The 144,179-nt window shown below is 36.4% G+C and overlaps 1 protein-coding gene and 1 long non-coding RNA gene across 2 annotated transcripts; both read left to right on the forward strand.

Moving 5' to 3' along the window:
* The first annotated feature begins 22,053 nt into the window (after positions 1–22,053).
* On the forward strand, positions 22,054–99,570 carry LOC123594131. The gene is made up of 4 exons (XR_006710675.1): positions 22,054–22,201; positions 27,418–27,493; positions 30,872–30,940; positions 99,467–99,570. It is a non-coding gene; the product is annotated as an uncharacterized LOC123594131 (long non-coding RNA).
* An 11,283-nt stretch (positions 99,571–110,853) lies between these two features.
* Positions 110,854–113,654, forward strand: LOC123594934 (terminal nucleotidyltransferase 5D-like). The gene has a single exon (XM_045471968.1). It carries the CDS (start codon positions 110,856–110,858, stop codon positions 112,026–112,028), a length of 1,173 nt encoding a protein of 390 aa, XP_045327924.1. The 5' UTR covers positions 110,854–110,855; the 3' UTR covers positions 112,029–113,654.
* The last annotated feature ends 30,525 nt before the right edge of the window (positions 113,655–144,179 follow it).

Consider the following 144,179-nt stretch of genomic DNA (forward strand, 5'->3'; position numbering starts at 1 on the left):
TATTTTGTCATTTCTCAAGATTACATCATGGATTTGGCCAAATAATTTGAGACTGGCGTTTGGCAGATGCTGACACATATTTTACAGATGAAAATGGTCATAGTAAAGCTTCTATACATGGTACTATTTCTAAGGCCTGGCAGACACCCTATACATCTACTCAAAAAGCTGAATTAGCAGCCATTATAAAATTATAATGTTGCATTATAAAATTGTTGAATATTGTACCTGCCTCCCTCAATATTGTGACAGATTCACAATATGTATGGTTGGTTCACAGTCCTAAATATTGAAACTGCACATATTGTTCCACAAAATGAATTACATCATGTTTTTGGATTTACAAAAATTAATATGGCATAGGCAACACCCTTTATATATCACTCATATTCACAGTCATTCTAACCTTTCTGGCCCATTAGCCTTAGGAAATTCCATTGCTGATGATTTATTACAAGGTACCTTACAAATGGCACAACAGGAACATATGCTTCACCATACTAATGCTTGAGGACTTGCCCATAAGCACACTATATAATACATACTCAGTCAGAAGACATTGTTAGTGCCTGTCCTTGCGAGCCCCTCACTGTGGCTCCATACACCTCCGGAGTGAATCCTCGTGGACTACAGGCAAATGAACTTTGGCAATATGATGTTACCCATATCCCTGCTTTTGGTAAGCTCTCTTATGTGCATGTTACTGTGGATACCTTCTCTAGATATATCTGGGCCACAACATGTACTGGAGAAAAGGCTATGCACGTTATTGCTCATTTTCTTTAAACCTTTGCAACTCTAGGTATCCCACAACACATTAAAACTGATAATGGCCCTGCATATGTATCTCATAAGGTAGCCCGCTTCTTTGCAACCCAAAAAATTACTTATCTTACTGGCATTCCCTGTAACCATCAAGGTCAAGGGATCGTAGAACACACTCATCAGGTACTTAAAAACATGTTAATTAAACAAAAAGGGGGGAAATAAGGACTTAGACCTACACCATGAGAACAATTACATCATGCTTTATATACTTTAAACTTCTTAGACATATGAGGTCCCCATACATGTTCTTCTGCTGAGGTACACTGGCACAAGCAAAAGGTCACCCCTGTTCATCAGCTGGTATATTGGAAAGATGAGAAGGGACACTGGGAAAAGGGAGAGGTTGTTGTGTGAGGCAAAGGGTATAAGCAAAGGGTATGCTTATGTCTCTACAGATCAAGGCTACCAGTTGTTACCCAGTCGCTGGTCAAAACCCAGGCTTGAGCCGATCCAAGCAACCTCAGTTCAACATGACCCCACCAATCAAAGAGTTTCACAGAATGTCCATCCAGAAACAGATAATTGTGCCCAATGTGCCACGCCCTATTCCGAGGCACACTAGGACCACTTAACCTCCTACCTGGGGACAAGTTAAGAGGCTGACGTGTGATGCTGAAAAAATATTGATGCGAACTTGCAGCCCACAAACTCCTGCTCACCTTTCCCTTGCAATGCTCGTGGTTATCACTATTATGGTAAGTGCCAATAACTATACTTATTAGGCTTATATCCCTCATCCACCTCTCAATCAGGGCATAAACTGGTATAACTCCCCCGTGCCCGTATATACAAATGACACTGAATAGACACCTGGGCCATGACAGCAGAGGACCACACAGACCAAATGAAGAAGGTACTGTTATGGATAATTATACTATAGGGATTGAAGGTCCTCTTATATGTTTTGGTTATGGGAAACATTGCCTCAAAAGTAAGCCTCAAGCATGGCTATCTATTATTAAAAATGGGACCCAGCACAAACATATTTTCTTACTATCAGTCCATTCTCTGATTGGCTCCAATATTACAATTAATGACACTCCTCCAATGCTTCTGTCTTGTGCTACTCGCATATTGTCAGAATGGGATGGATGGGTGACTTGGGAAGCATGTAGAGGGGAGATAGGGTGAGTTCTTTTAAATACTTCCTATGGAAGCATCATTTATTGGAGCTCTATGGTCTCAGCTTGCCTTAAACATTTGTTACAAAATCTACGATGGTGTGTTCATAATCATACTATCAAGCACCACTGCTAATGGCTCAATTGTTTGGCACAGTGGGGGATTTTCTGTGCCTAGTCCTCATTTACAACAAGGACCATTACAAAAGCACTTATGAAAATTAACTGCTGCCCTCCACCCTTTATGTACCCGGAAGGGCACATATTATAAAAACAGCTCCAGCAATATTTCTACTTTATCCTTCACGGTCAATAGTACCTGGTACATACGGGCTTGTGTCCCTTTCCCATATGTACTATTAAAAGGACTATTAAAAGGACAGATAGTTTGGAATGATTCTGAGGCCCTAATAACTTGTATTAACTGCTCATTATACACTTGTCTTAACAATTCTATGCCCTTTAATATGTCATCCGAAAGTTTATATTTATTTAGAGCATGCACTGGCCTATGGCTGCCTCTTGGCATGTCTCAACCATGGCAACATTGTTCAGAAATGTATCTGATGGAATACTCTGTAAAGCATGATAAAGAAAAAAAATTTTTAAGCAGCAAGAGCAAAGAAGCCAGTTACATAACGGGAAAACCCTTAATATTACCAGGGGATTTTTCAGCAGAAACTTTGAAGACAAGAAAGGAAGTGGCATGATATAGTCAAAGAACTGAATGGGAAAAATCTGCAGCCAAAAATACTCTGTCCAGGAAGGCTACTATTCAGAATACAAGGAAAGAAAAAGAGTTTCTCAGACAAATATAAACTGAAAGAATTAATGTCCACTAAACTAGCCCAAAGAGAAATATTTAAGGGGACATTTGGAGTGGAAAGGAAAGAACATGAGTTAAGAGTGTGAAAAGTAGGAATCATGAAAGCAGTAAAAATATGCATACATCTGTAAAAATCAGCCAAGGGATTCACAAACTAAAAGGATGTAAAATTTGACACCATACACCTAAAATATAGGGAAGAGAGGAGTAAAGAATGAATTCCAACTTAAGTGACAATCAACATAGACTGTTATATGCAGAAGGTGTTATACACAAACCAAATGTTAACCACAAATAAAAAACCAATGATATGCAAAGAATAAAGAAAAAAGAATCCAAGTGTAGTGTATCAGTAAAGAAAATAAATTAAAAAAAAACATGAATGAGAGCAATAGAATGATCAGAGAAAACTTTAAAACAACCATAAAATAAGAAAGAAAATTGCAATGAATATATATCTATTGATAACTAATTTGACCGTAATGGAGTAAATGCTCCAATCAAAAGACATATGGTGACAGAGAAGTTAAAAACGAAGCTCGATCTACATGCTGCTTAATAAAGGTGATTTTAGATGTAAAGACACCTGCAGGTCGAAAGTGAGGAGATGGAGAAACATTTATCAGGCAAATGGAGGTCAAAAGAAACTCAGGATAGCAAAACTTATTGCAGACAAAATACACTTTAAAATAAAGACTGTAACAAGAGACAAAGAAGTACACTATATAATAACAAAAGAGACATTCCAACAAGAAGATATAACACTTGTATATTTATGCACCCAACATGGGAGGACCCAAATACACAAGGCAGTTAATAACAAACATGAAGAAAATAATCAATAGTAACATAATAATAGTAGGGAACATTACTACTCCATTTACATCAATGGAGAGATAATTCAAACAGAAAATCAACAAGGAAATGGTGGCTTTGAATGACACATAGGAACAGATGGATTTAACAGATAAACCCACAACGTATCTTCCTAATACAGAAAAATAAAGATTCTTGTCAAATGCACATGGAATATTCTCCAGAGCAGATCACCCATAGGCCAGGAAACAAGTCTCAACAAATTCAAAAACACTGAAGTCATACCATGCATCATTTCTAAACATAACATGAAAACTAGAAATAAACCACAAAAAGATCTGGAAAGAACACATATACATGGAGGCTAAATAACATGATCCTAAACAATGAATGGGTCAACCAAGAAATCAAACAGGAAATCAAAAATAACATGAAACAAATGAAAACATAATGTTTCAAAATTTTGGAGATGTAGCAAAAGTGGTTCTAAAAGGGAAGATCATAGCAATATAACCTACTATGAGAAGCAAGAAAAAATTCAAATAAACAACCTACCCTTATACCTAAGAGAGGTAGAAAGAGAACAAACAAAACCTAAAACCAGAAGAAGGGAGGAAATAACAAAGATTATACTATAAACAAATGATATAGAAACTAAATAAACAGAACAGATAAATGAAAACAGGAGCCTATTGTTTGAAAAAACAAAATTAATAAACCTCTAGCCAGACTCAATAAAAAAAAAAAAAAAAACAAAGAGAAAGGACTAAAATAAATGAAATTACAAATGAAAAAGGAAAAATAACAACAAACTCCCCAGAAATACAATTGTAAGACAATATGAAAATCTATACAACAAAAATTGCATGACCTAGATGAAAAGGATAAATTCCTAAAACATAAAATTTACCAAAATCTGAAGCAGCAAGAGGTAGAAAATTTAAATAGACTGATAATAAGCAAGGAGATTGAATCACTAATCAAAAACCTCCCAAAGAACAAAAGTCCAGGATATGATACTACATTTAGAAAACCCTAAAGACTCCACCAAAAAACTACTAGTACCAATAAATGAATTCACTAAAGTTGCAGGATACAAAAATCAATGAAGATAAATCTGTTGCATTTCTATACACTAATAATGAAGCAGCAGAAAGGGAAATTAAGAAAAAAAAATCTTGTTTAAAATTGCACAATGAGGGGTGCCTCGGTGACTCAACTGGTTGAGCATCCAACTCTTGATTTTGGCTCAGGTCATGATCCCAGGATTGTGGGATTGAGCCCAGTGCTGGGCTCCACACTGAGCGTGGAGCTTGCTTAAGATTCTCTCTCTCTCTCTCTCTCTGTCTCTGTCTCTGTCTGTCTCTGTCTCTCTCCCCCCCCTCTACTGCCCTCACCGATTCGTGTTATCTCTCTAAAAAATAAAATTAAATAAAAAATAAAATTGCACAATGAATAACAAGATACCTAGCAACGAGCTTAAGCAAAGAGGTGTAGTACCTGTATTCTGAAAATTCTAAGACACTTATGAAAGAAATTCAAGATGACAAAAAGAAATGGAAAGACATTCCATGTTCATGAATTGGAAAAATAAATATTGTTAAAATGTCTACACTACCCAAAAGCAATCAACAGATTTAATGTAATCCCTATCATAACACCAACAGGATTTTCACAGAACTACATGAAATAATCCTGAAATCTGTACGGAAACAGAAAAGATCCTCAATAGCCAAAGCACTTTTGACAAGGAAAAACAAAACTGCAAGTATCATAATTCCAGACTTCAAGTTATATTAGAAAGCTATAGTAATTAAAACAGTACAGTGCTGGCACAAATACAGATAAATAGATCAAATGGAACAAAAGAGATAACCTAGAAATAAACCCACAATTTTATGATCAATTAATATTTAACAAAGGAAGAAAGAATATGCAAGGGGAAAAATACAGTCTCTTCAACAAATGGTGTTGAGTAAACTGGACAGTTACATGCAAAAGAATGAAAGTATACCACTTCCTTACACCATACACAAAAACAAACTCAAAATGGATTACAAACCTAAATATAATACTAGAAATCATCAAAATCATAGAAGAGAGCTCAGGCAGTAACTTCTCTGACATTGGCCATGGCAACATTATTCTACATATTTCATCTGAGGCAAGGGAAATAAAAGCAAAAGTAAACTATGGGGACTACATATAAATAAAGAGTTTGTGTACAGCAAAGGAAACAACAAAATTAAAAGGCAACCTAATGAGTGGGAGAAGATATTACAAATGACCTATTCAATAAAGGGTTGGAATCAAAGATGTATAAATAAGTGATACAACTGTAAGTCCAAAAAACAAAATAATCCAATTAAATATTGGGCAGAAGACATGAACAGACATTTCTCCAAAGACAACATCCAGATGGCCATCAGACACATGAAAGATGCTCAACATCACACATCATTAGAGAAATGCAACTCAAAACTACAGTGAGATATCAACTCACCCCTGTCACAATGGCTGAAATCAAAACCAAAAAACAAGTGTTGGCACAGATGTAATCGAGAAAAAGCAACCATTTTGCACTGTTGGTGGGAATGCACATTGATGCAGCCATTGTGGAAAAGAATATGGAGATTTTTCAAAAAGTTAAAAATAGAATTACCCCATGATCCAGCAATCACACTACAGGGTATTTGCCCAAAGAATACAAAAACACATTTAGATTACCAACAGGATACATACATTTGTATGTTTATAGCAGCATTATCAACAGTAACCAAATTATAGAATTAGTCCAAGTGTCCATCAATTGATGAATGCATAAAGATGTGGTATATGTACACACAATTAAACATTATTCATCCATAAGAAAGAATGTAATCTTGTCATTTTCGACAATATAGAGCTGAAGAATATAATACTAAGGGAAATAAGTCAGAGAAAAACAAACACCATATGATTTCACTCATATGTGGAGTTTAAGAAACAAAACAACTGAGCTAAGGGGGAAAACAGTAGAGGAAGGGAGGGAGGGAGGGAGGGAGAGGGAGAGAAACCCAACACACTCTTAACTACAGAGAACAAAATAATGGTTGCCTGAGGAGAGGTGGGATGGGGAATTGGCAAAATAGGTAATGGGGATTAAGGAGTACACTTATCTTGATGATCACTAACATATAGAATCGGTATATTGTACACATGAAACTAATATAACACTATGTTAATAATACTGGCATTAATGTAAAAATTAATAGAAGAGTAAATGAATAAAAAGAACAGACTAGTGAGCTGGAAAACAGTGACAGAATGCAACCAAGCTGAATAGGAAAAAGAAAAAAAAAACAAATGAAAATAGGTTAAGGGAACTCAGCAACAAAATCAATAATAATAATATTCACATTATAAGGATCTCAGAAGGAGAGAGAGAAAAGGGGGAAGAAAATGTATTTGAAGAAATAATAGCTGATGACTTCTAAATCTGGGGAAGCAGACATCTAGATGCAGGAAGCAGAGAGAGCCCCCCCCCCCAAAATCAACCCAAGGAAGTTCACACAAAGACACATATTAAGATGGCAAAAAGTAGTGACACAGAATTTTAAAAGCAGCAAGAGAAAAGAAAGAAATTATATACAAGGAAAATTCCATAAGGCTATCAGCTGATTTTTCACCAAAAATGTTGAAGGCCATAAGGGAATGGCATGATACATTCAAAGTGCAAAAGGAAAAAAAAAAAAAAACCTGCAACCACGAAAACTCTATCCAGCAAGGCTATCATTCAGAACAGAAGGAGAAACAGAGAATTTCCCAAAGGTTAAATGAGTTCATCTGCATTAAATAAGCCTTCTAAGAAACACTAATGCAAATTTTTGAGTAGAAAGAAAAGGCCATAGTTAGGAGTAAGAAAACAAGCAATGAAAAAAAAATATTCACAGGTACATACAAACATAATTAAAGTACTAATTTAATTAATTACAAAACCAGTATGGAGATTAAAGGAAAAAAACAAAAAACAAAAAAAACAGTAAAACCAATTACATCTACTAAGACCAGTCAAGGGATTCACAAAATAAAAAGTTGTAAAGTATGACATCATGTATGTAAAATGTGCATGGGGAGAGTAAACATCTAGGAATTCTAGAACTGATCAAATATTAAGTTACCATCAACTTAGTATAGACTGCTACATGCAAAGGATGTTATATACAAACATAATGATAACCACAAATCAAATGCCTGTAATACATATGCAAAAATCAAGAGAAAGGAATCCAAGTATATCACTAAAGAAAGCCATAAAAACACTAGAAAAGAGCACAAGAGAAGAAACAGTGAACTACAAATATAATCATAAAACAAGTGACAAAATAGCAGTAATTACATACCTATCAATAATTACTTTCAATGTAAAAGGGTACAATTCTCCAATCAAAAGTTACAGGATGACTTAATGGCTACAAAATATAGACACATCTGTATGCTGCCTACAAAAGATTCACTTCAGATCTATCACACATGCATACTGAACAGGAAAGGATGGAAAAACATTTATCATGCAAATGAAAGTGAAAGGAAAGCTGGGGTAGCAATACTTATATCAAATATGCTAGACTTTAAAACAAAGATTGTGAAGAGATGTATTTGGGGAGGGAGCCACCATAGGGAGAAGTTCCTGCCTCTCTCAAAGAAGTATTGAAGCCAAAGGACTTTGAACCCCAAGAGTCTGGGAGGAAAAGAAACTGAGTCACTACCAGGGATACACTGGGACAACCTGATGGGCCATAGGTGTGTGATCAAGAACTGGGAGAGATAAAATGAATGGAGAGGAGGAATCCCCTTCTGGGGAGAGACAAAAGGAAGAGAAAGAGAGGCTGGGGAAGCAAAAGACTGTATCTGAACAAGAGAAAAACCTTGGTCCCGGATGGAGAAAGATCCAATCTCTAACTGCGGGGCTTTCACTGGACTGGGGCGGGCTGGCTGCCTGTTCACAGACCTAGGGAGGAGGGTAGCCAGCCCCAGTCTCGGTGGCTAGGTCAGGGGCACAATGCAGAGGAGAAAGCGATCCCCTCCCTAGAGTGGTGTGGGACAGGACAAAGCTTGGCCCAGGACCACATATCAGGTGCAGAGCTGCGCTTCCCCCGTACTGGAGTGAACTGAGTGGGAGTTTCAATCCCAGCCAAGCATTGGGGAACAGGAATCGGTGGAGCGAAACAGACCGCCTCTCCTGTGCCTGTGGCACAGTGAGGATGGCTCGAACAGAGTGATTTGGGACACGGGTCGGTGGAGGAGAGACTGGGGGGGTCGCCATTTTTCTCCCCACCACCACCAAGGTGAGGCCTCAGGGATGGGACCCCTGGGCCCACAGTGGAGGCAGGACCCCCTACACCAAGCCATACCCCTCCACACCTCGTAACTGCATACCTACTGAGCCCGATAGACACTGAGGAACCAGAGGGCCCCCTCCTCCACACCAGCACTGGTGTATTGCCTGGATTAATTCTCAGACAATTCATGTTATATAGATATATTTCTCCTTCCTTTTCTCCTCCTTATCTCTTCCTTCCTCAAGTCTGGTTACTCTGGTTGTTGGTTTGTTTAAGCAGACATTAATCCATTCTCTTCATACATGTTCTACACCTCCTGCTTTACTTTCCTTTCTCTCTCTCTGTAATCATTAAGCTGCAAAGTTTCCCTGGGCAACTTTATCTTCTTTTCTTTTTCCCTACCTCCTTCTTCATTTTCCTTTCTCTGGATTAAGCCATTTAGTCTCTCTGTCTGGTCAATGTTTATTTTTTTCTTTTTCCCTGCCCCTGTCATTTCTCTCTTTGTATGTGCTCTTCCATCAGCACCGCCTCCACCCTGCTCTTTACTTGTAGCTGGTGTTTCTGTTTTTTTTTTTTTCCTTTTAGTTTGTTTTTTTTTTTCTTTTTTAAAAATTTGTTCATGTGTTTGCTTGTTTTCTTATCTGTTTGTCTATTTTCCTTTCCAGGGCTACTACAAGGAACAAAGCAAAGCATACCTGGTGGGGGTCCAAAACATCACGACAAGTATGGAAATAAAATAACCAAAGTAACAACACCAGACAGCAAGTACCATTCTCCAAAAAAACACCTGCTGAAGGGCCAGGCCCTGGACGGTGTATGACCCTCCTTGAAAATAGCAGTGCTTGCAGGTACAGAGCATGTAACAAGCTTTTAAAACACATAAAGGAAAGAAACTACCCAAAATGATGAAATGGAAGAATTTTCCTCAAAAGAAATTCCAGGAAGTGACAGCTAAAGAACTGATCAAACAGATATAAGCAATATAACTGAACAAGATTTTGAATAATAGTCATAAGATTAATCACTGGGCTAGAAAAAAACAGAAGACAGCAGAGAATCTATTCCTGCAGAGAGCAAAGAACTATAAAATAGTCATGATTAATGAAAAAAATACTATAAATGAGGTGCAAAATAAAATGGAGCCAGTCACAGCATGGAATCAAGAGGCAGAGGGAAGAATAGGTGATTTAGAACATAAAATTATGGAAAAAGATGAAGATGAGAAAAAGAGAGATAAAAAAAATTCTGGATCATGAGGGGAGAATTAGAGGACTAAGTGATTCAAAAAAATAGAATGATATCCGTATCATAGGAGTTCCAGAAGAAGAAGAGAGGAGAGAAAGGAGTGGAAGGTGCACTTGAACAAATTATAGCTGACAACTTCCCTGATCTGGGGAAGGAAACAGGCATTGAAATCCAAGAGGCACAGAGAACTCCCTTAGGACGTAACGTGAATCAATCTTCTGCACAACATACCATAGTGAAACTGGCAAAATACAAGGATAAATAGAGAGTTCTGAAAGCTGCTAGGGATAAACGGGCCTTAACCTACAAAGGTACACAAAAAAGGGTAGTAGCACACCTATCTACTGAAATCTGGCAGGCCAGAAAGGAATGGCAGGAAATCTTCAATGTGATGACCAGGAAAAATATGCAGTCAAGAACCCTTTATCCAGCAAACCTGTCATTCAGAATAGAAGGAGAAATAAAGGTTTTCCCAAACAAATAAGAACTGAAGGAATTCATCACCACTAAACCAGCCCTACGAGAGATCCTAAGGGGAACTCGGTGAGTGAAATGTCGCAAGGACCACAAAGTTCCAGAGACATCACTACAACCATGAAACCTACTGATAACACAATACTTCTAAAACCATATCTTTCAATAGTAACACCGAATGTAAATGGACTAAATGCTCCAGTCAAAAGACATAAGGTATCATAATGGATAAAAAAAACAAGACCCATCTATTTGCTGTCTATAAGAGACTCATTTTAGACCTGAGGACACCTTCAGATTGAAAGTGAGGGGATGGAGAACTACCTATCATGCTACTGAAAGTCAAAAGAAAGCTGGAGTAGCCATACTTACAGCAAACAAACTAGAGTTTAAATTAAAGGCTGTAACAAGTGACGAAGGGCATTATACAATAATTACAGGGTCTGTCCATCAGGAAGAGCTACCAATTATAAATGTCTATGCACCGAATATGAAAGCCCCCAAATATATAAAACAATTAATCACAAACATAAGCAACCTTATTGATAAGAATGTGGTAATTGCAAGGGACTTTAATACTCCATTTACAACAGTGGATAGATCATCTAGACAGAGAATCAATAAAGAAACAAGGGCCCTGAATGATACATGGGATCAAATGGACTTGACAGTTATATTTAGAACTCTGCATCCCAAAGCAACAGAATATACTTTCTTCGTGAGTGCACAGGGAACTCTCCAAAAAGATCACATACTGGGTCACAAAATAGCCCTGAATAAATAGAAAAGAATGGAGATAATACCATGCACACTTTCAGATCACATTGCTATGAAACTTGAAATCAACCACAGGAAAAAGTCTGGAAAACCTCCAAAAGCATGGAGGTTAAAGAACATCCTACTAAAGAATGAATGGATCAACCAGGCAATTAGAGAAATTAAAAAATATATGGAAACAAATGAAAATGAAAACACAACAACTCAAACCCTTTGGTTGCAGCAAAGGCAGTCCTAAGAGGAAAATACATCGCAATCCAGGCCTATCTCAAGAAACAAGAAAAATCCCAAATACAAAATCTAACAGCACACCTAAAGAAATAGAAGCAGAACAGCAAAGACACCCCAAGCCCAGAAGAAGAGAAATAATAAAGATCAGAGCATAAATAAGCAATACAGAATCTAAAAACACAGTAAAGCAGATCAATGAAACTAACAGTTGGTTTTTTGAAAAAATAAGCAAAATTGATAAACCTCTAGCCAGGCTTCTCAAAAAGAAAAGGGAGATGACCCAAATAGATAAAATCATGAATGACAATGGAATTATTACAACCTATTCCTCAGAAATACAAGCAATTATCAGGGAAAACTATGAAAAATTATATGCCAACAAACTGGACAACCTAGAAGAAATGGAAAAATTCCTAAATACCCACACACTACCAAAACTCAACTGGGAAGAAATAGAAAATTTGACCAGACCCATAACTAGTGAAGAAATTGAATCAGTTATCAAAAATCTCCCAACAAATAAGAGTCCTAGACCAGATGGCTTCCCTGGGGAATTCTACCATACTTTAAAGCAGAGATAATACCTATCCTTCTCAAGCTGTTCCAAAAAATAGAAAGGGAAGGAAAAGTTCCAGATTCATTCTATGAAGCCAGCATTACTTTGATTCCTAAACCAGACAGAGACCCAGCAAAAAAAGAGAACTACAGGCCAATATGTCTGATGAACATGGAAGCAAAAATTCTCAACAAGATACTAATAAATGGAATTCAATACCATATAAAAAGAATTATTCACCAGGATCAAGTAGGATTCATTCCTGGGCTATAGGGCTGGTTCAATATTCGCAAATCAATCAACGTGATACATCACATGAATAAAAGAAAAGATAAGAACCATAGGATCCTGCCAATGGATGCAGAAAAAGCATTTGACAAAATATAGCATCCTTTCTTAATAAAAACCCTCGAGAAAGTCAGGATAGAAGGCACATACTTAAACCTCATAGAAGCCATTTATGAAAAGCCCACAGCTGATATCATCCTCAATGGGGAAAAACTGAGAGCTTTCCCCCCGAGATCAGGAAGACGACAGGGATGTCCACTCTCACTGCTGTCGTTTAACGTAGTGTTGGAAGTCCTAGCATCAGCAATGGGACAACAAAAGGAAATCAAAGGCATCAAAATTGGCAAAGATGAAGTCAAGCTTTCACTTTTCGCAGACAACATGATACTCTATATGTAAAACCTGACAGACTTCACCAAAAGTCTGCTAGAACTGATACATGAATTCAGCAAAGTCGCAGGGTACAAAATCAATGTACAGAAATTGGTTGCATTTTTATACACCAATAATGCAGCAACAAAAAGAGAAGTAAAGAAACTGATCCCATTCACAGTTGCACCAAGAATCATAAAACACCAATGACAAAACCTAATCAATGATGTAAAAGATCTGTATGCTGAAAACTATAGAAAACTTATGAGGGAAATTGAAGAAGATACAAAGAAATGGAAAAACATTCCATGCTCATGGATTGGAAGAATAAATATTGTTAAAATGTCAATACTACCCAAAGCAATCTACACATTCAATGCAACCCCAATCAAAATTGCACCAGCATTCTTCTCGAAGCTAGAACAAGCAATTTTAAAATTTGTATGGAACCCCGAAAGACCCCAAACAGCCAAAGGAATAAAGAAGATAAATAAAGCAGGAGGCATCACAATCCCAGACTTTAGCCTCCACTACAAGGCTGTAATCATCAAGACAGTATGGTATTGGCACAAAAACAGACACATAGACCAATGGAATAGAGACCCCATAATTGGACCCACAAATGTATGACCAACTAATCTTTGACAAGCAGGGAAGAGTATCCAATGGAAAAAAAAGACAGTCTCTTTAACAAATGGTGCTGCTAGAACTGGACAGCAACATGCAGAAGGATGAAACTAGACCACTTTCTTACACCATTCAGAAAAATAAACTCAAAATGGATGAAGGACCTGAATGTGAGACAGGAAACCATTAAAACCCTAGAGGAGAAAGCAGGAAAAAACCTCCTTGACCTCAGCCACAGCAATTTCTTACTTGACACATCTCCAAAAGCAAGAGAATTAAAAAGCAAAAATGAACTATTGGGACCTCATGAAGATAAAAAGCTTCTGCACTGCAAAGGAAACAATCAACAAAACTAAAAGGCAACTGATGGAATGAGAAAAGATACTTGAAAATGACACATCGGACAAAGGGCTAGTATCCAAAATCTATAAAGAGCTCACCAACTCCACACCCGGAAAACAAATAACACAGTGAAGAAATGGGCAGAAGACATGAATAGACACTTTTCCAAAGACAACCAGATGGCCAACAGACACATGAAAAGATGCTCAACATCACTCCTCATGAGGGAAATACAAATCAAAACCACACTGAGATACGACCTCACGCAGGTCAGAGTGGCTAAAATGAACACATCAGGAGACTATAGATGCTGGCAAGGATGTAGAGAAATGGGAATCCTCTTTCACTGTTGGTGGGAATGCAAACTGGTGCAGCTGCTCTGGAAAACAGTGTGGAGGTTCCTCAAAAAGTTAAAAATAGATCTACCCTATCACCCAGCAATAGCACTGCTAGGAATTTACCTAGGGGATACAGCACTGCTGATGCATAGGGGCACTTGTACCCCAATGTTTACAGCAGTACTTTCAACAATAGCCAAATTATGGAAAGAGCCTAAATGTCCACCAACTGGCAAATGGATAAAGAAGATGTGGTTTATATATATATATATATATATATATATATATATATATATATATATATAATGGAGTACTACTTGGCAATGAGGAAGAATGAAATCTGGCCATTTGCAGCAGTGTGGATGGAACTGGATGGTATTATGCTAAGTGAGATAAGTCATACAGAGGAAGACAGATACCATATGTTTTCACTCTTATGTGGATCTTGAGAAACTTAACAGAAGACCATGGGGGAGGGGAAGGGGAAAAAAAAGTTACAGAGTGGGAGGGAGGCAAACCATAAGAGGCTCTTAAATACTAAGAACAAAGTGAGGATTGATGGGTGGGGTGGGGGAGAGGGGAAAGTTGGTGATGGGCATTGAGGAGGTCACCTGTTGGGATGAGCACTGGGTGTTACATGGAAACCAATTTGACAATAAATTATATTTAATATAAAAATAAATAAAAGCATCAGGTTAAAAAAATAAAATGTTCACACTTTAAAAGCATAAAAGTACTTAAGGAGACATAAGCCAATATTTAACTATTTCTTTTTGGAAAGGCACTCTATGTAAAGAGTTATTTTCCTGTATAATCAAATTATTTTTAATTCTTATCAGGAATATTTTGTTTTTGAAAGCATATGCAGCTTAGTAAATAGTCTATATCCTTGAGTATTTATAAATTAAGTTTTAAAACAGCTCAAATAATTTAAAAAGTAATTTTAGTTGTCAGGAGGAATATTTTAACTATGAGAATTACTTCATGCAATTCAACGACTAGTAAAATAAAGCATGAGACTATTAATTATATAAACAATTACTAAATTATTACTTATTATTTCATTACTTATTTTAATAAATTCAGAGTAACAACTCTGTCCCACAAAAGCAGAAAATGCATGTGTCTACACACACACACACACACACACACACACACACATTCTACAGTCAAGTTCTTTTCAATTTAAAAAATTTTAAATTTCAATTTAAAAAACATTAACTAACATGAGGCTAACATTTAGGGCATGTGAATTTTTACCAGTTCTTATTCCAAATAGTTCTATACATTCAGAAATGAATAAGGAGATGAATTTCCTAACCTCAGTCTTACATCATATTCTGATAGACAAGATTACCAATAGTTTTAGTACACTTTAAATACATATAAATATAAGCACATGAATCCAAAGAGAACTACGTATCTTAGACTGCCATCATTGCCAAATATATTCATATATGTCTACATAACCCAGGCAACTTTTAACACCAGTGTTTTCTTGATGATGAATCTTTTTGCCCAAGGCTGGAAATCAAGACATCCCTGGGTCATCCCTTGCCTCTAACACCTAGATACTTTCTACAGGCAGGGTATGAGATCCTTAAATTCAGGTGTCTGCTATTCAAATAGTCACCCTCTGTGTATACTACAATAAGTGAACATCCTCTGTATTGAGTGGGGGAAACTGATTGCTGATATGGAAAATAATGGCATCAATTCAACTACTAAATTGAGCTACGAACCAGCTGACATATTGTGCAATACTTCGGATATTTTAGTTGACTATAAATCCCTGGAGTATTTTTCTATTTGGAAAAACAACATTGGCAGAATAATCTCCTTTACTGACTAATCATAAATTCAATTTGGCAAAGTAGTTGCTATAAAGACAGCATTTATTTTTCTTTGCCCACTGGAAAGACAATGGCTGAAGTACTCTATTTTTAATGGACTGAAAGTTTAAAAAAAGATTGAACAGTAACGTTTATTAACATGTTTATTAATGTGTACAGAATGATGCAGAAGGTCCTAAACTAGATGTTGGGTAATCCCAGGCTCCAGCACCTTGTGCTTCAGGGATGTTGGCCTCTACCAGTTACCTCTCTGCCTTTACATACAATTCCTTTGCCTAGTTTACCCTTCTTCCTCCCCTTTCTACCCTGTTCCTCTTAACTCCTATAAGGTTTAAGACACACCACCATGCTTGCTTTTTGGCTAACATAAACAATAACACTGACTCTGAGAAACTGTTCTCAAAGAACTCCATTAATGGCAATAGGTTTCCCTCCTACCGCCTAAATCCATGTAAAAACAAAAAACAAACTCGTGTGGCCCTTGGGATTGAATCATCTCAACATTTCAATTTCAAAGTTTCAGAAAGTAGTAATTCTCCTCCTTCCAATTCTACAAAATTAAAATGTAAAACATAACCTCATCTAGGTATATCTTTTACTAGGATATGTCTTCAAGACCAATCTACGTTAGGCTTCTCTAAAGCAATTGTGCAGATTCATGGTTTCTCAAACTCTTTTTATTTATTTATTTATTTATTTATTTATTTATTTATTTTTAATTAAATTTTGGTGTTTTTCTTTTTTTTTTTTAATGGTTTTATTTATTTTAGAGACAGGGCATGAGCAGGGGAGGGGCAGAGAGAGAGGGAGACGCAGAATCTGAAGCAGGCTCCAGGCTCTGAGCTGTCAGCACAGAGCCCGACGTGGGGCTCAAACTCACGGACCATGAGATCATGACCTGAGCTAAGTCGGACACTTAACCGACTGAGCCACCCAGGCGCCCCTCTCAAACTCTTTTTAAAGCAAAACCTCAAGTGGAATGTCATTATATAGAAAAAGTATCTCTGCATAACCCTAGGATTCCATCAAACATAACTGAATTGTGCTGTATATGGAGGTACCATGTTAAAGTGAACACAACAGACACACTGGAGTCCAGCCCAGATCCTTTACACTGTGCTTATAAGTAATGTGGCTTTCTTAGCTTTAATTTCCTCTTCTATAAAATGATACTACCACCTGTCTTCCAGTGTTGTTTTGAGAGTCTAAGATAATATATACAAAATCCCTAGCACAAAATTTAGCACATTATAGGTGTTCAATAAATTTTCATTACCACCTCACTAAGTCACATATCTTAATTGGACAATATGGTTATTCAGGGAATAAAAAGTTCCATTGTCTCTTTAAAACATTTTATGTGAGTTAATATATTTGCAATTACACTGCTGACAGGCAAGGAATGAAAATCAGCTGTGTCTTAATATATTACTGCTTTAAATTTCAATAAATAAGAATCATTAGGGTCCAACATATTCATTTTGCATACATAACGAAGTCTTGCTTTAAGATTTCAATCTGCTACCTCAAGAAAATTCTTATGGTCAGTTTACTAGAAGAATTTCATAGTAGAAATCTCACGTCCTCTCTGAAGTGGCAGAGCAACACCAAGTAAAAGTAAATTATCCAAACACAGTAAGGCAGAAAGCTATTTGATTCCAAGTGTTAACAGTAGGATTATGTAGTCCTTTGGGCAGACAGAAGTAAAGGATGGGGGAAAAAATGGAGGTAAGAGGAAGGAAATAAAAATATTCCACTAGCACCTGCCTGCTCTAGAACAAAGCAGTAATACCAATACCATAGATTGTTTATTCATACATTTGATGACAAGATGTGGCATTATGAATCCAATTTTCCTCTTTTTCAGCTCCCAGCATTTTGATCATCCCTTGTGTATTTCTGGTAGGTAGAGTTTGGGATCCCAGAAATACAGGGAGATCATCAGAATTGAAAGGAACCCTAAAAATCACTTGTCAACTTCCCTCTTGTTACAGATGTGAAGACTAAAGCCTAGAGCTAGATAATTGAGCAGTAATTACTGAATAAAAGAACAATAAGGAACCCAAATCCAGCACAACTCATTATTTCACTCTTTGCATTTTAGCTTTCGGAGTGAATTACTCAGGATTGGTCCTTAAATCGCCTCAAATGATTAGCCATAAGTAATCCTTACATGCAATACTTCTTGTAAGACACAACATTCTAGTAGCTAGCAAGGCCATAAATTATGAGACCAATGTCAGGTAAAGATATTTACAAAGCACATTTGAGGTATTATTAATATTTAGCCCAGGGGCGCCTGGGTGGCGCAGTCGGTTAAGCGTCCGACTTCAGCCAGGTCACGATCTCGCAGTCCGTGAGTTCGAGCCCCGCGTCGGGCTCTGGGCTGATGGCTCAGAGCCTGAAGCCTGTTTCCGATTCTGTGTCTCCCTCTCTCTCTGACCCTCCCCCGTTCATGCTCTGTCTCTCTCTGTCCCAAAAATAAATAAACGTTGAAAAAAAAAAAAAATATTTAGCCCAAAAAATATCACAACACATTTGTCAATACTATAAAAGCCTCAAGAGATTCTGATATGTAATTAGTTCTGCTTTAGGATATAAAGCCATTCATAATGGCAAAACAGGCATTCTTAAGGCAGCTGGTATTCTTTGCCTGTAACACAGTCTCATCTTTCTGGGTGACTACAACAGGAGACAATGATACCAGTCCAGTTCACTTATTTTTCTCTACTCTCAGAATGTCTATAGTAACTATTATCTACTTCATTACTTACCAACCTTTTTCAGGTTGGAACCCCTTGGAAAAACAGATGTCAGCTACATATATTTTCCCCCAGGAAAAGGCACATACTAACATAGAAAATCTTACATACGGTTTCAAGTTTAGCACACATATGATCAAGAATCACCGTTCAGGCATTCACCTCAGTTAGCATGGGCTACCTTGTACTGATATTTATCCCCACTCATGTAGGTCCTGACTCAGATCAAAAGGTGGTAGAGGGGCTCCTGCATGGCTCTGCCTTAAGGTTAAGCATCAGACTCGTCATTTTGGCTCAGGTCCTGATCTCACGGTTCATAAGTTCCAGCCCTGAGTTGGGCTCTGCACTTACAGCATGGAGCCTGCTAGGGATTCTCTCTCCCCTTCTTTCTCTTCCCCTCCCCCACTCACTCTTTCTCTTTCAAAATATGTAAGTATTTTAAAAAGGTGCTAGAAGTTAGGAATAAGTCTTACAATCCTCTGTATCAAAAGCTGGGTGCATTCCTCAGCACATAGTATTGACTCAATACATGTTAATAATTAATTCTTAACAAAAGGTCATTTACCCATTTTGTGTTCATTATAAGCCAAATACTGTGCAAGAAAATGAGGATTCAAAGATGAAAGACAAGGATCCAATCCTCAAGGAACTCACAGTCCAATGTAAGAGATAAATAGGTAAAACTATAATTAATTACAATAGTGGGAAAAAATGCTAAAGTGGAGGAGAAAACATCGGGAAAGGAGTACAGAAGAGGAACTGGTGCTCACAGATTTTTAGGTTTGTTGAGGATGGTGAGTTAGGAAATTAAGATGACATCAAAAGCTTCCTGGATATGAAGCATGCTTGAGCCAAGTCCAACAAAAACAACAAAATGCCAGAAAAGGGGTAGAAACTTAGAGAAGGAAAGAAAAAAAAATGGGGCAGCTTGGAGTAGGAAGTATCCCTTAATTTCTCTTCTATTGTTTCATTCCTGTAAGTTAATCAAACACTACTGAAACACCTGTATTAATATTACACACATATTGCTCTTAGTTCTACACTTGTAAAACACCTATACAAACACATTACAACAACAAATATCTTTACAACAACACATTATCTGGCCATTCCATCAAGTTCTTTAAAGTGAAAGTTAATCTAGTCCACCATGATAAATTCAGTGTGTTTAATAGAAAACAGAAGTCACAATTACCATGCTAATTCAACTGTTAGCACATTTGGTCTTCCTATATACTGTAGTAATGAGATTTTTGCATTTTATATAGGTGACAAATGTTACTCAAGTTTCAGCTCAAATCTTTTATTTATGGAAGACAGGCCTGAGTCCATGTCATTTTACTCCTCTATAAGGCAAAGGTCTGGATTCTACACTTCTTTTGATAGAATGAAGGGTAGTTAATAGATCATTTTAGGTATAAAACTATTGATAACAGTATTACTAATTTGAATTATAGTCAGGCATACATGCTTTTCAGTAGAGAAAATTAGTAACTAATTATCTTGTTATTGGAAATCACATAAGGTGGGCTTAGGAAGAGCAAAAATAACTTGCATTATTCGAGTCGGAAACAAAAGCAATTTTAGAGCTTTTACCTCAAATCCTTCCCTAAGTTCTGGGGAAAGAGATAGCAATTTGTGCTCTATTTCATAATACTTAACTGTATGTTCAAAACTTTACAATTTATAAGCCCTTCCATTTCATTTTACCTTCACAGTAGGTTTATAAGGTTGGCAGGTTAGTATGTTTACAAATGAGTAAAGGTTGTCTTACAGAGGCTTTATGACTTGCCCTAACTCACTTCTTAAGAGGCAGAACTGGGATTAGAAATTCATCTTCTGACTCATAGTCCCGTGCTCTTTCCTTTATGATGCTGCTTTTAAAAACAATCATCTAACACATCTTCCATAACTCATATCCTTTAAACTGCAGTGATAACTGGACCTTTCTGTTATCTACTCTGTTCATGAAATAGATCATTTTATTCTTGGTTTATCTTGATCAGTCTGCACAGAATAGGTTATCAATATTCTCAGTCTGGCTTATATATTTTTATCCTCCCAGCAGAAGTCTTCCTTTTTATCAGATTTACAAAGTAATGAAGACAAAAGAGCTTTAACATGAGCTATCAAACAATAACAATTACCCACATTTTGTCATTTTGCCAAGTTTCATTCAGTGGCAGAATACCAAGCTACTCTATTTTCTACAATGCCAACTCCTGGAAGAAGGCGAAATTACAGAGAAATGAAAATCCTGTGATGGTATTTCAGTTGTAAAAAACGATTTCATCCTTCAATTCAGGGTATCACACAGCTTGGTTCCTAACCCTCACCTGACCTTAGTGCTTAAGTGGAAACACAGGTGCAACTGATGAACTTTTATAGCTTTGGGGAACTATGAGTTTCCTCATGTGCTAAATCAAATTATTAACAACAAGCACTCACTCAATTTAGTTTGCAGGGCCGCTATTAAGGACTTCACTTCATTACCAGTCACCTAAACCCAGAAAAACGAAGAAATTCCACAAAAACTATTTGCCCTCGTATTGCATTCAAAACCTATACCTCTGCTCTAAACCTCTAGCAAACTCCTGCTGCCTTTTTCCATACAACTCCCCCTCAATTTCTAAGAAGCAGATAAAGTAACTGAAAGGACAGGTGACAGCAGCCCTGAACGACAAGGGTTCACGCTCAAGAATCATTTCAAGCCAGTCCCCCTACTCCTCTGACTCTCGCCAAAGCAGTCCCGCTTCCTGGATAAAGGCGGCTACCAGGAAAACAACAGCAACAACAAACAAAAGTTACAGGCGCGTATCAACCAGCATCAGTGCCCCCATCCTTCCACAACTAGACCTATAAGGTCACCAGGCCCTGCCCTTCTCCCATTCCCTAAACCCTGGCAGCAGCTTTTCAGACGGGAAAGGATACTCTCCATATTCGACATGGTCCCACAACTTTTCTCGTGAGGAGACAGCCCAAAGCAGTGACAGGAGTTTCATAAGAGAGCGTTCAGCGTACCGCCCTGATTCCGACCTGCTGCTCCCCAAGCTCCCAGATTCGCAGTCCCACTTCCTGTTTCCGCGCAAAGCCTGCGGGGGATGGGGAGGGGGGGTGGTGGAGCGGTCTGCGACTGAGGGGCGGAGCTTGTATAATGCCAAAATGGCTGCCTCCAAGAGAGGCTGTTAGGGTGGGCTGCAGTCGCTTGGGGGCGTCGGCGGGCTCTAGAGGTTATGCCCCTCCCCCTTGTGTTCTTAACCCAGCCCCTAACGGATTTCGTCCTCCGGCTAACCGTCTAGTTCTTTCTGTTGTTGCACTCCGAACTCTACTTACTCTTCCACCCCAACTCTTTCCACAGATTTCACACTATCCTTGGCCCCTCACTTCTGTTTTCAGAGTTTAAGTCTTACGGAGGAAGGAAAAGGTATAGGGCTTTTAAAATACTTTAAAAATATGTATAACCGTATGAAATGAGGGCTTGCGGGATTAGCGGGGTTGGTAATTTTGATTTGTGAGGTTCAGTTGAACTTTTAAAAAGGATCATGATCCTTAAAGTTTTAAGTTAGAAGGGGAGGACAAAATAAGCGCAGGTTTAAGAGGTGAAGCTGCTGTGAAGTATAAATTCGTACAAAATAGATTATTCTTATTTTTCACAGTAGATGGTGTAAATTACGAAAATTACTATGAAACCTTTCCAAAATATAATCGGTGGCAGGTTAACTGAACCACTAAGTGGTCGGCGTTTTGTATGCGATATTAAAATATCCAAAGGTAATTTATTAGACGCCATCTCTAGATTTGTGGGAAGGAAGGGGGGATCTTTACCGGTATCGCTGCATTTCGATTTAAAACTCTTGGAAATTCCAAGATCTACTTTGGAAAAAAAATAGCTAGGATTATTGTTCTCTTTCTGAGGAATTTTATAAGTTTGGCTTTAATTTTTTTCTCATCTTTAAAATTTCAATATGTGGGAAAATAATGAATACATTATTGTCTTTTTATCTTTAGGATGGTTTCCTGGTGCACCAAAATGGTCCTATAAGGTCCAGACTGTTACCTAATTATAAATGCTTGATGCTGGAAAAACCTTTTTGGGGGGAATATATAGTTTCGGGGAAAGTACAATTTGGAAGCCACTTACATAAATGAAACTATATAAAGATTATATTTATTTTTTGATCCTGCTCTGTTTCTATATGTTTCAGATGAAGGTTTACCTTTATAGAGACAAAAAAAAATGGCACATTTCATTGTTGTTCCATCACTTTCCATGCTAGATAAGCAATTGCATTTCACTGTTTGAGAACTTTATTTTTTTGTATGAAAATGAAAAATATTTTTAAATAAGTTCTTTCCTATATGCTTAATATGTATTAACATAGCTCTTACAATAAATCCACATGTAGACCAGAACAATTCACTAAAGCTTCAGAATTTCCATATTTTGTGTTATTTTTAGTTATATGTGCATAGCCTATAAAATAAGCCTTTAAAGAAAGTGTTTTTAAAGTGTTTTGCATCGCATAGAACTTCTTAAGAGAGGAATCTTTAGGATAGACTAGGGTTTTTAGTAGAATTAAGATATAAAGATTTTTACAATTAAGAAGTTTGTTATTGTTGTCCATGTTAAGTAAAAAAAAATGCATATCCTGTATCTTTGATTGATTAACCACTTAGAAGATTAAGAAATTGTTATGAGTTGTGAACTAATGTTGATTCCAAAACTTGCCCGGTTTTTTGTTGGATATCTTATGTCTTAAAGTTAGCTTTATAATTTATTTTTTGATTTTAGACATAGTAATAGAAGTATTTAAAGTATATGTATAATTGCTGCTGCTGAAGCAAGGAATTGAAATGTCTTAAAATCATAAACTTCTTTTATTACAAAGAAATATAGAAAGCAAAGACATCAAATTTCAATTGTTTTCATTAAATATTGAATATGTATAAAATATTTGTAAAACATGAGTATAGAATAAACAAAAGCAATACAGCAAACATCTGTGACCCAATTTAAGAAAGCTACCATTCCTTTTAAATTCCCGTGTGTACCCCTTCCCTGATCACATTCCTTTCCTTCCTTCCTTAGAGGCAACTGCTGTCTCAAATCTATATGTAATTTCCTTGCTTTTCTTTATAATTTTATCATAGTTTTTATATCCCTGAACAATATTTAGTTATTGTTGTGCAAATAACAAAAGTTATTTAGTTGTGCATAAACTCTGTGTAAATCATACTGCTTTTTCTTCTTTGACTTGCTTTTGTAATTCATTGTAATGTTGCTTGTCTGTATTACTGCTTGTAACCATAGTTCATTCATTTTCACTGCTGTAGAGTATTCCACTATATGAACATTTTATAATTTCCCATTCATTATTCTGATGATGGATATCTGGGTTGCTTCCAGGTTATATAGCCTCTAATAATAGTGTTATATTAACACATACTCTAAACACTTAAGATCCATAACTTACTTAACTCTCCTAACATATTAGGATGAAATCTGGAAATGTTTACTTTATTATAGAGATGATTAAAGTTAACCTTTTTAAAGTCAGATATAGGGGCGCCTGGGTGGTGCAGTCGGTTAAGCGTCCGACTTCAGCCAGGTCACGATCTCGCGGTCCGTGAGTTCGAGCCCCGCGTCGGGCTCTGGGCTGATGGCTCAGAGCCTGGAGCCTGTTTCCGATTCTGTGTCTCCCTCTCTCTCTGCCCCTCCCCCGTTCATGCTCTGTCTCTCTCTGTCCCAAAAATAAATAAACGTTGAAAAAAAAAATTTAAAAAAAAATAAATAAAGTCAGATATAATCTTTAACAATATAATTTTACTCTTTCACCCTAGGAACTATTATTCATTTATTTTTTTTAATTTTTATGTATTTATTTTATTTTGAGAGAGAGACAGAGTGTGAGCGGCGGGAGGGGCAGAAAGAGAGGGAGACACAGATCTCAAGCAGGCTACAGGCTCCGAGCTGTCAGCACAGAGCCCAATGCGGGACTCGAACTCACAGACTGAGACCATGACCTGAGCTGAAGTTGGAAGCTCAACTGACTGAGTCACCCAGGCACCCCTCATTTATTGTTTATTGTATTTATATTTCTTATTATTTTGAGTTATCTTGGATCTTGGCTTTGGTTCTTCCACTCTATCAGATTAATACCTCCAACTCTGTCTCACCTAAATAGGCAACTACCTTGTTCTCCTTTCACCCTTTGAACAGGGCTATAATGATAAAGATGGCAAGTATTGGACCTCCCAAATTGTTCTTTTGGATTTTAGTTAACTTTAGATATGAAGGTTTAACTGAAGCAACATTAGTCACATATTGATAAACCCGGATGTGGTAAATTTCATTATGGATACTTATATGTGTTTTAAAATATCTGTGCATTTTAACTATGATAATTGAGATATAAAGAGCCAATATACTATCTTAACTCAGCCTCTATTGAATATATTAAAATTTGATATTATTCAAATAAAGTTAATGTAAATTATACTAATTCCTACTGTAAATTGAGTTATATTCATGGTTAATCAACTATGCTTACAATCCGTGTTAAAAAAGAACAAGCTTTGCTTTTTAAAGTTAAAAATATTTATTAAAAATTGCAGTTAAAACCTAAATTAGTTAATTTTTTTCAATTTAATTTTAGTTCTTTTGTGACTACACAGCATTTTTGTTATATTTTAACAAATGGTTTCAAGATGATCAGAAAATCAAATGGTAAATCTGGTTAAACTTTCACTGAAGTATGAAGTAAACTCTCATACACTATGAATGAGAATGGTGTACTATATGTAGTATTTCTCAAAGTTTGGTGTTCTTGTTAAAAATACAGATGGCTGGGACTCATCTCTATAGATTCTGATAGAATAAATTTGGAATAGGTCTTAGAAGTCTGTATTTTGCCTCTGTTTGTGTAATTGAAATGAACATTGTAATATAGAGTAACATATATCCTGCATTGCCTAAAATAGCTCAATGTGGATGCAACTTCATAGTTTACAAAATGCTTCTTATACATCATTTCATTTGATACTTAAAAGTAATGTAAGGCAACCTCAGCAGGCATTATGATCCTCTTTTTACCAATTAAGAGAAAAAATTAAAAACCAAAACTCAGAGATATCATATGATTTGCCCAAGCAATTTTTTTTTTAAAGTAAGCTCTACACCCAAGTGGGGCTTGAACTCACAGCCCCAAGATCAAGAGTCAAATGTTTGATCAACTGAGCCAGCCAGGTGACCCTGTCCAAGCAAGTTTTGAGCAAATGGAGTCTATATTCAGTTCAGGACTCCTTGATTTCTAACCCAGTACTTTTGAATGCATATAGCAGATTGGCAAGTAGGAATCATTAGACCACTTCTGTTTCTTGCTTTCTATACTTTAGGTACCCATTGGGTATAGGAGTAAAATGAACAGATATTCCAGTTGTCCAGCAGTCTTTCTGGTTTCTATAAGAAGATTCAGTTTTTTAGAAATCCTAGAGAGGTAGAATCTAAGGGTTTTTTTTAGTTTTTGGTTTTTGGGGTTTTTTTAGTTTTTATTTAAATTCCAGTTAGCATAGTGTAATATTAGTTTCAGGTGTACAATTTAGTGACTCGACACTTACATACAACACCCAGTGCTCATCATAAGTATCCTCCCTAATCCCCATCACTTATTTAATCCCTCCCCCTACCTCCCCTCTGGTTACCATCCATTGTTTCTATATAGTTAAGAGTCTTTCTCGGTTTGCCTCTCTCTTTTTTTTCCCCCTGTGATCATTTCTTTTGTTTCTTAAATTCTACATGTGAGTGAAATCACATGATATTTGTCTTTCTTGGACTGACTTATTTCACTTAGCATAATACTCTCTAGCTCCATCCATGTCATAGGGTCTTTCTTTGCTCACAATGGAAAAAGTTTTTCCCTAGGCTGGTATCATTTGTCTCCTGGGTTTCCTAGTCTATAACTCTTCAAGTGACAGAACAAAGAAATTAGAGCACAGCAGAGGTAAAGCTCTATTGTCTGAGACATATAGAAGGTGAGGTAGGAACAGAAGTTTAAAGACAAGAAGATGGGTTTGAGTGGCTGCAATAGGTGACCTGAAAAATATCCAGTTTGTGATTAGCAAGTGAGAGATAAACATGAGGAGACCAGATAAGAAGCTGAGTGTAAGAGTCAACTGAACAGAAACAGAAAAAAGTCTTGGATAATTAGGAAAAATACATCCATATATCTACCACCTTTATAAGTGATCATTCCTAAGATTTCATTGTTATTTTAATAACAAATGGTGATATTTGGTGATTGTAGTATATAGTTATCAGAAAGAGAATTTTTCTGGAAAGCTTTGATTATAACAGAGCACTCAAGACATTAAAATTTGCTTTTGCCAGGAAACCTTTTTAAAATGTGAATAATCAATACAATTATATCTTATCATTAGATGAGTTGATTGATTCTTAATGAGTGACATGAGAAAGAATAAAGTATTTTCCATTATTATTAGAGATGCTTTCCCCTTTGGGATGATTCCAAAGTAGTTTTGAGAGTTGTATAATTCAGAAATTCTTTAATATAGGTATAAATGCTTATAAAGAAATTCAAATTTAATATGCCTTTTTCTTATTTCTGTTATTTTACCATACAGGAGCTATTTGAAGAAAACTCAAGAGAAGAAAAAGCAAAAATAAGAGACTTTTATCAGAAGGACAAGTGAAGGCAAGGTAAAAAACAAAGCGCTTGCTCTCTTAAAAAGCTACTATTCTGTACTCGTATATCCCATTTTACTAACCACGGCACCTACACACTTAGTTCTAGACACTGCTTTTATTTACTTTCTCACCATAGACCAGTTGTAGAATTTCAAGTCAAAATTCTGTCAGTCATTCCTATGGTTTTAGAAATTTATCTGGTAACTGGTTAGTACAGAGCATGCTTTGTAAATCCTTTGAGTTCTCTAAATTTTAGTACGCACATTCTATCTTTTAAAGTTTTTTTTTATTTTAATTCCAATGTAATTAAAATACATTCTATTATTTTTGCATGTTATTTTTTTCCCAAAATCATCTATAATGTGGCCCATAATTCTTACCTCTGGGTCAGGGTTTCTCAACCAGCACTATGGACGTTTTCGGCTGGTTAGTTCATTTGTTTTGGAGGGCTGTCCTATACATTATAGGATTTTTAGCAGTATCCCTGGCTTCCAGATGCCAGCTGCTTCCTCCCATCTCCAAAGTTGTGACAACCAAAAATGTTTCCAGAGATTGCCAAATATCCTCTGGAGGATAAAATCTCTAAGGACCAGTACTCTAGCTCTAACATCAGCTAGTGCTGCCTTATGTGTAAAACCAACAGACATACAACAGCAATAACTGCAAAACATCTTTAAGCTTACTCTTTTTTAGGAATAACTGTGGCAAAAGCAAATGCAACAATAACATCTCTAGATTTTGAACTGTTTTACTAAAATTGCTAAAATTGGATCCAGGACAGGGGTTTTGAAGTCATTGTAAAATTTTTCTCTATGGAGGCTTTTGAAACAGCAGGACATTTAGAGTCATTCAGAGCTAGGTTTGAATTTCTGGCTCCTATATTTAATAGCTGATTATTTTGGACAAGTTATTTAATCTCTGTGTTTCAATTTCCTCATTCGCACAAACAGGGGTAATAATATTTATTTCCTAGGTTTATTATGAGGATTAAATGAGATTATTCTGAATGTTAAAATACTTAAAATAGAGGCTCTCAGAAATCATAGCTTAGTAATGTCTTCTGCAGCCAAAACACCCTAAATAAAGAGGTAACCATCAAGAAAGGTATTTGAAACAAAGGAGAAAATCATACTGATATAAAAGCATGGTACCTTGGTGTGTGGAAAAATTTTGGCATTTCTATTCACCACTTCTTGAGAAAGAATTAATGTCAATAAAGTGGTCAGAGGGGCACCTGGGTGGCTCAGTAGGTTAAGCATTCAACTTCGGCTCAGGTCATGATCTCCTAGTTTGTGAGTTCGAGCCCCAGATTGGGCTCTGTGCTGACAGCTCAGAGCCTAGAGCCTGCTTAGGATTCTGTGTGCCCCTCTCTCTGCCCCTCCTCTGTTCTCCCTTTCTCTCCCTCTCTCTCTCTCTTCAAAAAAAATAAATAAACATTTAAAAGAAAAGAAAAGAAATGGGTCAGAGAAGAAGTAACAAAAAGTGTCAGAAGGGCTTTGATCAGAATGGACTATTTAATATTCTTCTGTCTAGAAAGAATGGGCGCATGTTGATTGAATCAGCATAAATGGTGGAGTGTATGGGTAGAGTAAATATGAATTTTTTCCTAGGATCTTGAGCAACAAAGAGTAGGCGATCTTCCTGTGACTCAGCCTACTCGATGATAGAGGGAGGTATTTATTTTTTGTTTGTTTTTAATGATTTTATAGTATATTCTCTCAATATTACATGATTCTCTTTGTATGTTTTATAAGAAAAAAAATTTAAATGTTTTAATGTTCATTTATTTTTGAGAGAGAGAGAGAGAGAGAGAGAGAGAGAGACAGTGTGTAAGCAGGGGAGGGGCAGAGAGGAGACACAGAATCTGAAGCAGGCTGCAGGCTGTGAGCTGTCAGCACAGAGCCCAACATGGGGCTCAGACTCACAAACTGTGAGATCATGATGTGAGCCAAAGTTGGGTGCTTAACTAACTGAAGCACCCAGGTGCCCCAAGAAAATGTATTTATATGAGAAAATTTTTAAATATAAAGGTTATAAATAATAATATATTAAATACCCATGTTTCCACCTCCAAGAGTTTACAATAGTCAATATTTTGTCCCATTTGTTTCCAGTTCTTTTTAAAACCAAGTAAATAAAATATAGTGAAGTTGAAGTCTTCTTTGACCACGCTCACTAGTATTATTCTCTGCTCTCCTCCTGGAGACAACTACATTCATGAGGTACTATGTGTATCCTTTTCCACGCATAAATATGCATTCAAGTAAAATATACAATATTTTGGGGGCATCTGGGTGGCGCGATTGGTTGAGTATCCAACTTCGGCTCAGGTCATAATCTCACAGTTCATGAGTCTGAGCCCTGCGTCAGGCTCTATGCTGACAGCTCAGAGCCTGGAGCCTTCTTCAAATTCTGTCTGTCTGTCTGTCTGTCTGTCTATCTCTCTCTCTCTCTCTGCCCCTCCCCTGCTCTCACTCTAGGTCTCTCTCAAAACTAAACATTTAAATAAAATAAAATAAAATAAAATATACAGTATATTTATGTTTTTAAATTTACATAAATATTAGTATATGTCTAGGTTTTGTACCCTTTATCAAACATTACTTTTGATATCTACCCGTGTTGATGTATCTACATTTGTATATGTAATAATTTATTATACAAATATGGCTCATTTTATTTATCCACTCCCTCTTCATGGACATTTATAGGTTGCTTTCATTTTTTTCCCCAATTACAAGAAATGCTGCAGTAACTAACTGTATAATGCTGTACACATTTGCAAGAGTTATCTAAGGTATATACTGAAAGTAGAATTACTGGGTCATTGAGTAGAAATATCTATCTTAAGATAAGTGGACAAGTAGTTAAAAAGGTTTTGTATACTGGAAATGAAGTTTCAAAAAGGAGTTAAATTTGCATGCATTTGATGGAAGCATTTTATGGCTTTTATTTGGGATGCTTTAGAAGTCAGACATGCCTGCTTATTTCAAAAACAGTTTAATGAAATATTGATTGCCTACTATGTGCTTAGAACTGCACAACTGATATTATGAGAAACAGAATACTGAGCTGGATGAACTAATCCAGGGTGGCTTTTATTATGCTCTTATTCAGTCAAAAGGAAAGACTACAGGACAAGATCAATGTACCACGCAAAAGTATATGAAGTGTGAGTATATCAGGTTCATTGCCTGTTTGATTTGCGTAGCTCTGGTCAAGGTTTGTCACATGCTTTCCTCCTCTCTGAACCTCACATTTATAAGACCATTATTGATTAGTTGTAGCTGAGATACACTGAAAGTTAACATTTGTCCTAAGCTGAATCTTGATCAGATCTAGGCAGTGATCCAGACTACATAAAAATTAATAGCCTGTTCCTTTTTTCAGATTTAATTCTTTATAAAAGAAATCACCGAATATTTCATATCTATCTAACTGAAGTTACCCTAACTGGAGGTAAGATACAAAGTTTAGAGAGGCAGAAATATATGACTTGGAGGAAAAAAGAGAGGTTGTGGAACTTGCTAAAGATCATACATTAGATTGTTGTGAATTTAGCCTTTCATTTCTTATTTCACCTTTCAAATAACTCCTCATTTAATATGTATTTATGAGCAGGGTAGAAAGGATCATCTTGAAAATTCCCTTTGACAATTATGTTAATAAATAAAGTATGGTTTTAGTAAGTTCAACTTTGTATAGAGGGAAGGAAAGAAAGATTATGGGCATATATTTGATAAGCATATTTTCCATTATATTATTATTTTATAGTTCTTCATTTTTTTATTTAAAGCAGTAGTAGTTGTTAGTGTTCCTTTCTCCTTTCTTATTACCCTTTCCCTAATTTTTTTTAAAAAAATTTAATGTTTATTTATTTTTGAGAGAGAGAGAGAGAGAGACAGACAGAGCGTGAGCAGGGGAGGGGCAGAGAGAAAGAGAAACACAGAGTCTGAAGAAGCTCCAGGCTCTGAGCTGTCAGCACAGAGCCCGATGCAGGGCTCAAACTCATGAACTGTGAGATCATGACCTGAGCCAAAATCGGATCAGATGCTCAACTGACTGAGCTATCCAGGTGCACCTCCCTAATTTTTTATTTTTTATTTATTTTACTCATTCTCATATTCATCCTTAGTACCAACCCTTTGGAATACTTTAAAGTCATGCCTGATCAAGGAATCTCAAGCTCAACTGAGATTTCTATACTTAGACTCAGAAGGGTTTACTAGAATTCATAGGATACAGTGCAACTTTAAGGTGAAGATTTAGTTAACTGGAATTCATAGGATACACTTCAATTAAGTGAAGATTTAGTTAATAGTCTTATATTAGGCAAAGAGGGACCACATCAGGTGCATGAATGTATAAATGTTCCAATACTTCATGTTTTTTAATATTTACTAGAAATCTATCAACTTCTAAAAAGTTACCGTTTAGAAATTTGGTGTCAATCAGAGTGATACAACCACTTCTAGTAATCACTGCGATAAACAACTTTGGTTACTATATAAATTGTTATTATCTTTTTATCTGTGTGCCTATCTCTTCATTCAGTTTATAACCTTCTTTAGGACCAGGTCATTTTATTACTTATGACTTGTGACCCCTGGAACCAACTGATTTCCTTGCATATAGTTGAAACTTAGTACATTTTTAATATTGATAAGGTTTTATTACTTTTTAAATTAGAGCTATTTCTTATATTCAGAGAGATGACTTCATAACCAGTTACATGTCTGTGATTGGGAAACATATGCAAATATTTGAGGAGTAAGAGATTTGTAAACGATTTATTAGCTGAGAGTAAGAAATTTGGAAAAGATTATTAGCTGAAGAGAGAAGACAAGAAACTCTTATTTTCAGCAGGCAAACATGTCTGTTAAAATAATCTCTCTCTAAGTGAATATATCTGAAGTTGAGAACTGCCTGTTCAATACAAATAGCAGATTATTTATGTTTATACATGTTAGATGCTTTTGATACCAGTCAGTAACTGAGCATGAATGAGCTTCCAACAGAATTAGCAGTGGAAACTACTCTCTTATGAATCTCAGGTATCTCTGTTCTGATAATGATAAAAATTAACTAATTTTAGTGCTCGCAAAGTTGTTCCTGATTTTATGACCCTGATATCTTTATAAATGGTATAAGTTAGTTGATTGATGGTCCTGTAATTTTACAGTTATTAAATATCATATATTGAAGTGTCCTTCTGATTAGAATACCTTTCAAGAGAAATATATCCACCCCCACCACAAAAGATAATTTTTGTTGTGAATGACTAAAAAAGAAGACCTTGTCAAAATACCATGTAGTTAAGTGTTACAGGAGGCAAGTCCTGGTTTATTATTTTTTAACTGTGTCTGAAGCATTTTGGTCATAGAGATGTAGTAAGAACTTTTAAATACTTGTCCTCTCTAAAACTGAATGGGCAAAGAACTATCTTCAAGCTTATAATCATAGGACAAATTGATATCATTATACACAAAGAATACACTGATTTTATTAAATCAGTAGTTTTCTTCATGAAGCAGACTTGTGGTTTTAATTACTCTTTGGGAACTTTTTTTTTGGAGAAAGGTTCTCCTAATGTCTTTGTACTAATGTAGTAATAGGAGATGTTTTTGTTGAATCTAATTAATTAATGAACATTTTTGGATACCTTCTTTTTCCCACAACTCTGGATGAAAAAGAAATGTAAGACATGAATGTGTCCTCAAGGAAGTTATAATTCAGTTGTGGAAATCAAACCAGCATATATTGAACAATTAGAGAACACTAAGTGTTAACTTTGCAACACTGGCTTGATGTTGAAGATATCAGTATTGACTAGAATGCTCAAGGTTTCATGGAAGACATCAGAATTAGAAGATTAGGGTAGGCCATGGGAGAAAGGAAAGTAATTCCAGATAGGTAGAATGACATGATTGAAAACATAGGGATAAAGATTAATACCTATTTACACTCCAGGGGTATGTCTGTGTTGGTATAGTCAGTAACCCCACTTTAAATCCTAACTGGGAGACTATGAAACTCTAGTGTTTATGTAGTTAAGTAATGTATTTCTTGTTTCTTCTATGGCATGTTTTCACTGACTGAAAATGCTACCAAATAAGCATATCAAGGGTAATATCTTAGTAACGTTTTCCTAGTTAACTCTGTCCTGTGTAGTAGAGATTAGAGATGTCAGTCTTTAAAAGATAGTTTAGAGAGGTGCCTGGGTGGCTCAGTCCTTTGGGCATCTGACTTCAGCCTAGGTCATGATCTCGCCATTCCAAAGTTTGAGCCCCACGTCGGACTCTGTGCTGACAGCTCAGAGCCTGGAGCCTGTTTCAGATTCTGTGTCTCCCTCTCTCTCTCTCTGCCCTTTCCCACTCACACTCAGTCTCTCTCAAAAATAAACATTAAAAAAATTAATAAAAAAATAAAAGATAGTTTAGAGCTGTGTGATATTAAAATAATTTTAGAAGGTCCAGAACCAGATGAGTGAGACTGAGAAATCAATTGTCCCTGGTTTATTGGTTGATATTTATGGCTTCATTAAACTATCTTACATATAAGCAAACACAAATGTACAGCTTTTACTGTACTGCCTATAGCGACACCATTTTTTTTTTTTAGTTTGCACTTAATATGAAACAATAGCAATAATGCTGCAATAAGATCTTATTGCTAAATAACTCAATGGGCAGATGAATAATGAGATAATTTATAAGTTGTGAATAAAATTTTTGTTTTGGGTATTGAAAGATGTGTTCTTTTCTTTTGAATGAATTTTAAGCTAATATCTTATTGGATGGGCTATCAGTTACCACACAGTTCTAATAGAAGGGTGAAAAAATCCAATTAAGGCATTTGAACCAAAAGAAATACTATTTTGATTCAGGTACATTTGGAGAATATCTTGATAGTTTGAATCATTAATTTTAGAATTTGGTAGTGTTTGTTCCTGTTCAGACTGGTTAACTGTATGTGATTTAAAGCTGAATTTTGGTATAAAAATGAATTTTCAATTTGATATAAGCTAGAACTAGAAAATATGTTTCAGTAAATAGTGACTTTTTTTCTTAAAGTACAAAATAAAGTTCAACTCAAGTTCTTAGTCTGTGGAAGTTACTAGGAGGAATGCAGATTGTTGGTTGCACGTGATATGGGAGAAATATCATTTGTGTGTGATATTTGATAGTGTATGTTCAGGGAGGTTACAGAGCAATAGTCAGCTTATTTGGATATTTGTGATAAAGGCATATATATTAGAAGAACCAAGGGAACTCTCCACTAATAGCTCTATATGTTGAAATAAAACTCAAAAAGATAATGAAGAGAGTTCCAAATTGAGCAAAGTAGTTCTGCGCAGTGTCCTTAAGATAGCTGACCTTCTGTTTTTGTAGAATAAACTCATATAAAGTTAGAGATACTAAGGGTCTTTTTTTTAAGTTTACTTATTTTGAGAGAGCGAGAGTAGGGGAGGGGCAGAAATAGAGGGAGAGAGGGGGAGTCCCAGGCAGGCTGAGAGATCATGACCTGAGGTGAAATCAAGAGTGGGACGCTTAACCAACTGAACCACCCAGGTGTCCCAGGGATGCTAATGTTCTTAATAACCTAGTCCAACCCTTTAATTGCACAGAGGAGACTAAAGTTTCAAAGTGGTGAGGTGACTTGGCAAGTCCCACAGACGGTATTAGAGTCAATATTAAAATCTAGGTATCCTCCTTTCCAAATCTAGTCTTTACTATAACTTATTACCGATATGAGACAAGATATGATTTGAATGTTGTTGTTAAAAAACATGCTAGCCCTGGTACATCTTATCATTATCCTCTCCTATACCAGAAATTCCTAATATTAGTGATTCTTATGTAATCCTGTAATCTCCCTTTCTTTCTCTCTCTCTCTCAAAATTAAATAAACATTTAAACAGATTTTTTGTAGGATCAGAAAAGAATTACCAGGAATTATATTTCCAAGTTTTTGAACTACTTTTTATATTTGTTAATGGTAAAATTAGTGGTGTTCTTAATATTAAGAAAACTTGTCTGATACAGAGTAAATATTCTCATTTTTATGTAAGAAACATCAGAATCATCCACTGCATAAATTTCCATGTCTTGGTTTTTATTTTAAAAATTTGTAAAAGAAACAAGATTTATGGTGTTTTATATATTTATTGTAGCAGTCTAAGACAAATATTCCTAGAGAAATTAGGAGGCAGTTTTAAAAACCATGGGCTTTAGAGTTAACCTGTTTTTAAAAATATTTATTTATTTTTGGGGGCACTTGGGTGGCTCATCTGACTTCGGCTCAGGTCATGGTCTCATGGTCAGTGAGTTCAAGCCCCGCGTCAGGCTCTGTGCTGACAGCTCAGAGCCTGGAGCCTGCTTTGGATTCTGTCTCCCTCTCTCTCTGCCCCTCCCCAGCTCACGCTCTGTTCTCTCTGTCTCTCAAAAATGAATAAACATTAAAAAAATTAAAAATTAAATAAAATATGTATTTATTTTTGAGAGAGAGAGAAAGTGCGCACACACACACACACACACACACACACACGCAAGTGGGGGAAGGGCAAAGAGAGAGGGAGACACAGAATCCCAAGTGGGCTCTGCAAATGCTGTCAACACAGAGCTGGACAAGGGGCTCAAATCCACAAACTATGCAATCATGACTTGAGCCAAAATCAAGAGTCAGAGGCTTAACCAAGTGAGCCACATGAGCACCCTGAGTTAGACCTGGTTTTTATATCCTGACTCTGACAACTGTGCCTTTTGGAAAGTTAGTTTCTTTATCTATAAAACAAAGGTGGTTATACATTCTTCATACAGTTATTGTGAGGATTAACTGAGACAAAATAGTTAAAGGTATTTAGCAGACTACAAGAAACCCAATTAATATTCAATAAAAGATAGGATTCATTATTTTATTGTTAAGAGCAGCAGCAGCAGAATAATTGTAATAGTAATTGTTGCTTTTGTCACCATACTCTGTTTTGTCATAGCAATATGTTGTGTCATAGCTAATGTGAAATCTCTTCAGGCAGACATTGGGTTCAATGATTATTTCATGAGTTTCACTTGCACTGTTTAATAGTTTCTCAAGGTATGTTAAGAAAAGTTGAAAGGATTGTCAGTGTCATTATTTATACTACTGAATAGATTGTCCCAGTGGTAGGAGGGGTGGGGGAGAAAGAGAGAGAGAGAGAGAGAGAGAGAGAGAGAGAATGAATGAGTGCTTTCCTTATGGAATTTATTCCACAAATGTATTATGAAACCTTAATAATGGTGTCAGTGTTTTTATTGAGAAAATAGTAAACCGTCTTATTTTTCTAGCTCTTTGGCCTTAATATAGATCTTAATATTGTTTATTGTACAGATAACTTTAGAATTTTGTCCTTTTAGTAAAATTCATTTAAAGTAGTAGTACTTTACAAAATAAGGTTAAAGACAGCATTTTTGGCTATAGCTTATTATTTCATTTTTTTGATAAGGACTTTCTCAGTTATCCTTTTGTATCACAAAAGACGTAAGAGCTAAATGTCTTTATTTTTTATGTTTTTATTTAAATTCCAGTTAGTTAATATGAAGTGTAATGTTAGTTTCAGGTGTACAATATAGTGATTCAGCACTTCCATAAAACACCCAGTGCTCATCACAGCAAGTTCACTCCTTAATCCCCTTCACCTAGAGCTAAGTGTTTTTATAGTGACATAGCAGATACGCAGTTTTTTCTTTCTCCAATTTTTTATTTAAATTCCAATTAGTTGACATACAGTGCAATATTAGTTGCAGGTGTACAATTTAGTGATTCAAGCCTTACATATATCACCCAGTGCTCAAGTGCAGACAGTCCTTAATCGCCATCACCTATTAAACCCATCCCCCCCCCCACATCCCCTCCAGTATCCCTCAGTTTGTTCTCTGTAGTTAAGAGTCTTATTTCCTGGTTTGCCTCTTTTTCCCCCTATCTTTATCTGTTTTGTTTCTTAAATTCCACATATGAGTGAAATCGTATGGTATTTTCTTTCTCTGACTTCACTTAGCATAATACTCTCTAGCTCCATCCACATCGTAGCAAATGGCAAGATTTCATTCTTAATATTCCATTCTATTTTTTTAAGAGATAGCTATACATTCTATTTGATTTTTGAGAAAAGGTAAGAGAATGAATGCTTTATTGAATGCTCACTGTGTATTTTCTTATTTAATCATTGAATAGCCATGTAAAGTATATTATCATTGTTGCCCTCACTATAGATGAGAAAACAAAGATACAAAGATTAGACAACTTACTCATGGTAACATAGTTGATAAATTATAAATACTCAGATTCAAGCCCTGATATATTAGGATTCCAAGACTATAATATTATTTTTCTACTAGATCATGCTGCTTTCAGTATTTATTGAAGACTGTAATGTTTAAGGTACCACGATGGGTACTTTACATAGTACATTCTCTCTTTTTAATTTTCATAGCATCCATGTATACTAAAATTAGCTACATTTTATAAATAAAAGATGTGAGACTTCATGAATTTAAGTAATTTAACCATGACTGCTTAGTTATTGAGTGGCATAGCTGGAATTTGAATCTGTATGAGTCTAATAATTCCCAAACCTAAAACCTGTCATACCTTTATACCCAGATAGCTAGTGTGAAATAACCACAATCCAGTAATTTTTTATGTGATGTTAATCATAATGTAAGCTGATCCCTTTTGTTGTGAATTTTAAAATGTGTCTCATATTTACAGTTCAATTCTGATTAGAATTCTGATTTTATATTTCTTAGTTCATTTTGACATAGTACAGAGATTAATAATACCTTAAGAAAGTATGGTTCCAGAGGAGTCTCAAATATACCAAGAGGTTTTTTTGATTTACAAAATGTTTTATTCATTATTTTAAAGTGTTTTCTGATGTTGTTAAATGTGCTATGCATAGTAGTTTAAACTTCTTTGTTTACAGGTGATGATGAAACACCCATTAAGCAAATCCAGCATAAACTACAAAAAAGTACAAAAAAAGTACGAGAGAGAATTTCTAATAGCGTTTATCCTTCCAAGACATGAAATAAAAAAGACTAAAAGAACATCTAAGAAAAATATAAATATAAACTCTTTTAACCTGTATTTTTAGATTACTGAGAATTTAAAAAAAACTTTCTTAATGTTTATTTATTTTGAGAGAGATAGAAAGCATGAGCAGGGGTTGGGGGGTGTTGCAGAGAAAGACACACAGGATCCAAAGCAGGCTCCAGGCTCTGAGCTGTCAGCACAGAGCCTGATACAATGCTCAAACTCAAAAACCGCGTGATCATGACCTAAAACTCAAAAACCGCGTGATCATGACCTAAGCTGAAGTCAGTCGCTCAACAGACTGAGCCACCCAGTTGTCCCTAGATTACTGAGGATTTTAAAAGTCAGAATTTCTAGACAGTCCATCTAAATGCTAAAATATATCCAGTGCTTGGGGCGTCTGGGTGGCCCAGTGGGTTAAGTGTCGGACTCTTGATTGCAGACTAGGTCGTGATTTGGGGTTTGTGAGTTCGAGCCCCATATAGGCTCTACACTGACAGCATGGAGCCTGCTTAGGATTCTGTCTCCTGTCTCCCTCTCTCTGCCTCTCCTCTGCTTACACTCTCCCTCTCTCAAAAATAAATAAATAAAATATTTAAAATATGTATATATATATATATGCATAACATAATATATATGCATAACAAAAATAAATAAAATATTTAAAAATATGTATATATATGCATAACATAAAAATGTGTATATATATATATCCTGCTCTAGTATATCTAGTATATCTAGTCCATTATGCCTCCTGACTTTCTAATATACTTGCTATTTTTGCATTGCACTATTTCCCCACCTAGTAATTTAGGTTTGAGATGTAAAAAAATTGCTCGAAGTCAGATGGTTATTAAGGCAATTTTTTTTTACTTCACAGTGCAATATATTCAACTACAAACATAATTATAATAGCTAATAATAATAGCAGCTCAAAAGGGATTCCCAGACTAAACGTAAGCTTCTATAACAGTATTTTTGTTGGCTATCATTATCCCTTACTGTCGATTGCTTTTATTTTTTTAAGTTTTTTATGTTTATTTTTGAGAGAGAGACAGAGCGTGAGCAAGAGAGGGACAGAGAGAGAGGGAGATACAGAATCTGAAGCAGGCTCCAGGCTCTAAGCTGTCAGCACAGAGCCCGACGCAGGGCTTGAACGCACAAGCCATGAGGTCATGACCTGAGCTGAAGTTGGATGCTTAACCGACTGAGCCACCCAGGCACCCCATACTGTGGATTGCTTTTAGAGAGTGACAGTAAAATGTGAGGATAGCAATGATTTGAAGGATACACTTGCTAAAATAAGACTTCCCTTTAAAAAAAAAGTAATAAGAGGAGTATTTTATTCATATTTTGTGGCAAGTTAGCACCTAAATATTTTCAAAGTAGCAAAGAATAGTAGTAAAGATTGGTAATATCTAGAGAGATCCAAAGATTTAAAAATTTTAAATTGAAATCAAAGAATCCACTTATTAGAATAACAACAACAAGGGGTATTAATAGGAAAACAAATAAGTATTCAGAAGTAACTAGGAGCTTTTTACCCATAAAGAATAAGACAGATACTAAAATGGAGAAACTCAAGCTGAAAAACAAAAATAATACTGGAAAATATGGAAAGTCTTTATCTTAGAAAGAATATGGAAAACCTAGGGTTCTTGGTGAAAAAGTCCAAGAGTTATAGGGATATAGATGCATATAATCTGCTGAATCTGAGATTTGGTTTACTAGATAGACCCAGGAAAGCATACTTCCAAAGTAAGGAGATAATAAAATGAGATATCTTGGAGAGTAATGGCCTTATGAAGAAGAGGTCCTGTAGTGCCCTGCCATGTAGTGTCCCCTGTTCTCCAGGTCCTGGTGCTTCTGGAAGTGTCTCCAATGTGTGCTGCATGTGTTCTGCCTTTTGCTTTGTCCTTCAGGGTAGTTGTCTGAAGAGGTACTCTGCCTGTTGTGGGAAGTGTTTGGTCCCTGCCATAAATGTAGTATGTTTTAACTAGACATGATCTGGTCTGCTTTTGAAATGAGACCTGTTGCTACCACCACTGAAACTGAGACTCCGCAAAATTCCCAAGTCAGGAGATGCAGTGTGGGCAGGGGTTTGGGCCAGTCCTCTGAGGTAGGGGGCCTACCACATTGGGGGCTGAAGCAAAGGAGGTGGAGAAGGGCAGTTCCACCAGAATATGGGGGAACAGGGCTTGATGTAAGCAAGTTAGATAGCAAGTTTTGGAGCTACACGTGTTCCCACAGGTTGCCCTGTGCTTATGCTGAGGGGCAGGGGAGGGAAATGGCACCTGCCAGTTCTTTTGTTCCCAGAGGTGTCTCTCCATGAACACTGCCTCTCTGCAACACACTCTGAAATGAGAATATAACCTCCCCACTGTGTGTCCCAGTACTCTTCAGATCACTGATTCCACACTGTATGTCTATGGGTTGTTTGCGTGCCTTCACTCCAGGAGCACCGCAGTGCCTTCCAGCCCCTATCCCAGCCTGTCTTGCTGACCTTTAAAACTCCAGACTTCAAGCCCAGATGGTTGCTAGAAGTCACAAAGTTTGGCCCCTCTCCCTTTCCAAGCCAGTTTCTATGGGGATTTATTCTCCATGCTCTGAGCTCCCCTGTGTGTTAGTCTTTCTCTTGCCACTCTCCATGACTGCAGCTCTCTTGCCACCACAGTGGCCAAGATCTGTTTCTCTCCTAAACCATGTCAAAATTCCTACCTTCTTTTATGTGGCCTCTTCTCTACCTTTAGTTGTAGAGTTTTCTCTGCCAATCTTCAGGTCAATTTCTGGGGTATTTAGGATGATTTGTAGTTATCTAGTTGTATTTCTGGGACAAAGAGAGACTAGGGTCCTCCTACACTGCCACCATCTTCCAACCTGTCTATCCAATACAGCTTCATTTTAAATCTATTTCCTTTCCTCTTGTCATTTGTTAAGATGAGGAAAAAGAAAGAAAGTAAAAAAAAAATCTAGGTTTTTGGTTTTCCTGGAGCTCAGCTGATTCAGGATTATGGCGTTTTGTGTGTGTGTGTGTGTGTGTGTGTGTGTGTGTGTGTGTGTGTGTAAATATAAAATCTTCTCTCTTCCTCCTAATTGAGAATATATTTCCTCTCTCTAACCAGGAAAATGGTTGCAAATTATTTCCTTAATTTTTTGATATTCCCCATTAAAATTATTCTTCTCCATTGTCCAGAGTATTGGTGAGATAGGCACCTACCCACATGGTAAAAGCAACATAAGGAAAGGCAGCCATGTTATTTTGTTATTTTGCCCAGTATATGGTATCATGCTTGTCAAATGAAACATACTTAATAAATCACTGTTGAAGAAATAAAGGAATTTATGGCCCACTGGAGTCTAAATTTTCTTTTCCACTCCACAGAAACTACTTACTGTTATTTCTAAGTCTGATGAACATTTTAAAAATGTCTTATCTTACTAGATAGCACAACTTCATCCCACAATATTGATCACATTTTTCTTTGAAACTTTCTACTTCATAACACTCTTTAACATTTTTTGGCTCTCCTTGTGTATATTTAACTGTACTTTATCTATGCTTTTCATGAACTTCTCTCCACTCTCTCAGTGTAGGTGTTCCCAGGATTCTCTTACACATTTTTTTTTCTGATTTTGCACTCTTTCCTTGTGTGAACTAATTTATACTTTATCTTTGATTAATCTATATGACAAGCCCACATTTCTCTCACTTGAACATCACACTCACCACTTGCTCATCATCCAACTCTTGCTAGATAGCTCTGTCTCACAGGCACTTCAACATATTTAAAATTGTCCTCAGTTTTTCGCTCAAAAGACTTCTTCGTTCAGTATTTTCAGTCTCATTTGGAAACACCATTTTCTTCCCAGCTACTCAAACTAGGATTTATCTTTTACTTCTTCTCCTTTATATTTTACATTCAATCAGTCACTAGATCCTGCTGATTTGATGTAAATATTTATTGAACTGTTCCTTATTTTCTATTCCTACTACTATAGTCACACCTTCTCTTTTTGGGACTATTACAGGATTATCTGTCCATTAAATCATTTTATTCAACAAATATTTTCCTTACCTCTCTTCTTATCCTTTTCAAGTTCATCTACTCTACAGCTACCTGAAAGTTCTATCTAAAGTAGAAGTCTGATTATGCCACATCTCAGCTTAAAACTCTTTAATGGTTCCTCATTATTTTCAGCATAAGATTCAGGCTCCTTTAACATAATCACATAAGGTCCTTTATGATTAATTCCTCTTCCTATCTCTTTTATCCTTATATTCTACAATTGCTTTATATATTATTTTATAGGACCAATTCAGAGCTTTGTCTCCAAGTCCACATGATAATATCTATCACTTCTGTAGATTTGCTTTGGGCTTTCAATCAGCCTGGAATTCCATCTTCTCCTAAACCCCAGTAATTCCAATTCATCCTTTAAGACTTGGCCCAGTTGTCATCCATAGGCACCTTTTCTTGATGGCTTCACTATCTCCTTATCTAATTATATCATTCTTTGTACTGACTGTATTTATAATTTTTGGTTAATGTTCCATTATATTAAACTTTTTGAAGGTAGGGTCTCTATGTTTTATCACCTGGGCCTGTCATCGTGCCTGGCACCTAGGAGGAACTTCAAAATTATTATAGCCAATTGATATACATCGTATGTATATCTTTGCCAAAGCTATACACTTTTGACTGGTGATTCCCTTAGGAATCAAGAGCTCTGTCATTGCAGGTGATCCCTGTTTTTATTTGCAACAAGAATTGACTATAGTTTAATAAAATTTCTCATTTACTTAAAAGTGGTACTTAATTTATGAAAGTTACTATTTTTATGTAGTTGCTCAGTCAGCGACACTGAACTTGACAACTACTGTTATATGGGGTTCATGGAAATTTTTGGTATTAAAAAGAGGTCTTCATACTCAAAAAGCTTGAGGACCATTACCTTGTACTGTAACTTATAGAATGCAGGAATTTATTTCTTCTATTAATCTCTTTTTCTTCAAAACACCAGTTACTAGCACTAGTGAATGGTAATAATTAAATATGATAGTTATGCTGTTTTACTCAATGTTAATTAAGCTCTTATTTTTTGCCAGAACTTTCTTTCACTAGGTGCTATTAAAGGAACTCAGAGATATGTACTTGTATATACATACATAGGATTTTTGCTTCAGTTATCTGATAATAACAGGTACAAGTGATTTGGAGCACTTGGATTGCTCAAATAGTATCCTATTTTATTTGAATGCTGTTTCCATTTCTGTTAGAAACATCTTAATCAAGAAGATTAAAACGGAAGTTTTTCATGGTCATGAACATTGTTCATTCTTTATCCTGGTTAAAAGGAAAGAGGTGTTTCATAACAAAAACAAATGTTCTCAAATAGAAATAATTAAAAAAATCCAAATGTAAGGAGAATCATACTAAGAATTGTACTTAGATTTTACCTTTGTTTAAATACTCCATTCTGGATGTCTGAAATGAAGGGAATTTTGAAAATACATCAATACACCCAGAGGCACCTGGGTGGCTCAGTCAGCTAAACATCTAACTCCTGATTTCAGCTCAGGCCATGATCTCATGGTTCATGAGTTTGAGCCCCACATTAGACTCTGCATTGACAATGTGGAGCCTGCTTGGGATTCTGTCTCCCCTGTCCCTCTGTCCCTACCCTACTTGCTCTCTCTCTCAAAATATATACACTTAAAAAATTATTTTTAAAGAAAATATATCAGCAAAAGCTCAAGACAGAAATATGATAGACCCTTAACATTTAAAATAAAGTTATCTAGCATTTAAAAAGAAACCTTATATACCAGTTAATATATTCTAAAGAAAATGATTTTGGGATACTGTTCGTCCTTATCATCTAGCATTATAGTTACCTAGAGTAATTTCTTCATAAACATTTATTGATCATAAGAAGTAAATAAAAACAGTGCAAAAATTTTTGCATTCAACTTCAATGTGATATACCACAACTAAACCTCAAGTTGATGATTAAATTATTATATACTTTTTATTGAATTAAAATACTTCTTATAACCCAAATTATATTGTATTACTTTTCTATGTATATATTATATATATCATATTTTTCATAATTTGCATCATAGTATGTAACATTTTATATCCAATTTTAACATCTTGAGCATTTTCCAATACTATTAAGTACTCTTTTAAAATGATTTTATTTTATTTTTCATGGAACATTCTCCAAGATAGATCACATACTGGGTCACAGAACAGTCCTCAATAAATATAAAAGAATTGAGATCATACCATGCACACTTTCAGATCACAATGCAATGAAACTTGAAATCAACTACAGGAAAAAAGTTTGGAAAACCTCCAAATGCATGGAGGTTAAAGAGAATCCTACTAATGAATGAATGGGTCAACCAGACAATTAAAGAAGAAATTTAAAAAATATATGGAAACAAGTGAAAATGAAAACACAACAATCCAAACCCTTTTGGATGCAACAAAGGCAGTCTTAAAATGATTTTAAATTTCTGCCTAACAGTCTGTTATCTATAATGTATCCAACCTTTCTTTTAGTGAATGTTTAATTTTCATTGAATATCTTTCTGCCTAAATCTTTGCTTCCATCTCATTTTTAAATTACTACTTTAAGAAAAATGCTATCTCATTATTTTATTTTTCTTGATATGTTTCAGGAATTATTAGATGTTGGGAATGAAATAAGATGATCCTCTACCTCTAGTACTTGAGGGTCCATTGAAAGAGACAGACATGAAAGCAAATGATGTGATAATAAAATAGGAGGTGTTAACAATATTAGGTAATACATATATGTAGAAAGTGCTATGGAAACCAGAAGAAGCAACTATAACTCTATATGAAACTATAATTCTGTGACTTCATTTTCTCATGTAAAATTTTACAAAATGTAGTTATTAAGTATACGCACCAGTGATAAAGAGAGTAGTTTCATGAATACTTGCGGGTGCTTTCATGAGAACCATTCCAAATTGTAGTGTATACACATTCCATTTCGATGGATTTTTTCCCCATTTCCTAAACCAGGGATTCTCAAGGTAGGGTCTTTGGACCAGCAGTATTAGAATCACCTGCAAGTTGGAAATGCACATTCTCTGCCACTACACCAACCTTCCCAATCAGATATTCTGGTGGTTGGGTCAGCGATCTGTGTTTAAGAAACCTTCCAGGTGATTTTAATGTAGGCTAAAGTTTGAGAACTACTGCTCTAGATAAAACAATGTCTGCCACCAGTATATCATTCTCCTTAGTCAGTCACCCAAGTTTGAAATATTGAAGCTATTGAATCATGGAATCATTTTAGATTTGGAATGAACTCTAGAGAAACTTCTCATTATAATAGATAAGGAAACTGAGGCACAGAAGATTAAATAATTTGACGAAAGCCATGTATCTAGTCCTCTTGGTTAATTCTTTTCTCCTGATTTCCCATATATATTTATCACCAAATGTAATTGATTCTAAAGTTATAATGTCCCCACTCTTCTTCTTTCTCATTCCTATTATCATACTCCCTGGCTTTTGCCCTTTAGTTTAATTCACTGTATGTACTAATTAATCTTCACAAAAGGCATCTTTTGTGGATTAATCTTCACAAAAGGCATCATTTTTGACAAGTCACTTTCATACTCAGAAACTTTGGTGTCTCCCTATGGCCTAACAACTGTATTTTAAACTTCTCTCTTAAATAAATTTTTCTGATTTGTAAGAGCCAGTCTGGTTTACTCATTGACTCCCATCTGCATGCCTTGTGCCATCCATTTTATTCCCTTTTTACTGTTGTTTTTTACATTCTATTTCAACTTTTAATTTTCTTAATACTTATTTATTTTTGGGAGAGTGCAAGCGGGGGAGGGGCAGAGACAGGGGGATGGAGGAACCAAAGAGGGCTATGCACTGACAGGTTGACAGCAGCATGCCCAGTGTGGGGCTCAAACTCACAAACCACGAGATCACAACCTGAGCCGAAGTCAGATGCTCAACCCACTGATCTACCCAGGTGCCTCCTTCTATTTTTTAATTTTTCCCATCCTGGAATATTTACTCTATCCCTTTTACCTATTTTTCATAATTCTACCTATGTTTCAAAATAAAACTTAAGGTCCATACCTAAAAGCCTTTTCTCATCATATCCAGTCTCTCCCTTCTCTGAACTCTTACTCTCTTTTTATGTGCAGTTCATTGGGCACTTAATTGTATATACTGTTTGCATTGCTAGTTGACTTTTCAAGTATATGGGTATATATGTATATATGTCTTATTTTCCTAACTAAGTTGTAAATTTTTTTTGTAGGCACGAAGAGTACCTTATGTTTTCTTTAGTGCCTTATTGTAATAGATGCTCAATAAGCTAGTGATCTGTAACATTGCAAAAATAATTTGATAACATTATAAGTTTTGCTGAAATGTAAAATTTCTAATTGTGAACCAGTTTATAACTATATTTTGTACAATTTGTATATGTATATTTTAAGTCAGTTTAATTCAAGTGACTTTTCACCCATTTCTTTTATGATTATATTTTTTTCTACCTCCTTTCTATTTGTTTCCTGTCTCCTTTCTGTGCTAATTTCTGGAAGACAAGAAAACTCTCCATGAAAAATAGTGTTTTTAATGATGTCAATACAACTCTTACTAATTTTTAGTGAAACCTTACATGGTAAATGAAGCATAGTATTTCTGAAAAGAAAACTCTAGAAACCTTTAATATCAATGTTAAAACTCAAATTTCTAGCCTACAGAGTACTGAAAAAAACATAGCCCTGTGCTTAGGGTACTGATATTTTTATTCTCTTAAGAATTTAGCTTTGTGTTTACTGATGTTTCTGGTGAAATGGAATACCTGATTGTAATAAATAAGGCAATAAATATTATGTGCCATATGTTGTTTACTTATTTGATATAAATAGATTTTTATATTCCTAGATGGTAAATTGAATATCACAACAGTTTTCTGAAATACACACTGTTGGGCTAGATAAGGAATTTCAATGCTGATTTTTTGAAGGTGGTATAGGATAGATCTCAAAGACATTTTGATATTTTGCTACTTATAATTATTAAAGTTTATGGCCTAATTGCTTAGACCATTGTATTTTAATTTTTCTCTGTTGAAAGGACAAGAGGTAAATAATCTCACTATATTATAAATTGTATTTTTTTCTTTTTCGTTGATCCCCATTCACAAAGTCAATGAAGTGCTGAAATGTTTCTTGTATCTTTATAGTGTTGCAGTTTTCTATCATAATTAGAAAATAGACTACACAACAAAAATATATCTGCTAGGAATGGGCATAGATAGTTATTGTATTTAAACATTGATGGATGAAATTTATCTTTTTGTTCAATAGGTAATTCTTTTTTTTTTTTCGTGTATTTTATTAACTTCTCGTTCTCTCCTTCAAATTCTTCCTGTATCACTTTTCTCTGAGCCATTCTTTTCAGACTTAACAGAATATACCTTGGTTATGTGTCTTTAAAAACCTATCTTGAAATTGGCTATTAACATTTTACTCAGGTCTCAATTTTTCATGTTTTGGTTATTTTGTGGATGAACTTCTTTCTACATCTTAGGTTTCCCTATCTGCCATCATGTTATCATGTAGGTTTTCCTTGCTGGGCAGCCCATGTATGTATATTCAGGGAATATAATTCAATCTTATTATCCATAATCAGAAACTTACTTAAAAAGGTAAATTTTCTATCAAAAATCTATAATACATTTTAAAGAATTTAGTAGTTATTGAGATTATCCATTATTTTTAATTATCCGTCTTTTCACTCCAACTCTAGCACTAATAAACAATAGTAACTAGTTAACTTCCTAGATCACAACACATAGCTAATTATAATGGGAAATTCAAGACATATCAATAAAATGAGCAACTGACGTCAAGGAGAAGGTACCACCAGTAGTGTAGAAGATCTTCATAATGGCTTTATGGCCACTCTGCCTATTTCCCCTGTTTCTACAAAGTCAAGAATAGGCATTAGAAAAAATTTTAAGAAGAATATCTTAGATCTCAAAGATAATAAATTAACCTTTCCTTGTCCATCATAACCAGAAAATTGTTTCTTATCAGTAATCCAGTTTGTTTTAAAATCTAGTCTAGTAGAGAGCCTGACTTTCTCTGCAGTCTTTCATTCATGTCTCTAAATACCTAAAACATTTTACTCTTTAGCTGCTTCTTCTACAAGAACAAATATTTACATATTTGTAAGCTTTATAAAGCTTATAATAAGTTTGACTTTAACTTATATAACCTTTCTGAACTCCATTTATCTGATGTAAGTTGAAAGGATTGCCCGTTTTTGTACACATATACATGCCTACTTACACCAGCACACTCACACACAAGCACACAAAGAGCTAACATCATGTTCCAGGTACTGTCCTAAAGACTTTATATATAACTCATATAATCCTCTTTACAGACATTGAAACCTATTCATAGGGCTGCAAATTAACTACCTTAAGGCCAGGCAACTAGTAAGTGCTAGAACCAGGAAATAAACCCAGTTAGTGCAACTCTAGAGCCTCATACCTACTTTTATTTTTGAGTTTTTATTTAAATTCTAGTTAGTTAATAGTGTAATATTAGTTTTTGGTGTACAATACAGTGATTCAATACTTCCATTAAATACCTGCTGATCATCACAAGTGCATTCCTTAATCCCCATCTATATTTAGCCTATCCCCCCCATGAAATGTGGGTTTACTTATGGACTCTTTATTCTGTTCCTTTGATACATGGGTCTATTTTTTGTGCCAGTACCATACTGTTTTGATTACCATAGCTTTGTAGTATATCTTGAAATCGGGATTGTGATACCTCCAACTTTGTTCTTTCTCGGGATTGCATTGGCTATCCAGGGTCTTCTACGGTTCCATAAAAGTGTTAGTATTATTTGTTCTAGTTTTGTGAAAAATGCTATTGGTATTTTGATAAGGATTGTATTGAATCTCTAGATTCCTTTGGGTAATATGGACATTTTGACAATATTAATTCTTCCAATCCATGAGCATAGAATATCTTTTCATTTGTTCTTTTCATTTGTTCTTCAGTTTCTTTCATGAATGTTTTATAGTTTTCAGAGTATATGTCTTTTAGTTCCTTAGTTAAATTTATTCCTAAATATTTAATTCTTTTTGTTGCAGTTGTAAATGTTTGTTTTTAAATTTCTTATTTTTCTGACTTCGTTTTTTAGTGTATAGAAATTCTACTGATTACTGAGTATTAATATTGTAGCCTGCTGGCTTACTGAATTTATTTCCAGTAGTTGTTGGTGGAATCTTTAGAATTCTCAATGTATAATATCATGACTTTTGCAAATAGAGATATTTTAATTTATTTTTTTTTGCCAATATAGATGCTTCTTATTTCTTTTTCTTGTCTGATTACTGTGGCTAGGTTTCTAGTACTTTGTTGAATAAAAGTGCTAAGAGTGGGCATCCTTGTCTTGTTCCTGACCTTAGAGGGAAAGCTCACAGTTTTTCACCACTGAATACGATGTTAGCTGTGTTTTCCATATATTGACTTTAATATGTTGAGGTATGTTCCCACAACCCTATTTTGTTGAGTTTTTATCATGAATGGATGTTGAATCTTATCTATTTCTGTATCTATTGCGATGATTATATAATTTTTCACAATGTGTGTATCACATTGTTTGATTTGCAAATTTTGAACCACGCTTGCATCCCAGCAATAAATCCCACCTGATCGTGCTGAATGATCTTTTCAATGTTGTATGTGGTTTGATAGTATTTTACTGAGAAGTTTATGCACCTATGCTTATCAGGGACATTGGCCTGAAGTTTTCTTTTTTTTTTTTTTTTTTTTTTGTCGCGTCTTTGTCTGGTTTTGGTATCAGGATAATGCTGGCCTTGTAGAATGTATTTGGAAGCTTTGTTTCTCTTCTATTTTATTTTGGAATAGTTTGAGAAAAGTAGTTATTAACTCTCCTTTAAATTCTTTATCAGGCACATTGTGTATTTCCATTTCATTTAGTTCTTTTTCTGAGGATCAACTCTTTCTTTTGGAATGCTTTCCTGTTTTCTCCCCATTTTGCTTGACTTTCTGTTCTTTTAATTTTTACAGATTAGCTAGAACAGCTACTTCTCTAAACTTGAAAGAATGGTCCTTTGTATGGTTGTACCCTATGTAGACTTTGTGTGCTTGGTGACATTTTCTGGCTGGTTGGATCTGTGGCTGGCATGGGCTGAGGGTCCCAGGGCTCTCCACATAGTGGGCCTCCTGGCAGGATAGCTAAAGCTGAAGTGGGTGCAAATCAGTGTAGTTCCTGGCCTTCCCATGCAGTAAGTGTCCTGGCAGGACAGCTAAAGCTGATGTGGATGCAAGCTAGTGTGTCCTGAGGCTCTACACATAGAGTGAACCTTGTCAGGATAGCTGGAGCCAAAGTGGAGGTTATGTGGGACATCCTGGGGCTCTCTGTGCAAAGGGTGCCCTAGCAGGTTAGCTAGAATTGATATCAGTATGGGCCAGCTGTTCCTGGGGCTTTCAGCATATTGAACACTTTGACAGGACACCTAAAGCTGTAGTGGGTGGAGGCCAGGGGTCTTGGTGTTCCACATGTTGGGGGTACCCAACATGTCCTGGAAAGACAGCTGAAGCTGATGTAGGTGTAAGTCAGAGGATCCTGTGGTGATCCACAGTGGAGGTGCCCCAGTGGGGCAGCTGGAGCTGAAGCAGTGTGCAGCTGGGAGGTCCCTGGGCTCTTTGTATAGAAGGTTTCCTTATAGGTTAGGTAAAGCTAAATTGGATACAAGTTGGGGAGGGGGTCACAGGACTCTGTTAATAGGGCACCTTGGCAGGGAAGCCAAAGCTGAAATGGGTGTAAACCAGGTTATTCTAGGACTCTCCATATAGAGTGTACCCTAGAGTGCCAGTGTAGCTGAAGCAGGATATAGGCTGGGAGTTCCTGGGGTGCTCTGCACAGGGGGCACCCTGGCAGGACAGCAAAAGTGAGCCTGGACCATTGTGGTTCCTGAGCTGTACATGAAATGTGCCTTGGCAGGATAGCTGAAACTGAAGTGGTTGCAAGCTGGAGTGACATGAGGCTCTTCACACTGAGGGCACCCTGGTGGGACAGCTGAAGCTAACGTGAGTACAAACCAGGGTGGTCAGTTCAGGAGGTGTTATGCCTGGGCAACTGGATCCAGGGTTGGCATGGGTGGGGGTGTTCCTTGGTGCTTTACGCAGGGAGCACCCTGGTGGGTTGGCTGGATCTGAAGCAGACATCAGCTGGGAGGTACTGGATCACTTTGCAGCAGTGGTGCCCTAGTATGCTGTCTGAAGCCAAAATGGTATGGGCCTGGAGTGTTCCAGAGTACCTTGTACTTGTGTCACCTTGGCACGAAGACTGAGGCTGTAGTGAGCACTAACCAGGGGTGCCCTGTTGTACACAACCCTGTGGCTGCCATGGTAGAATAGCTGGTACTGGTGTGGGCTAGGGGCCCAGGGCTCATTGAGTTGGCATGCTGGTTTGGGTGCCTGGACACTGGTCTGTGATTTCAAGGTAGAGGAGGAGTGTAGACTGTGTCTATCAGCCCTTCCAACCCCAGAGAGAATTCCAGAACTCTTACCACTTGAAAGAGTTCTAGAGCTTTCTCTTTTATATAAGAGCTTGTTTTTTTATGCTGAGTGAAACAGGAAATCACTAAAGGGTTTTGAGTAGAAAGGGACATAATCAGACCTCTATTTTTAAAGGTTAACTCTGGGTTCTATATTGAAAAAACATGCAAGAAAGTAAAGGTAGAAGGAGGGAGACCAGTTAGAAGGATCTTGTGATAATCCAGGCAAGAGATGATGATTTGTTTAGGCCAGATTGGGGACAGTGGGGTGTTAAGAGGTGGTTTGACATCTGGATATATTTTGAAGGGAGAGCTCACAGCTTTTGTTGATAGGTTAGATTTAGGTGTGCTGAAAACAATGAGCCCATGATGACACAGTTACTGAGATGTGTGCAACCTTGCATAGGGATATGTTTGGGGTTTTGAATAGTATCATGAATTCAATTTTGGAAACATTAAACTTGAGAAGTATTAGCACTTAGAAGTGTTAGCAGTTAGATGTACAAATCTGGAATTCAGGATAGAGTTCAGCCTGGAGATTTATATTGAAGAGCCATAAGCATAGATAATATATAAAGCTGTGAAACTGATAAGATCACTGAAGTAATAAATGTATCTTTAAAAAATTCCTAGAGCTTAACTCAATCCAAATTTAAAGAAATGAAAAAGAACAGAAGAATATTAAGGAGTGGCCAGAAAGGCAATGGAAAACCAGATAAGTGTGGGATTGTGAAAACCAAGCAAAAAGCGTTGTTGTTGTTGTTTTTAAATACAATTTATTGTTAATTTGGCTAGCATACAGTGTGTACAGTGTGCTCTTGGTTTTGGGAATAGATTCCCATGAATCATCACTTACATATAACACCCATCCAGTGCTCATCCCAACAAGTGCCATCCTCAGTGTTTTAAAAAGACAAAGGGATCAGGGTGCCTGGGTGGCTTGGTTGAACGTCCGACTTCGGCTCAGGTCATGATCTTGTATTCTGTGAGTTAAAGCCCTGCATCAGGCTCTGTCCTGACAGATCAGAGCCTGGAGCTTGCTTCAGATTCTGTGTCTCCCTCTCTTTCTTCCCCTCCCCTGCTCATGCTGTGTCTTTCAATAAATAAGTAAACAAACAAACAAGCATAAAAAATAAAAAGTAAAATTAAAAAGACAGAGGGATCAAGTGTACCAAATGCTGGTAGGTAGGTTCACTAAGATGTGGCCTACCCATACCATTTTGGCTTCAGACAGCATACTAGGGCACCACTGCTGCAAAGTGGTCCAGTACCTCCCAGATGATGTCTGCTTCAGATCCAACCAACCCACCAGGGTGCTCCCTTTAGCCCTTGGGTAAATTTCAGGTGTGGAGTTTGGTGAGTATTGGATTTAACAACTTCAACATCATTAGAGAATGCTTTAGTGAACTGGTGTGAGGAGATAAAATGGAGATAAGACATACATACAGCTTACTTTAGAAAATGTATTTCTGTAAAGGGAAGAAAATGGGATGATAGCTAGAGAGGGAAAAGTCATGAGAATTTTTATTTGATCTGCAAGAAATAACAGTAGTATTCCATGGGGGTTTTAAAAATAGTAATAGGTTTATTTCATGAAAGTTAGGCATATTAACACTAAGGAAAATTCTATGTTGATGAGAATGAACTTAGTCAAGTGGGAAAGAATGATGTTCCAGGAAGGAGGATAGAATATCCAGGACAATATCCTTGAGTACTGGAAAGGATGGGATAGGATACTGAGGTGGTGGGGTTTGCTTTGGCCAGAAGTGTGTGCAAATCATTCATACTAAACAGGAGAGAAAGAAGCATACATAGGCACAGAGACAGATATAAATGAGTAGAAATCAGATGTAGATGCTTATAAAAAATTATCTTTTGTTTCTGTTTTCTCATTGTGGTGGGAAACAGGGTGCTCTGATAAGCATGACAACTGGAGAGAAGGTGTTAAAGATTTGAGAAGAGAGAATTGTATATAGTTGTCTAGGAAAGTGGAAGAGAGAATTAACTAAGGAAGTTCAGTATGATTGGCTGGCAACATTACAATTATACTCAAAATTGCTGGTTAATTAATTTTAAAGTGAGACTTCTCAGAATATTTTGTGTTTTTTTTTTTTCAACGTTTGTTTATTTTTGGGACAGAGAGAGACAGAACATGAACGGGGGAGGGGCAGAGAGAGAGGGAGACACAGAATCGGAAACAGGCTCCAGGCTCTGAGCCATCAGCCCAGAGCCCGACGCGGGGCTCGAACTCACGGACCGCGAGATCGTGACCTGGCTGAAGTCGGACGCTTAACCGACTGCGCCACCCAGGCGCCCCGTGTTTTTTTTTTAACACATGTTCACTTGTACATGTTCAGGCAAGAAATAGGCAGAGAGTTGGCTTTATTTTTTTTAACATGAAATTTATTGTCAAATTGGTTTCCATACAGCACCCACACTGCTCATCCCAAAAGGTGCCCTCCTCAATACCCATCACCCACCTTTCCCTCCCTCCCACCCCCCATCAACCCTCAGTTTATTCTCAGTTTTTTTTTTTCAACGTTTATTTATTTTTGGGACAGAGAGAGACAGAGCATGAACGGGGGAGGGGCAGAGAGAGAGGGAGACACAGAATCGGAAACAGGCTCCACGCTCTGAGCCATCAGCCCAGAGCCCAACGCGGGGCTCGAACTCACGGACCGCGAGATCGTGACCTGGCTGAAGTCGGACGCCCAACCGACTGCGCCATCCAGGCGCCCCTATTCTCAGTTTTTAAGAGTCTCTTATGCTTTGGCTCCCTCCCTCTCTAACCTCTTTTTTTTTTTTTTTTTTTCACCTCCCGCATGGACGTCTGTTAAGTTTCTCAGGATCCACATAAGAGTGAAAACATATGGTATCTGTCTTTCTCTGTATGACTTATTTCACTTTTTGTAACACTATCCACTTCCATCTACATTGCTACAAAAAGTCATATTTCATTCTTTCTCATTGCCACATAGTATTCCATTGTGCATACAAACCACAATTTCATTATCCATTCGTCAGTTGATGGACATTTAGGCTCTTTCCATAATTTGGCTATTGTTGAGAGTGCTGCTATAAACATTGGGGTACAAGTGCCCCTGTGCATCAGCACTCCTGTAGCCCTTGGGTAAATTCCTAGCAGTGCTATTGCTAGGTCATAGAGTAGATCCATTTTTAATTTTTTCAGGAACCTCCACACTTTTTTCCAGAGTGGCCGCAGCGGTTTGCATTCCCACCAACAGGGCAAGAGGGTTCCCAATTCTCCACATCCTTGCCAGTATCTATAGTCTCCTGATGTGTTCATTTTAGCCACTATGATTGGCATGAAGTGATATCTGAGTGTGGTTTTGATTTGTATTTCACTGATAAGGAGCGACGCTGAACATCTTTTCATGTGCCTTTTGGCCATCCGGATGTCTTCTTTAGAGAAGTGTCTATTCATGTCTTCTGCGCATTTTTTAACTGGATTATTTGTTTTTCGGGTGTGGAGTTTGGCGAGGTATTTGTAGATTTTGGATACTAGCCCTTTGTCCGATATGTCATTTGCAAATATCTTTTCCCATTCTGTTGGTTGCCTTTTAGTTGTCTTCATTATTTCCTTTGCTGTGCAGAAGTTTTTATCTTCATGAGGTCCCAATAGTTCATTTTTGCTTTTAATTCCCTTGCCTTTGGGGATGTGACAAATAAGAAATTGCTGCGGCTCAGGTCAGAGAAGTTTTTTTCCTGCTTTCTCCTCTAGGGTTTTGATGATTTCCTGTCTCACATTCAGGTCCTTTATCCATTTTGAGTTTATTTTGGTGAATGGTGTAAGAAAGTGGTCTAGTTTCAACCTTCTGCATGTTGCTGTCCAGTTCTCCCAGCACCATTTGTTAAAGTGACTGTCTTTTTTCCATTGGATGTTCTTTCCTGCTTTGTCAAAGATGAGTTGGCCATACTTTTGTGGGTCTAGTTCTGGGGTTTCTATTCTATTCCATTGGTCTATGTGTCTGTTTTTGTGCCAATACCATGCTGTCTTGATGATGACAGCTTTGTAGTAGAGGCTAAAGTCTGGGATTGTGATGCCTCCTGCTTTGGTCTTCTTCTTCAAAATTCCTTTGGCTATTCGGGGCCTTTTGTGGTTCCATATGAATTTTAGGATTGCTTGTTCTAGTTTCGAGAAGAATGCTGGTGCAATTTTGATTGGGATTGCATTGAATGTGCGGATTGCTTTGGATAGTATTGACATTTTAACAATATTTATTCTTCCAAACTATGATCACAGAATGTTTTTCCATTTCTAGGTATCTTCTTCAATTTCATTTATAAGCTTTCTATAGTTTTCAGCATACAGATGCTTTACATCTTTGGTTAGGTTTATTCCTAGGTATGTTAGGATTCTTGGTGCCATTGTGAATGGGATCAGTTTCTTTATTTGTCTTTCTGTTGCTTCATTGTTAGTGTATAAGAATGCAACTGATTTCTGTACATTGATTTTGTATCCTGTGACTTTGCTGAATTCATGTATCAGTTATAGCAGACTTTTGGTGGAGTCTGTCGGATTTTCCATGTATAATATCATGTCATCTGCAAAAAGTGAAAGCTTAACTTCATCTTTGCCCATTTTGATGCCTTTGATTTCCTTTTGTTGTCTGATTGCTGATGCTAGCACTTCCAACATTATGTTAAACAACAGCGGTTAGGGTGGACATTACTGTCGTGTTCCTGATCTCACGGGGAGAGCTCTCAGTTTTTCCCCATTGAGGATGATGTTAGCTGTGGGCTTTTCATAAATGGCTTCTATGAGTTTTACGTATGTTCCTTCTATCCCGACTTTCTCGAGGGTTTTTATTAAGAAAAGATGCTGAATTTTGTCAAATGCTTTTTCTGCATCCATTGACGGGATCCTATGGTTCTTATCTTTTCTTTTATTCATGTGATGTATCACGTTGATTGATTTGCGAATATTGAACCAGCCCTACAGCCCAGGAATGAATCCCACTTGATCCTGGTGAATAATTCTTTTTATATGGTATTGAATTCCATTTACTAGTATCTTGTTGAGAATTTTTGCTTCCATGTTCATCAGACATATTGGCCTGTAGTTCTCTTTTTTTTTTTTTTTTTTTTTGCTGGGTCTCTGTCTGGTTTGGGAGTCCAAGTAATGCTGGCTTCATAGTATGAGTCTGGAAGTTTTCCTTCCCTTTCTATTTTTTGGAATAGCTTCAGAAGGATAGGTATTATCTCTGCTTTAAATGTCTGGTAGAGGGGCGCCTGGGTGGCGCAGTCGGTTAAGCGTCCGACTTCAGCCAGGTCACGATCTCGCAGTCCGTGAGTTCGAGCCCCGCGTCAGGCTCTGGGCTGATGGCTCAGAGCCTGGAGCCTGTTTCCGATTCTGTGTCTCCCTCTCTCTCTGCCCCTCCCCCGTTCATGCTCTGTCTCTCTCTGTCCCAAAAATAAATAAACGTTGAAAAAAAAATTACTATTTATATAAATGTCTGGTAGAATTCCCCAGGGAAGCCATCTGGTCCTGGACTCTTATTTGTTCGGAGATTTTTGATAAGTGATTCAATGTTTCGCTGGTTATGGGTCTGTTCAAGTTTTCTATTTCTTCCTGTTTGAGTTTTGGAAGTGTGTGGGTGCTTAGGAATTTGTCCATTTCTTCCAGGTTGTCCAGTTAGTTGGCATATAATTTTTTTCCTAGTATTCCTTGATAATTGCTTATATTTCTGAGGGATTGGTTGTCATAATTCCATTTTTATTCACGATTTTATCTATTTGGGTCATCTCCCTTTTCTTTTTGAGAAGCCTGGCTAGAGGTTTGTCAATTTTGTTTATTTTTTCAAAAAACCAACTCTGGGTTTCATTGATCTTCTCTACAGTTTTTTCAGATTCTATATTGTTTATTTCTGCTCTGATCTTTATTATTTCTCTTCTGCTGGGTTTGGCGTGTCTTTGTTTTTCTGCTTCTAGTTGCTTTAGGTGTGCTGTTAGATTTTGTATTTGAGATTTTTCTTGTTTCTTGAGATAGGCCTGGATTGCAATGTATTTTCCTCTCAGGACTGCCTTCGCTGCATCCCAAAACGTTTGGATTGTTGTATTTTCATATTTATTTGTTTTCATATATTTTTAAATTTCTTCTCTAATTGCCTGGTTGACCCATTCATTCTTTAGTAGGGTGTTCTTTAACCTCCATGCTTTTGGAGGTTTTCCAGACTTTTTCCTGTGTTTTATTTCAAGTTTAATTGCATTGTGGTTTGAAAGTATGCATGGTATGATCTTAATTCTTTTATACTTATGAAGAGCTGTTTTGTGACCCAGTGTGTGATCTATCTTGGACAATGTTCCATGTGCACTTGAGAAGAAAGTATATTCTGTTGCTTTGGGATGCAGAGTTCTAAATATATATGTCAAGTCCATCTGATCCAATGTGTCATTCAGGGTCCTTGTTTCTTTATTGATCCTGTTTCTAGATGATCTATCCCTGTTGTAAGTGGATTATACAAGTCCCCTGCACTTACCACATTCTTCTCAATAAGGTTGCTTATATTTGTGATTAATTTTTTTATGTATTTGGGGGTTCCCATATTTGGCGCATAGACATTTATAATTGTTAGCTCTTCCTGATGGATAAACCCTGTGATTATTATATAATGTCCTTCTTCATCTCTTGTTACAGCCTTAATTTAAAGTCTAGTTTGTCTGATGTAAGTAAGGGCACTCCAGCTTTCTTTTGAGCTCCAGTAGCATGATAGATACTTCTCCATCCCCTCACTTTCAATCTGAAGGTGTCCTCACATCAAAAATGAGTCTCTTGTAGACTGAAAATAGATGGGTCTTTTTTTTTTTGTCCATTCTGATACCCTATGTCTTTTGGTTGGAGCATTTAGTCCATTTACATTCAGTGTTATTATAGAAAGATATGGATTTAGAGTCATTGTGATCTGTGTAGGTTTCATGCTTGTAGTGATATCTCTGGTACTTTGTCTCACAGGATCCCCCTTAGGATCTCTTGTAGGGCTGGTTTAGTGGTGATGAATTCCTTCAGTTTGTTTGGGAAGACCTTTATCTCTCCTTCTATTCTGAATGACAGACTTGCTGGATAAAGGATTCTCGGCTGCATATTTTTTTTCTGTTCATCACATTGAAGATTTCCTGCCATTCCTTTCTGGCCTGCCAAGTTTCAGTGGATAGATCCGTCACTAGTCTTATCGGTCTCCCTTTATATGTTAGAGTGTGTTTATCCATAACTGCTTTCAGAATTTTCTCTCTATCCTTGTATTTTGTCAGTTTCACTATGATATGTTGTGCAGAAGGTCGATTCAAGTTACGTCTGAAGGGAGTTCTCTGTGCCTCTTGGATTTCGATGCCTTTTTCCTTCCCCAGGTCAGGGAAGTTCTCAGCTATGATTTGTTCAAGTACACCTTCAGCCCCTTTCTCCCTCTCTTCCTCTTCTGGAATCCCTATTATACGGATATTATTAGGTTTCATTGCATCACTTAGTTCTCTAATTCTCTCCTCTTACTCCTTGACTTGTTCCTGACCTTGGGGGAAAAGCTCTCCATTTTTACCCTTGAGGGATGATGATAGTTGTGGGGTTTTTGTATATGGTCTTTATTACGTTGAGGTATGTTCCCTCAAATCCTGCTTTGTTGAGGGTGTTGAGAATGAATGTTGTACTTTCTCAAATGCTTTTTCCACATTTATGGAAATGATAATATGGTTCTTATCCTTTCTCATATTGATATGATGTACCTCCCTGATTGATTTGCAAATACTGCACTACCCTTGCAACCCAGGAGGAAATCCCACTTGATCATGGTGAATGATTTTTTTTTAATTTAAATCCAAGTTAGTTATCATATGTGTAATAATGATTTCAGGAATAGAATTTAGTGATTCATCACTTACATATAGCATCCATTGCTCCTCCCAACAAGTGCCCTCCTTAATGTTCATCATCCATTTCCCATTTAGCACATCCCCCTACCCAACACCCCACCAGAAACCCTCAGTTTGTTCACTTATATTTAAGAGTCTCTTATAGTTTGTCTCCCTCTTTTTTATCTTATTTTTCCTCCCCTTACCCTATGTCCATCTGTCGTATTTCTTAAATTCCACATATGAGTGAAATCATATGATATCTGTCTTTTTCTGACTGACTTATTTGCTTAGCATAATAAACTCTATTTCCATCCATGTTGTTGCAAAGGGCAAGATTTCATTCTTTTTGATCACCAAGTAATATTCCATTGTATATATTTACCACATCTTTGATCCATTCCTCAGTCAATGGACATTTGGGTTCTTTCCATACTTTGGCTATTTTAGATAGCACTGCTATAAACATTGGGATGCACGTGCTCCTTTGAATCAGTGATTCTGTATCCTTTGGATAAATACCTAGTAGTACAATTGCTGGGTTGTAGGGTAGTACTATTTTTAATTTTTTGAGGTACCTCCATACTGTTTGCCAGAGTGACTGAACCAGTTTGCATCCTACCAACAGTGCCAAAGAGTTCCTCTTTCTCCGAATCCTCGCCAAGATCTGTTGTTACCTAAGTTGTTAATTTTAGTCATTCTGACAAGTGTCAGGTGGTATTTCATTGTGATTTTGATTTGTATTTCCCTGATGATGAGTGATGTTGAGTATTTTCATGTGTCTGTTAGCCATTGGATGTCTTCTTTGGAAAAGTATCCATTTATATCTTTTTTCTACTTTCTCACTGAATTATTTGTTTTTCGTGTGTTGAGTTTGATAAGTTCTGAAGAGATTTTTGATACTAACTCTTTCTGTGATATGTTATTTGCAAATATCTTCTCCCATTCCATCAGTTGCCTTTTAGTTTTTCTCATTGTTTCATTCACTGTTCAGAAGCTTTTTGTGTTGATGAGGTCCCAATAGTTCATTTTTGCTTTTGTTTCCCTTTTCTCTGGAGACATGTCAAGTAAGAAGTAGGTGCAGCTGAAGTACAGGAGGTTGCTGCCTGTTTTTTTCCTCTAGGATTTTGATGGCTTCCTGTCTTACAGTTCAGTCTTTCATCCATTTTGAATTTATTTTTGTGGATGGTGTACGAAAGTGGTCCAGGTTCATTTTTCTGCATGTTGCTGTCCAGTTTTCTCAACACCATTTGCTGAAGAGATTGTCTTTTTTCCATTGGATATTCGTTCCTGCTTTGTCAAAGATTAGTTGGCCATATGTTTGTGGGTCCATTTCTGGGTTCTCTGTTCTGTTCCATTGATCTATATGTCTGTTTTTGTGCCAATACTGAACTGTCTTGATGATTACACCTTTGTAATACAGCTTGAAGTCTGGAATGCCTCCAGGTTTGGTTTTCTTTTTCAACTTTGGCTTACTTTGGCTTTTCAGGGTCTTTTCTGTTTCCATAAAAGTTTTAGAATTGTTTGTTCTAGCTCTGTGAAGTATGCTGTTGTTATTTTGATAGGGATTGCTTTGAATATGTAGATTGCTTTGGGTAGTATCTACATGTTGTTGGATTCAGTTTACTACAATTTTGTTGAGGATTTTTTGCATGTGTGTTTGTAAGGGATATTGCCTGGCAGTTCTCTTTTAGTGGAGTCTTTACCTGGTTTTGGTGTCAGGATAATGCTGGCCTCATAGAATGAATTTGGGAGTTTTGATTCCTTTTTATTTTGGGGGAGTACTTTGAAAAGAATAGGTATTGACTCTTTTTTAAATGTTTGGTAGAATTCATCTGAGAAGCCCCCTAGTCCTGAACTTTTGCTTGTTGAAATTATTATGATTACTGATTCAATTTCTTTGCTTGTTATTGGTATGTTTAATTTTTTATTTTTGTTTCAGTTTTGGTTGTTTATGTTTCTAGGATCTCATCCATTTCCTCCAGGTTGTCCAGTGTGTTGCTGTTTAGTTTTTCATAATATTCTCTTATAATTGTTTTCATTTATGTCATGTGATTTGTTATTCCTCCTCTCTCATTTGTGATTTTATTTATTTTAGCCCTTTCTTTTTTTCTTGGTAAGTCTGGCTAGAGGTTTATCAATTTCATTTATTTTTTTCAAAGAATCAGGCCTGGTTTCATTGATCTGTTCTATTATTCCTTTAGTTCTATATCATTTGCTTTTGATCTAACCTTTATTACTTCCTTCTGGCTTTTCAGGTTTTATTTGTTCTTATTCCAACTCCTTTGTGTATAAGGATAGGTTGTGTATATGAGATTTTTCTTGATTTTTGATGTATTGCTATAAACCTCCCTCTTGAAACTGCTTTTGCTGCATACCAAACATTTTTACCATTGTTTTCATTTTCATTTTTTTTTCATATAATTTTTTTATTTCTTTTTATTTTCTTGTGGACTCTTTCATTGTTTAGTAGAATATTATTTAATCCCATGTATCTGTGGTCTTTCCAGTTTTTTTTTTCTTCTGGTGGGCTTCTCATTTCATAGAGTTGTGGTCAGAAAATATGTATGGCATGATTTTGTTTTGTTTTTCATTTGTTGAGGCTTGGTTTGTGGCTTAATATGTGATCTGTTCTGGAGAATGTCCCATGTGCACTTGAAAAGAATGTGTATTCTGCTCTTTTAGGATGTAATGTTTTACATTTATCTGTTAAATCCATCTGTTCCAATGTGTCATTCAAAGCCATTGTTTCGTTGTTGATTTTCTGTTTAGATGATCTGTCCGTTAATGTAAGTTGGATGTAAAGTCCTCTACTATTATTGTACAAGTATTGATTAGTTCCTTTATATTTGCTATTAACTGTTTTATGTATTTGGGTTCCTTCATGTTGGGTGCATATATATTTACAATTGCTATATCTTCTTGTTGGATTGTCTTCTTTATTATTACTATACAGTCCTTCTTTGTATTTTGTCATTTTTGTTTTAAAGTATATTTTGTCCAATATAAGTATTGCTACTCTGGCTTTCTTTTGACATCCATATGCATGATTGATGTTTCTCCATACCATCACATTAAATCTGAAGCTGTCTTTAGGTCTAAAAAGAGTCTCCTGTAGACAGGAGATGATTCTTATTTTTTATCTGTTTGTTAGCCTGTGTCTTTTGATTGGAGCATATGTAATCCATTAACATTCAAAGAACTTTTTGATGGATATGTATTTAATGTCATTTTATTACATATTTTGTTGTTTCTGAAGATTTCTCTGATCCTTTCTAATCTTTCTCTCTTTTATGGTTTTCTAATTTTCTTTACTGATATATTTGGATTACTTTATCTTTATACTTTGCATATTTATTAGTGGTTTTTCATATATGATTACCATTAGGTTTGCTTATAACCTTTTCTGCATATTAGCAGTCTGTATTAAGTTGGTGGTTGTTTAAGTTTAACCCATTCTTTACTTCTCTCCTCCTCACATTTTAGGTATATTGTCATATTGTATATCCTTTTATTTGTGAGTTCCTTAACTGATTTTTTTGAGAAATATTTATTTTTACTGATTTTGTTTTCCCTACCTTCATAATGTCACTTTTGGTCTCTCCTTTCCACTCAGAGAGTCCCCTTTAATATTTCTTGCAGGGTGGGCTTAAGTGGTCATGAGCTCCTTTAGTTTTTGTTTGTCAGGAAAACTCTTTGTCTCTCCTGCTATTCTGGATGATAGCCTTGGTGGATAGAGTGTTCTTGGATGCAAATTTTTTTTCCATTCAGCACTTTGAATATATCATGCCACTCCCTCCTAGCTGGCAAATTTTATGCTAGAAAATCCCATACTAGCTTTATGGTATTTCCTTGTATGTTACTCTCTTCTTTATTCTTGCTGCTTTAAAATTTTTTTCATCACCATTCTGCAGTTTAATTACAATATGTCTCACTGTGGATATGCTTTTGTTGATTTTATTAGGGGTTCTCTATACCTCTGGGTCTGGATATCCCTTTCCTTCCTCAGATTGGAGAAGTTTTCAGATTTTATTTCTTCAAATAAATGTTCTGCCCCCTTTACTCTCTCTTCTTCTGGGACTCCTATAATATCAGTGATATTACATTTTATGGAGTCACTGAGTTCCATAAATTTATTATTTTGCATAATTCTTCTTTTTTCTTTTGTTCCGCATGATTAGTTTCCAGTAGTCTGTCTTCTAGGTCATTAGTTAATTCCTCTGATTCTTCCAACCTGTTCTTCATTCCATCAAGCATGTTTTTCATTTCAGTTTTTAGCCCTTTATTTCTGCTACATTATTCCTATCTCTGTGTTAATGGTCTCACTCATGTCTGCTACTCTTCTCAAGTCCAGTGAGTATCCTTATTATCACTGCTTTAAATACTCTGTCAGGCATGTTACTTATATATGTTTTGCTTATATCTCAGGTCATGGTCTTGTCCTGTTCTCTCATTTGAGATAAATGTCTCTGTCTTCTGATTTTGTCTAAGTCTCTGTGCCTGTTTCTCTGTGTTAAAAAAGTCAGCTATTTCTCCTCTGTTTTTGAGGTAAATGGCCTTTTGAAGAAGTGCTGTAGTGCTCTGCCATGTAGTTTCCCTGTTCCCCAGGGCCTGGTGCTTCTGGGAGTATCTCCATTTTGTGCCAAGTATATTCTGCTGTTTTGTCCTGGCTGCTTTATCCTTCAGGTTAGTAGCCTGCAGTGGCTTTCTTTACCTGTTGTGAGCAGTTTTTCCTCCCTGGCCTGAATGTGGCACATTTTAAGTAGGTGTGCTCTGATCTTCTTGTTAAATGAGAGCTGTTACCACCACCACTGGAACTGTGATTCCAAAGAACTCCCAAGTTGGGAGACATGGCATGAGCAGGGGTCTGGGCCAGTCTTCTGGAGAAGGGGACTGGCTGCCTTGGGACTGAGGTAAGTGAAACTGGAAAGGGTGGTTCATGGGATTGCAGGTGGGTGGGACTTGGTGTAAGCAATTAAGTAGCAAGTGTTGGATCTGTGCAGGTTCCCATAGGTGGCCCTGTGCTTATGATGAGGGGAAGTGGAGGGAAATGGTGCCTGCCAGTTCTTTTGTTCCAGTAGTGGTCTTTCCATGAATGCTGCCTCTCTGGAACACACTGAAATGAGCAAATTACCTCTCTACTGTGGGCCCCAGGTGCTGTTCACATGGCTGTTTCCACACTCTATATCCACAGGTTGTTTGCCTTCCTTCTTTCCAAGAACAGTACAATGCCCTCTGAGTTCTATGCCAGCTAAGCCCACTGACCTTTAAAAACTCCAGGTTTTAAGCCCTGCTGGTTTCCAGAAGTCATGAAATTTGGCCTCTCTTGCTTTCCAAGGCAATGTCTATGGGGATTTTTTTTCCCTGTGCGTTCCTCTTTGTGTTGGTCTATCTCTTGCGCTTCTCGATGACTGCAGCTTCCTCTCCACCATAGTGGCCAGAATCCCTTTCTCTCCCATACCTTGTCTCCATACTTCCTGTCTTCTTCTTCAGTGTGGCCTCTCCTTTAGCTTTTGTTGAGGAGTATGTTATGCCAATCTTCAGGTGAATTTCTGGGTATTTAGGATGATTTGATAGTGGCCTAGTTATAATTGTGGGACAGGGTGAGCCTAAGAGTCCTCCTACTCCACTGCCACCTTCCAACCCTCTCAGTTTCCTAAAATTCATTCATGCATTTATTCATCAAAAATTTTGAGCACCTATTATATACTAGGCCTTTGTTAACTTTTATGGGCATATAATGTTCAGAAAACATCCAGGGTATTCATTTACCCAGGGCTTTTAGTCTGTCAAGGTGAGGTAATCCAGAAATTGCCCACAGGAGAGCAGAAATACATTGTTAATTGACTTATCAGAGTTCTTGTTTTAAATAGTACACAGCTGAAATATACATACTAACTAGGGAGATAAAGTAAACAACAAAAGGACATATTCAAACCATTAATAGTTAACCCAAAATGTGAAGTGTCAGGACCTCTCTAGAGTTATGGTGAAATTATTCTTATTAAAACTAGAAGTTTAAGTTGCTGACAAGGTGAACATTGTATGAAGGAAAAGATTGTTTGAAAACAAGTGTGAGGGGTTCCTCATTGAAATAGAGTAGGATTCTATATAGTTTGGACCCTATGGGTATCTAATATTAGGTAAGCCAAAGAAAAATGGATACTTTAGCTCACATTCAATTTATAGAAATAATTTTGAACAGATATTTGAGTGTTATTTTTGAAACTCTGAGAACATATGTATATTACTACATAGAATATAGAATAACTTTATTATACATCTTATTAAAATATCTACCAAGCATCTATGGAACTTATGTTAAAGTAATAATGTAATTTCCTTTTGGTGCTCTTCAGCAGCCTTCAGTGCTATTTATATGCTATAAATAATACCCTCACTAATTACACAATTACCCAAAAGCCAAATATTTTTATAATGAACTCTGTGTTAGTTTACTTTAAAGTTCATATTGCAAACTAAGCAGTAAAAAGAGACTCTTATTTATTTTTTTGGTATTTTTTATAATTATAAACGTGTTTAAAGTCACTTGGTTTATTTATAGATGTAGGTTGTCTAAGGTTTAGATTAATATTGTTACTTTTTCACCAATATCTATTTATTAAGAAATAAAAGCAAGTAAGTAGTAAACATACCTTAAACTAAATAATACTTTGAAAATTTTCCCTTTATATTTTATTTATTTATTTTAATTTTAATGTTTATTTATTTTTGAGAGAGAGAGCAGGGGAGGTTCAGAAAGAGGGAGACAGAGGATCTGAAGCGTGCTTTGTACTGACAACACAGAGCCCGATGCAGGGCTCGAACTCACAAACTGTGAGATCATGACCTGAGCCAAAGTCAGACGCTTAACCAACTGAGCCACCCAGGCACCCATCTCTTTATATTTTAACCACCCTCAACTATGGCATTACATAAAGCTCATTACTCCAGCTCTAAATAAAAAACTTCTTTCTAAATTACTGTGCATCCTTATTTTTTAATATATTCCTAAACTGATCACAATTTCAACATGAATTCTGACCATCTTGTCATTAAAATCCTACTGGGATATATACTTCAATATTCTTTATAAATGATATTGACCTCACTTTTGCAATGGTAGGAAAAAATATATCATGTCTGAAAAAATGAACCCTGAGTGTGTAAAGAAGGTATACACACATTATTTATGAGATACCAGAATTATGTACTGAACACCCATTGAAACCTAGAAGACATAATAAAACAAAAAATATTATCATATGAGAAAATGCAGGCTAAAAATAAAATGAGAAATTATGATGTTTTTTCATCATAGAGTAGTTTTTATTATATGTGGGATATCCCAGACCCCATTTGAAAAGGTTTAGTTGAAGTATCACTAGGCATTAGACATATTCACTCATAAACCAGCCTTATTCTTGTGTAACCAAGTATAGGTTATTATAGCAAATCTCTTGAAAAGCAGGTTGCTTTTATACAAAGTATTTGGTATTTGGAACCAAATAGGCCTAAGATTTTTATCTTACTTCTACCACTTGAAATCAATGTCACCTGGCACCAGTTAATATATTTAAGTATCAGATTTCTCATCTTTGAAATATGAATAATAATATCTACTTCAAATTATTATGAGACTTAAATGATATAAAATATAAATAGTCTATTAATATCTGAAACTTAATAGTGTCTTGACAAATATTAGTGCATTTCACTTTTCTCTTCAACTCTGTAGTAAATTTAGGAATGATTTAGCTCACTTAGCTGTTTTATAATGATTGCATAAAAAATCTATAAACCTGTTGGGAACTTGAAATTTATATTTTAAAAGTAACATCATGCTTTTCTACAAATCACTTTGGGATACTTTTAATGGCCATTATCAATGGTCCAATGCCTAAGGTCTTTAGTGGTTCAGGATTTTTAAAATATTTTTTCATGTTTCATCCTCATTTTATTTCTAAAATGTATCTATACTAAGTTTATTTCTTTGTCCTATAATGTGATAAAAAATTTAGTGACGCCCGCCATTTACATGATTAAAAACTGTGAATTTTTCCTTCATTTTATACTTCCTCCAACCTAATTTGCACTATATTTCATGCAGTTGTATGCATGTCTTTGAAAGATTTCATAAACACTATTACTGGTTAAAGAGGATACAACTATGTATGTATAAAACTGAGCAGTGGTTTAGGAGGCATACATTTTATGGAGAAATATTTTGGTTCTTTGTGAATCACTTAATCAACTGGTTGGTTGAAAGTGTGTGTGTGTGTGTGTGTGTGTGTGTGTGTGTGTGTGTGTTTACTCTGTGTTATTTGAGCTTTTTGAATTTGTGATTTATTGTACTTCACTACTTTTGGAAAATCCTCATTTATTAGCTCTTCCAGTATTTCTTCTGCTCCTATCACATTCTCCTTTGGGGATTAAAATTACATGTATATTAAATCATTTGATATTGCCCCACAGCTGTTAGACACACCATTCTCTATCATATTCACTCTCTGTCTCCCCATTCTTCTCCCTTTTTTCTTCTCCCTCCCTTCCCCTACATGGTGTTTAGTTTGTATAATTTCTGTTGATCTATCTTCAAGTTCATTGACTTTTTTTCAACTGTGTCATGTCTACTGATGAGCTTGCTAAATACATTCTTTATCTCTGTTATCTTGGTTTAATTCCTAACAGTTTAACTCGATTTTTTTTTTTTTTGGAGATATTCTGGGTTTAGTTTCAGACTACTGCAATAAAGCAAATATTGCAGTAAAGCAAGTCAAATGAATTTTTTGGTTTCCTAGGGCATATAAAAGTTGTGTTTATTGGGTATTGAATTTGATAATTTCTTTATAGGATGCTAGCCCTTTATCTAATATCATTTACAAATATCTTCTCCTATTCCATCAGTTGCCTTTAGTTTTGCTGATAGTTTCCTTTGCTGTGAAGATTTTTATCTTGATGATGTCCCAATAGTTCATTTTTGCTTTTGTTTCCCTTGTCTCTGGAGACATGTCAAGTAAGAAGTTGCTGAAGCTGAGATAAATGAGGTTGCTGTCTGTTTTCTCCTTTAGGATTTTGATGGCTTCCTCTTACATTTAGGACTTTCATCCATTTTGAATTTATTTTTGTGGATAGTATAAAAAAGTGGTCCAGGTTGATTCTTCTGCATGCTCCTGTCCAGTTTTCCCAACACCATAAAAACAAATAATCCAGTGAAGAAATGGGCAAAAGACATGAATAAACACTTCCCCAAAGAAGAGATCTAGATGGCTAACAGACACATGAAAAAATGCCCAACATCACTCATCATCAGGGAAATACAAATCAAAACCACAATGAGATACCACCTCACACTTATCAGAATAGCTAAAATTAACAACTCAAGCAACAACAGATGGTGGTGAGGATTCTGAGAAAGAGGAACCCTTTTGTACTGCTGGTAGGAACACAAAGTGGTGCAGCCACGCTGGAAAACAGTTTGGAAGTTCCTCAAAAAATAAAAAATAGAACTACCCTATGACCCAGCAATTGCACTACTAGGTATTGCTGATTTGAAGGGGCCCATGCACCTCAATGTTTATAACAGCAGTATCAACAATAGCCAAAGCATGGAAAGAGCCCAAATGTCCATTGACTAATGAATGGATAAAGAAGATGTGGGGCATATACACACACACACAGACACACACACACACAGACACACACACACACACACACACACACACACACACACACACTGGAATATCATTTGGCAATCAAAAAGAATGAAAAATAAATAAAATAAATATCATATGATTTCACTCCTATGTGGAATTTAGGATGCAAAACAGATGAACACAAGGGAAGGGAAGCAAAAATAATACAAAAACAGAGAGGGAAACAAACCATAGAAGACTCTTAAATACAGAGAGCAAGCTGAGGGTTGCTGGTGGGGTGTTGGGCGGGGAGATAGGCTAAATGGGCAAGGAGCATTAAGGAGGACACTTGAGATGAGCACTGGCTGTTTGTTATATGTAAGTGATGAATCACTAAATTCTATGCCTGAAACATTATTACACGATATGTAAAATAACTTGGATTTAAATTAAAACAAATTTATGTTTACACTATACTGTAGTCTAAGTGTGTAATAGCATTGTATTTTAAAAAAACAATGTACATACCTTCATTAAAAATAGTTTACTGCTGGGGCGCCTGGGTGGCTCAGTCAGTTGAGTGTCCGACTTTGGCTCAGCTCATGATCTCATGGTTTGTCGGTTCGAGCCCCACATCAGGCTCTGTGTTGAATGCTTGCTCAGAGCCTGGAGCCTGCTTCAGATTCTGTGTTACCTTCTCTCTCTGCCCTTCCGCTCACGCTCTGTCTCTAAAGAGACAAAACAGATGAACATAAGGGAAGGGAAACAAAAATAATATAAAAACAGGGAGGAGGACAAAACATAAGAGACAAATATGGAGAACAAACAGAGGGTTACTGGAGGGGCTTTGGAAGGGATGATGGGCTAAATGGGTAAGGGGCATTAAGGAATCTACTCCTGAAATCATTGTTGCACTATATGCTAACTAATTTGGATGTAAATTAAAAAAATAATAAAATTAAAAGTAAATAAATAATAAATGTGAACAAAATTTTTAAAAAATTGGTCATTGCTAAAAAATGCTAACTATCATCTGAACTTTCAGTGAGTCATAATCACTGATCAGATTACCATAACAAATATAATGATAATGCGAAAGTTTGAAATAATTGCTAGAATTACCAAAATGTGACACAGAGACGTGAAGTAAGGAAATGCTATTGCAAAAATGGCACCGATAGACTCAGGGTTGCCACATTCAATTTGTAAAACTGGCAATATCTGCAAAGTGCAGTAGAGTGAAGAGCAATAAAACAAGGTATGCCTGTAGCTTCAATCTGGCTGCTGAGATCACCCATCTGTTCATGAATGTTGAATGATGTCCACCTTTTCTACTGGAGAATTTTACTGTAGTTATTTTAACTCTGATGGTCTCACCATTTACATCATTTATATTCAAATCTTTCTGTTGTATTTCTTTTTTCTTCCTTTTTTTTTTTTTTCTTTATAATCGAGTAGCATGTGTAGGACAGAACAGATTAGAGTGAATAATATTTATGCCTAGAAATGGGAATGTATGTTCTGTCAGGCCTTTAGTGTGGGGGTTGGGATATTGTAATTGAGATAATCACATTATTACAATCTAGAAATTCCAATTAAGATAATCTAATCAAGTAATTGAAGTGGATGTAGGTTTTGTTCTTGATGTGATTATTCTCAGTATACTACCAGATTCAAATCCCTGTAGTTACCTTGTACTTAGAGTGAATGCTACATTGCTGGAGGGTTTTTCCAATATTCATATTACACCCTCAGGTTTAGCCTTTCCCTGTTATCCTGTGCCTCAGAAAAACATCTCTCCTCATTTTTCCTTTTCCTTCCTACATTGGTAGGAGTAAGGGAGAGCACTCTCTGTCGTCTTTGCTCTAGCTTCTGTCCTCTATTGCCCTGTGCTTCTGGTTCTCCTAAAGAGGGCTTTCTCAGTGATCCTGCCCTTCCCCTAGTGGTGTAGTTTTGTTGTTGTTTTGTTGTTTGTTTTTGTAAATTTTCTTTATCCACAGTGAGTCTTCAAATGTGCCACGAGAATGACTAATTTTGCTGCATCTTAGGTATTTGTTCCATAGGGGAACAAATGGAACAGTGATACAGAAATTTATGTTTTTCCCATATCAGTAACCACTCCCTTTCCCCAGGCCTGTACCATGAGGTAGGTTTTCTTTGGCCTCCTGATCTTCCTTAAGTATTTTTTTGTGGGGGCGGGGTGGGGTGGGGGTCGATGGTGATGAAGCAGCCAAGAGGCAAGTGTGTTTGAGCTCTCTCCATAGTCTACAGGTCTCAGGGGTTCTGTACTTTCATGCTAGTTCAAATTTTCTTCATCAATTTGTTAAAAAAATTCATCTGAAAATTTTCTTGCTTTTATGGCTGCCTGTTACCCTTCCATGTTCTTCCCCAAGTTACTCAGTGCTCATGTCTCATCTCTTCTTGGAAGCACCTGGCTTTCCTTACATTTCAGTCCAGTTTGTTGCTCTGTGACCTTGCCTCTCTGATAGGTTCATGACAATTTATGATTTTGTATATTATCCAGTTTTTCTTGTTAGAGTGGGAATGTTACTCTTCGCAACTTTCCATGTACAAGAACAACCTCTACAATGTGTTTCTTAGAATAATAAGATCTAGCAAGATCTAAAAGTTATAGACAGAATGTCAGAATCGTAGGAAGTAAACATCACTATAGCAGACAGAGCACATTTGGGTAAGTATTGTATTAGGACATTAGAAGGGAAAGGAAATAGAGAAATTAAGAAAATTTTGGTTATAAAGTATAAATTCTTTAAACTTTGGTGATGTTAAAATAATTACGATTACATAGGTAATGACAGTCATGAAGGAGATGAAATGTCATTATATTAATATCATTGTCTTTCATAGCTTGGAATCAATAAATTCTGACAAAGTTAAAATTGGTAATTAAAAATACAAAAGTGTTTTAATGTTAATGTAGTATGATTTTTTTACTTAATTTTAGAGGAATCTTTTTGAAATGAATCTATCTTTCTGTGAAGAAGTATTTTTCTGATATTTAGCAATTTCTTCAGTTTAACTTTAGTTTCCTTGTCTATAAAAGTAACTAAAATTACATTTGACATTTAAAATAATATCATATGATCTTCTTGTAGTAAAATTACTTACTTCTAACCTTCCATATGATATATACACAGAGAGAACAAAGTATTCCAGAGTGTTTTTCCTTAAATGTTAACCCTGGTAGGATTCAAGGTAATTTGTTTTTATCCTATTTGTATTTTTTATTGGCCTTAAATAGTTTTAAGCGAACATGTATCATTTTTCTAACATAAAGCTACTGGGATAAAAAATCATTTAAATTCATTTTAAGTAAAAATTAGACATAATCTGATTGCTTCTTAGAGTTTAAAAAATTGAATCTGCCATAAAAATCAGCAAGATGACATTGTGAAATATCTTTAATATACTGTTAATTACCTCATAACATGCTATAATTTCCCTTTCTTAAAAACTAGGGATTTCTGGGGCACCTGGGTGGCGCAGTCGGTTAAGCGTCCGACTTCAGCTCAGGTCACGATCTCGCGGTCCGTGAGTTCGAGCCCCGCGTCGGGCTCTGGGCTGATGGCTCAGAGCCTGGAGCCTGCTTCAGATTCTGTGTCTCCCTCTCTCTCTGCCCCTCCCCCATTCATGCTCTGTCTCTCTCTGTCTCAAAAATAAATAAACGTTAAAAAAAATTAAAAAAAAAAACACTAGGGATTTCTGATAGTTTTGTAAAATAGAATCTTATAGTTTTAAAGACCTTAGTATCCATTACTAGAAATACTTCTTATTGAATCTAAATAAATATCTGTGTACTTTAGGGCTGCCTGGGTGGCGCAGTTGGTTAAGTGGCTGACTTCAGCTCAGGTCATGATCTCATGGTCCGTGAGTTTGAGCCCCGCGTCAGGCTCTGTGCTGACAGCCCAGAGCCTAGAGCCTGCTTTGGATTCTGTGTCTCCTTCTCTCTCTCTGTTCCTCCTCTGCTTGTGCTCTATCTCTCTCTGTCTCTCAAAAATAAATAAATGTTAAAAAAATTAAATAAATATCTGTGTACTTTCTAATAATACAGGGTTTCTCAACCTCAGCACTGTAGACACTTAGGTTGAATAATTCTTTGTTGCAAGAAGCTTTCCTGTGATTTATCAGATGTTTAGAACATCTCTAGCCTCTACCTACTAGATGCCAATAGCAATCCCCCTGCCTACAGCTGTGACAACCAAATATGTCTTGAGACATTGCCAGATATCCACTTGGGGGCAAAATTACTCCTAGTTGAGGACCACTGTTATAACAGCACTTTGGAGGAACTATTCATTCCTATATGACCCTATCATCAGCCATAACTGAGAGAGAACTTAAATAAACCCTTGCTCAAAGTCTTCCTCTGACCTTATTATCTGAGTCATTATACTTTTTATTTACCAACATATCATGCTATTTTCATCCTTTATTTTCTTTCAACAGATGATAAGAGCTCATAAGTCAAGAATGGTCTTATAGTTCATATATATATTGCCTAGCCTATGCCTCACACATTATATGGGTTCAGTAAATGTTTATAGATTCCCTTCAACCTATTCTTAATGAGAAAATTATTGTGACTGGCCTTGAAGGGTATACAATTATGGGAAAGAATAGTCTGCCCCTTCAAGAAACATTAGTAACAAGGCTAAAATAAATCTATAAAATCATTAATAGGGAGAATATGCTGAAAACCATAAAAAGGACACATAAAATGCCAAAAGTAAGAGGAACCTGGAAAGACTCCAAGGATGAAATGGCTTTTGAAATGGGTCTGAAGGATGACTGTCAGGTAGGTTTGGAGAGAGTAGAGGGTATGAAAGGGTTTTTAATAGGCATAAATTAAGGGAAGCATTGAGGTGTGAAGAACAAATCGTTGGGGTCAAAAAAAGCCTAAAGTATGTTCTGGAAATACCAAAACCTGTTGATAATAGAAAACCTATTAGATATTGTCTGATTAAAGTCATGTTCTATTTTTTTATTTCTGCCAAACTAAGACATCCTTGTCATCAAAGAAAATGTGATATTTTATGAGAGGGATCTGTACTAATTTCTGAGGTTTATTAGTATAGTAAATATTTAGAAAAAATGATATTAAAGCAAAGGGATTCTTATGTAACTGTATCATTTTATTAAACATATATTATTTATCTGCAGCTTTTTCCCTAGTTCCAAGTTCTTATTTAAATTCCAGTTAATTAACATACAGTGTAATATTAGTTTTAGCAGTAAAATTTAGTCATTCATCACTTACATACAACACCCAGTGCTTTTCACAATTGCCCTCCTTAATACCCATCACCCATTTAATGCATCCCTCCCCACCTCCTCTCGAGCATCTCCCACTGTGTTCTCTATAGATAAGTCTGTTTTATGGTTTGCTACTGCCTTTTTCCACCCTATGTTCATCTGTTTTGTTTCCTAAATTCATTATATGAGTGAAATCATATGGTAATTGTCTGTCTCTGACTGTGTTATTTCATTTAGCATAATATTCTCCAGCTCCATCCACATTGTTGCAAATGGTAAGATCTCATTCCCTTTTTTATGGCTAATATTCCATTGATATATATAAACCACATCTTCCATTCATCAGCTGATGGATATTTGGGTGCTTTCCATAATTTGACCATTGTCGATAATGCTGCTATAAACATTAGGGTACATGTATCCCTTCACATCAGTATTTTTGTATCCTTTGGGTAAATACCTATAATGGAATTGCTGGGTCATAGGGTAATTCTATTAAGGTTTTGAGGAACCTTCATACTGTTTTCCAGAGAAACTATACCAGTTTACATTCCCTCCAACTGTGTAAGAGGGTTGCCCATTCTCTTCATCCTCCCTAACATCTCTTGTTTTTTGCGTTATTAAGTTTAGCCATTCTGACAGATGTGAAGTGATATATCTCATGGTAGTTTTGATTTGTATTTCTATGATGATGAGTGATGTTGAGCATTTTTTTCATTTGTCTGTTAGCCATCTGGATGTCTTCTTTGGAAAATCATCTATTCATGTCTTCTGCCCATTTTGAACTGGATTATTTGTTTTTTGGGTGTTGAGTTTTAGAAGTTCTTTATAGATGTTGGATACTGATCCTTTATAAGATATGTCATTTGAAAATATCTTATCCATTATGAAAGTTGCCCTTTAGTTTTATTAATTGTTTCCTTCACTGTGCAGAAGCTTTTTACCTTGATGAAGTCTCAATAGTTTATTTTTTTCTTTTGTTTCCCTTGCCTCAGGAGACTTATCTAGTAAGAAGTTCCTACAGCCAATATCAAAGAGGTTACTGCCTGTGTTCTTCTCTAGGATTTTCATGGTTTCCTGTCTCACATTTAGATCTTTCATCCCTTTTGAATTTATTTTTGCATATGGTATAAGAAAATGGCCCAGTTTTATTCCTTTGCGTGTTTCTGTTCACTTCTCCCAACACCACTTATTGAAGATACTTCCTTTTTGCCATTGGATATTCTTTACTGTTTTGTCAAAGATTCGTTGACCGTATAGTTGTAGGTCCATTTCTGGATTTCTATTCTGTTCCATTCATCTATGTGTCTGTTTTTGTGCCAGTATAATACTGACTTGGTCACTACAGCTTTGTAATGTAACTTGAAGTTTGGAATTGTGATGCCTCCAGCATTGTTTTTCTTTTTCAAGATTGCTTTGGCTATTTGGGGTCTTTTGTGGTTCCAAACTTTAGGATTGTTTGTTTTACTCTGTGAAAAATGCTGGTGGTATATTGATAGGGATTGCATTAAATGTGTAGATTTCTTTGTGTAGTATACAGATTCTATCAATATTAATTCTCCAATCCATGAGCATGAGATGTTTTCCCACTTTTTTTATCATCTTCAATTTCTTTCATCAGTGTTTTATACTTTTCAGAGTACAGATCTTTTACTTCTTTGGTAAGATTTATTCCTAGGTATCTTATGGTTTTGGTGCAATTGTAAATGGCATCAATTCTTTGAATTCCCTTTCTGGTGATTCATTATTGGTTTATAGAAATGCAACACATTTCTATACATTGATTTTGTATCCTGAGACTTCATTGAATTTGTGTAACAGTTCTGGCAATTTTTTTGTGGAGTCTTTCAGATTTTCTACATAGAGTATCATGTCTTCTGCAAATAGTGAAAGTTTTACTTCTTCCTTGTCAATTTGTATCTTCTTTCTTTCTTTTTTTTCTTTCTTTCTCTTTTGGCTGATTGATGAGGCTAGGGCTTCCAGTAATATGGCAGTAACAGTGGTGAGAGTGGACATCCCAGTCTTGTTTCGGACCATAGAGTAAAAGCTTTCAGTTTTTCCCCAATTAGGATGATAGTAGTGTGGGCCTTTCATATATGACCTTTATGATGTTGAAGTATGTTCCCTCTCTCCCTACTTTGTTGAGGGTTTTTATTGTGAATGGATACTGTATTTTGTGAAATGCTTTTTCTGCATCTACTGAGAGGATCGTATGGTTCTTATCCTTTGTTTTATTAATGTGGTATATCACATTAATTTGATTGACTTGTGGATATTGAACCACCCCTGCAGCCCAGGAATAAATCCCACTTGATTGTGGTGAATAATTCTTTTAATGTGCTGTTGGATTTGATTTGCTGGTATTTTGTTGAGAAGTTTTGCATCAATGTTCATCAGGAATATTGGCCTGTAGTTCTCTTTTTTAGTCAGCTCTGGTTTTGGAATCAAGGTCATGCTGGCCTTGTAGAATGAGTTTGAAAGTTTTACTGCCATTTCTAGTTTTTGGAGCAGTTTGAGAAAAATGAGGTATTAACTCTTCGTTAAATGTCTGCTGGAATTCCCCTAGGAAGCAATCTGGCCCTGGACTATTGTTGGTTATCAGTCTCTTCAAGTTTTCTGTTTCTTCCTGTTTCAGTTTTGGTAGTTTATGTTTCTAGGAATTTATCCATTTCTTTCCAATTACTCAATTTGTTGTCATATAATTTTTCATAATATTCTCTTGTAATTGTTCATATGTCTGTAGTTTTGGTTATAATCTCTCCTCTCCCATTCATGATTTTATTCATTTGGATCCTTTCTCTTTTTCTTGATAAGTCTGGATAGAGGTTTATCAATTTTATTATTTTTTTCAAAGAACTAGCTCCTGGTTTCATTGATATGTTCTGTTTTTGGTTTTGGGTTTTTTTCTTGTTGTTTCTATATCATTTATTTCTGCTCTCATCTTTATATTTTCCCTTCTTCTGCTGGATTTAGGCTTCATTTGTTGTTCTTTTTCCAGCTCCTTTAGGTATAAGGTAAAGTTAGGTTGTTTATTTGACATTTTTCTTGCTTCTTAAGGTAGGTGGGCCTGTATTGCTATATACTTCCATTTTATAACTGCTTTTTCTGCATCCCAGTGGTTTTGGACAATTGTGTTTTCATTTTCATTTGTTTCCATGTATTGTTTTATTGCTTCTTTGTTTTCCTGGTTGACCCATTCATTCTTTAGTACCGTGTTGTTTAACCTCCATGTATTTGTTGTCTTTCCTATTTTTTTCTTGTGGTTGACTTCAAATTTCATAGCATTGTGTTCAGAAAATATGCATGGTATGATCTCAGTCTTTTTGTACTTGTTGAGGCCTGATTTGTGACCTAGCATGTGGTCACACATGTTTTAGAGAATGTCCCATGTGCACTTGAAAAAAATGTGTATTCTGCTGTTTTGGATAAAATGTTCTCAATATAGCTGTTAGGTCCATCTGGTCCAGTGTGTTATTGAAAGCCATTGTCTCCTTGTTGATTTTATGCTTGATGATCTGTTCATTGATGTAAGTAAGGTGTTAAAGTTTCCTACTGTTATTGTATTATATTCAGTGAATTCCCTTATGTTTGTTTCATATAGTTAGGTTCTTTCAAGTTGGGGCCATAAATATTTACAATTGGTAGATCTTATTATAGAGACTCTTTTAAGAAAAGTGCCCTTCTTCAGCTCTTGGTACAGTCCTTGGTTTAAAGTCTAGTTTGTCTGATAGAAGTATTGCTACTTTGGCTTTCTTTTGAAGTCCATTTGCATCATAAATATTTCCCCATCCCATGACTTTCAATCTGCCGGTGTCTTTAGGTCTAAAATGAGTCTTTTGTAGGCAGCATATAGATGGGTCTTGCTTTTTTATCCATTCTGACACCCTGTGACTTTTGAATGGGCATTTAGTCCACTTACATTCAAAGTAATTGTTGATAAATATGAATTTAGTGCCATCTTATTGCTTGTTTTGTCATTTCTACAGATTTTCTCTGTTCCTTTCTAGTCTTTTTCACAAAGAGTCCCCTTTAATATTTCTTGCAGGGCTAGTTTAATGGACACAAACACCTTTAGTTTTTGTTTTTCTGGGAAATTCTTTATCTCTCCTTCTCTTCTGAATGATAGCCTTGTTGGATAGAGTATTCTTCGCTGTAGATTTTTCCCATTCATTACGTTGAATATATCATGTCACTCATTCCCTTCTGGCCTGCCATGATTTGTGGAGAGATCTGCTGCTAAACTTATTTGTTTTCCCTTGTAAGTTAGGGACTTCTTTGGTCTTGGTGCTTTTTAGGATTTTTCTTTATCTCTGTATTTTGCTAATTTAACTATAGTACATCTTGGTGCTGGCCTGAATTTGTGGATTTCGATGGGAGTTCTGTGTGCTTCCTGGAATTTGCAGTCTGTTTCCTTCCCCAGATTAGGGAAGTTTTCAGCTATTATTTCCTCAATTAAACCTTCTTCCCTCTATTCTCTCTCCTTCTTCTCTGGGACTCCTATGCTATGAATGTTATTACATCATGGAATCACTCAGTTCTCTAAGTCTACTTTTGTGATCCAAATTTTTCTTTCCTGCTTTGATTACCTTCATTCTGTCTTCTGTTATTCATTCTACCTTCTATTATTCTATCGTCCATATAACTTATTCATTCCTCTGCTTCTTCCATCCTTGTTGTCATTGCATCCAGTCAGTTTCAAATCTCATTTTTCATTGTGGCATGATTGATTTTAAGCTCTTATCTCTGTAGTAAAGGACACCCTGGTGTCTTCTGTGCCTTCTTAAATCCAGCTAGTATCCTTATGATTGTTGCTTTAAATTCTGGATCAGGCATATTATTTATATCTGTTTAGTTAGATCCCTGACCATGACCTTTCCTTGTTCTTTCTTTTGGGATGAATTCCTCCATCTTGGCATTTTGTCTTGGTCTTTGTCTTCTTCTCTGTGTTAGGAAAGCCTCTCCTGTTTCCTGCTCCTGAGAGTAATGCCTTTATGAATATGAGGTCACGTATTTTCCAGGGCCTGGTGATTCAGGAAGTGTCTCTGGTTTATGCTGCATACACTCTGTGTCTCTGTTATGGCTGCTCTGTCCCTCAGGTCAGTCTTCCACAAGGTTCTGCTTGCCTGAAGTGGGGAATGTTTGGACCTTGGTGAGAGTGTGGTGACTTTTAATGAGGTATGCTCTTATCCCCTTGTTAAAAAGAGACCTGAAACTATTTCCACTAGAGCTGAAGTTTTGCAGAACTCTATTGTCAGTAGACATGGTGCGTGTGGGGGTTTGTGCTATTCTTCGGGTAGTGGGCCTACTGCACTGGTTCTCAGGCAAGTGCCAACAGTGTACATGGTGGTGGCACTTGGTTAAGCAGTTCAAGCTGCCAGTGTTATCAATGTATTATTTACTGAAGTTAGTTTATGCCTGAGGGGTGGGAGAGGGAAATGGTACCAGCCAGCTCCTTTGTCCCCAGAGAGGGCAGTTTGTGCTCGCTGCTATCAGGGAAGCCCTCCCAGAAGAGCAAATAATTTCCCCTCATTCATCATAGGTGTTTCTCAGATTGCTTTTTTCACACTGTGTGTCTGCATTGCTTGCCTGCCTGGACCAGTGCAGTACACTTTGGGGTCTATCCCAGCCAGGCCCACTGAGTTTTAAATCTCCAAACTTTAGGGACCTGGTGTGGCAGTAACTGCACTGTCTTCTGGGGGAGGGTCTCACTGCACTGGGATTGATACAGGTTTAACTCACAAGAGCAGTTGCACCAGACTTCAGGAGTGTGGGGTTTGGAGCAAAGTGTGCTAAAGAGCCAGTCTCCAGGTTAGCCACCTTCAGCAGGTGTCTTTAGGCCTATGCTGAGGAGCAAGGGAGGAAAATGACACCTCCTGGCACCTCTGTCCCTTGAGATACAATGCCACCTCTATCAGACGTATTCCAAGAAGAAGGAACTGTCGTCTTTCCTAACATGCCTCAGGTGATCCACAGATCTCACCCTCTGCTCCCGGGTTACCTGCTTGTCTTCTGTACAGAAGCACTGCAGCACCCCCAGGGCTTTATACCAGCCATTCCACAAACCTCTAAAACTCCAGTTTTTGAGCCCTAATGGTTGCAAATACTCACAAAAATTATCCCCTGGGGAAAAGTTTTCCCAGTCAGTGGCTTTGGGGAAGTGTTTTCCTTGTGTGATTTCCTGTGTGTTCTTCTCTCTCTCTCTCTCTCTCTCTCTCTCCCTCTCTCTCTCTGCAGCCAGGGCTCTCTCCCCTCTGCAGTACCAGCCATCCATTTCTCACCCAAACCATATCTCCGCACCTCCTACTTTCCATGATGTGGCCTTCTCTCTCCTTGTAGTTGTGTAGTTTGTTCTGCCAGTCCTAAGATTGATTTTTTTAGGTATTCAGAATGGTTTGATACTTGCCTAGCTGTATTCGAGGGGTGAGGCAAGAAGCCTGGGGTCCTCCTACCCCTCCTACTACTCTGTCGTCTTAGCTCCCCTGCAGCTTTTTTTTTTATCTAATAAAAACAAAACTTATTTAAAATTATTCTTTATGAGTATTATAGAGTTTTCTTTCTAATTGTTTCATTTTAAATTACCACCATACACCATGAACTGTTATTTTATATTTACTAAATATTTTCCATTCATATTTGCTCTCTCTTGTAATGTGAGATTGCTGTAGCCAAGTGGCAGTAGAGAGTTATATGGTCCTCAATTATAGATGAATTTGGGAATAGAAAATATCCACTAGATTGTAGTTCCCCTTTTCCCATAGCAACAACAGAAAAAAAAAACTTTTCATTCAATAAAAGTATTTACAATTTCATTAAGAAAACATACAGTAAGGGGCGCCTGGGTGGCTCAGTCGGGTATAGCATTTGACTTCAGCTCATGTCATGATCTTGTGGTTCATGAGTTCAAGCCCTGTGTTGGGCTCTGTGCTGACAGCTCACGGACCATAACCTGCTTCAGATTCTGTGTTTCCCTCCCTCTCTTCCCCTCTCCCACTCATTTCTCTCTCTTTCTTTCAAACATAAACATTAAAAATTTAAGACAATATACAGTAACCTAAAATAAGCTTTGGCTTCAAATAAAAATGAATGAGAAATTCAATGCTCTTAGGCATAGTCCTTTGTAGCAGTTCTCAAAGTATATTCCAAGGATCCTAGGAGTCCCTGAGACACTTCTGTGGGTCCATGAGGTCAAAACTATTTTCATAATACTAAGACATTATTTTCATTATACACTGTGTTGACATTTGCACAATGGTGCAAAAGCAATGATAAGTGAAAGTACTAACACTTTAGCATGAATCAAAGAACTGGTAATAAGCTCTAGTAGCCATCATTTGTATTCTTTACCAGAGTACACTCATAGGGGCAGAAAAGCCGATTTAATTTAATGTCTGATGAATCACTAAAAATTATTAACTTTATTAGATCTAGATGCTTGAGTATATAATAATCTATAAAACAGAGTATAAAGTGGACCGAAAGCACTTCCTTCCTCATACCAAGAATGATGGTTGTCTCCAGAAAAAGCATGTATAAGATCAAGTGAATTATGAGACTTTCCTAGCCACTTTTTTTCATGGGCCACCATTTTTACTTGAGCTACTGAAAAACTTTTTATTCTGTCTTGCATATTTGACAGACAGTTTTTCCAAAGTGGATAAATTGAATCTCTCACTTCAAGCAAGGTAAATGGCAGTTTCATTGCCAAGGAACAAATGTAAACTTGCAAGTGAAAAGTGTAATTTGTTTTTTTTTCATTTATCAGTGTTCACTTCTGATGGGTAAATCTGGATGAATATAATCCACATAAACAAAATATCTTGGGTTCCTCAACTCCTAAGCATATAATGATATATTGAGGCCAACATGTTTGAGTATTGGTGGTCTACTATACTACCTACCTTATAGGACACCTTGTTAAGAAGAGGTCAATTAATTTTATTTCATAATATTTTTTTTAATTTTTTTTTTTAGTGGAGCCATCAGGAATTTATTTAATTATATATTTCTTTATTTATTTATTTTTATATTTTTTTTAATATATGAAATTTATTGTCAAATTGGTTTCCATACAACACCCAAAGCTCATCCCAAAAGGTGCCCTCCTCAATACCCATCACCCACCCTCTCCTCCCTCCCACCCCCCATCAACCCTCAGTTCGTTCTCAGTTTTTAACAGTCTCTTATGCTTTGGCTCTCTCCCACTCTAACCGCTTTTTTTTTTTTTCCTTCCCCTCCCCCATGGGTTTCTGTTAAGTTTCTCAGGATCCACATAAGAGTGTAACCATATGGTATCTGTCTTTCTCTGTATGGCTTATTTCACTTAGCATCACACTCTCCAGTTCCATCCACGATGCTACAAAAGGCCATATTTCATTTTTTCTCATTGCCACGTAGTATTCCAGTGTGTATATAAACCACAATTTCTTTATCCATTCATCAGTTGATGGACATTTAGGCTCTTTCCATAATTTGGCTATTGTTGAGAGTGCTGCTATAAACATTGGGGTACAAGTGCCCCTATGCATCAGTACTCCTGGATCCCTTGGATAAATTCCTAGCAGTGCTATTTCTGGGTCATAGGGTAGGTCTATTTTTAATTTTCTGAGGAACCTCCACGCTACTTTCCAGAGCAGCTGCACCAGTTTGCATTCCCACCAACAGTGCAAGAGGGTTCCCGTTTCTCCACATCCTCTCCAGCATCTATAGTCTCCTGATTTGTTCACTTTGGCCACTCTGACTGGCGTGAGGTGATATCTGAGTGTGGTTTTGATTTGTATTTCCCTGATGAGGAGCGACGTTGAGCATCTTTTCATGTGCCTGTTGGCCATCTGGATGTCTTCTTTAGAGAAGTGTCTATTCATATTTTCTGCCCATTTCTTCACTAGGTTATTTGTTTTTCGGGTGTGGAGTTTGGTAAGTTCTTTATAGATTTTGGATACTAGCCTTTTGTCTGATATGTCATTTGCAAATATCTTTTCCCATTCCGTTGGTTGCCTTTTAGTTTTGTTGGTTGTTTCGTTTGCTGTGCAGAAGCTTTTTATCTTCATAAGGTCCCAGTAATTCACTTTTGCTTTTAATTCCCTTGCCTTTGGGGATGTGTCGAGTAAGAGATTGCTACGGCTGAGGTCAGAGAGGTCTTTTCCTGCTTTCTCCTCTAGGGTTTTGATGGTTTCCTGTATCACATTCAGGTCCTTTATCCATTTTGAGTTTATTTTTGTGAATGGTGTGAAAAAGTGGTCTAGTTTCAACCTTCTGCATGTTGCTGTCCAGTTCTCCCAGCACCATTTGTTAAAGAGACTGTCTTTTTTCCATTGGATGTTCTTTCCTGCTTTGTCAAAGATTAGTTGGCCATACGTTTGTGGGTCTAGTTCTGGAGTCTCTATTCTATCCCATTGGTCTATGTGTCTGTTTTTGTGCCAATACCATGCTGTCTTGATGATGACAGCTTTGTAGTAGAGGCTAAAGTCTGGGATTGTGATGCCTCCTGCTTTGGTCTTCTTCTTCAAAATTACTTTGGCTATTCGGGGCCTTTTGTGGTTCCATATGAATTTTAGGATTGCTTGTTTTAGTTTCGAGAAGCATGCTGGTGCAATTTTGATTGGGATTGCATTGAATGTGTAGATAGCTTTGGGTATTGTTGACATTTTAACAATATTTATTCTTCCAATCCATGAGCATGGAATGTTTTTCCATTTCTTTATATCTTCTTCAATTTCCTTCATAAGCTTTCTATAGTTTTCAGCATACAGATCATTTACATCTTTGGTTAGATTTATTCCTAGGTATTTTATGCTGCTTGGTGCAATTGTGAATGGGATCAGTTTCTTTATTTGTCTTTCTGTGGCTTCATTATTAGTGTATAAGAATGCAACTGATTTCTGTACATTGATTTTGTATCCTGCAACTTTGCTAAATTCATGTATCTGTTCTAGCAGACTTCTGGTGGAGTCTATTGGATTTTCCATGTATAATATCATGTCATCTTCAAAAAGTGAAAGCTTAACTTTGCCAATTTGGATGCCTTTGATTTCCTTTTGTTGTCTGATTGCTGATGCTAGAACTTCCAACACTATGTTCAACAACAGCGGTGAGAGTGGACATCCCTGTTGTGTTCCTGATCTCAGGGAAAAAGCTCTCAGTTTTTCCCCATTGAGGATGATGTTAGCTGTGGGCTTTTCATAAATGGCTTTTATGATCTTTAAGTATGTTCCTTCTATCCCGACTTTCTCGAGGGTTTTTATTAAGAAAGGTTGCTGAATTTTGTCAAAGGCCTTTTCTGCATCAATTGACAGGATCATATGGTTCTTATCTTTTCTTTTATTAATGTGATGTATCACATTGATTGATTTGCGAATGTTGAACCAGCCCTGCATCTCAGGAATGAATCCCACTTGATCATGGTGAATCATTCTTTTTATATGCTGTTGAATTCCATTTGCTAGTATCTTATTGAGAATTTTTGCATCCATATTCATCAGGGATATTGGCCTGTAGTTCTCTTTTTTTACTGGGTCTCTGTCTGGTTTAGGAATCTAAGTCATACTGGCTTCATAGAATGAGTCTGGAAGTTTTCCTTCCTTTTCTATTTCTTGGAATAGCTTGAGAAGTATAGGTATTATCTCTGCTTTAAACGTCTGGTAGAACTCCCCTGGGAAGCCATCTGGTCCTGGACTCTTATTTGTTGGGAGATTTTTGATGACTGATTCAATTTCTTCGCTGGTTATGGGTCTGTTCAAGCTTTCTCTTTCCTCCTGATTGAGTTTTGGAAGAGTGTGGGTGTTTAGGAATTTGTCCATTTCTTCCAGGTTGTCCAGTCAATTGGCATATAATTTTGCCCATTATCCCCTGATAATTGTTTATATTTCTGAGGGATTGGTTGTCATAATTCCATTTTCATTCATGATTTTATCTATTTGGGTCATCTCCCTTTTCTTTTTGAGAAGCCTGGCTAGAGGTTTATCAATTTTGTTTATTTCTTCAAAGAACCAACTCTTGGTTTTGTTGATCTGCTCTACAGTTTTTTTAGACTCTATATTGTTGATTTCTGCTCTGATCTTTATTATTTCTCTTCTTCTGCTGGGTTTAGGCTGCCTTTGCTGTTCTGCTTCTAGTTGCTTTAGGTGTGCTGTTAGATTTTGTATTTGAGATTTTTCTTGTTTCTTGAGATAGGCCTGGATTGCAATGTATTTTCCTCTCAGGACTGCCTTCGCTGCGTCCCAAAGCGTTTGGGTTGTTGTATTTCCATTTTCGTTTGTTTCCATATATTTTTTTATTTCTTCTCTAATTGCCTGGTTGACCCACTCATTTGTTAGTAGGGTGTTCTTTAACCTCCATGCTTTTGGAGGTTTTCCAGACTTTTTCCTGTGGTTGATTTCAAGCTTCATAGCATTGTGGTCTGAAAGTATGCATGGTATAATTTCAATTCTGGTAAACTTATGAAGGGCTGTTTTGTGACCCAGTATATGATCTATCTTGGAGAATGTTCCATGTGCACTCGAGAAGAGAGTATATTCTGTTGCTTTGGGATGCAGAGTTCTAAATTGTTCTGTCAAGTCCATCTGATCCAATGTCTCATTCAGAGCCCTTGTTTCTTTATTGACTGTGTGTCTAGATGATCTATCCATTTCTGTAAGTGGGGTGTTAAAGTCCCCTGCAATTACCACATTCTTATCAATAAGGTTGCTTATGTTTATGAGTAATTGTTTTACATATTTGGGGGCTCCGGTATTCGGTGCATAGACATTTATAATTGTTAGCCCTTCCTGATGGATAGACCCTGTAACTATTATATAATGCCCTTCTTCATCTCTTGTTACAGCCTTTAATTTAAAGTCTAGTTTGTCTGATATAAGTATGCCTACTCCAGCTTTCTTTTGGCTTCCAGTAGCATGATAAATAGTTGTCCATCCCCTCACTCTCAATCTAAAGGTGTCCTCAGGTCTAAAATGAGTCTCTTGTAGACAGCAAATAGATGGGTCTTTTTTTTTTTTATCCATTCTGATACCCTATGTCTTTTGGTTGGCGCATTTAATCCATTTACATTCAGTGTTATTATAGAAAGATACGGGTTTAGAGTTATTGTGATGTCTGTATGTTTTATGCTTGTAGTGTTGTCTCTGGTACTTTGTCTCACAGGGTCCCCCTTAGGATCTCTTGTAGGGCTGGTTTAGTGGTGACAAATTCCTTCAGTTTTTGTTTGTTTGGGAAGACCTTTATCTCTCCTTCTATTCTAAATGACAGACTTGCTGGATAAAGGATTCTTGGCTGCATATTTTTTCTGTCTAGCCCACTGAAAATCTCGTGCCAATTCTTTCTGGCCTGCCAAGTTTCAAAAGAGAGATCAGTCACGAGTCTTATAGGTCTCCCTTTATATGTGAGGGCACGTTTACCCCTTGCTGCTTTCAGAATTTTCTCTTTATCCTTGTATTTTGCCAGTTTCACTATGATATGTCGTGCAGAGGATCGATTCAAGTTACGTCTGAAGGGAGTTCTCTGTGCCTCTTGGATTTCAATGCCTTTTTCCTTCCCCAGTTCAGGGAAGTTCTCAGCTATTATTTCTTCAAGTACCCCTTCAGCACCTTTCCCTCTCTCTTCCTCCTCTGGGATACCAATTATGCGTATATTATTTCTTTTTAGTGTATCACTTAGTTCTCTAATTTTCCCCTCATACTCCTGGATTTTTTTATCTCTCTTTCTCTCAGCTTCCTCTTTTTCCATAACTTTATCTTCTAGTTCACCTATTCTCTCCTCTGCCTCTTCAATCCAAGCCATGGTGGTTTCCATTTTGTTTTGCATTTCGTTTAAAGCGTTTTTCAGCTCCTCGTGACTGTTCCTTAGTCCCTTGATCTCTGTAGCAAGGGATTCTCTGCTGTCCTCTATACTGTTTTCAAGCCCAGTGATTAATTTTATGACTATTATTCTAAATTCACTTTCTGTTATATTATTTAAACCCTTTTTGATCAGCTCATTGGCTGTTGTTATTTCCTGGAGATTCTTCTGAGGGGAATTCTTCCGCTTGGTCATTTTGGATAGTCCCTGGAGTGATGCGGGCCTGCAGGGCACTTCCCCTGTGCTGTGGTGTATAACTGGAGTTGGTGGGCGGGGCCGCCCCCAGCCCACCGCTGGGGCCACAGTGAGACTGGTGTGTGCCTTCTCTTCCCCTCTCCTAGGGGCGGGATTCACTGTGGGGTGGCGTGGCCCATCTGGGCTACTTGCACACTGCCAGGCTTGTGATGCTGGGGATCTGGCGTATTAGCTGGGGTGGGTAGGCAAGGTGCATGGGGGCAGGAAGGGCAGGCTTAGCTCGCTTCTCCTTAGGTGATCCACCTCAGGAGGGGCCCTGTGGCAGCGGGAGGGAGTCAGATCCGATGTCGATGCCGGAGGTTTGGCTCCACAGAAGCACAGAGTTGGGTGTTTGTGCGGAGCGAGCAAGTTCCCTGGCTTGAACTGGTTCCCTTTTTCATTTTGGCTTGGGGATGGGCGGCGGAGATGACGCTGGCGAGCGCCTTTGTTCCCCACCAAACTGAGCTCTGTCGTCCGGGGGCTCAGCAGCTCTCCCTCCCTTTGTCCTCCAGCCATCCCGCTTTCCGAGCAGAGCTGTTAACTTATGACCTCCCAGACGCTAAGTCGTGCTTGCTGTCAGAACACACTCCGTCAGTCCGGCCCCTCCGCTTTTGCCAGCCAGACTCGGGGGCTCTGCTTGGCCGGCGAGCCGCCCCTCCGCCCTGGCTCCCTCCTGCCAGTCCATGTAGCGCGCACCGCCTCGCTGCCCTTCCTACCCTCTTCTGTGGGCCTCTCGTCTGCGGTTGGCTCCAGTGTCTCGTTCTGCTAATCCTCTGGCGGTTTTCTGGGTTATTTAGGCAGGTGTAGGTGGAATATAAGTGATCAGCAGGACACGCGGTGAGCCCAGCGTCCTCCTACGCCGCCATCTTCCTCCAGGAACCCTATTTCATAATATTTGTCACTTATGTTCCACCTCCCTTCTTTTTTTGATATTAATCCTAAACTGGGTATAAGGACAACTCAGCCAACTTAGCTATATTTGTATACTTATAGGTCCCAGTTTATTTTCTGTGGTTTTTTCTCTCTTAAAATACACCTCTGATGTCAGTGACAGCATGATTTTCCTTTCCCCCCTCTTTACAACATAAACACCTAAATTTCTTCCACACATCTGCTCACTAAGCCATTTATGCTGCTTATCTAGTAAAGATAAAGATTGATAATATCTTTATCAATATGTCACATTGTCTAGAAACCTCACAAACTGTTACATTGTTGAACTTTTTGGCAATTACAGTTTTAAATTATAAAATTGGATTAAGGCATAATATCGAAAGAGGTAACTTGTTTTACCTTACAAATTACCACCTAAAACATGTTACTTTGTTTAAATTTTCTACCAGCAGCTTTTTCTTAAATACTTTTCTGCCAGGTGCCTACTTCCTCTCTTAAAAATAGAAGACTGTGGTTACCAATAAGGAAACAATGTATACTAAAATACATAATTTAAAATTGGAATGTCTGTAATGTATGCTGTACTTTTAAAGGGGTCCCTAGTCTCGTTCCCGTCACCGAACTTGCTTGCACCATGCAAATGCCCAATGCTGTGCTTCTGTGGATCCATCCCTCCGAGAGTCCTGCCTCCCTCCCAGTGCTGCAGGGCCCCTCCCGCAGGGGACCACCAAGGTCAAAGCGAGCTAAGCCTGACCCTCCCACCCCTGTGCACCTTGCTAATATGCCCTTGGCCATGTCCCATCAAAGCAGCACCACAAGCCTGGCAGTGTGCAAGTAGTCCAGACAGGGACCACACCACTCCACAGTGAGTCCTGCCGCTGGGAGAGGGGAAGATAAGGTACACACCAGTCTGACTGTGGCCCCAGTAGTGGGCTGGGGGCAAACATCAGGTCTGACTATGGCCCCGCCCACCAACACAAGTTACTCTGGACAGCACAGAGGAAGTGCCCCAGTTTGGAGCTACTGCAGGGACTATGCAAAATGATGAAATGGAAGAATTCTCCTCAAAAGAAACTCCAGGAAGTAGCAAGAGCTACCTAATTGATCAAAAACGATTTAAGCAATATAACAGAACAAGAATTTAGAAGAATAATCATACAATTAATTGCTCGGATTGGAAACAGCATAGAGGACAGCAGAGAATCACTTGCTACAGAGATCAAGGGGCTAAGAAATACTCATGAGGAGCTAAAAAAACTATAAATAAATGAGGTGCAAAATAAAATGGAGGTGGCCATAGCACGGATTGAAAAGGCAGAGGAGAGAATAGGTGAATTAGAAGATAAAATTATGGAAAAAGAGGAAGCTGAGAAAAAGAGAAAAATTCCAGGAGAATGAGGGGAGAATTAGAGAACTAAGTGATGCAATCAAATGAAACAATATCATAGAAATTCCAGAAGAGGAGAGAGAGAAAGGGCTGAATCTGTACTTGAAACAATCATAGCTGAGAACTTCCCTGATCTGGGGAAGGAAAAAGGCATTGAAATCCAAGAGGCACAGAGAACTCCCTTCAGACGTAACTTGAATCAGTCTTCTACCTGATATATCATAGTGAAACTGGCAAAATACAAGGATAAAGAGAAAATTCTGAAAGCAGCTAGGGATAAACTGGTCCTAACTTACAAAGGTAGACACATAAGAGTAGTAACACACCTATCTACTGAAACTTGGCAAGCCAGAAAGCAATGGCAGGAAATCTTCAATGTGATGAACATAAAAAAAAAAATGCAGCCGAGAATCCTTTATCCAGCAAGTCTGTCATTTAGAATAGAAGGAGAGATAAAGGTCTTCCCAAACAAACAAAAACTGAAGGAATTCATCACCACTAAACCAGCCTTACAAGAGATCCTAAGGGGGATCCTGCGAGACAAAGTACAAGAGACATCACTACAAGCATGAAACCTACAGACATCACAATGACTCTAAACCCATCTTTCACTAATAACACTGAATGTAAGTGGACTAAATGCTCCAACCAAAAGACATAGGGTATCAAATGGATAAAAAAAATAAAAACAGCAAGACCCATCTATTTACTGTCTACAAGAGACTCATTTTAGACCTAAGGACACCTTCAGATTGAAAGTGAGGGGATGGAGAACTATCTAACATGCTACTGGAAGTCAAAAGAAAGCTGGAGTACCCTTACTTATATCAGACAAACTAGACTTTAAATTAAAGGCTGTAACAAGAGATGAAGAAGGGCATTATATAATAATTATAGGGTCTGTCCATCAGGAAGAGCTAACAATTCAACGTGTCTATGTGCTGAATACGGGAGCCCCCAAATATATCAAACAATTAACCACATACATAAGCAATCTTATTGATAAAAATGTGGTAATTGCAGGGGACTTTAATAACCCACTTACAGCAATGGATAGATCATCTAGACACAGGATCAATAAAGAAACAAGAGCCCTGAATGATACATTGGATCAGATGGACTTGACAGCTATATTTAGAACTCTGGATCCCAAAGCAACAGAATATACTTTCTTCTCCAGTGCACATGGAACCTTCTCCAAGATGACATACTGGGTCACAAAACATCTCTTCATAAGTATGAAAGAATCAAGATCATACCATGCATACTTCCAGACCACAATGGTATGAATCTTGAAATCAACCACAGGAAAAAGTCTGGAAAACCTCCAAAAGCATGGAGGTTAAAGAACACCCTACTAAAGAATGAATGGGTACCAGGCAATTAGAGAAGAAATTTAAAAAATATATGGAAACAAATGAAAATGAAAACACCACAATCCAAACTCTTAGGGATGCAGTGACCGTAGTCCTGAGAGGAAAATGCATTGCAATCCAGGCCTATCTCAAGAAACAAGAAAAATCCCAAATACAAAATCTAACAGCACACCTAAAGGAAATAGAAGCAGAACAGCAAAGGCAGCCTAAACCCAGCAGAAGAAGAGAAATAATAAAGATCAGAGCAGAAATCAACAATATACAATCTAAAAAATTGTAGAGGAGATCAATGAAACCAAGAGTTGGTTCTTTGAAGAAATAAACAAAATTGATAAACCTCTAGCCAGGCTTCTCAAAAAGAAAAGGGAGATGACCCAAATAGATAAACTCATGAATGAAAATAGAATTATTGCAACCAATCCCTCAGAAATACAAGCAATTATCAGGGGATACTAGGCAAAATTATATGCCAACAAACTGGATAACCTGAAAGAAATGGACAAATCCTAAGCACCCACACATCTCCAAAACTCAATCAGGAAGAAATAGAAAACTTGAACAGACCCATAACCATTGAAAACATTGAATCAGTTCTCAGAAATCTCCCAACAAATAAGAGTCCAGGACCAGATGGCTTCCCTGGGGAATTCTACCAGCCATGCAAAGCAGAGATAATACCTATCCTTCTCAAGCTGTTCCAAAAAAGTGAAGGAAAACTTCCAGACTCATTCTATGAAGCCAGCATTACTTGGATTTCGAAACCAGACAGAGACCCAGCAAAAAAAGAGAACTACAGGCCAATATCTCTGATGAATATGGTTGCAAAAATTCTCAACAGGATACTAGCAAATCGATCAAGTAGGATTCATTCCTGGACTGCAGGTCTGGTTCGGTATTCGCAAATCAATCAATGTGATACATCACATGAATAAAAGAAAAGAAAAGGACCATATGATCCTGTCAATCGATGCAGAAAGGGCCTTTGACAAAGTTCAGCATCTTTCTTAATAAAAACCCTCGAGGAAGTCAGGATGGAAGGAACATACTGAAACATCATAGAAGCCATTTGTGAAAAGCCCACAGCTAATATCATCCTCAATGGGGAAAAACTGAGAGCTTTTTCCCTGAGATCAGGAACATGACAGGGATGTCCACTGTCACCGCTGTTGTTGAACATAGTGTTGGAAGTGCTAGCATCAGCAATCAGACAACAAAAGGCATCAAAGGCATCAAAATCAAAGGCATCAAGATTTTCAGCTATGATGTCAAGCTTTCACTTTTTGCAGATGACATGATACTATACATGGAAAACCCAACAGACTCCACCAAAAGTCTGCTGGAACTGATACATGAATTCAGCAAAGTCGCAGGATACAAAGTGAATGTACAAAAATCAGTTGCATTCTTATACACTAACAATGAAACAACAGAAAGACAAATACAGAAACTAGTCTCATTCACAATTGCACCAAGAATCATAAAATACCTAGGAGTAAACCTAACCAAAGATGTAAAACATCTGTATGCTGAAAACTATAGAAAGCTTATGAAGGAAATTGAGGAAGACATGAAGAAATGAAAAAACATTCCGTGCTCATGGATTGGAAGAATAAATATTGTTAAAATGTCAATACCACCCAAAGAAATCTACACATTCAATGCAAAACGAATCAAAATTGTAACAGCATCCTTCTCTAAACTAGAACAAGCAATCCTAAAATTTGTATTGAACCACAAGAGGCCCTGAATAGCCAAAGTAATATTGAAGAAGAAGACCAAAGCGGGAGGCATCACATTCCCAGACTTTAGCCTCTACTACAAAGCTGTCATCATCATGACAGCACGGTATTGGCACAAAAACAGATACATAGACCAATGTAATAGAATAGAGACTCCAGAATTGGACTCACAAAAGTATGGCCAACTAATCTTTGACAAAGCAGGAAAGAACATCCAATGGAAAAAAGACAGTCTCTTTAACAAATGGTGCTGGGAGAACTGGACAGCAACATGCAGAAGGTTGAAACTAGACCACTTTCTTACACCATTCACCAAAATAAACTCAAAATGGATAAAGGACCTGAATGTGAGACAGGAAACCATCAAAACTCTAGAGGAGAAAGCAGGAAAAACCTCTCTGACCTCAGCCACAGCAATTCCTTACTTGACACGTCCCCAAAGGCAAGGGAATTAAAAGCAAAAATGAAGTGTTGGGACCTCATGAAGATAAAAAGCTTCTGCACTTCAAAGGAAACAATCAACAGAACTAAAAGGCAACCAACGGAATGGGAAAAAATATTTGCCAATGTCATATCGGACAAAAGGCTAGTATCCAAAATCTATAAAGAACTCACCAAACTCCACACCCGAAAAACAAATAATCCAGTGAAGTAATGGGCAGAAGACATGAATAGACACTTCTCTAAGGAAGACACCCAGATGGCCAACAGGCACATGAAAAGATGCTCAACGTCGCTCCTTATCAGGGAAATACAAATCAAAACCACACTCAGATATCACCTCACGCCAGTCAGAGTGGCCAAAATGAACAAATCAGGAGACTATAGACGCTGGAGAGGATATGGAGAAATGGGAACCCTCTTGCACTGTTGGTGGGAATGCAAATTGGTGCAGCCCCTCTGGAAAACAGTGTGGAGGTTCCTCAAAAAATTAAAAATAGTCCTACCCTATGACCCAGCAATAGCACTGCTAGGAATTTACCCAAGGGATACAGGAGTACTGATGCATAGGGGCACTTGTACCCCAATGTTTATAGCAGTACTTTCAACAATAGCCAAATCATGGAAAGAGCCTAAATGTCCATCAACTGATGAATGGGTAAAGAAGTTATGGTTTTTATATACAATGTAATACTACGTGGCAATGAGAAAGAATGAAATATGGCCTTTTGTAGCAACATTGATGGAAAGGAGACTGTTATGCTAAGTGAAATATGTCATACAGAGAAAGACAGATACCACATGTTTTCACTCTTATGTGGATCCTGAGAAACTTAACAGAAGACCATGGGGGAGCGTAATGAAAAAAAAAGTTAGGGAGGGAGCAAAACCATAAGAGACTCTTAAAAACTGAGAATAAAGTGAGGGTTGATGGGGCTTGGGAGGGAGGGGAAAGTGGGTGATGGGCATTGAGGAGGGCACCTTTTGGGATGAGCACTGGGTGTTGTATGGAAACCAATTTGACAAAAATTTTCATATTAAAAAATAAAAATAAAAAATAAAAAATTGGTCTCTGGACATGAGAGTTACCTTAGTAAAATCTGTTGAATACATAAACAGAAAAACAGAAGAACTAGAGCATGTTCAGGATATTATGATCAGTATGTCAAGGAGATTCAAAATCATACAATATAAAGCATTGTTGGAAGAATTAGGTTATTTATTTTCCTAGTGTAAAGATATCCCATGGGAGACCTGAACACAGTCTTCATATGGTTGAAGAATTTTCGTGGTAATGAAGGATAACTTATTGTCTACCCTTGTAAGCAGTAGAACTAGAACTAGTGGGTAAAAGCAATATAAAGACAGATTTCAGTTCAGTATAAGTTTCTGGCAGAACTGTCCAAAGCTGGAATGGGTTGCTTTAGAGTTTTTTACTTGTTGATGGACAATGTTTAGGGTTGGATTAGTATGCGTGTTAGGCAGGCCTGTATTGCATGGAGAATTCAAGAGTTTGTTGGATGATTGGACTAGATGGCCTTTTAGGTCTTTTATACCTCTTAGATATTGTGCTTAATAACTTTTAATTTTTATTTCTGAGTGTAATTTTTTATGAGATGAAATTCAGCTGCAAGACATTACTTGCGGCAAAAGTAAAGCATAATGAAGAACATTGTGTTCTTTACTAAGGAAAAGTGTGTGTACCAAATAGTACCTACTGCTTACATATGTCTCTACTGGAAAGACTGATTAACAAATTGATTAATCAGGGTTCTGGTTACATTTTTTTTTCTGTGAGTATAATGAAGTATGTCTCAAAAGCCCAGTACAAAGCTGTATCTTTAAGTAGAGGAAGGCATCTCTGAGAGGCCTTGCATTGGGCCTTAAGGCACTAAGCATGCAGGTGAGCATTCCTTAGCCATTCCATCATAGCTTTCTACTTGTTGACCTACCTACAATGTTTTGTTTGTTTCTATACACATATTCAGCAATGATCATTTATATTGGTCACACCTACATAAAGACCCTGATAAAACAACATTGGACAGTTGATAAATAGCAACCATTTATCCTTAGGAATGTATTTTCTCATCCATAAAATGACATTGTAACAGCTACCCTACCTACCTTTCAGACTTAGGAGATAATGTATATAAACATAATTTGTAAACATTAGAGAGTTGTTGAAATACAATGAATTATAATTATAAGTTTGAGTGATTGTAGTCTCAGATAAAATTTCAGTATAACAGTGTTGACTGTGTGCATGGGTTCCATCAGTGAAATTCAAATGTAATTATAAAATTCAAACAAGTATTTATCACAGAGATTGTAAACAAAACTCTGGCTTTGAATAATGGGTGTATAAATAGAAATTGGTATTATTGACTTTCTTGTTTTTCTTGGCTAGAGAAATTCCCAATGAAAAACCAGACTTTATATACAGATCCACATTTCCTTATCCACAATTGAGAAATTTGTTTTAAATTTTGAAAATCTAAAATGTTTTCATAATTAATCTTGGTTGCAAACCCTGACCTAACATGAACTTGTTTGGTAGCAAACCCTAGAAATGTGAGGTGTTAATTAGTATATTTATTTATTCCATTTGGTGTGAATAATCAAGTTTCATTGAAAAAATGTTAATGTATTGGATTAGAGGATGCTACTCCAAATCCCAATGGAGGTATTATATAATATTTGCCATATACTCCAATATTGCATTTCTAATATCTGAAAAAAATTCTGACATTGAAAAGATGCCCTGTCAGCACCCAAGCATTTCAGATAAAGTACTGTGGTAATGTTTACATAGTCCCATCTTTAGCTGCACTCCCAGTGCACATCTAGCTGTTTTAAAAAATCAGTAGAGACTACTTGATATACAAAGAAATATTAGAAGATAAGAGCAGAGCTTTGTATTGTGTCACAATAACTTTACATTGTTTAAATTATTCTAATTTCTTCCTGAAGATATTTTGATACCTTCAGTTTGTTCTTACTCACTTCCTTTCCCAAAGTGATATTAAATGGATATTGGGATCTGGATTTTTGATATTAAAATTGTTCACCAAATGTAATCTTTGAGTTTACTCCAGTGAGTATTTGTTTTTAAGCACCAATCTGAATCAGTGAAACAAAAAGGCAAAAATACATATTAAAATCAGGCTGAACCTGCCACTCTAAAATACAGTGTAGCTTTTAAAATATAGCAACATTTTACTGGTAAAAGAAGGTGAAGTGAAAAATCCTAGGGAAACTGTTCTTCATCCTGATAAGCCTACCATGAAGGAGATGTTCGTGCTTTTTAACTGAGTAGCTCAAGCTAACGACAGGTAGTTTCCATTCAGGATAGATGTCAATGGTCAAGGATGTATCCACCTATGTACTTCAGATATTGAGTGGTTTTGGTTACTATACTAGAGGTTTATTTTCAGAAACCCATTTAAGAATGATTTTTCACTGTCTATACCATATTCAGTGTTCATTATCCCAATTTCTAACCTTCTGGCTCTTCAGAGCATGATTCCTCTACAACTTTTCTTTGGAGCTCATGGAAGAAATTCAGTGTTTTGTCCTAAAATATGACAGTTCCCACTCAGTTATTTCTAAAATCACTCCTATTTGAAAAAAAAAAAAAGTATATTTAATGAATTTTTTTTTTAATTTTTTTTTTTAACATTTATTTATTTTTGAGACAGAGAGAGACAGAGCATGAATGGGGGAGGGTCAGAGAGAGGGAGACGCAGAATCTGAAACAGGCTCCAGGCTCTGAGCTGTTAGCACAGAGCCCGACGCGGGGCTCGAACCCACGGACCGTGAGATCATGACCTGAGCCGAAGTCGGCCGCTTAACCGACTGAGCCACCCAGGCGCCCCTATTTAATGAATTTTTAAATGTATCAAACTAAGTCAAAAGAGATATGGCACAATTAATCAAGTTGGGAATTGTAACCTTTGGAGTGAATGGGACTTAAATAAGACATTTGGATCACTAAACAGCTACTTAATGATAGTTGTCTTTTGACTTTTGTCTTTTTATTTTCCCAAGACCCCTTCCATCATCTTCTTCACTGTTAAATGTACTGTCTTGTTTTATTACTACATTGTTTTATTTTTTTTAATTCTACTTAAAACCCCGTCCCCCAACTTGTGCCTATTGATCTCTTCGTTAATCCTGGGCTATTATATCTATTACTCTACTCAATAATTTATTTGTATAATTTGTTCTTTGTTTTTGTCATCTGAATCTTGGGCCTTTTGATTTTCTTTACATTTTTTTTTTTTTGAGTGAGAATTACATGACTTAATTAAAGCACTTAGTACCTGACACATTATGAGCATTATATAATTTTAGTTATTATTACCACTTAATTACATGTTTAAATGTTCTACACTCAAAAAGTTAAAATTTTAAAATCTATATTCAGTATTACATATGAAATGTCATGTAACTTATGTATTTTTCCTTTAGAAACTGAACAGATATATTTTCCTATTCAAATTAAGCTCTGATTTAACATGATCTCCTTCATGTACATGATGTATTGTTAGATCTTATTAAAAAATTGTTTCTTCTTCCTCTGACATATACTTTAGTACCAGGAAAAAATTGAGCAAGTGTCTTGTTTGATCTTTGGCCCTTCCAAAGTGTACTTATTCCCTTCTATATTTCACTGCAAAATGACTACACGGACTATCCAAAACATCTCCTTTGGATCATTGGCTTTCACAGATATTTCCTATCTATAATCTATTTGCTTGCCTATCTTCTCAATTTTGATAATTTCATTAAAAAATTCATAAAAATTTGTCTTTACTATTTTTATTAAAGTCAAAGTAACTTAGGAATGCTTTTTTAATATTTAAAATGTCTCATGTAGCTTTGGATTCTTTTGAGATTTCAGACTTAGAATTTCCTTATATAAATTTCTCATTTTAAAATATTTTTATAAGAGCATTAATGATGCAACAGTAATATTCTTGGTCTCCTGGCAACAGTATCCATTGTGTTGTGGCAAGTGAGTTTCAGAGAATGTGGGGAGATCAGTTGATGGGGAACTCTGGAGAAGGAAGTTAATCTTCAGAGTAGTAGTGTTGTTAAATTCAAAAAAGTGTGCTACGAAAAGACACGGTGAGAAATCTCATAAAAAGGGAGTTTAATTACTTTTTCCTTTTAGTTTCAGCTATGAGTAGACATTGAAATTGACATTGTGATTACATTTCATTTGAAAACTTACTTTACTCAACTAAAATATGGACTGAATTTCTTAGAAAATTAGCTTTTTTGTTACTAATTGTGTCTATAATTATAGCTGTGGTAAAAAATAGAACTCAGTTAATGTGATGAAAAAGGCATCAGTAATTATTTTTATATTTTACTCTCTGTGCTTATGTCAATGATGATAGATGAGAGACAAAATATAACTGATATGTTGATGTAGTGTAAAGAATTATGTTTATTCACAACTCCAGGGTAAGGGAATTACAACTTTCTCCAGATTAATCGACTAACACATTTACGTTTCAATAAATAGCCAGATAGTGAATGATTTTGAAAACTTTAACTTCACACATTTCTCAAGTGAAGTATTAAAGTCTGTACCTCACTTTTTTTAGGTATCAAGTGTGTTTACTACATACCAGTGAAAGAATATTGCAACCAGGTAATCAAGCATATTTACATATATATTTTTTCTATAATACTGAACTGCCTTTCCAGATTTACTTTTCCTTTTATAAACCACCCATTAGTTGTCTCTTTTGTATAGTCTTGAGGTACCCTTAAAAGTGAACTTTATTTTATGCTAGTAGAAGAATTTAATGGAAGTAAAGTTTGGAAACAATAATCAGATTAATACTTTTAATGTTACTAATGATAAACTTAGTGGATTTCATTAAGACAATTCTACTTTTAAAAAAAAGAAACAAAACAAATGAGGAAAGAAAAAAAAGGAGAAAGACAGGGGTACAAACCAAGAAACAGACTCTTAACTAGAGAACAAACTGATGATTACCAGAGAGGAGGTGGGTCGGGGGATGTGTGAATTAGGTGATGGAGATTAAGGGGTGTACTTGTTGTGATGAATACTGGATAATATATGGGATTGTTGCATCATTATGTTGTCACAGTATGTTAACTGTACTGGAATTAAAATTAATAATAATAGATTAATACATTTAATATTATTGATTATAATTATATAATTATAATTAGTGGATTTCATTAAGGCAATTCTACTTTAAATTATCAAAGACTGCATTTTGAAATTGTCTCTTTAAAAAATTCCATCCAGGGGCACCTGGGTTGCTCAGTCAGTTAAGCGTCCGACTTTGGCTCAGGTCTTGATCTCATGGCTCATGAGTTCAAGTCCCAAGTTGGGTTCTGTGCTGACATCTCAGAGCCTGAAGCCTGCTTTGGATTCTGTGTCTCCCTCTCTGTCTCTCTACCCCTCCCCTGCTTGTGCTCTGTCTCTCAAAAATAAATAAACATTAAAAACAATTTTTAAAAATGCTATCCAGCTGTTTTCTCTTGTTAGAAGTAGCTATAGATATGGGAGAAACTATAAGGAGCTATATTTCTAGGCAAACCAAGAGCAGAAGGTATTTTTTTAATGTTTGTTTATTTTTGAGAGAGAAAGCATGCATGGTGGAGGGACAGAGACAGAGGGACTGAGGATCTGAAGTAGGCTCTGTGCTGACAACAGCAAGCCCAATGTAGGGCTTGAACGCATGAACAGTGAGATCATGATCTCAGCTGAAGTCAGATGCTTAACCGACTGGGTCACCCATGTGCCTCCAGGGGCAGAAGGTATTCAGTGAGAGAGGGAAGTCTTCATGATGGAGAGACTTAAGGAAAAAAGAGAAAACGAGGGGAAAAAGCCACTTGTTTCAGAAAAACTGCCCTCTGAGCATGAATTTAAGTTTGTGTTTATGTTGCCCATGATTGAAGAGGTATAGGAAGGAGGAGGATATATGGTAGGTGTGTGTTTTGGGGAAAGACATGTCAGACAGTATTTGGGGAGATGATAAGAAATTGGTTTTCTGTGTGGGGAGGGAGAAAAAGTAGTAGTATTCCACTGGACAAAGTTCAGCACTAAAGGAAAAAGGAAAGTAATGGAGAGATCACTGGCGTGGGGCAGGTAGGCTCAACACTATAGGCCACCTTAAATTGTGTGCCTATAGGTTGCCATAGAAGTGGTCTTACACTACAAGGGGGATTAGCCTGGGAGGAAGGGAAGTTTGTAGGGTAGGTGAGTGGAGCTAGAGGGGTCTGTTGGGGGAAATACTGTCCGTACCCACTTGCCCTTGGACATCAACAGCTTAGGGGCCCTGGCAGCTGATACAAGTGCTTGCTTTCTGTACAGTTTCTTTCTTAATCTCTTTCCTTCCTTCTCCCTTTATTCCTTTCCTTTTAATTCCTACATTTCTCATTCTTTCTCTTTGGCCACCCTTTCCCTTCTTCTCTGTGCTTATCAGCAGCCCCCCCTCCCAAGCCTCATTGTAGCATGACATCCCTGCCCCCCTCCAGTTGTCTGGACAGATTTGAAGAGACCAATAGTTGGTGAAGTGAATTCTTATGGCCAAGAAGGTGCTGTGAAGGGAGAAGGGGAAACAGGCTAACAGATTTCTTTTTAATACTGAGGCTTTTTCCTTGAGCATTTTAGTGAGTTCCTACTTTCCTCCTTCTTCAGGTAGTGTTCCTGAGTCATATGGAAGGTATATATGTTGTTGGCTATAATTCTGGAATCTCTTTTAATCTCCAGAGAATCCTTGATCTGTGTGTGTTGACAGGGTTATCTACAAAGAGGCAACAGATCTGGAATGACTTGTAGAATGTTTACCTGGTTACTGGGTTTATTGTGAGAGTCATGGTGAACTGAACAGGGTCAGTGCTAAGGGGATGGAGCTTTGTTCTCACTAGGTAGCTTTAGCTCACAGCTTGCCCAGAAGCCTGTTGTACTTCAGAGCCTTCTCAGTGATCTGTGCACCCTGTCATTCCCTCCAAAGGGAAATAGAGTTCTCTCTGGCCAGCTCCCCTATTTGAGGTTAATGACAGTTTGGAGAGGCAGCAACTCTTTGTATCAGGTACATTAGAAGCAAAAGAAGCATGATTTGGTTGAATCTGCATAGCTATCAGCCTTTATCAGCCACTTATATAAAGAGCAGAGGGAAAAAGGAAGAAAGAAGTATTACTGAGAGCTCTCTCACTTCCCACTGTAAGGGATTGGCGCTAAACCTGAAAGGATTTGGGAGATGATTTCCTTAGAACACTGCATACTTTTAACACTTTGAAGCAACAAATAACATCCACAGCAAGTTAAAAACTATAAACAAACACAAAGTATATTTATGGATTGGGGCAGAATGGGAAGGAAATGATAAGATTTCTCTGGAATTAGAGGCAGAGGTTTAACCTGGGGGAAGGTAGCTCGTTTTTAAGCTTCTGAGCATCATGCTTTTAAATCCAGAGCTATTTCTCATTTGGCTTTTGTATTGTTTTCTCTAGGTGTCTGGCATGTTGATCTTTTTTTATAAATTTTTTTAATGTTTATTTTTGAGAGAAAGAGACAGAGCATGGGTGGGGGTAGAGAGGGGAGAGAGGGAGACACAGAATCCAAAGCAGTCTCCAGGCTTTGAGCTGTCAGCACAGAGCCCAATGTGGGGCACGAACCCATGAACCACGAGATCATGACCTGAGCTGAAGTAGGACCCTTAACCCACTAACCCACCCAGGCACCCCTGGCATGTTGATCTTAATTATTCCAATGCACCTTCTATCTTAGCTTTTTAACTCAAAACCCCTCTTTTAGCATGGTTCTATCCACATGTAAGAATTTCAAGAACAAGTTATTTCCCTAATCATCAATGGCAGGAAACCAGGAATTCATGTAAATTTTCTGTAAAAACAGTATTAGAATGAAAATTAGAGCTAAGCAGTGTTTGAGAAGAGATGGTCATAAAGTGAAGAGGATGACAGACTAGGATGTTAATAACGCTAAAATAGAATCTACCTGCCTGCGTTTTTATGAGTATGAGTAGAAACTAGAAATCTTGAACACTTCTACTATCTTTTGGTACATGAGAAGTTGACATTTTTCTACTTCTCGCTCCATGGCCCAAGCCTATTTTTTTGTTGTTGCTTATTTTTGAGAGAGAGAGAGAGAGAGAGAGAGAGCGCGCAAATGGGGAAGGGACACAGAGAGAGAGAGAGAGAGAGAGAGAGAGAGAGAGAGAATGAATCGCGTGCAGACTCCGAGCTGTGAGCGCAGAGCCCAATGTGGGGCTCGAACTCACGAACTGTGAGATCATGACCAAGAGTCAGACACTCAACCGACTGAGTCACCCAGGTACCCCCAAGCCTAATTTTAAGTCCAGTGACGTCTCTGAGTACTTTGCCACTTCTATTCATTGAAAATAAAGTTATTACACGTGTTTTTAACATAATTAAAACATTTTTTAATTAAGAAAAAAAATTAAATAAACATCTTTTTCTTAAGTTTCATCATTGTCTGAAGTACATTTGTAAGAGGCTATAACTTTGAAAAATGAACCCATTTGTTTTATTAGTAGAATTCTGTACTAATAAAATAGTTTTTGAAGTAATGTAAATTGGAACTGTTATAGCATCAATGTGATGAGATTTACTCTTCAGAACTAAATTTGAAAATGACTAATGCCAAAAGTGAACTGATAGTGAGAAGTCACTTCCAAATCTTTAAATGCTATAGAATTGTAACATCAACAGTGCATTATGGCATAAATAATATAGTGTTTTGTGATACAAGATTTGTTCTAGGACTTAAGCACTGTGGTCAATCATATAAAAATTGCATACACACAATAATAGAGGCTTCATATAAGCATTCTAAATTAGATTATAAACAAATATTAGAATTTTTATCTATATTAAAAACTTTGGAAATACACAGCTTCCCTTTCAAATGTTTACACTTTTTCTTTTAAAACATTCATCCTTTGCTAAATTTTACCTGAAATTAAAATTTAGGTAAAATTAATTCTTTGTAATTAAATCTTTTGAATGTAATGGCCTAACAGAAAAATCCACAAAGATGAACACGCAAATACTTTATTATAATCAATGACTTTTAGTCAAGATATTTATTTTTAACAGATTATAAAATAGCTGCCTATTTAGATTGATAAATATATTGTGATTATGATGTTTATAAAAATAATTTTATGAGTTGTCCACAGAACTTAATGTTAGTATTTATTATTAAGAGTGCAATGGAATATTATCCAGCCATGAAAAGAGTGAAATCTTGCCACTTGCAGTGACATGGATGGAGCTAGAGAGTATAATGCTAACTGAAATAAGTCAGTCATAGAAAGACAATACCATATGATTTCACTCATGTGGAATTAAAAAAAAAACGAACAAAGAAAAATAAAGAGACAAGTCAAGAAACAGACTCTTAATTATTGAGAACAAATTGATGGTTACTAGAGGGGAGGTTGTAGGGGGATGGGTGAAATAGCTGATGGGGATTAGGGAGTGCTCTTGTCATGATGAGCCCTGGGTGATGTATGGAACTGTTGAATCACTATATTATACACCTGAAACTAATATAACACTTCATGTTAACTATACTGGAATTAAAAGAATGTAAAAATGAATAAAAAGAATGAATTTACCTTAAAATATTTTGCATCTACAGTTAGACTCTATACACAGGCTTATTTCTATGTCTCCTTGTAAGCAAAACCTACTCGAAGTTTAGCAGAACAAAGAACTAGTGAATTGAAAGGAATACTGGTTCTTTTAGAGTTTTTTAACTTCCATCTTACTTTATATACATTTTTAAAACTTCACGTATCCCATTTTAAAACCTTCAGCTATCATCACTTGTGGTGAGCATAGCATAAGTACAGAGAAGTTGAATCACTGTTGTACACCTGAAACTTTCTCTTTATCTGTGTATATATGTCTGTGTGTGTGGCTGTGTGTGTGTGTGTGTATTATTTGTAGGACTACTGGCCAAGGATCACTAGATTACTTGTACATACATTTTTCAAAGAACCCCATCGTTGCATTTTTTTCTTCCTGCAGTTTTACTGGTTGATTCATTATTTTGTTCAATGATAAAATGAAAATTCCTATCTTCATTAAAGGATCCACTGAATCATCACATTAATTCAACTGTATTGCATTCTTGAGGTAGTCTTTCCAGCGTAAGTCTTAAGCCTTTTTTCTCTCTCTTTGGAAATACTATTCTAGTATTAATACAAATTGAAAACAGTGGCTAAGTTTTCCTTTTTTTCCTGTAGTCAGAAGGACCATAAGGTGGTGATAGGGAGAACAATTATGCTTTATTATATAAGTATCTATTTGCAATTCTTTGTGAAATCTTGGCAACTTACTCATCTTGCCTTGCACTCCAGTGAATTTAACCAATTGAATAATGGAAACCACGTTCTGTGTTTACTATAGTTGGATACATTTGGGGCACACTAATATTAGTTAAAGTAGATGGAAAAAGTGATAGCTTTAAGGATGAGTAAATTGGGAGAAGTCAGAGAGAACGAGATTCATATACTCTGCAAAATAGTGAACTACTGCTGATTTCCTCATTTGGATATGAATAATTAGGAATTTCAGATTTTGTACTTCTGTTTGAGTTTACATGATGCATTATTGAAGGATTTCTGCCTATAATTTGAGCTGTTAGTCTTTGAAAATATAGCTTTATATTTTATGTTCAATAAACATACTTTCAGTAACTAAGAACTGCACTGTATCCAAGGTAAACTTAAGCATTGTGAATGGTTTTGTTGGCATTTTCCCACCTTTAATATGATATCCATCAGTCATCCAAAGTTTATATTTATCCATGTTCTTTGGTTCAGCAATTCAAATTAAATTTTCCAAGTTTTATAATATTTGTTGTTATTGATATATAAGTATTTGATTTTGCTATATGAAGTTAACTGCTGAGCCATAACCCCCACATGAAGATAAGTCTTGTTATTTTATTGCCATGTGTGAAATCTGTAACTACAAAATTATATGGGTATTGTGCATTATGCTAAAATAGTAGATGTGCCAGGAAAACATAACATTACTCTCAAATCTTGATTATCCATGTTTATAGTGGTGAGCATTGATGGAAGCATATATAGATTCCAGATCAATATAAATCACGTATATTTATTCCATTGTGACATACAGTTCATAATATTTTGTATGCTCATGTATGTCTATATGTATATATGTGTTTTTGTGTATCACAGATTTATTTTCATAATTATGCTTTTCTCTAAAACTATTTTTTAAAATTCTAATTTGCATTTCCTGTATATGTAGCTGTAGAGGTGATTGGTGACATGGTAGCTTGAAATTCCTCAGCTGGTAATAATGTTAATTCAGTACAGAAGTAGGCTTGATTTAAAAAGTATGCTTATGGGGGTGCCTAGGTGCCTAGTCAGTTAAGCATCCAACTCTCAGTTTTGGCTCAGGTCATGATCTCACGGTTTTGTGGGTTCAGCCCTGCATTGGGGTCTGTGCTGGCGGTGTGGAGCCTGCTTGGGATTCTCTCTCTCTCTGCCCCTCCCCTCCTCATGCTGTCTGTCCCTCTCAAAATAAATAAATAAACTTAAGAAAAAGTATGTTTACATAGTTGTGCATAGAGAAACATGAGAGAAAATAGCTGGTTATCAAAGCTCCAATTTTGATATTTACGTAATATATTGCTCAACCAAAGACAGTTTTCCTGCATTTTAGCAAGTTGGTGTCACTGTTACTTTTGTAACAAGAAATACCAGGCCTAAAATATTCTGTATGTGTATTTTTTTTAAAGCTCTCTAGATAATTCTGAAAACCAGAAATTTGGGTAATTAACATAGGGTATCATTAACATAGGGTAATCAAGCAGCAAGTCTATAGTTGTTCAATGATGATCAATTTCCCTACACTACTTCTCTAGTGTAAGGTAAAGTTAACCTTTGGACAACATCTTTCTTGTCCTTGAAAGATCATAGTATTATTCTGCCTGGGAAACAAAATTCTGACCCTTCCCTTCCTCCTCTTATATCTATGAGCAGATTCAAGATACAAAGTAAGACTTCCTATTTCTTGATTTGAAGGACACCTTTTGATCAAGGACTCCCGCATTCTGACAGTTTAACTTAGTCATGTCTTTGGATGGTTTTATTTGCACATAAATATCCTGGAAACTTCTGTATGGAAAAGAATGCGGTAATTTTTTTTTTATTTTTTTAACGTTTATTTATTGTTGAGAGAAAGAGAGAGACAGAGCATGAGAATGGGAGGGGCAGAAAGAGGGGGAGACACAGAATCCGAAGCAGGCTCCAGGCTCTGAGCTGTCAGCACAGAGCCCGACATGGGGCTGGAACCCAAGAATCGCGAGATTATGACCTGAGCGGAAGTGGACACTCAACTGACTGAGCTACCCAGGTGCTCCTAATGTGGTAATTTTAATAACGGCAGTATATCAGTGTAAGTGATCTTTATTTTCAGATGATTGGTGATTAAAGGTTTAGGTTCACATGGGGATTGTAGGCCTGGTAATAGACCATTGAATTTTAAACTTTTAACTAACATTAACAAAGGAAATTTACCATTAAGGAAAGGAAAATTGCCATTTGCAAAAGAAATTTACATATTAAAAAGGAACTTGGAAACTTTTTCTATATCAAAGTTAAATAATTTACATGTGATATTTCTAAAATATTGGGTAAGTGCTTGATCTTCCTTAGGCCCTTACATGAAGCCAGCCAATGTTATGAATTATCATTTTTCTAGATTGAGAATTTGAGGATAACAAACTTTGTTAGCTTGAAACAATTCAGTGACAATTCAGGAAGAGAAATTAGGAAATAGGCATGCCAGTTTTTACTGCATATTCTATTCTTCATGTAACATTTTATTTTTTCTAATGTTCTAAAGTCAATATACATACTATTTCACTTGATGGATGAATAACCAAACTCCAACAGCCTGGTGTGTAGTCAGTTCAGCGCATTCATCTTTAAGGATTGATTTGGATATTGACATTGCTAATAAAACTTTCTGAGCATTAGTAATCAATGTGGCTTAAAATGAAACAATACATTGCATGGGCCATTTCATCGCATAATAAAAATAAGTACTTTTATTCATATATATGGTGATTTCATATACAGAAACAATATTCATATACATGGAGATTTCATATACAGAAACAATAGATTTAGTCTTATATTCCCACTGACATAGATTTGCCATTCTTTAATTGATCTTTTGCCAGTGCTTGGACTATCAAAGTCAGTCTGAGAAAGCCAAATACCATGTGATTTCACCCATAAGTGGAATTTAAGAAACAAATGAAGAAAGAAATAAAGAGACAAACAGAAACACACAATCTTAAACTCAGAACACAGAGAACAAACTGGTGGTCACCTGAGGAGAGGTGGGTGGAGGGATGGGTGAAATAGAGGAAGGGGATGAAGAGTACACTTACTGTGGGCTCCTGGGTGTCTCAGTTGCTAAGCATCTGACTTCAGCTCAGGTCATGATCTCATGGTTTGTGAGTTCAAGTCCACATTGGGTGAGCTCGAGCCCTGCTTCAGGTGAGCACAAACCCCACTTCAGGTAAAAAACACAAGGCCCACTTCGGGTGAGCCCTGCTTCTCTCTCTGTCTTTCTCTGCCCCTCATGGGATTCTCTGTCTCTGTCCCTCCCTCATTTGTGCCATCTATTTCCGTGTCTCTCAAGAAAAAAAAAAGACTACATTTATCATGATGTGTGATGAGTACTGAGTAATGTACAGAATTGTTGAATCACTATATTGTACATTTGAAACTAATATAACATTGTATGTTATTTATACTGGAAATAAACAAATAAAAAAAGCAAAAAAAGAGAAAAAAGCTGATTCTACAGATGTCAAATAAGATGATAATATTTGCTCTAGTCTACTAGGGAAACATACAACACTAAATTCTAAATATTGATATTCTGTTCTAATACCTCCTTACATGGGAAAAATATGAATACTATCTACACACATTTACATGGGAAAAATATGAATACTATCTATATAAATATGCCTTAAACTTCATATGTTTTTTTAATTTCTAGTATTCATGAAAGAAAGCCTAAACCCAAAGCTACATCCATAACTAGCTTTATTTATTTTCCTAGATATATCTGCTTGACAGCTTACTAGAGTATTCGAAGATCCATTTAATAACTGTAATTGTACCTAATTACATAATAGACTTATATTTAACAATTGCATATATAGTATTTATAACTTTAAATTTCTTAACTCCAAACTGTAAAGTTTCCTGAGCATATCATACTGTATATCTGCAGAAAACAGTTTTTAAAGCTCAGGAATCTTACAGTTTTTTTATATCTTTGCCCCCATTTTGGAGAAAAATATAGTAGTCTCATTTGTTTTTCATTTTATTTATTTATTTTTTTAGTTTTTTTTCATATTTATTATTTTTTTAATTTTTTTTAACGTTTGTTTATTTTTGAGACAGAGAGAGGCAGAGCATGAACGGGGGAGGGTCAGAGAGAGAGGGAGACACAGAATCGGAAGCAGGCTCCAGGCTCTGGGCCATCATCAGCCCAGAGCCCGATGCGGGGCTCGAACTCACGGACCGTGAGATCGTGACCTGAGCTGAAGTCGGACACTTAACTGACTGAGCCACCCAGGCGCCCCACATATTTATTATTTTTAAGAGAGAGTGCAAGATGGGGAGGGGCAGTGAGAGAGGGAGACACAGAATCCAAAGCAGGCTCCAGGCTCTGAGCTGTCAGCACAGAGCCTGATGCAGGTCTGGAACCCAAGAACCATGAAATCATGACCTGAACCTAAGTCAGAAACTCAACCGACTGAGCCACCCAGGTGCCCCTGTTTTGCATTTTTTCCCTGTTCTTCATTTTAAAATGACATTTATTATTTCCTTCAACATTTCTTTTTTTTTATTTCTTTATTTTGAGAGAGAAAGAATGTGCAAGCAGGGGAGTGGCAGAAAGAGAAGGGGAGAGAGAATCCCAAGCAGGCTGTGCACTGTCAGCGTAGAGCCCAAGGTGGGGCTTGAACTCACAAACCTTGAGATCATGACCTAAGCCAAAATCAAGAGTCAGACACTTAACCGACTGAGCCACCCAGGTGCTCCTCCTTCAACATTTCTTAGAGTTACTGGGCACATAGAAGAGATGATAAGTTAGGTACTATCCTTATATCCTCAGGCAATTCAAGGAATTCATAACCTAATGGGCTTCAGTAATCTTTAAAATGAGAGCAGTAATATATATGAAACCATAATTCCTTAAATCTTTTGGATTAAAGATTCTATGCATTGCTTCTAAACATCATGCCTTCAGTCAGCTGGGTCTAACACACACAGATATGCTCTTTGATCTCACTTGAAATTAATGACAACTAATGTCAGTGATGTACTATGCTTATTTCATGAAAAAAAAAATTATACCAAATACAATCATTATAGTATTTACATGAAGAAAGATTGAGAAAGGCCACCATCTTACATAACAAAATAATTACATTTCTAACAATTCCTTGAGAATGTCTGTTTGCATGCACTAGTGGATCTAACAATTTTGACATAATCATAGTGGCTTTTATTTCACTTAGCTATTAAGAACGACTTATGGTTACCAGAGGGAAGGTGGGTGGGGAAATGGGTAAAATAGGTGATGGGGATTAAGGAGTGCATTTGCTGTGATTGAGTACTGGCTATTGAATGAAAGTGTTGAATCACTATATTGTACACCTGAAACTAATATTACACTGTATGTTAACTAACTGGAATTTAAATAAAAACTTTAAAAAATATATTTAAACACAATTAGGAACAGTGACAATTTACTTCCTAGTATTAGTTTTGTTTATGAGGGTAACAGTCTATTTTTAACTTTTTTGTATGCTTTAAGTATAACACTGATTTTGTGATGCTAACATTTCCTCTCAATATTTGCTTGCTTTCTAGTTGATCTCCCGATCTTACAATGTCTGAAATCAGATTTAGCAATCTCACTTGGGATCAAGTTATAATACTGGATCAAGTGTTAGATGAAGTAATTCCAATTCATGGAAGGGGAAATTTCCCCACATTGGAGGTAAAACCAAAAGATATCATTCATGTTGTGAAAGACCAATTGATAGAGCAAGGAATTATTGTTAAAGATTCCCGATTGAATGGTTCCACAGCAAGTTATATACTTGCAAGCCACAGTGGAATCAACTATAAGGATCTTGATGTTATTTTTGGTGTTGAATTACAAAGTGATCAGGAATTTCAAGTTGTTAAGGATGCAGTTCTAGGTTGTCTACTGGACTTTTTACCAAAAGGTGTGAAAAAGGAAAAGATCACCCTAAAGACCATGAAAGAGGCTTATGTGCAGAAGATGGTCAAAGTTTGCAATATGCATGATCGTTGGAGTCTCATTTCTCTTTCAAACAACACTGGAAAAAATGTAGAGCTAAAATTTGTGAATTCACTCAGACGGCAATTTGAATTTAGTGTTGATTCCTTTCAAATTGTTTTGGATCCCATGTTAGAATTTTACAGTGACAAAAATGCTAGGCTAACCAAAGAATATTATCCTGTTGTGATAGCTGAAAGCATGTATGGAGACTTCCAAGAAGCAATGACACATTTGCAATACAAGCTTATATCTACTAGAAAACCTGAAGAGATTAGAGGTGGTGGCCTTCTGAAGTACAGCAACTTGCTGGTTCGTGATTTTAAACCAGCTTGTGAAGCAGAAATCAAGACACTGGAACGTTACATGTGTTCTAGATTCTTCATTGATTTTCCTGATGTAGTAGAACAGCAAAAGAAGATTGAATCGTACCTCCGTAACCATTTCATAGGTGAAGAAAATAGCAAATATGACTACCTTATGACCTTGCGTGGAGTTGTGAATGAAAGCACTGTTTGCCTTATGGGTCATGAAAGAAGGCAGACACTCAATATGATCACACTTATGGCTTTAAAAGTACTTGGAGAACAGAATATTTTACCCAATACAGACAATGTAACTTGCTTTTATCAGCCTGCTCCATACTTTGCTGCTGAGGGAAGGTATCCTAATTATTATGTAACATCTGGACCACCACCGATTTTTTTCCAACCATACCAACCACTGCACTTTCATGTGCCAAATGGTATGGTCTAAACACACACACACACACACACACACCCCAGAAACTTTGCTTTAATTAAACACCTCTTAAAAGCAAGTTTCCAAAATCCATAAAATTAAAATCTATTTTTTATATTTCTTCAGTTATCAACTATTTTCCATTAATTATAGCTTAAACCATCATAGTAAGTACAATATCGTCTATAAACTGACCACTGTAAATGATTTTCAAGTGTTATTAATTAGCTATAATAACTTTCAAATGTTGTGGACCACTTAAAATGATTTTCAGATCTTACTAAGTCTTAAGTAAGACTCAGATTTGTCCTGAAAAATACATGACAGATGCCTGAATCTTTGATTAAAATATAAGAGACTCATATTTTCAAATTCAAAGGTACAGTAAAGATAAGCGCCAACATTTTTTTATTCAATCAATTCCTGTGTTTCATTCACTTCACCATTTTTTTCTGGTGAATATTACCATCACTGAGTTTTCAATACTTAACAAAAATGCCTAATTTCAAAGACAACAGATTCAGAAGAGATTAAAACTCTGGACTTTATAAGCACTTATTTTGTTTTCCAATTAAATTGGGTTAGATACAAAATCCTACTGTTATTTCAAGGAACACTGAAAAAAATATTTCTTAAAAACACTGGACATTAGCAATTTGTTAACTGTCAAATAGTGTTGTTGATCTGAAGAATAATACCATCCAGCTGTAAAATCAATACTGCGATCAAAATTATATAAGTGTCTTCATTTTTTTCCCCTAAATAAGTTGAAAAGAATGAAAATGACCAACTATGAATGTGAACATTTTTTATCATTATCTGTTAGAGACTCTAAATGGCAGATAGCCAAAAAACAGGCAATGTTTTTTTTAGCTATGGATGGTATTTATCATTTTTAGGACCTATTTGTCTAATAATATATCTGGAGATACTCAGTATCAGTAAGTTAAAATATTTTCATTATTGTTCATTGAAGTGCATTTTTTTCACTTTGCTCTTACTAAAGATCAGTTTCTAACATGCTACTCAAGTGCCTCTTCATGTGAGTTTTTGCATAATACTATAATTTATCCAACAATTGCATACATTCATCAGGTATCTGACTATTTGCCTACTACATCAGGTATGCTGCTAGCAGATCTACCAATAGAATTAAAACAATATTTTTCCCATAATGAAGAAAATAATCCATAACCAATATTAATGGAGATGAGAGAAGATGAACCAACCTGAATGAATATAGAGAAGACCATCAGACAACTTCATTTTAACTTGCTTCTGATTTTTTGTTTTTCCATCTCAGTTTTCATTGACCATCATAAGTTTTTTCATCACAGCATGATCCAAAAGGCATATTCTGAGAATTTGTCACTTACAAACTGTGCTTAATCTGTCTTCTCTGTATTACAGTACTGGACACAAAAAGTACATAAAATATGGCATTTTCAAATAAATATTTCCAAGATGTTTTATACCACCACACCACTGGCCATCAGTATATTTTTAAAGAATTATATTTAAAATGTATTTATGTGTATTTACACATGCACATATTTATCAATCATACAACCCTGAGGCTTTTAAACATTATATGGATTCACCTCTTTGCTTGGGACAAATAAAGAATTTATAAATACCACATTAAAGAGAAAATTTAGTAATCTATTAACATAGTGTATTGGCTGAAAAATTATCTTTCTGTACTAAAGTATAATCTTTAGTTTTCAGTTGGGGGAGTGCTTGCACATAAAACTGAAATAGTATATGCTATGTTTAAGTACCAAAAAACAATTCCAAAAGATATGGGAAAAGTATTTAGAAATAAAAGAACTATAGTAGTTATGAGTCATGGGTAAAGATTCAGTATTTCCATAGAATTTTATGCTGAATAGCAGAATTCTGAAGCTGTTTGGAAACATCCCTCATGTGCTCCCTTAGTTTTCTTTGAGAAATTTGAGACTCCTTTTCCCTAAATTGAGAATTTGAACTCCTTTTTCCCTAAAGAGGAAATTCTCTATGGTGTTCTCCTAAAGCTTTACATACTGCTGGAAGAATGGCCTGAAAGCTACCAGCTTACTCCTAACATTTTCAAATATGTGTTTTCATTGTAGTATAAAAGCTCAGACTTGGTATATAAGATTTTCTCAAGAAAGAGAATCCAAACCTGTTGAATGGAAATGGTATCACTAAAGAGAAAGCTATAGTTTGATCTCTCATGGTTTTCTTTCCAAGCTAGGTTGTCCTTTGCTTCCAACCAAACAGAAAAATATCTATCTTTAATAGCGTATGAGTATCTCTCCAGGATTAGGCTAGTTTTCTTAAGATACAGTATTACCTCATTCTGTTCATTAAGATAATAAATGGGAAAATTTTCCTATAAAAAAGTTCCAGATTCTTTGCCTAAAGGAGTTAATAGATGTTAGTTAAATTTGACTCTAGAGCATATGTCATTTCATTACAAGAGAGAAATGTTGTCTTTTTCTCTTTTATTTTATACAAATTCAACACTGAGTCTTAGTTTGGGAATTGTTTTTTCTTCTCAGAAACCTAACCAAAACCAAAAAAAAAAAAATCGTTTGACATAGTTCTAGTATTCATATCAGTGGGACACAGTTGGTGTTAGTTATAGGTACATATTCTTTTAAACCAAAATATTCTTGCATTTCACAGACGTTTTCACATAATTATTAAAGTTATATTAGTAGACTATTTGTAGCTTTTAAATTCAGAGATATTCTGATAGTGACTGATGTCCAGTTTGTCAAGGAAAGTTGAAGACAAGTTATTTAAATTAAAGACAAAATAACAGAGATGGAACAGTTATGAACTTCTCCAAAAAACTGGGAAAATATCCTAGGCCCGAATTCCATTTGTTAATATCATCTCAGAAATGTTCTATTAAAATTCATGCAAAATAAACAATTTTTAAAATTTGCCTTTAGCCATATTTTAGTTTTTAGGTATTGATAAGGGTCAATATGCAAAATGTCTGAGATATGATTAAAACTCTTTTCATGCATGGATCTATTATCTGGAAGGATTCATCCATCTTTGAAAATATAGAGAGTTAAAAGTTTACAATTGAGAAAAAAATTTGAAGTTTTAAAGTTTGTAATGCTTATCAAAATTATATTGATCTATGAATATGGCAGTTCCATTTATAGAGGATTTAAAAAAAATAATTGAGTCTGTAACTTAACATTAAAACAGGATTGGGAGGTTTGTGGGACTACAGTTTGAAAAGTATTCTTATAAAGACCATTTTGTCAAGGCCTAAAACCCAATATTTTAAAGTACTTTAGGATTTATTTGCTTTGCATTGTAAAATAAAATACTTTTAATGATGTTTTCTTTTCACTTCTGTTCTTTTGTGGTCATATTCTGTATGTTACAATGTTAAAAGTTACAAGTTTGGAAATTGTATTGCTGATCCACTGCTCCCTTTTATGAACACTTTTTTAGCATGTATAAATGGAAGGAGCTAATTTGTTGAAATGTCATTGTATTGCTTTTAGGTGCTTTCTTAAGGAAACAGATTTCCTCAAATTTTGTCAGTTTGAGCAAAAACATACCATTTAGAGTATATGGTGTCTGTAAATAAATTTAACTTGTAACAGGTGATCTTTAAGCTCAACACATTACACTTCTAGTTTTGTTTTTCTTTAATATGGGGGATGTGAAGTTATTTTTCACAAAATTGTTATGTCACAAGTAGTGCTAAATGAATTGCATTAGTGTTTGAAACAATAGAAACCCCTTTTTGTTTAGATGTAGTCTTTGAAAGAGCAAGAAAATAACCCCTGTAAATGAATAAGTGTCCTAAGAGAGAAGTGTCTTCAGAGGGCCCTCTTTGCAAAATTTTCTCTTATGATTCCAAATTAAAAGTGATGGATTGAATAACCCTGTTAAATCCAATTTAAGTGGTTTCATGATGATTTATGAAAATTTACTTGTTATAAATTGTAGACTGGTGGTAGAATTTGAACTGTTCTCTAAAATTCTAGTGAGTAGTCCACTTTACATTATAAATAAAATGTGACCAAGTCACACTTGGTCCTTTGGCTCAACTAGAGAACCCAGGATCCTAAGATTGAATTCTTGTTTTAACATTGGTATGCTAATAATCAGTAGGGGAGATTGGTCTCCATGAAAATGACAGTAGAGAGTGATATGAAAGTTCACACTAATATCTTATTCAGAAATTTCATTTTTATCATAGAAAGACAACATAAAAAACATTTCTATATAAAATGTGGCTTCAATTCCAAATGGAAAAATAATAAAGATATTGTAATATCTTTAAGTTATAAAATCAGTTAAAAAAGGAATTCCAGTATATTTGTAGTAGTCACTAATAAAATGTTTTTAAATAAAAACTGGTATTACATAGTCATTTATATTTAAAATGTCTGTTTTAAAAGTTTTAACAAATGTTCACCTCTCCCCAATAAAATTATTCAACCCGAACATATATTAGTGGATATTTGAATAAAGAGGATTGAAAATAATTTTTTTAAGCCTTACATGTGACCTCCTTGAACAAAAGGATTTTTACATAAGTTATTTTCTTTATGGTTTTGAGGGTTTTGTAGGGTAGCTTTGGGATACTTAGGATTAAATGCCTTCAAGGGGCACCTGGGTGGATGAGTCGGTTAAGCATCTGGCTCTTGACTTCAGCTCATGTCATGATTTCACTGTTTGTGGGTTTGAGCCTCATGTCAGGGTCTGCACTGGCAGTGCAGAGCCTGCTTGGGATTATCTCTCTCCCTCTCTGCCCTTCACTGGTCATGTGCTCTGTCTTTCTCTCTCTAAATAAATAAATAAAAAAAATAAATAAATAAAGGCCTTCAAAAAGCAATGGTATCTCAGGCAGTGAAGTCCAAATAACTTCTGTCTTACTGTAACTCCTCAAGATTTATTATCAGGTGAAATGCTTTCAGATCATGTCAGCAGGTAAATAATATAAATTAAAAGAGTTTTTAAGGTTAAAAATCTACTTCTTTTAAAAGCATCTAAATATATTTTTAAAGGGAAAGTTATCATCGTCTTCTAGGTACACAATATGTGTCCTGAAATGAAAATCGTGCTGGGGAGGTTATGTGTTTTAGAAAGGTAGAGGACTATATTTAATATTCTATAAGTAGATTTATATTAAATTCAGTGTCTGTTTACTTAAGTCAAGGCGAATACCTCTGAAGAAGGGTTATGTGAATTGTAATCCTGACAGTTTACAAAAAGGGGGCACATAATCCATTTTCCTGAAGAACAAGTTTTTAATTCCTTCTGTTTTTGTGCCACCTTTCCCTTGTTTACTAAAATGATACCTCTGTGTGTTCATAGTGATAAGATGCAAAAAAAATGCAGTCTAAGGGTTATTTATTACTGTTTTTAGTACCAAAAGACAAAATGACACTGTTCCAAGTGAGGGAAGAGTCTGGAAATGTCAAAAGTATTGACTCAAGATTGTAATCATAGATGATTCCGTTCTAGAGAAGAAAACTTTCATGTGTGCATTGTGGAGAATCCAATTCTAGGATCTCCAATTTTTCAAGATTTCTCTTAGAAAACACAACACTTGAATTAAAAGGCCATGATTCTTTTTTTTTTTTATTTTTTATAATATATGAAATTTATTGTCCAAATTGGTTTCCATAAAACACCCAGTGCTCATCCCAAAAGGTGCCCTCCTCAATACCCATCACCCACACTCTCCTCCCTCCCACCCCCCATCAACCCTCAGTTTGTTCTCAGTTTTTAACAGTCTCTTATGCTTTGGCTCTCTCCCACTCTAACCTCTTTTTTTTTTTTTTTTTTTTTTTCCTTTTTTCCTCCCCCTCCCCCACGGGTTCCTGTTACGTTTCTCAGGGTCCACATAAGAGTGAAACCATATGGTATCTGTCTTTCTCTGTATGGCTTATTTCACTTAGCATCACACTCTCCAGTTCCATCCACGTTGCTACAAAAGGCCATATTTCATTTTTTCTCATTGCCACGTAGTATTCCATTGTGTATATAAACCACAATTTCTTTATCCATTCATCAGTTGATGGACATTTAGGCTCTTTCCATAATTTGGCTATTGTTGAGAGTGCTGCTATGAACATTGGGGTACAAGTGCCCCTATGCATCAGTACTCCTGTATCCCTTGGATAAATTCCCAGCAGTGCTATTGCTGGGTCATAGGGTAGGTCTATTTTTAATTTTCTGAGGAACCTCCACACTGTTTTCCAGAGCGGCTGCACCAATTTGCATTCCCACCAACAGTGCAAGAGGGTTCCCGTTTCTCCACATCCTCGCCAGCATCTATAGTCTCCTGATTTGTTCATTTTGGCCACTCTGACTGGCGTGAGGTGATACCTGAGTGTGGTTTTGATTTGTATTTCCCTGATAAGGAGCGACGCTGAACATCTTTTCATGTGCCTGTTGGTAAAAGGCCATGATTCTTAAACATTCACTTTTCAGTTCCTTAAGAATTTTAGGCAACTAAATGTGGAGAAATCACTTACATGACTATCATCCAGAGTTCAGACTGGAGTAAGTTATAAGTTAACTTTTAGTAAGAAATAGTCAAAATCATTTTAAGTGTTATGTGCTTTTGTATAATTCTTGGAACTTTTTTTTTTAATATTTTTTTCAACGTTTATTTATTTTTGGGACAGAGAGAGACAGAGCATGAACGGGGGAGGGGCAGAGAGAGAGGGAGACACAGAATCGGAAACAGGCTCCAGGCTCTGAGCCATCAGCCCAGAGCCCCACGCGGGGCTCGAACTCACGGACCGCGAGATCGTGACCTGGCTGAAGTCGGACGCTTAACCGACTGCGCCACCCAGGCCCCCCTCTTGGAACTTTTTTAAAGTTAAGTAAGTTTCATTTCAACTTAATTTGTATGTATGAAAATTGTAAATCAAACCAATTGAACTTTTAAAAAGGACAAAAGTCCCCCCCCATAAACTTAGATTTAATACATAAAATTATACATTAGAGTATATAAATTTATAAAATTTTTAAATTCCCATATAATAATGTCACATTAAGTTATAAAACTATTAATAGATGATTCACCTTCATTAATTATAATTGTGTATTACATTTATTGAAAATTTTTTGTATTTATTATTTTCACTCAAAGAGCGTAAGTGTCTTCCAGTAAATATTGGAAATAACCTGTTGGATTATCTGAATTTTCCAGATCTTAATCCATTATAATTGAATGATACTTTCTTGGGACTATCTTGGCCAATTTAAGTTCTTTAAGTTTTCACTTTACAAATGACTAATGCTAAAGCATAGGTGAAATAGCAAACTCTTACTTGCTCTTTAAATAAAAATATCCCACTATTTTAAAGCAAATCCTATATATCTCTGAAAAAAAAATCTACTTTATGTCCATAGAATGCTACTACATTTAATTGAAAACTAAAGTTCTCTTTGACAGCTTGTGGCTATTGTTTCACATAGTCCTTGTTTAGATTGAGTGAAATCAGTGAAAAGCATGAGCAAATAGAAAGTTATTTCCTTAAAATTCTGGATGTTAAATCAATGTTTCAACCTGCAAAACAAAGCAGCTGTCCAGATAATTGAAATATGTCACTAATTAATGAATAAGGAAAAGTGGTTCCAAATTAATTACAGTCCAAGTCATTGAATAACTGCATTTTCCCCATATAGACAAGACCAAAATTAACTATTGGATATGAGAAAATCCCTACAATAATACCATTTTATTAGATGTAAAACAATCCAATATAGAATAAAGTTAGAAGATCTAACTTCAAAGCTTAGAGAACAAATGGAATACTTAAGAATTTATCTCAAATATGTGTTTAAAATGTCAGTTAATTCAAATCCAATTGTTAAGCATGAAAGAAAATATCAGTGAAAGGAATTATAGTCACTGAGTGGAAAATGAAATTGAAACATCTAAATGTAGTTGCTGAGCACCCAGTAAAACTGGTATGATTTCCTACACTATTTCAAGACAGACCTACATTTTATCGTTAAACAATTCACTTTAGGAAAGCAGTGAATATAAATATAGCTTTATAAATGTTTTAGGTACCTTTTCAGCCTTCTAGTTCACAGCACCAATTTTGATCTTTTACTACAAAACTTTTGAAGTGTTCTTAAGAACTTACTGTGTCTCAGGGGTGCATGGGTGGCTCAGTCAGTTAAGCATCCAACTCTTTTTCTTATTTTTTTTTTACATTTATTTATCTTTGAGAAACAGTGAGACAAAGCGTGAGTGGGGGAGGGGCAGAGAGAGAAGGAGACACAGATTCTGAAGCAGGCTCCAGACTCTGAGCTGTCAGCGTAGAGCCTGATGTGGGGATCAAACCCACAAACTGTGAGATCATGACCTGAGCCCAAGTCGGGCGCTCAACCGACTAAGCCACCCAGGTGCCCCAAGCATCCAACTCTTGATTTTGGCTCAGGTCATGATCTCACGGTTCATGGGTTCGAGCCCTGCATCAGGCTCCATGCTGGCAGTGCAGAGCCTGCTTGGGGTTCTCTCTCCATCTCTCTGGGGACCACTTTCTTACACCTTACACAAAAATAAATTCAAAATGGATGAAAGACCTAAATGTGAGACATGAAACCATAAAAATTGTAGAGGAGAACACAGCCAGTAATCTCTCTGACATCGGCCATAGCAGCTTCTTTCTAGATATGTATCCAGAGGCTAGGGAAACAAAAGCATAAAAGACTATTGTGATTTCATCAAAATAAAAAGCTTCCACACAGTGAAGGAAACAATCAGCAAAATTGAAAGGCAACCTACAGAATGGGAGACATTTGCAAATGACATAGCTCATAAAGGGTTAGTATTCAAAATGTACAAAGAAACTTACAAAACACACACACACAACAGCACCATATATTTAGCAGAGCCAGATAGTGTATCTACTAAAGTCTCTGTATGCTAAACACATATTCAAGCAATGACATTAAGTGATTATGGAGTGGAAAATATATTAGGATATAGTGTTTATTGGAAGAATTAAGAACTATGGTGAAAGGGATTGGAGAGATAAAACACCACTTGATATGGTTTCCTTGAAGGTTCTACAGTTTTAGCAACAGCAACCCTAGGCTGGAGAATTCATTATTTTACATAAACTATAGAACAATATATCAGTAAATACACTCATGCTAAAGCTGGCACATTTTTTTTTACATAATGTAAATTATCAGATTGCTAAATCTTAAAGCAATATATATGATTACAATAAAGAAACAAAATGACAGGCACTTGGGTGGCTCAACCAGTTGAGCATCTGACTTTGGGTCAGGTCATGATCTCAGGGTTCATGAGTTTGAGCCCCACATGGAACTCTGCACTGACAATGCTGAGCCTACTTGGGATTCTCTCTCTCTCTCACTCTCTCTCTCTGCCCCTCCCCAGCTCATGCTCCTGCTCTCTCTCACTTTCTCTCTCTCGAAGTAAATAAATTTTTTAAAAAGAGCTGTTGAGACTGTCTTTATTCCATTGGATATTCTTTCCTGCTTTGTCAAAGATTAGTTGGCCATATGTTTGTGGGTCCATTTCTGGGTTCTCTATTCTGTTCCATTGATCTGAGTGTCTCTTCTTGTGCCAGTACCATACTGTCTTGACATACTGTCTTGATGATTACAGCTTTGTAGTATAGCTTGAAGTCCAGGATTGTGATGCCTCCTGCTTTGGTTTTCTTTTTCAAGATAGAGGCACTATCAACAATAGCCAAAGTATGGAAAGAGCCCAAATATCCATCGATGAATGAATGGATAAAGAAGATGTGGTATATATATACAATGGAGTATTACTCAGCAATCAAAAAGAATGAAATCTTGCCATTTGCAACTACATGGATGGAACTGGAGGGTATTGTGCTAAGTGAAATTAGAGAAAGACAAATATCATATGACTTCACTCATACGAGTACTTTAAGAGACAAAACAGATGAACATAAGGGAAGGGAAACAAAAATACTATAAAAAACAGGGATGGGGACAAAACATGAGACTCATAAATATGGAGAACAAACAGAGGGTTACTGGAGGGGGTGTGGGAGGGGGGATGGGCTAAGTGGGTAAGGGGCACTAAGGAATCTACTCCTGAAATCATTGTTGCACTATATGCCAGCTAATTTGGATTTAAATTTTAAAAATAAAATTAAAAAAGATAAAAAAGATCTGATTGCTTATAAAAAATATAAAATGATTCATTGACACAATAAAGACAGTTTTTTCATCCTTTAATATGCAAGGATAAGTTGTGCCTCATCTGGTACTTCCAACTTGAGCAGAAAGCATAGGTAGTATCCACTTGTATAAAAAGAGCCAACTATAGTAACAAATGATGGTAAAAAATGCAAGTCAAAAAAATTGTTTTGCTTGTAACAAGACAGTTAAACGATGGGTGATATTTTAACAAGCACTGTAATATTTCATTATTAAGCATTAGTAAAAATGAGATTCATTTACTTTGGGATCCTTGACAATGATGCCATTAAGGTACTTGCATATTATGAAATTTCTGATTAGACTTTGTGATCGCTGCACTTGTCCTCCCCCCACACACATTATTTCCAATGTTAAAGTGGATCAGCATTATTACTCTGTATGCTTTCATTTCTACTCAATTTGGGTCTGGTCATTAGTAGGAATATTTAAAACTATCTACCTTCATGACTTCTTCAAAGGTTCATTTTTCTTTAAATTTTAACAATATTTTTACATACTTAAAAATAAAGTTGTTAAAAGAAAGATGATGAGCAGTGTTCTATTTCCCATCACTGCACACATTACATGTTGTCACAGCTGATTCCATATCTATCATATCCTGTGTTATTTCCATTTCTAAAATCACAATTATTTGCCGTGGAAAGAATTAAAACATTAAAAATACAATTTGAATAGCATGATCAAGCAACAAATTTGGTCTCCTTTAGAATACACATATACCTGTGAAATAATCTCCATGTTTCTTTCAGCTTTTTTTTTTTTAATTTTTTTTTCTTAACGTTTTATTTATTTTTGAGACAGGGGGACACAGAGCATGAACAGGGGAGGGTCAGAGAGAGGGAGACACAGAATCTGAAACAGGCTCCAGGCTCTGAGCTGTCAGCACAGAGCCCAACGTGGGGCTCGAACTCACGGACCGCGAGATCATGACCTGAGCCAAAGTCGGCCGCTCAACCGACTGAGCCACCCAGGCGCCCCCTCTTTCAGCTTTTTATTGGAGATTCCCTCTCTCCATCTCCATACATACAATGATACACAAAAGTGGCAGGTACTTAACATACATGTCATGGAGGAAAATCACCTCTCCAATTTCAAAGGGAGATATATATGAGAATTGCCTTAGGTTATAGCTAAAATTGTTGAAACAAATCTTTTTTTTTTTTTTTTCCCAAGACAAGAGATGGGATAAAACAGTGGCTGAACTGAGAGGCATTACCAACTAATATAGAAAATTGTAAAAAGAAAAAAAAAAGAAAAAGAAAAAAGCCCTCTGAAAGTAGTTCTATGGGAAGGTAATTTATCATATTCTTGTCGGTTTCTAATGCCTTTGTAGATTCTAAAGGAGAATCAAAACTCACCTGAACAACCCTTGTCTTGGCTTGTCTGAGTGTCTTCTTTTAAAACTCAAAGACCAATTATCTCTGGCGTACTGATTTAATTCACCCCACTGCTCAATATGAAATAATTTTGAGAATCCCCATTGGGGAAGCCCTAGGAAAAACTGTTAAGTATGGCTTAGTCACTCCCTTCCAAAGACTCGGACCCCTAAGCATTTGACTGCATCCTAGCCCCTATACCACCACCATTTCATCCACCTCATACAAATGTGCATCCTTATATGATTCCCCCACCATAGACTGTACTTCATACATCCCTAACATCAAAATGTTAATGGCCTATGGTATCATCTGCCAAGAAAGTTAATTCTTTTAACTTTTCTCTCTTTTTTAAATGTTTATTTTTTCTGAGAGAGAGAGCATGAGAGGGTGGAGGGGCAGAAAGAGAGGAGAGAGAGAATCCCAAGCAGGCTGATGCAGGGCTCCATCTCAGGAACCCTGAGATTGTAACCTGACCCGAAATCAAGAGTCCAATGCTTAACTGACCTAGCCACCCAGGCGCCCCTTTTAAATTTTCTTATATCATGTGAAATGTCCAGGGTGAAGTCAATAAAAATGGTGGAATAAGAACTTACAAAATTTCAGTTTTTGATAAAAACAATGAAAAACACAAAAATTGTTAGAATTAACTTTTCCAGAGCTCAAAATTACCCAGAGGCTTGCAGCAATACAGGAAGAGAAATAGCTGAATCTTAGTAAAAACAGTGGCTTTTTTAAAATACTTAATTTTTAGAGAATTTTTAGGTTCACTGCAAAATTGAGGGGTAAGTGCAGAGAGCTCCCAAATATCCCCTGCCCCTGTGCACACCTGCCTTCTCCACTATTAACATCTCAAACTAGAGTGATATATTTGTTAAAATCAATGAATCTACATTGCCACATCATTATTACCCAAATTCATAGTTTATATTAGAGTTCAACCTTGATAATGTGCATTCTGGGTTTAGACAAATTTTAAATTGCATGTTCCCACCATTGTATTATACAGAATAACTTTAGTTCCCTGAAAATCCTTTGTACATTGCCTATTGATTCCTCTCTCCCCCTACACAATGGCAACCACTGATCTTTTTACTTTCCACATTTTTTTCTATTCCAAAATATCATATAGTAGGGATCTTATAGCATGTAGTCTTTTCAGATTGGCCTCTTTTACTTAGTAATATATATTTAAGAATCCTCCATGTCTTTTCATGGCTTGATAGCTCACATCTTTTTAGCGCTGAATAATATTCTATTGTCTGTATGTACTACAGTTTATCCATTTACCTACTAAAGGACATATTCATTGCTTCCAAGTTTTGGCACTTATAAATAAGGCTACTATAAAAATCTGTGTGCAGGTTTTTGAGTGGACATACATATTCAATATTTGGGTACATACTAAAGAATGTGTTTGCTGGATCATTTGGTAAGAGTAGGTGTAAGTTTTATTTTGTTTTGTTTTGTTTTGTTTTGTTTTGTTTTGTTTTGTTTTAAGAAACTGCCAATCTGTCTTCCCAAGGGGCTGTACCATTTTGCATTCCCACCAGAAAGGAACGTAAGTTCCTACTGCTCCACATTATGGCCAACATTTGTTGTTGTCAGTATTTTAGAATTTTGTGATTCTAATTGATGTGTAGTGATATCTCGGGTTTTTAAAAATTTTTTAATATTTATTTGTTCTTGAGAGAGACAGAGCGTGAGTGGGGGAGGGATAGACTCTGAAGCAGGCTCCAGGCTCTGAGCTGTCAGCACAGAGCCTGACGCAGGACTCAAACTCATGAACTGCTAGATCATGACCTGAGCCAAAGTCCAACGCTTAACCAACTGAGCCACCCAGTCACCCCTCTCATTGTTGTTTTAATTTTCAATTTTCTAATGACATATAATGTTGAATATTCTTTACATATGCTTTTGTGCCATCTGTATATCATGTTGATATACAGTGAAGTGTCTGTTAAGATGTTTTGTTTATTTTTTTTTTCATCAGATTGCTCATTTTCATACTGTTGAGTTTTAAGAGCTCTTTGTTTATTTTGGATAACAGTTTCTATATTTTTTGCAAGTATGTTCTCAATGTCTGTGACTTGTATTCTCATTCTCTTGACTGTGTCTTTTATAAAGTAGAAGATTTTAATTTTAATAAAGTCCACCTTATGAATTATTTCTTTTATGTATTGTGCACTTGGTACCTTTGCTATTGATCACCGAACACAAGGTCATTTAGATCTTCTCCTATGATGTCTTACAGCATTTTTGTAGTTTTGTGTTTTGCATGTAGATCTATGATCCATTTTCAGTTAATTTTGTGAAGGGTATAAGGTCTGTAACTAGATTATTATTTTTTGAATGTGGATATCCAGTTATTCTAGCACCATTTGTTGAAATGACTATATTTTCTCCTTTGACAAAGTTTGTCAAAGTTAAGTTGACTATATTTGTGTGAATCAATTTCTGAGCTGTTTTTCCATTGATCTATTTGCCCATTCTTTTGCCAATACCACATTGTCTTGATTACTGTGGTAGTCTTGAAGATGGGTAGTGACAATATCCTGACTTTGTTTTTTGTTTTTTTCAATCCTGTGGTGTTGATTCTGGATCTCTTGCCTCTACATATAAATATTAAGATTATTTTGTCTATATCCACAGAATAATTTTCTGGGACTTTTATTGGAATTGCATTGAATCTGTAGATCAAGTTGACAGTTTGAGAATATTGTCTTTCTATCCATGAGCATGGACTCCCCATTTTTTAAGCTCTTTCTTGAATTCTTTTATCAGAGTTTTATAGTTTTCCTCATTTGTATCGTATACACATTTTGTTAGGTTTATACCTAAGTATTTCATTTTTTTTTGGTGCCAACATAAATGGTATAATGTTTTTAATTTTAAATTCCACCTGTTTCTTGCTGATATATAAGAAAGTGATTGACTTTTATATATGAACCTTCTATCTTTCAACCTTGTAATAATCACTTATTAGTTCCAGGTTTGTTATTGATTCTTTTGAATTTCCTACAAAGACAGTCATTTCATCTGCAAAAAAAAAAAAAAAAAAGACACTTTTATTTCTTTCTTCCCATTCTGTATATATTTTGTTTCATTTTATTCTCTTATTCCATTAACTAGGAGTTTCAGTTAGATGTTTAAAAGCAGTGGTTAGTGAAGACATCCTTGCCTTTTTTCTGATATTAGAAGGGAAGAGTCTAGTTTCTCACTACGTAGTCTGATTTTAGCTATACTTTTTGTACATATTATTAATTAAGGGATTCCCCCTACATTCCTAGTTTTTTAGAAGGTTTTTTTTTTAACATGAATAGGCGTTCTATTTTTCAAAAGCTTTTTCTGCATCTACTGATATGATCATGTGATTTTTCTTCTTTAGACTATTTATATGATAGATAACATTAATTCTCAAATGTTAAACAAACTTACATACCTGCAATAAATCCTATTTGTGTGTATAATTATTATTTTTAAAGTTTTAAAACACTTTATTGAGGAATGGTTGGCATACAAAAACTGTGCATACTTAATATATACAGAATGACGAGTTTGGAAATAAATATAATCACCACATTCTGTGCCACAAAAATATCCACCACCTTCAAAATCTTCCTAGCACCCACTGATTATTTTTAAATAAAAACACTTAATACAATAAGATACATTCTCTTAGTCAAATGTTAATTATGCAATATGGTATTGCTAACTATGGGCACTATGCTGTACAGATTTCTATTCCTTATTCATTTTGTATGACAAAAAAAATTGTACTATTTGACTAATACCTTCCCTTTTCCCCCTTCCCCCAGCCCAGACAACCACCATTCTACTTACTGCTTTAATTTTGACTCTTTTATATTCTTTATATAAGTGGTATCACAAAATATTTGTCTTTCTGTGTCCAGCTTCTTTTCAGTTAACTTAAAGTCCTCCAGATTCATCCATGTTGTCACTAATGGCATGATTTCTTTCTTTTTTAAGGCTGAATATTATTCCACTGTTTACTACATTTCTTTATTCACCCATCAGTGAACATTATAGTTGTTTCCATGTCATAGTTATTGTAAAGGATGCTGAAATAAATATGGGAGTTCAGATATCTCTTACATAGATGATAGATAGATAGATAATACATAGATATAGATAAATATAGATATATAGATGATATAGATTAAATATAGATAGATGATATAGAGATAGACATAGAGATAGAGATAGATATAGATAGATATAGATATCTTTGGGATATATACCTATAGATATCTTTGAGATATATACCCAGAACTAAGATTTCTGGATCATACGGTAGTTCTATTTTTCATTTTCATTTTTTTTTTTGTTAACTGCTGTACTTTCATCCATAGTAACTGCACTGAATTACATTTCCACTAAGATTATTTAAGGATTTTCTTTACATCTTCACCAATACTATGTATATACATATATATATATACACACACACACACACACACTAGTATATAATAAATATTTGATAGCCATCCTAACAGGTATTAGATGATATCTCATTATGGTTTTTATTTTCATTTCCTTAGTTGTTTGTAATATTAAGCATCTTTTTCATACACCTGTTGCAATTTATATATCTTCTTTGGGGAAATGTCTAAGTCATTTCCCCATTTTTATTTTTTTAAATATTTTTTAACATTTATCTATTTTTAAGAGATAGAGAGAGACAGAGCATGAGTGGCAAAGGGGCAGAGAGAGACACACACAGAATCTGAAACAGGCTCCAGGCTCCAAGCTGTGAGCACAGAGCCCGATGCAGGGCTCAAACCCATGAACTGTGACATCATGACCTGAGCCGAAGTCAGATGCTCAACCGACCGAGCTATCCAGGCGCCCTGTCATTTCCCCATTTTTAAATCTCACTATTTATTTTCTGTTGAGTTATAGGTGTTCCTTATATATTTTATATGTTAACCTGTTATCAGATATTTGGTTTGAAAATATTTCTTCCATTTTATAGAGTACTTTTTGATATGTTAATTGTTTCCTTTGCTGTGCAGTTTTCAAATTTGATACTATTTCACTTTTTCTATTTTTATTTTTGTTGCCTGTGTTTTTGGGGTCATATCCAAGAAATTATAGCCAAAGTCAATGTCAATAACACTTTTTCCCTAGGTTTTCTTCTAGGAATTTTATGGTTTCAAGTCTTATGTTTAAGTTTTTAAAGCACTTTGAGTTGATATTTTTTTATAATGTTAGATAAAGGTTCAGTTTCATTCTTTTGCATGTGGATATCCAGTTTTACCAACACCATTTATTAAGGAGACCATGCTTTCCCCATTGTGTGGTCTTGGCACCCTTCTTGAAGATCAGTTGTTTATCAATGTGTGGATTTATTTTGGGGTTCTCTGTTCAGTTCCATTGGTCTATATGTCTGTTTTTATTGTACTACCATACTATTTTGATTGCTGTAGCTTTCGAATTTGGCTTGAAATTAAGAAGTATAATAGCTCCAGCTCTTATTTTCTTGCTCAAATTGCTTTGGCTATTCAGGTTCTTTTATGGTTCCATATAAATTTTAGAATTTTCTCAATTTCTGTAAAAAAATGCCATTGGGATTTGGATAGAGATGGCATTAAATCTGTGGATCATTTGGGGGTAATGTGTACATTTTAACAATATTAATTCTTTTAATCCATGAACAAAGGATGCTTATTTTGTCTGCTTTAATTTCTTTCATTGGTGTTTCATAATTATCACATAAATCCTTTACACCCTTAGTTAATTAAGTTTCATGTTTTGCTTTTTTTGACTGTTGTAAATGGGATTGTATTCTTAATTTGCTTTGCAAATAGTTTTTTTGTGAATGCATAGAAACAAATTAATTTTTGCATATTAATTTTGTCACCTGCCACATTACTTAATTTATATATTAGTCCTAACACTTTTTATGAGTCTTTTGGGTTTTCTACATGTAGATCATGTTATCTGCAAAAGAAAATTTTACTACCTCCCTTTCCATTTGGGTGACATTTTTTAATTTTCTTGCCTAAATGCTCTGGCTAAGATATCCAGTACCATGTTCCATAAGAATGTTAAAAATGGGCATCCTTGTCTCATTTCTAATCTTAGAGGAAAAGCTTTTGACTTTTCACCATTGAGAATGATGTCAGCTGTAGGATTGTCATATATAGTTTCTAAAATGTTGAGGTGTATTTCTTCTATGCCTAATTTTTGAGGGTTTATCACTAAAGGATGCTGGATTTTGTCAAATTCTTTTTCTGTATCTATTGAAATAATTGTATGATTTTTATTTTTTACTCTGTTAATGTGGTATATCACAATTTTTGTCTGCATATGTTGAACCATTCTTGCATCCCAGGTATGATTCCCACTTGATAACGCTGTATGATCCTTTTTAAAATTTCTTTTTATTTAAATTCCATAGGTTAACATACAGTGTAATATTAGTTTCATGTTTACAATTTAGTGATTCAACACTTCCATACAACACCCAGTGCTCATCACAAGTATACTCCTTAATTCCCATCACTTATTTAGCCCATACCCCCATCACCACCCCTCTGGTAAACATCAGTCTGTTTGCTGCAGTCAAGAGTCTGTTTCTTAGTTTGCCTCACTCTCTCTTTTTTATTCCCTTTGCTCATTTGTTTTATTTCTTAAATTACACATATAAATGAAATTACACACATGGTATTTGTCTTTCTCTGACTTATTTCACTTAGCATAATACTTTCTAGCTGCATCCATGTCATTGCAAATGGCAAGATTTTATTCTTATTATGGCTAATATTACATATATATATATATATATATATATATATATATATATATATATGAGTAATATCCATTGTATATATATACCACATCTTCTTTATCCATTCATCAGTCAGTGGACACTTGGGCTGTTTCCCTGTTTCCATAATTTGGCTATTGTAGATAATGCTGCTATAAACATCAGGGTCATGTATCCCTTTGAATTAGTATTTTAGTATTCTTTGGGTAAATACCTAGTAGTGTAATTGCTGGGAGTTCTATTTGTAACATTTTAAGGAACTTTTTCCAGAGTGACTGCACCAGTTTGCTATCCCACCAACAATGCAAGAAGATTCCTTTTGCTCCACATACTATTGTTTATTTGTGTGTGTGTTGTTGATTTTAGCCATTCTGACAAGTGTGAGATGATATCTCATTGTAGTTTTAATTTGTATTTCCCTAATTATTGGTGAGTTGACCATGTTTCCACATGCCTGTTAGCCATCTGGATGTCTTCATTGGAAAAATGTCTATTCAGATATTTTGACCATTTTATAGCATAATTCGTATTTTTGGTATTGAGTTTTATACATTTTATATATATATTTTGGATACTAAATTTTATGAGATATCATTCTCCATTCTGTGCATTGCCATTTAGTTTTGTTGATTGTTTCCTTTTATGTGCAGGAGATTTTATTTTGATGAAATACCAATAGTTTATGTTTGCTTGTTTCCCTTGCCGCAGGAGAAGTATCTAGTAAGAAGTTGCTACAGATAATGTTAAAGAAGTTACTGCTTGTATTCCCTTTTAGGATTTTTATGGTTTCAGGTCTCATATTTATGCCTTCAGTGCATTTTGAATTTATTTTTGTGTATGGTATAAGAACGTGGTCTAGTTTCCTTCTATTGAAGATTGCTGTTCAGTTTTCCCAGCAACATTTCTTGAAGAGTGTCTTTTTCCCATTGGATATTCTGTCCTGCTTTGTTCAAAATTAATTGACAATATAGTTGTGGGTTCATTTCTGGGTTTTCTATTCTGTTCCATTGATTTATGTTTCTTTTTTGTGCCCATACACAATAAGCTGTTTCAATAACTACAGCTTTGTAATATAACCTAAGGTCTGGAATTGTGATGCCTCCAGCTTTGCTTTTCTTTTTCGTGGTTGCTTTGCTTATTCAGGGTCTTTTGTGGTCCCATACAAATTTTAGGATGGTTTATTCCAGCTATATGAAAAATCCTGCTGGCATTTTGATAGGGATTGCACTAAATGTGTAGCTTGCTTTGGATAATATAGACATTTTAACAGTGTTGGTTCTTCCAGAACATTAGCATGGAATGCTTTTCCATTTCTTTGTGTTATCTTCAATTTCTTTCATCAGTGTTTTATAGTTTTCAGAGTATAGTTATTTCACCCCTTTGGTTAGGTTTATTCCTAGGTATCTTATTGTTTTTGGTGCAATTGTAAATGGGATTGATTACTTGATTCTCTTTCTGATGCTTCATTATTGGTGTATAGAATTTCTGTGTCAATTCTAACAATTTTTTAGTGTTGTCTTTCAAGTTATATTTATAGAGTATCATGTCATCTGCAAATACTGAAAGTTTTATGACTTCCTTGTCCATTTGCATGTCATTTTATTCTTTTTCTTGTCTGATTGTACCGTGTTTAATCAGTGGAGTTATTCCCGTGTTGTTCCTGACCAGAGACATTCCTGTGCCATTCCTGACTATACAGGAAAGGTCTGTTTTTCCCCATTGAGGATGATATTCATGGTGGGTTTTTCATAGATGGCCTTTATTATATTGAGGTATGTTCCCTCTAAACCTACTTTGTTGAAAGCTTTTATCATGAATGGATGCTGTACTTTGTCAAATGTTTTTTCTACATCTATTGAAATCATCATATGGTTCTTACCCTTTCATTTACTAATGTGGTATATCACCTTGATTTGCAAATACTGAACTGCCCTTGCAACCCAGGAATAAATCACACTTGATCATGGTGAATAATTTTTTTAATGTATTGTTGGATTTCTTTGCCAGTATTTTACTGAGAATTTTTTCATCCATATTGATCAGGGATATTAGCCTGTAGTTCTTTTTTTTAGTGGAGTCTTCATCTGTTTTTTGTATTAGGGTAATGTTGTCCTCCTGGGATTAGTTTGGATGTTTTCCTTCCTTGTCTGTTTTTTGTAATGGTTTGAGAAGAACAGCTTTAGAGTCTTGTGTAAATGTTCAGTTGAGGGACGCCTGGGTGGCTCAGTTGGTTAAGCATCGAACTCTTGATTTCAGCTCAGGTCATGATCTCAAGATTCATGATATTGAGTCCCATGTTGGGCTCTGTAGCACAGAGCCTGCTTGGGATTCTCTCTCTCCCTCTTTATCACTCCCCTGCTAGCTTGCTCACACTCTCTCAAAATAAATAAATAAATGTTAAAAAAAATATATATATATATATATCTGGTCCTGGAATTTTGTTTGTTGGGAATTTATTAATAATTGATTCGATTTCTTTGCTGGTTATCAGTCTGTTCAAGTGTTCTATTTCTTCCTGTTTCAGTTTTTCTATTTTATATGTTTCTAGGAATTTGTCCATTTCTTCCAGGTTGCCCCATTTGTTGGCATATAGTGTTTCATAATATTCTCTTATAATTGGTTGTATTTCTATGATGTTGGTTGCTATTTCTCCTCTTTCATTTATGATTTTATTTATTTGGGTTCCTTCTCATTTTGATGAATGTAGCTAGAGGTTTATCAACTGTATTAATTTTTTCAAGGAACCAAATCCTTGTTTCGTTGATCTGTTGTATTGTTTGTTTGTTTTTTGTCTTTAGTTTCTATATCATTTGTTTCTGATCTAATTTTTATTATTTATTTTTTTCTGCTGCCTCTAGCCTTCATTCGTTGTTCTTTTTCTAGCTCCTTTAGGCATAAGATTAGGTCTTATTTGAGATTTTTCTTGCTTCCATTTTTTTCTTTAGTTTTTCTAGGCAAGTCAATCTGGGAAATACAAATACCATTTTATTTAACTCATATGTGGAATTTAAAAAACAAAACAGATGAACTTATAGGAAGGGGGTGGGGAAGAAGAGAGAGGGAAACAAACCACAAGATAGAAAACAAACAGAATTGTTGGAGGGAGTTGGATGGGGGATGGGCTAGATCCGTGATGGGTATCAAGGAGGGCACTTGTGATGAACATGAGGTGTATATAAGAGATGGATCACTTAATTCTACTCCTTTTTTCACATTTTTTTAAAATTTAAATTCAAGTTACTTAACATATACTGTAGTAATAGTTTCAGGAACAGAATTTAGTGATTGATCACTTACATAGAGCACCCAGTGCTCATCTCAACAAGTGCCCTCCTTAATGCTAAATACCCATTTAGCACATCCTCCCACCCACCACCCCTTCAACAACACTGTTTGTTTTCTGTATTTAAGAATATCTTATGGTTTGTATCCCTCTCTATTTTTATCTAATTTTTCTGTCCCTTCCCCTATATTCATCTGGTTTGTTTCTTAGCTTCCACATAAGAGTGAAATCATATGATATTTGCCTTTCTCTGATTGACTAATTGGGCTTAGCATAATACAGTCTAATACCATCCATGTCGTTACAAATGGTAAGATTTTATTCATTTTGATCACTAATATTCCATTGTTTATATATACCACTTCTTCTTTATCCAATCATCGATCGATGGACATTTGAGCTCTTTCCAGATCTGGCTACTGTTGATAATGCCACTATAAACACTGAGGTGCATATGCCACTTTGAATTAACATTTCTGTATCCTTTGGATAAATACCTAGTAGTGCAATTGCTGGGTCTTAGGGCAATTCTATTTTTAGTTTCGTCTTTAAAGTTTATTATTTTGGAGAGAGAAAGAGAGAGAGAGAGCAGAGGAGAGGCAGAGAGAGAGGGAGAGAGAGAATCCCAAACAGGTTCCTCACCATGAGTGCAGAGCCCAATGAACCATGAGATCCCAACCTAAGCCAAAATCAAGAGTTGGATGCTTAACCAAGTGAGCCATCCAGGTGCCCCTATTTTTATTTATTTTTTTTGAGAAACCTCCATACTGTTTTCCAGAGTGGCTGCACCAGTTTGCATTCCCCCCAGCAGCGCAAAAGTGTTCCCCTTTCTCCACATCCTTGCCAACATCTCTTGTTTCCTGAGTTGTTAATTTTAGCCATTCTCACAGGTGTGAGGTTGTATCTCATTGTGGTTTTGATTTGTATTTCCCTGATGATGAGTGATGTTGAACATCTTTTCATGTGTCTATTAGCCATTGATGTCTTCTTTGGAAAAGGGTCTATTTATGTCTTCTGCATATTTCTTCACAGGATTATTTGGGGTTTTTGGGTGTTGATTTTGATAAGTTCATTATATATTTTAAATACTAACTCTTTATATGATATGTCATTTGCAAATATCTTCTCCCATTCCGCTGTTGGTTGCCTTTTAGTTTTTTGATTGCTTCCTTTGCTGTACAGAAAATTTTATCTTGATGTGGTTCCAATAGTTCATTTTTGCTTTTGTTGCCCTTACCTCCAGAGACATGTCCAGAAGAAGTTGCTGTGGCCGAGGTCAAAGAGGTTGCTGTTTGTGTTCTCCTCCAGGATTTTGAAGGTTTCCTGTCACGTTTAAGTCTTTCAACCATTTTGAATTTATTTTTGTGTATAGTATAAGAAAGGGATCCAATTTCATTCTTCTGCATGTCACTGTCCAGTTTTCCCACCACCATTTGTTGAAGAGACTATCTTTCTTCCACTGGATACTCTTTCCTACTTTGAGAAGACAGCTTGGCCATACATATGTAGGTCCATTTTTGGGTTCTCTATTTTTTTCCATTGATCTAGGTATCTATTTTTGTGCTAGTACCATTCTGATTTGATGATTATGGCTTTGTAATACAGCTTGAAGTCCAGAATTGTGATTTCTCCATGTTTTGTATTCCTTTTCAACATTACTTTGGATATTTGGGGTATTTTCTGGTTCTGTACAAATTCAGAATTGTTTGTTCTAGCTCTGTGAAAAATGCTGATGTTATTTTCATAGGGATTGCATGAATGTGTGGATTGCTTTGGGACATTTTAACAATATTCTTCCAATCCATGAGGATCAAATGTTTTTCCAGTTCTTTGTGTCAATTTTCAATTTATTTCATAAGCTTTCTATATTTTTCAGTGTACAGATATTTACCTCTTTAGTTAGGTTTATTCCTAGGTATTTTATGGATTTTGGTGAAATTGTAAATGGAATCAATTCCTCGATTTCTCTTTCTGTTGCTTCATTTTTGGTATATAGTAATACAACCGTTTTCTGTACATTGATTTTATATTCTACAACTTTAGCAATTTCACGTATTGGCTCTTTTTGGTGGAGTTTTTTGGGTTTTCCACATAAAGTATCATGTTAACTATAAAGAGTGAAAGTTTGACTTCTTTGCCAATTTGGATGCTTTTTATTTCTTTTTGTTGTCTGTTGAGGCTAGGACTTCCAGTACTATGTTGAACCAGTGCTGAGAGTGGACCTCCCTGTCATGTTCCTGACTGTAGGTGGCAAGTTCTCAGTTTTTCCCCATTGATGATATTAGCTGTAGGCCTTTCATATATTGCCTTTATGATGTTGAGGCATGTTACTTCTATTCCTATTTTTTGTGGGTTTTTATCAAGAAAGGATGCTGTATTTGTCACATGCTTGTTCTGCATCTATTGACAATATCATATCTTTTCTTTTATTAATGTGGTGTATCACGTTGGTTTGCCAATATTGAACCAGCCCTACAACGGGAATAAATCCCACTTGGTGGCATAGTGATTCATGGTGAATAATTCTTTTAATGTACTCTTGGATTCAGTTTGAAAGTATCTTGTTGAGAACTTTTGCATTGAGTTTCATCAGGTATATTGACCTGTAATTTTCCTTTTCAGTTCAGTCTTTGTCTGGTTTTGGAATCAAGGTAATGCTTATTTCATAGGATGAGTTTGGAAGCTTTCCTTCCATTTCTATCTTTTGGAACAGTTTGAGAAGAAAAGGTATTAACTCATCTTTAAACGTCTTCTAGAATTCCCCTGGGAACCATCTGGCCCAGGACTCTTGTTTGTTGGGAGACTTTTTATTACTTATTCAATTTATTTGGTGGTTATGGGTCTGTTCAAATTTTCTATTTATTCCTGTTTCAGTTTTGGCAGTGTGTGAGTGTCTAGGAATTTGTCCATTTCTTTCAGATTGACTTTTGTTGGCATATATTTTTTCATATTGTTCTCTTATAATTGTTTGTATTTCTGTGGTGTGGGTTGTGATCTTTCTTCTTTCATTCATTATTTTGTCTTTTTGGGTCCTCTTTTCTTCTTGATAAGTCTGGCGAGGGGGTTATTAATTTTGTTTATTCTTTCAAAAAACAGCTTTTAGTTGCATTGATCTGTTCTAATGGTTTTAATTTGTTTTTATATCATTTATTTCTGCTCTAATCTTTATTATTTCCCTTCTTCTGCTGGCTTCAGGCTTTATTTGCTTTTCCTTTTCTTTTTTTTTTTTTTTTTAATTTTTTTTTTCAACGTTTATTCATTTTTGGGACAGAGAGAGACAGAGCATGAACGGGGCAGGGGCAGAGAGAGAGGGAGACACAGAATCGGAAACAGGCTCCAGGCTCTGAGCCATCAGCCCAGAGCCTGATGCGGGGCTCGAACTCACGGACCGCGAGATCGTGACCTGGCTGAAGTCGGACGCCTAACCGACTGCGCCACCCAGGCGCCCCTGCTTTTCCTTTTCTAGCTCCTTTAGTTGTAAGATTAGGTTGTGTATTTGGGAACTTTCTTGCTTCTTGAGATAGGCCTGAATTGCAAAGTACTTTCCTCTTAGGACTGCCTTTGCTGCATCCCAAAGTGTTTGTACAGTAATGGCTTTTAATTTCATTTGCTTCTATGTATGTTTTTTTAAATTTCTTCTTTAATTTCCTTATTAACCCATTCATTCTTTAGTAGGATGTACTTTAACCTCCATGTATTTGAGGGCTTTCTAAATATTTTCTTGCGGTTGATTTAATGTTTCATAGCATTGTGATCTGAAAATATGCATGGTGTGATCTCAATTATTCTGTATCTCTTGAGGGCTGATTCGTGACCAAGTATGTGATCTTCTCTGGAGAATGTTCCAGTGCACTTGAGAAAAATGTGTATTCTGCTGCTTTAGGATGAAATGTTCTTGAATATATTTATTCAGTCCTTCTCGTTCAGTGTGTCATTCAAAGCCATTGTTTCCTTGTTGACTTTCTGCTTAGGTGATCTATCCATAGCTATAAGTGAGGTAGTAAAGTCTCCTACTCTTATGGTATTATTTTTGATGAGTTTCTTTATGTTTGTGATTCATTTATTTATATGTCCATTGTTGTAAGTGGGATGTTAAAGTCCCTTACTGTTATTATATTATTATCATTGAGTTTCTTTATGTTTGTCATTAATTGATTTATAGATTTGGATGTTCAAGTTGGGGGCTTAAATGTTTACAATTGTTATATTTTCTTGTAGGATAGGCCTCTTAATTATGATACGATGCCCTTTCTTCATCTTTTGTACAGACATTGTTTCAAACTCTAGTTTGTCTGATATAAGTATGGCTACTCTGGCTTTCTTTTGACTTCCAGTACCATGATAGATGGTGCTCCATCTCCTCGCTTTCAATCTGCAGGTGTCTTTAGGTGTAGAATAACTTTTTTTTTTGTAGGTACCATATAGATGGATCTTGTTTTTTAAATCCATTCTGAAACCCAATGTCTTCTGATTGGAGCATTTAGTCCATTTACATTCAGAGTGATTATTGAAAGATGAATTTAGTGTCATTTTGTTACCTGTAGAGCTGGTGTTTCTGGTGATGCTCTCTGATTCCTTGCAGTCTTTGTTGCTTTGGTCTTTTTTTTTTTTTCTCCACTCAGAGTCCCGGTAAATTTTATTTCAGGTATGGTTTAGTAGTCACGAATTCCTTTAGTTTTTGTTTATCTGGGGAACTATCTCTCCCTATATTCTGAATGACAGTCTTGCTGGAAAAAGAATTCTTAGCTACATATTTTCCCCATTCAGCACATTGAATATTCCCTGCCACTCCCTTCTGGTCTGCCAAGTTTTAGTGGATAGGTCTGTTACTAACCTTATGTGTCTACCCCTGTAGTTTATGGACCTCTTTCTTTAGCTACATTCAGAGTTCTCTCTTTACCTTTGTATTTGGAAGCTTCACTATGATATGTTGTGGTGTCGACCTGTTTTTATTGATTTTGAAAAGAGTTCTCTGTACCTCTTGGACTTGGATTCTTGTTTCCTTCCCCAGATCAGGGAAGTTCTCAGCTATAATTTGTTCAAATAAACCTTTGACCCCTTTTTCCCTCTCTTTTTCTTCTGGAACTCCTGTAGTATGGATATTGTTTTGTTTCATGGAATTGCTTAGTTCTCTATGTCTCCCCCCATGATCTAGTAATTTTCTTTCCCTCTTTTTTTCACCTTCATTATTTTCCATAATTTTCTGTTCTATTTCACTTATTCTCTCCTCTGTTTCTCCAGTTCTTGCTGTCAATGTATTCAGCTTGTTTTTCATCTCAGTTATAGCATTTTTTAGTTCATCCTGACTAGTTCTTAGGTCTTTGATCTCTGCTGCAAGGGTTTCTGTAGTGTCTTCTATGCTTTTTCCCAAGCCTAGCTAGTAGTTTTATGACTGTTCTAAATTCTTGTCTAGATACATTGCTTATATCTGTTTAGACCAAGTCCCTGGCTATGATTTCTTCTTGACCTTTCTTTTGGGGAGAATTCCTCTGTCTTGTCATTTTTGCTAAGTTTCTGTCTTCTGTGTGTTTTAAAAGCTTCTTATGGTTCCTTCACCTGAGAGTACTACTGTGTTACAAAGGGGTCATACAGTGTCCAGGACCTGGCACTTGAAATATTTCTGGTGTATGTTGTGTACATTCTGCTGTTGTGTTTTGGCTGCTCTTTCGACTGGTCAGTCCTCTGCAGAGCTCATCCTTGCTTACAGTAGTGGAGTGTTTGGACCTTTAATTAGGTGTGCTTGTATTTGCTTGTTGAAGCAAACCTGGAAAAAGGGGGGGATTCTAATTTCAAGACAGGGAACAACAACAAAAAACCCTGAAAATCCAAAAACTGTAAGGTTGATTCCAAAGATAATGAAAGGGAGGTAAAAAACAAAAATGAAGGAGAAAGAAAAAAAGAGGGAAAAGAAAGGAATAAAAAGCCTGATCCAAGAAAAAGAGGAAAGGAAATGAAAAACATCAAACAAGAAACTATGAGCCTGATATCAAAAGAAAAAAAAAGAAGGAAGAAAAAAGGAAAAAAGAGCTGTCTGTGTCATTTTGAGGCACAATTTTCAGTGAACTTGGTGCATGAGAGGTGCTAGCTGTGTTGGTCTTCTTGAAGATAAGTTCCCTGAATTGGCTCAGACTCAGTCTTTTCCCAGTAAATAAGCAGCTGCTTGGCAAGAGGGGCATGTTTGGTGTAAGTGGGTCCCACCTCTACTGGGAACTGCTGCTGTGTTGCTCTCTGAAGTCCTACTGTGTTGGTATTGATGGAAAAATGGCACCAGCCCAATCTCTCATCCCCAGACTGAGGGTCTCACAACCCCCATGGTTCAGACTGCCCTTACAGAATAGCGAGGTCAGTCAGCTTGCCCTGCACACACTCTTTGTTTTTTCCTTGGTGCATGGTTGGTATTCAAAACCGAAAGTCTTCACAGACCTGGCATGATGCTGATCTACTCCCTTCATCCAGAGTAGAGCCTCTCCACCCTGCTGATGAATGGGCTTTGGCTGACACCTGCAGGCTCTTTCTTCCTTGGATAGGCAATAAACCCTATTCTAAAAGTACTCCAAGAAGGGGAATGTTCTCTCCCAGTGTGCCCCAGAGATCTCTACAACACTGTATGCACTCCAGGGCCCACTCCCTCTTTCCCAGGGGTGTACCCTATGGCTCTTCTCTGGAGAAAGTCTCTCATTTTAACAACCTCAAAATTTCAGCTCCTAATGCTGTTTGCAAAAAGGAACTGGGACATTCAGTAATTCCCTCTCCTGAAAGAAGTTTTCTTTCAGAGAAGTTTTCTTCTTGTGCTAACTTGTTGCCATGCTTTCTCAGCCCCTCTTTCTTTCTCTCCCTAATGTCTCTCCACATAAAGTTTTCCCTCCCCTCTGAGGTACCACTGTCCCCCTCCCAATTTGCTTCTACAAAACACACTCACCAAAGTGTCTCCTTCCAACTGTGGAGATCCTTCTTCCTGTCTGCAGACCAATTTTCTGGGTGTTCCAAGTGATTTGACCTCAATACAACTGGGTTTGAGGAATGAAGAAAGCTGAAGGCCCTTTCACTTCCCCGCCATTTGAACTCCTCCTGCTCTTTTGTGTGTTTTAAAAGCTTGTTATGTTTCCTGCACCTGATAGTACTGCTATATTTAAAAGGGGTCATACACTGTCCAAGTCTCTGACACTTCAGGAAGTGTTTCTTGTGTATACTCTGTGCACTCTGCTGTTGCATTTTTGCTACTCTTTTCTACTGGTCAGTCCTCTGGAGAGCTCCTCCTTGCTTGTAGTTGGGAGTGTTTGGACTGTTAACTAAGTGTGTGCTTTTATTTGTTTGTTAAAATAAGCCTGTAAAAAAAGGAGGAAAAAGCCTGATACCCAAAAAAGAGAAAAGGAAAGGGAACCAACCAACCAATCAAACAGAGAATCAAAAAACTATAAGGCTTGGGGCGCCTGGGTGGCGCAGTCGGTTGAGCGTCCGACTTCAGCCAGGTCACGATCTCACGGTCTGTGAGTTCGAGCCCCGCGTCGGGCTCTGGGCTGATGGCTCAGAGCCTGGAGCCTGTTTCCAATTCTGTGTCTCCCTCTCTCTCTGCCCCTCCCCCGTCCATGCTCTGTCTCTCTCTGTCCCAAAAATAAATAAACATTGAAAAAACAAAAACAAAAAAAAAAAAACTATAAGGCTTATTTCAAAGAAAAAGAAAGAACAAGAAAATTAAAAAAAAAAAAAGAAAGAAAAATAGAAAAGAAAAGAAAAGTCTGGTCCAAAAAAAGAGAAAAAGAAATTAAAAAAAACAAAACAAAAAAAAAAAAAAAAACTATTAGTCTGATTCCAAAACAGCGAAAGAAGAATAAGGGGAAAAAAGGAAAAAAAAATAAGCCTGGTCCTATTTCCACCAGCATTGCAGTTGTCATTTTGAAGCACTCGATTTTCAGTACACTTGATGGACATTAGTGGTTGGTGCCTTGTGCTGGTCTTCTGGAGAAGAGGCCTTGCTGCGTTGGATCAGAGTCAGTCTTGCCCCAGTAAATAAGCAGTTTCCAGGCACAGGGGGCAGGTTTTGGTCTAAGCATGTCCTGCCTCCACTGGAGGGTCACTGTGCTGTTTTCTGAAGTCCTAACATGTTGGCGTTGGGAGGGAAAATGGCGCCACCTCAATCTCTCATCCCCAGAGAGGGGTTTTCACACTTTCTACTGTTCAGGCAGCCATCACACAATAGCAAAGACAGTCAGCTCTCCTGGCACCACAGCTCTCCTGTGTGTTTTCCTTGGCACGTGGCTGGAATTCAAAATTCGAAGTCTTAAAGTACCGGGAACAACTGGACCCGCCCCTTCCTCTGGAGTAGAGACTCTCCACGCTGTGTCTGATATCTTTTGTCCCAGTAAAACAGTCCTATGCCTGTGTAGTGCACATAATCTATGGTGTAGCTAAAAGCAGGAAAAAGATTATACGCCCTCTGGGTGTGCCTCTGTCTCCTACTGGTGAAAGGTCTTTTGCTGGTCCATACAGGGTCTTTTGTCATTGGAGAGGCAATATACCATCTTGCAAAACTATGCCAGGAAGGGGAATGTTCTCTCCCAGTGTGCCCTGGAGATCCCTACACCACCCTATGCATGCACTCTGGGGCCAGCTCCCTCCTTCTCCCCAGGAGTGTGTGCCACAGCTCCACTCCAGAGAAAGTCACACACTTCCAAGCCTCAGAGTGTAAACTCCAAACACTGTTTGGAACAAAACAAAACAAAACAAAACAAAACACACCCTGCAACATTCAGTACTTCTCACTCTACAGTCCATGATCCAGAGAGGTTTTCCTCTTGTGCAAACCTGATACTGCACTCTCTCAACTCCTCTCTTCTTTCTCTTCCTTTTGACTCTCCACAGAAAGTGTTCCCTCCCTTACGTGGCACCGGTGTTTTTCTCTCCCTCAATTCACTCTCATGTACCTCGCACCTGCCACACTGTCTTCAACCATGGAGATCTTTCTGTCTGTCCACAAGTTGATTTCCTGGGTGATCCAAGTGATCTAATTTCAATATAGAGCTGTGTTTGAGGGATGAGGAAAGCCCAGGGTCCCCCTACTTCTCTACCATCTTAACTCTTCTGAATTCTATTCCTAAAATTAAAATTTCACTCTATGTTGGCTGAAATTTAAATAATTAAAAAAAATTCTAGTTAACATATATCATAAAATTGGTTTTCAGGTGTATAATTTAGTGATTCGTCACTTATATATAACATCCAGTGCTCATCACAAGTGCCTTCCTTAATACCCATCACCCATTTAGCCCATCTGCCACCTGCTTTCTTCCATCAACCCTCAGTTTGTTTTCTATATTTAAGAGTATCATGGTTTGCTTCCTTCTTTCTTTTTTCCCCTTCCCCATGTGCACCTGTTTTATTTCCTAAATTCCACATATGAGAGAAATCATGTGTTTTTCTGTCTCTGCTAAGTCACAATTTTTTTCTTCTGTTTTTTTCCATACAACTATTCATTCCATAAAGCGTGTTTCTCATTTCATTTACTGTACCCTTTATCTCTACTATGCTATTCCTTATCGCTGTGTTAAGGGTCTCACTCATATCCTCCATTCTTCTCTCAATTCCTGTGAATATCCTAATTATTATTGCTTTAAATTCTTTATCATGAATGTTACTTATATCTGTCTTGTTTATATCTCTGGCTGTGGCCTTTTCCTGTTCTTTCATTTGGGATATATTTATCTGTTTCCTCATTTTGTCTGCCTTTCTGTGTCTATGTGTATTAATAAAGTCATGTTTTCTGTGTCTTCTGCTCTTTAAAGTAGTGACTTAATGAAAAAGAAGTTCTGGAGAACACTGCCTTACAGTGTCCCCTCTTTTCCAGAACCTGGCACTTCAAGAGTATCCTGTTTTTGATTATACCCTGCTCTTATGTCTGAGTCACTTTTTCTTTCTGTGCAGTCATCTGCACTGACTCTGTGCCTGATGTGGGCTCTGCTTGCCTTCTGTGATGTTAGAGGGACCCAGGAAGACCAGCTCCTGGGCAAGATTACCCACCAGGGAACACGGAAACAGGGAAGTGGTGTTAGCAAAATGTATTCTGGTCCACTAATCCTGTTGCTGCACACTGAAGAAAAAGTTCTCAGACACTTAGGGTGAACAGATGTGCAGGGCTGCCTCTGCCAGTGAGAACAACAGCAGCAGCAGTCTGCACATAGTCTTTATTTCATATTTCATTAGATAGAAGTATCAAAAAAATATCAAAGCAAGGAAAGAGAGCACTAAGGATCTTTAGATATTAGCCAGACATACATCTGGTGGCTATGTGAAGGCAATAAGGGAGTGCTTGTGGTTTCAAGGAATGTCAGGGAGTTACAACAGGTTTTATTTCTTAACTGTCCTTTGGGGGATCATGGGTCTCTGATCTCATAATGCTATCATGTTCGAAAGCCTTATAATGCTATCATGTTCAAAAGCCTTGAGACCAGAATATTGCTGATGTTTCACCTAATGCCCCATTCGCCCTCCAGGACTTA

Source organism: Leopardus geoffroyi, chromosome X (genome assembly GCF_018350155.1).
Source record: "Leopardus geoffroyi isolate Oge1 chromosome X, O.geoffroyi_Oge1_pat1.0, whole genome shotgun sequence".
In the NCBI taxonomy this organism is placed as follows: domain Eukaryota; kingdom Metazoa; phylum Chordata; class Mammalia; order Carnivora; family Felidae; genus Leopardus; species Leopardus geoffroyi.

What these genes read in the sequence shown, in the direction of transcription:
- LOC123594934 (XM_045471968.1), top strand. Translation starts at nt 110,856, where the DNA reads ATGTCTGAAATCAGATTTAGCAATCTCACTTGGGATCAAGTTATAATA.